The following is a 144,179-nucleotide window of genomic DNA, read 5'->3' as shown; positions in this document are numbered from 1 at the left end:
AAATAAAGCATTGTGTGTTACAACACAATGAGATATGATAGAATGAACGAAAAGAATAAAGTAGGGGCGCCTGGGTGGTTCAGTCGGTTAAGTGTCTGACTTCAGCTCAGGTCATGATCTCATGGTTCATGGGTTCCAGCCCTACGTCGGGCTCTGTGCTGACAGCTCAGAGTCTGGAACCTGACTCAGATTCTGTGTCTCCCTCTTTCTCTACCCTTCCCCAAGTTGTGCTCTGTCTCTCTCTGTCTCTAAGAAATAATTAAAACATTTAAAAGAAGCGTAAAGTATTTTAAGACAATACAACAAACACAGGGGTGATATCAACAAGTGTAAAAAAAATGCAGACTTTCCTTTAATTTGCTCTCACGCTGTCCTGTCCCTCAAATGTCTAGGTTTTTTGGTTTGTTCTAACAAGAGTGAACACTTTTAGGGGCACCTGGGTGGCTCAGTTGGTTAAGTGTCTGACTTTTGGTTTCAGATCAGGTCATGATCTCATGGTTTGTTGGTTTGAGCCCCATGTTGGGCTCTGTGCTGACAGCAGGGAGTCTGCTTTGGCTTCTCTCTTTCTCTCTCTCTCTCTCTACCCCTTCCCTGCTCGACAGCACTCTCTCTCCCCTTTTCAAAATAAGCATTAAAAAACAAAACAAGAGTGAGCATTTGTACAGGTGTTGCTCTGAGTGCTTGGTATATGTGAACTTAGTTTTTATTCCAACAACTTATGCAGCTAGAACCGTTAACAGTGTCCCATTTTACAGATGAGAAGGTAAAAACTTCACCCAAGGCCACAGAAATTGCAGGTTAGAACAAGATTTAAAGTTAAGTTTACAGAAACTCCAGCCTTCTTCCTGTCTAATATGGCTTTGTTCTCTGATTCCTATTGTTCTGTAAGGTTTTGCACATTAAATCTTCTTACTTTAGCCCATGAATGCAAGACCCCAATCATCACTGAGTGACATGATTTCTTTTTTCTGTTTTTTTATCCATTCATTGTAATTCCTTCAAAACCTATCTATCTATCCATCGATTATCTAGCCATCTATCCGTCTGTCATTGCCATCATTATGGCCCTCCTCCTCTTCATCATCATTTTCCATCTATATTATTACTTCTTCAATTTTCCTGGAAGATGACTGAGGAGAAAGTGTCTCAAATTTCATTTCCTATCTTTTAAAAATTCTAACACTTATTTTTGTCATACATTATGCTAAGTAGTTTAGATACATTATTTCAGCTCACAGCAACCAAATAAAATTGGCCATTTAAAAATCATTATTTTAGTGGGAGATAATAATCCTACTTATCTTACTTAGAAAGATTTGCATAGACTGATATCGATCACACTATGGAAATATTTACACTGAGGTTTCAAAGATAGCTCACTTGTATGCCTTACTCATTCTCAAAGTGCCATAGTGTGTCAGAATAAATTTGTTTTTCCTCCATCCAGCTTTCAATTCAGTATTGCTCTGCTTGATGAAAACATTAATTAGTAAATTTAAATTAGAAATGCTGCAATTAAGGCAATTTAATATTAGAATCAGATTAATATTCACTGATAATGTTTTGTGAGGACTTCTCATATACCAACAGTGCAAAATTAGGAATAAATAGAAAGTAATAGAACTACTAATGCACTAGATTAAATACGATTAGAGAGGTTAATAAGAAAAATAATCCAGGTAAAATGAATTTGTTGTAATGGGTTTTGTATTTTTATCATAACTTCAATTACTTTTTATTTTTTCCAGTGATGGATTTTTCTTTTTCTTCATGGGTCTTTGTTTCCAAATGGCAGAGCAAAACAAATCAAATCAAAACAAAACAAAAATACCCCTAGAGCAATATATTTTAAGTGCTGGATATGCCTTCTTAGAAGGAATAATGAAGAATGAATATTTTTCCCCAGGTGAATCTCTTGCCTGAGGTTTCTTCTCCAACAGCAAAATGTTATTTTTAAATCTTCGACTGCTTCAGGAAGGAGAACACTACAGGAGTGCATGGTTTAGAGATAATGATCAGAATGGCACCAGTTATACTTCTCACTTTTCATCTTGGCCTGGACATGTGTTCAAGGAGAAAATACAGAGAAGGAGCCATTTGGGAAATAGAGTTTCAAAGGAATAAAAGATACAGCTATTCCAAACAAACAAACAGACCCCTTTCTTAATCCACAAGTGGAAATGCATGGAATTTAGGTTTGGATATTATGAACGATAAAAATAAAACTTTTTGAAAAACAAAAGATTTATTACATTTAATTTATCTTAAAAATCTTCAATCCACTTTTTAAAAATAAAAAACATAAATAACTTAAAGATTTTTTTACATTTATTATTTTTGAGAGACAGAGAGAGACAGAGCACTAGTCAGGGAGGGATAGAGAAAGAAGGAGACACAGAATCTGAAGCAGGCTCCAGGCTCCGAGCCATCAGCACAGAGCCCGACGCAGGGCTCGAATCCACAAACCATGAGATCATGACCCAAGCCAAAGTCAGATGCTCTTTCTCTGTCTCTCAAAAATGAATAAACATTAAAAAATTTTAAAAAAATATATAAAATTCTGACTGTGATATTTCTTCCGTAATTGTTATCACAGTTTTTGTTAGGAGTTTCTTCTTTCATTCCTGATGATTGCCTCAGGCATTCAGTTTAATATTCTTTTCACTTTCTTTATATTCTCATCTCTGAATTGTCCTACTCAGACTACATTACAATGCCCTCTATGTCCTGTTTTTCCATATATGTTACATGCCGTGATCTTTTCTCTGAAATTGGAACAAATTTATCCATCTTTCTACTCCTTCTTGCATGTTATATTTGTATGTATATATCTATTGTATATAAATATATATCTAGAGATTCAGCCTCCAGAAAGAAGAAACTTTGGCTCTGCAACTGGTTTCAGCAGCAGTTAGAAGTGTCTACAGATTCTAGAATAACTAATAGATTTAATTAGTTCTCAAAGGGGGGGTGGGGGGAAACACTAGAACTAAAGAACAGAAACAAGAACAATTTAAAAAAATGACATTTTGTATTTCAGGTGCATAGCTTAATATCTTAATAAATTTTGTAATTCTTCGCCCCTATTGTTTAAAGGTGATTAACAAAAAGCAATTTGAATTAGTGTTCTTTTGGTTCCTTGATATAAACAGGGTTTTCCCAATTATTTAAATTAAATAATAGATACTTATTTACATGTCATTGATGTACTTATTTTTAAATTAAGTTATAATAATAGATTTGACACAGAGAGGCAGGCAGCCAAGTATGCCTCAAACTTCTAAGTGTACACTTTCAATGGCAGAAAGAGTATTGTCTTAGAACTCTAGAGCATAAACTACTAGCCATAAACATTTATTTTTCTGTACATGTCAATCAGTATACTTTATATGAGGATTAATGAGTTGTCTGGAAAGACATTTAAGTGTAGATTTGTTGAAGAACTACAATACCCCACAGTCATCAAATTGTATGAATGTTATTTAATACTTTCAAGTTATTGTGGAAACAATAAAAAAAAGAAGGAGGAAGAGGTGGAGGGAGGAGGAAGATGAGGAGAAGAGAAAGAAAAGACAAGCAAAACACAGATTTGCAACTTGTCCTCTTCAGCATTGTGCAACTGATACTAATGATGCTAATCATGTATATGATTGCTTAAATTTCCAATTAAAATACTTCCTGATTTAGTCTTCTCAAATAAAAGCTTAGACTTTAAAATGTGCCCCAAATATTCAAAAGTACACTTTGTTTTTTATTAGAAAACATATAAATATAGAAATATAGAAATATAGAAAACATATAAATATAGAAATATAGAAAACATATAAATATAGAAATATAATTAAGGTACTTGCAAAAGACTTAAATAGTTTGTGTATAACTCATTTCTTTTGCAGACTTGGTTTACGTAAACAGAAGAAAAGTGTCTGAATAGTTTCTGTTGCAGATCAACATTCAATTGACAAAGTAAACCAAGAATGATTTATGGGCAATATTAATGGCATAATGACACAAGAGTCCCATTCTTCTACCTATACAGTGCACTCAGGGATCCTTTGAATACTAGAAAATTCTGATTTCTTCCATCTAGTTTACCAGATCAGCTTATCTTGGATTTCAACTCCAGTGAAATCAGTCTCACTACATTTTTCTTCCAAGAATTACTAGACAAATAGTGAAACAATGCTTTTGTTTTTCTTAGAAATGCACTGCATGCTTTTTCTTCATGTTTTTGACATATCATGTGTGTGTGTGCATATATTGACATAAGTCAGTTTTTTGTGTTAAAACATTTTATAGAAACAAGAATCAGATTTCCTACTCCTAGATCTAAGTCCTATACACAACCCCCAAAATAAAATGTACCCCTTACGGAAATGTCAGCGCTATTTTCTGAGGTTAATACATAAGCATAAAATGTGAACTGATTCCAACCTACCTATTCCTTCTTCTTCTTTCCAAAACCATAACAAAACAATAACAACAACAAAAAGGCAAGAATCATGAAACAAATGTTTCTTGTAAAAAACGGTGGGTGGGAAATTTTAACGTCAAGTATCAACCATTGTAACTTCTGAACTTCATTGTGAGATCTTTCAAGAGCTTTCTTACTTTAGTTCTGGTTTTCTTGCAGCAGCATGCTTGTCTCCTAAGGCATTAAAATGTTGTATATAATGATTTATCTTTCAGAAACACCAAAAGTGGAAACCGAGATGCAGTGCACTTTAGAGCCTCAGAACCTCCTCCAGGCAGAGTAAGGTGAACTTCTTTGTGTACTTTCAATTTATTCTGCACTCTGTGGCTGTACTTCACTTGAGAGTATAAATGCGATATCCTCACAAAATCACAATGGAGAAGGTGAGTTCTTCTGTATCTAATGATTATAAACTACAAGAGGACACAAAATATACATAATTAGTTTAAATGAGTAGTTGCAACTCTGCTTTTTTTCCCTAAAATCTACATTTAAATAATGTCTAAAAGTCCCTTCGAAAAAATCAGCAATATTTCAGTCTTTAGAATTATATCAAGAACTTATTTCTTAGGTAACAAATTACTTATAAATGAGGGTTTCTGTAAAGTTCAAGGTTGCAATAATATACTACTATATTAAAATTAAGTATTTCATCGAAGCAATACAAGCAAAGTTCCACTAAGTTTAATACTGCCATGTATTACTTTGTATTGTTTCTCTTTCTTCCATTTACCAAATATGAATGTCTGTTTTTTTCTCTAGTCCACTATTTTGATTCTTTATTCATCATTTAGATTTTATGTGTTTTAAATAACCCCATTATTTAGCCTTTAGAATTCTCATCCATATCTAATAGAAAGACACATAAAATACTCTGAGATCCAGAATTTGGGCCTGGATTTAGTAGGTGGATAAGATCCTTTGTTGCAGAGTTTAAATGTATATGTAGTAGTGTTGAATTATTTAGAAATGGTGTATTTTCAATGTGTTTGCATAAGAAGAAATGTGTTTGAACTTGGAGATCTACTGCCACTCATATTCTAATGATATCAGTCTGGTCGTATACACCTCTTTATTTTTGCTCCAAAGGCCTGAGTGAAGAATGACCTCTGTGATAAAGGGTGTTATAGGCGATATGGACCAAAACCAAGTGGTGCATTACATTTCTCTGAGCCAGAGTCATTTCTTTAGGGATAGACACATGACCTAAGCAAAGAAAAACAATGGATTCCTTAAGACGTTTGGGGGGAATACTAGTTTATAGAGTTGCCTCTTTCTCCACTGAACTCGATTCTGACCATGTGAAATAACTGGTGATGCAGCCAAACACCGTAACACAATGGGAGGCCTCACAATGAGTCAAGATTTAAGGGAGATAACAGGAGTGATGAACAGAGATAGGAAGGACAATGGGGCCGGGAGTTGAAGCCTGAATCAAAGTGTACTGAAGCTGGTAATTATATCCTCCTCGACTTTGCAATTTTATAGGTAATATATGTTTCCCTCCCTTGTTTACTTCCCCTCAAACTGTTTTTTTCTTAAGCAAGTTTTTCATGAATTTTCTTCATTTGGAATTAAAAAGTTTCAACTAGTTAAAAAAGAAAGTATGTGCCCATGATTCTTCCCTTCTTCTGGGTGCCACACCTCCTTTTTCTGATCATGTGGTTCATATTTGACTGGTAGGTGCACATAAGCATTGTTCACTTGTCTACAGATGAGAGTTTCCTGGCTCAGTCATCACCAACAACTGCCTTTCCCCAGAGCTTTTAAATTATAACTAAGGAAGTCAGTCTCACTAGTGTTGAGTCAAAAATTTTAAATTATTTAAGCTAGAGAGATTTGTGTTTCCCAAGTTATTTTGCAAGCTTGTTCCCAATAAGATTAGGATGCTTGCTACTAGAAAAGGGAATCCTAAGTTACCTAATAATGGCACATGGATACAACTTTGCGATATTCAGAGATAGAAGCAAATGAGACTATTTTGAAGTGTCCAAAGATGAGATAAATTAATAGGAACTCAAAACCTAGGGAGACATCAGAAAATAAAAAGGCTAAACCTTGAAAACTAATTAGATTTGAGAGTAAATTCACATCAGGACTTGACTATATAATTTCAGATATTGTGCACTATAGTATTTAGTTATGAGCAAAATAAATGTATAATTTGACATGAAGCTTGCATGGAATTTCATTGAGGCAGCAACACCTAATAGATGGCTTCTAGAGATGAAAATAATGAAAGAGAGATGAACAGTGAACAGAGATGTCTCATTGATTTATCTCACTATCTTTTTCATTAGAACACAGAAAATAGAAAGAGATGGGTGATTTTGGTATGAAAAGGTATATTGCGGGGCACCTGGGTGGCTCAATTGGTTAAGCGTCTGACTTTAGCTCAGGTCATGATCTCGTGGTTTGTGAGTTCGAGCCCTGCATCAGGCTCTGTGCACAGAGCCTGGAGCCTGCTTCGGATCCTGCGTCTCCCCCTCTCTCTGCCCCTCCCATGCACATGCTCTGTCTCTGTTTCTCAATAATAAATAAACATTAAAAAAAAATTTAAAGGTATATCACACTTTTCAGCCCCAGTCTGCTTTCCCTTCTCTGCAGTATAACAAGAATAGAATTACCTATTGGCTATCTTGTCTGAAAGAAAAAGTTATGGCAGTATAAAAGAAGAAATCAAATTTGCAGGAAGAAAATGTAATGCATCTTGTGTTGCGTTACGGTATTTACTCAGGCATTTACCTCACATTTCAAAGCCGTAAAATATAATAGGCATTGCTGACAGGCATTCGAGGAATCAGAAATTTCCTTTTAGGGCAATGATTGCACAAGAAAGAGTGCTGTGTAGTGCATTTAATGGATAACTTACCAGAAATAATATTTGAAAGATTTTAGACTTTTTATTCACATTTCTCCTTCATGCATAATTTCCCAAAAGTATAAGTCTGTTATTAGAAACTTGTAATTAAAAAATATATTACTGGGATTTGTAATCATTAATGAAAGTCCTATGATATGTGGTTAATTCTGTAGCATTGATCTTTGGAAAATAACATCAATCACTTTGCTAAGCTGTCCCCATTATTACAGTATATAATCAACTGGAAAAATGCATTGCTATTGCTGTGTTTCTCTCTATTTTTTTAAAGCTCTTCATTGGAAAATTTATTTTGTAAAGAAAAAATATCCTCCTTTGACTTTTATTAATGTTTCTGCTAGAGGTTCAGAGCAGTTTTGAAGACAGTTTTTACAACCTTTTTTTTTTTTTAAACTGACTGACCTTGGCCTACTTATTTCACTTCTTTAAACCTAATTTTCTTTACTTGTAAATATTATTGATTAAAACCAATTTAATAAAGTCATTGAGGAGATTAAAAAAAACAAAGTAATGCTCTTGTTCTGATAACTGACAAAGCAATTGCTTTTTCTTTGTAGCAGAATGGAAGCTGATACTTCATAGAACATATGTCTAAAGAGATAAGCATTAGTTTAATATTTTTAAATAGAAAACTACATATATTTAAATTATATATTAAAAAAAGAAATAAAACAGATTAACGTGGGGGAAAAAAGAAAGTGACAAACCAGAAAACAGACTCTTAACTATAAAGAACAAACTGAGTGTTACTGGAGGGGACATAGGTTGGAGAGTGGGTTAAGGAGGGCACTTGTTGTGATGAGCGCTGGGTATTGTATGTAAGTGATGAATCACTGAATTCGACACCTGAAACTAATATTACACTGTATGTTAACCAACTGCAACTTAAATAAAAACTTAGAATGAAAAGTCTAAATAAAAAAAAATAAATTAATTAAATAAATAAATAAATAAATAAATAAATAAATAAAATAATGCCTCATCATGTACCAATAGGATGTGATATTAACTTGGGTTAATTCTAAAGTTTCTTTTTAAATTTTTTATTAAAATTATATGTTGTTTTCAATTTAAAAAATCTTAATCAGAGGAAGTGTGTTTTTTTCTTTCTTTTTCCATAGTTAGCATAGGCACAGCTAGTTCAAGGAAATGATGACAAAAATTTAAAGTAATTTCTTCAATATAACTCCAATAATATCTTCAATAAAAATATATTTCTATAATCTTATTATTTCCTCAGATTGATTCTCTTTCTTAGTAGAAATATTCTGGAAGAGACTTTTTAAAAATTCTTTATTTTTATTTTTTCTATAATTAATATGGTAAATTTGGAGGGATGATTTGAAATGTCCCTTGAAACCCTCATGCATAAAGCAAAACAAAGATATTCTGGCATATACTCAGAATAGTAGTAGGTCCAATGACTTTAAGAAAAACAATGTATACCTATATACAATAAGTTTTTTTATATTCAGAATTTTTTATTTTCTTGTTTATTTTCTTGTTCAGTGGATCAATTTATCTTTTGTTCCATAATCAAAATAAACTTGATAGTAACCCTATTTTAAAAACAAATGAGCTATACAGATAAACACTTTGTAAGAATTTTATATTTTCTCCCTCGTGAATTGAAATACCCAAGAAACTAGAATTCTAAGATATTGTTTATATTTCTCAAGCATATTTTTTCTCTTTTCTTTTCTCTATTGAACAAAAATTTCAATCTCAAATTTTAGAACTCACATTCAATCCAAAGAAAATTACAAGGCTTATCACTGGGCTTAGTTTTTTTTTTCTTCAAACAATGGAATTAATGCTTCAAGTCATGACATCATAGTCAAGTTTGATATATTACCTTAACAACAAGAGTAAAGCAAGTTAGACTCTTTTTTCCAAAGTGATCCCAGAGCTAGCTTGTATCGCTCTTCCCTAGGTCACTCTGAGCTTCTATTTGAGGATATGACAGTTGAAGATGTATCAATCACATGGCAACATGGTTGGGGTAAAAGGGATAGCAGTGCATAAAACCTAAATTTATTTAAAATCATAATCTGGAGATGCTGTTGACAGAATTTAAAATAGTGCTATACTGATCTATGAGTGTTTGATTAATATTGCTTTAGGATTTAAATTGAATTCTCTTTTAATAGAATAAAAATATTTGTTTTAATTTTTTAAGATGTGTCAGGGTAAACACAAACATAACAAACATAATCTCTTTCTCTTTCTCTCTTGTTCCTCTTTCTCGCCCTCCTTTCTTTCCTCTCTTTTCATGTGGATTTTGGCATATAATTAACATATTGGTGGTATAATCAACAGACTTAAGTGCAAGCTGCTTGGTTTATACATTTCAGGAATATTTTTGGATTTATTTAACTGAAGTGAGTTACTCTCTAATCTTCCTTTACTTGTAATACCTCCACATTTATATGGCATCTCCAATGTTCTGCATTGGTTTCTCTTGTGAAAATATAAACAATTTCAGTAATATAATCAAATTGCAGTGTGTTTACACATACAGAACGGAGTTACCTGATTTGTACTGCGTTCTTGCTAGAGATGTCTAAAAACATTGCACTGAAATAGACTGTTAAAAAAATAGAACTCAATCTTAATATTTGCTGGAAGAATGGTGAGACTCTGCCAAACTTCTGTAAAGTCAAACTTATAATTATCATTCACAAAAGGTAAATTTATAGCACTCAAAGTCGGTAAGACATTTTTAAACTTAAATACATCACTGTAGTGCCTTGACATTGAGTATCATAGTCGACTACTTAAAAGTACCTGGCACAATTTAAAGCAGGATATGTCTCCTCAGCACTTTATATTGATTGAACAAAATTTCACTAACTGGAAGTTGAAGCATTTTATCAGGCACAGATTGTCCCTACCATGCAAGTTCAATAGACTCACCTGGTCCTCTAATGATAATAAAGTGGCATTTCACCACCTCTATTGTGATGAGAATAATAAATGGAGAGTATTGCCCAGCTTCTAAAGCCTCTTTCTTAAGCTAAAAAGGATTATATTAAGGACAAAATTTGATTATGAACAATCATAACTCCTAAAGTAAATAAAGATCATAAACATAGCTGGGCAAAACATGCTAAAGTTGTTTTAAATGATAAAAGGATAATATGCCATTGTTCTCAAGTTTTAACCAAGGTATAAATGGTCCAGTCACCTAGAGTGATTTAATCCCCAAATGAGGACATTGTTTAGCCTGTAACAAGAAGTTTACAAGTTAAGTAAGTTTTAGAAAATCTTTGACTGTGTTTGAAAATGCAATTTCTAAAAAGCATTATTTCCACATTTCTAATGCAATGGCTATAGTACTATTTATAGTACTGAAGGGTGTTAAAAGACTGGAAAGAAATAAAACACATCCAAAGAAAACCATGCTTCATTTACTGCACTCCCTTGTGTAATCGTGAGAAATAAGAGGAAAAACTAATCTGGAAATATCTATAAATTGATTCTTAAACTTGAATTAACACAGACTTTCTAATTGGAATGACTCTTGAAGTGCTTGTTATATACTATAAACACTTAGGGAATTTGATTAAAGATAATAGCATTTTAAGGTAGTATTTTGGCAATGCTGTGCCTGCTTTTCTCCATCAGACACCATACAAATCAGGCCACTGGCCTCTCATATCCTCTTTTTTATTATTTTTTAAAGTTTATTTATCTATTTTAAGGGAGAGACCCAGCAAGGTAGGGGCAGAGAAAGAGAGAGGAGAGAGAGAATCCCAAGCAGTCTCTGCACTTTCAGCACAGAGCTGGATGCCGGGCTTGAACCCACAAACTGTGAGTTCATGACCTGAGCTGAAATCAAGAGTTGGATGCTTAACTGACTGAGCCACCCCGGTGCCACTCTGATTGTATGCTCTTAATCGAGTCCCCACTTGTACTCCTCCCACCTCAGTCCCTTCCCTGATAAGCACCTTGAGGTTTCTTTTTTTTCCTCCCTAATGTGAATTGGACCACCTCCTTCTTAACCTTTCAGAAACTTCCACTATGCTTAAGATAAAATCCCCATTCCCATTTCCAACCTAAGTTACTCGGAACACTCCTCCACCTCCCTCAGCTTTTCTTTCTGTAGCACACTCACCTTGTCCTTTTAAGTCTGCAAACACACCGCCTCTTGCTGCCGCGGGAGCTTTCAACATTTCCTGAATCCTGAGGCAGTACCATCTTTTTAGCTTCTGTGCCCAGACCTAGGATGCATCACTTACCCAGAGAAGCCTCCAAAGACACTGAAGTCAAAGTGTTCCTCTGCAGTGTTTATTCTATTACTTATTCTTCTTTCAATTTACACAACTAGCAGGTATTTTAAAATTTTAGTGCATTTATGCTCTTGTTTCTGGACCTTTATCTGACTATAAACTAACTGAGGTTAGGAAATATGCCCATCCCTTGTGTCGCGTGGGTGGCTCAGTTGGTTAAATTGTGGACTTGGCTCAGGTCATGATCTCATGGTTTGTGAGTTTCAGCCCCGCGTTGGGCTCTGTGCTGACAGCTCAGAGCTTGGAGCCTGCTTCTGATTCTGTGTCTCTGTCTCCCCCTGCCCCTCCCCCCTAATGCTCTGTCTCTCTCTCTCTCTCAAAAATAAGTAAACATTCAAAAAATAATAATGAGGGGCTCCTGGGTGGCTCAGTCGGTTAAGCGCCTGACTTCCGCTTAGGTCCCAAACTCACAGTTCGTGGGTTCTTGTCCCACGTCAGGCTCTGTGCTGACAACTCGGAGCCTGGAGACTGCTTTGGATTTTGTGTCTCCCTCTCTCTCTGCCCCTCCTCACTTGCGCTCTATCTCTGTTTCTCAAAAATAAATAAAGATAAAAACATGATTTATTGTCCCGCATCAGACTCTACTGACAGCTCAGAGCTTGAAGCCTGCTTCAGATTCTGTGTCTCCCACTCTCTCTGCCCCTCCCCGCTTGCACTCTATATCTGTCTCTCAAAAATAAATAAAGATTAAAAAAATGATTTATTAAAAAAAAATAAAAGAAATATGCCCATCACATTCACTACTATGTATTCGTACCAAGCAGCTTCACGGCTTACATATAGTCTATGCTCAATGACTGCTTTTTGAATCAATAAGTGGTTAGTCAATCCATCCAGTGCATGAAGCATACAGCTGGGACAGTTTGTGAATTTCATGCACAAACACACACTTTCCAGTTCTAGTGGTATTATATTGTTCATATTCAAAGGTGATGCATTTTATAATCTCTATTAGTTTGATTTAAAGCTTCCTGCCTTGTTAATAGTTCTTCCCCTACTGTGGAAATAGGAAACTAATTTTTACTGTTATTCTTTGGACATTCGTTGTATATTTTGTATTAGTTTACTAACCAATTCCCCACTCTCACAATTCTATCAGATCCACTTCAAAATGTCTTATTTTTATAATTTATTTTTATGTGTTCATTTATTTTTAAATTTTTTATGTTTATTCATTTATTTTGGGAGAGAGAGAGAAAAAAAAGAGCAGGAGCAGAGGAGGGGGAGAGAGAGAGAGAGGGAGAGAGAGAATCCCAAGCAGGGTCCACTCTGCCAGTGCAGAGCCACGTGTGGGGCTCAAACTCACAAACTGGGAGGTCACGACCTGTGCCGAAACCAAGAGTCAGATGCTTAGCTGCCTGAGCCACCCAGAAGCCCCTATTTTTATAATTTCTTACATCTAAACAAGGCATCATTTTGTTAAAAGGATACAAACTTGTAGGTAGAAGATAATTGCTGGAGATCTAATGCACAGCATTATTATTATACTTAATAATACTGACTGCATTATGTACATCAATGTTCCTAAGAAACCAGATCTTAAATGCTCTCACCATAAAAAATATATAATAATTATGTGAAGAGAGAGGTATAGAAAATATTATGGTGATAATCATATTGCAATATATAAATGTATCAAATCTACACACTGTACATCTGAAACTTACATATGCTTTATGTCAATTGTATTTCAATAAAAAAACAGAACTGAAATTAACAGTATGTACTAGTCATTCTCTAGAGTCAAAATTTTATTTCACATGAAATTGTGTAAAGTAAAATTACTATGATGGTTATAAGAGTTATAAATATTGGTTCTGAATATAGACTTACTGGAATTTAAATCTGACTTCTCCACTTACAATATATTTTTATATCATTTTTCCAATGCTATATCTGAATTGAAAAAAAGAACAAACTAGATCATTTTTTAACAATTTGCTTGGAAAAATAACTTGTTCATTTATTCAGCATTATTTTTCTACCCTCTTCTATGGCACTATTTAAGAGAAATATAATTCAAACCACAGATGTGTTACATATGTAATTTTAACTTTCTGATTAGTCATGTTAAAAATAAGCTTAAAACACAGACAAAGTTCATCATATATGTGTGTGTGCAACTATATAAAGACAAAGTATTATCATTTCAAACCGTATTCAGTACAAACATAATTAATGAGATATTTTACATGATTTACTTTGCTACTAAATCTTTGAAATCCAACATGCATTTTACATTTACAGCATATTTTAATCTGGAGTAGGTGCATTGGTTGATACATGGCGCATTAGAGTAGATTTAGATTTGCTTTCAGATAGTAAGGATTCAGCAATGAACAAAGCAACCCAATTTGGGCGGAGGCTTATTCTAGAAACAGAAAAGCATTGCTTATGTTAATAGTGTCATGCTTGCACCAAGGAAATGCATTATAGCAGTTACAGCAGGTGCTCTGAGACCAGACTGCTGTGTTAATCCAACTCTGCAAGTTCAGAATTGTGAGACTGCGACCAATTTTCTTAACCTCTTTGTGCTGTAGTTATCACAGAAATTTTTAAAAAGGCATAATAATAGTACTTATCTCAAAGGGGTAGTCCTGAGGATTAAGTGAATTAATATATGTAAAGCAGTTAGAATAGTGTCTGTTACACAGTAAACAATGCATGAATGTTATCTCTTGTATTATTAGTAAGATTGGTTGGGGAGACCAAAACATTAAACACAGAGTGGAGGCGAAGAGGATGGGTATGTTATTGCAATCTTAATTAAGGTACAAAAGGAAGGCATGAGTGAGCAGGTAACATTTGAGTAAAGTCCTGAATGGTTTAAAGGAATGATCCAGGTAGTCACCAGGAGTAAGAACCATCCAGGTAGTGAAAACATCAATTGTAAAGCCTTTAAGGCAGAAGCATGTCTGGCATGTTTGTAGATTGGCAAGGAAGATTCTAGGGAACAGAGCAGATTAACCAAGGGCTAGAATTTTAATAGATGAGTTCAGATAAGTCATGGCGGGAAGAGCAAAGAACTACATATTCCAGATACCAGCCTCCTAAGTTCAATCAGTTGATTCCTGATAAGGAAATATTGTTCACTTTTCTCCTCATGACACTTCTCAGCTTTCCTGGAAGTAGGGTCTAGCCCAGTGATTAACGTTCTGCTCAGTATAGTACTATTAGAAATGGCATGTTCAACTTCTACACTGTGTCTGAGGGCAATTTGTCCAGGGTGGTTTGGTGGTAGTGTGGCATTATTCTCCTCTTTTCAGTTATAATGCTGGCTGGAATGTACATTTCATCCTGGAGCCTGAAAACTGGTTTTCAATAGTAAGATGTAAGTTTCATTTGGAGGGTAAGGAGTCCCAGCCCTGATGATTCTTCTTTCATCGTATCTACCCATAAGAGAGAAATAAACTTATGCCTTTTTAAAACATTGTAATTTGAGAGGGGATTGTATTTTTTTTAAATCATAGTCTTTCTTAATCTTATCCAAATACCTTTCTAAGGACATTTACACCTGAAGATTAGCTAGCGTTTATTGACTGCTTATTATGTTTCAGCTACAAGGTAAGCACCTTTCATAAAGTGTCTATTTACATTCACAACAAATCTATGAAACTAATATCGTTAATATTTGCATTCACTGAGACTTAAAAGATTTCAAGCAGTATATCAAAGGCTGCCCATCTGGAAACAAACAGAGGTAGATTTAATTTAAAGGTGTCTAGAGATCTGAAACAGTTTGTAATTGTATTACACAGCAATGCATAGAGAGAGCTTCCAGAAGAAGTAATGTCTTATCCCACATAAGAGTTTTCTGATGGTACTATTTAAGGTATTAAGGAAGTCTGGAAAAGCTGAGTTTGTGGCCTAGGATGAATTTAATGATTCTGAGGTTCAATTTTCTAGACTTTTGAATATTAGCTAGAAAAAATCCAAGTAATATGAGAATGATTGCAGGTCACTTCACTGATTACAACTCTTAAAGGATAAAGAAATAAAAATCAAGTACCTTTCTCAATTTTTCAAATTTCTGTAAGGGCGTTATACACGTATATATGTATATGTGTGCACACCACGTAGGTAAAAGCGATAACTTCTATGAGAAACTAGAGTAACTTTTCAAGAAATACATATTGGAATTCATTTTAAAGCTCAGCTATATAACACATCATCCTCGCCATCATCATCTCCACAGTAAACATCTAATAGGATTATATAGTACATAAAATATAGCATATAAAAGCAAAAGGCTTAGAACATAATATTTTCATTATAACTTAGTATCAAATTAAATAATATATAATTGACTAGTATAGTGTGAGTAGGGCAATATGGGTAAATAAAAAATAATTCACTAGTGAGTAATATGTAGAATAATAAATAACTGATTAATGAATAATATAAAGATCTTAGAGTCAGCAATTTACCACAAACATTTTGGTCTATAGGAACTGGAGTTGTAGTTCTGTGATGGTTAATTTTATGTGTTAGCCTGACTGGGTTTGAGGGCGTAGATTGGCTAAACATTATTTCTGGGTGTGTCTGTGAAGCTTTGTGGAAGGGATTAGCACTTGAATTGGTAGACTGAATAAAATAGATTGCTCTACTACACTTTGTGAGTAGGCCTCATCCAATTTGTTAAGGGCCAGAACAAAAGGTGGAAGATAGGAGAATTCACTCTCTGTTCGGCCTCAGTGGGACGATGGTCTTCTGGTTCTCAGGCCTTGAGATTCAAGCTGAAATGACATCCATGGGTTTCCTGGGTCTTCAGCTTGCAGATAGCAGATTGTAAGACTTCTCAGCCTGTATGATTGCTTAAGTCAATCCCTTACTTTATATCAGTTTATAATTAGATAGATAGGTAGATAGATAGATGATAGGGAATATTATGTATATGTATATTTATATATGCTTATTACATTTATTTACATACATACAAATGACCTAAAATTTTTCTGTAGGGAGAAATCTCTTGAATAATAGAATTATATAACTATAAATATATATGTAGATAATTCATACATACATATAATTATAATCCATTAATCAAATGGACATCTAATTAATATTTGAACATGTGTGTCTGTATTTTCTCAAAACATACAAATATGCACAAATACATCTCTGGAAGTTCTCCAGAAGAGTTATAAAATAATTCCAGTAGAAACTCTTCTTTATTCAATAAACTAACAAGCAATAGGCTTTTCTGGGCATTGTGCCAAAAAAGTATGATAATGCTGATTTGAAACATGAAGCCCTCTTGTGGAAAGACAGCTATATGCTCGTATATTTCCCAGAACCTCATAGAGAGGGAAAAATACCCTAAACATATCTCTTACTACACTCATTAAATACTGTGAAACCATTAGGGCAAATCATCATTCATGCTGTACCTCACTTTGTTTGGCTTTGTTTATAGAATCTATTTAGAAGTACTTGGAGAAAACATTTGCCAAATTTTTAATCACTTATCAAATTCCTAGTAAGTAGAGTGCTTTCAAACACTAACAATCTATAAACACAGTTATAAAATCAAACAAAATGATATAGAATCACACTGACAACTGAATAAGCACTTCAGCTGCATTTGTTGGAATTATTCCCACCCTCAAATGCATCCAGCTAAAAAAAAACAAAAACAAAACAAAACAAAAGAACGAAAGAAAAAAAAGGGTGATCTTTGCCTTTTTTTTTTGAACTGCTGAGCTAGAGAGGGCAATTGAATGAAAAAGCTTTTATTTTAATATTTTTGAATTAAAAATATTTTAAAGACTGAAGAATGATAAGTAAAATTTTACAGAAAATTATATTTCTAACAATGTGTTTTATTATCTAATTGCCAGAGAAATAATAGCTTTCAAATGAACGTGTGAAAATCTGAACTTTGAAATTGAAAAGAATCACATACAATTAGGCATTCACTATAAAGTAAGTGCTTACTTACTTATAATAGGCTCCGCTTTAATTTATAGTCATGTTTCATAATTTTTACCATGTAGGGGTTGTGTAAGTACATTGCCATAAAAGCAAGACGAGCAAAGAGCAAGCCTCTACACTTATGCGTAAACTTGGTAACAGGAGAGAAATATGTGTGTTATGGGATTTTATACTCTTTTCTGTTTTTCATGAATATGTGTTCATCACCTATTTCTCTCAATTTCATGAAGATCTTGAAGAATATTACCCTATTGAGTTACACTATATTCTACCATAGTCAGACTCATGTAATCAGAATAAAACTGAATGTACACAGAAATAAATGTTATGATACTGTTTTGTAGAGAAGATAGAACTATCATTGAAGGAGAATTCCATGGCAATTCTCTTTGTACAAGTGAGAAATTTCCAGATATGAAGGATATTCCTAAAAATATGCAGTGTCTTATGAAAATGGACACATTTCAGAGAACAGCTGTTCCAACTTTTATTGATATTGATTATTAAGAACTTAATAAAGATTAAACATGTAGTCAAACATAATAAAAGTAAATACAAAAAATAAATATTTAAGCCATATTTAATGTAGTTTCAGTTTTCAGTTTTTATAATGTAAACCTCCAAGAACATATGGAACATTATAGAGAAATTTACACGTTTTTCTAAATAATACTTTTTTTTATTGAAGTATAATTGACATATCATATCCTATTAGTTGCAGGTATACATCATAGTGACTCAATATTTTTGCATTATGAAATGATGCCCACGGTAAGTCTAGATACCATCTGCCACCATACAAAGTTATTACAATATGATTGACTATATACTATATATTATATTATTGACTATATATTGCTATGCTGTACAGAACTTTAGTACTTTTAATAAAATTTTCAAAGACAATGGTATATATATATATATGAGCAAATTCATGCATCACATTTTAATTGAACACTACTGTGGCCAAGTTCTAGTTATGGTCTGGAGAGACAGTGAAACTGGGATATGAAACATCACAATATGAGTATATTTTTAACACCTGTGTTTTAACCCCTGTTCTAGCTATGCCCTGTAATAGCTGAAAGCTCTTTGAGGTTTAGGATAGGGCTTAAAGAGCCAGTTTTCAATCAGGGTTGCATCAAAATGCACTTGGGCCTAAGAGATAATGCAAAAAATTATTTACTCTTTTATCCAGATCAGATTTAGTTTAAATCAAGCCTGAGACCCCTTTGAATAGGCATCCAAAAGTCCTTCTCCCTTTTGTCACCTGTTTTCCCTTTTCACTACTTCAGATTCCTGGATTCCTACCTTTCCCACATTTTAACGTTTAACCAGCCTCAGTTTCATACTATTATCTCTTAAGCACGTACAAATAAGTCCCTGAGTAAGTCTGAACAAAATGAACACTTAGCACAAATACTATGGAAACTTGTGTCTAAGATACATACATCTTATTGTAAAATATACATATCCAATATATAATATGCTATCTAATGATGAACATATTTGAAGATAAAGCACAATATTCATATTATCTGCCATAAATGAAAGAGGCAAAATTGGTTATGAAAAATCAATATATTACTAGAGACCTAAATATTTCTTGATTTGATGTTCTTGATAAATATATATGTAAAATATATTTTATAATATAAATTATATAAAATATATTTTTATTTTTATATTATTTTATATTTATGTTATATATTTTTATTATATAAAATAATATATATATATTTTCTAGCTAAAGCTTGCTTACAAAATTTTCAAGGTAAAGCTTTTCTATATTATATTTTTTTCAGTGTTTACTGGAACCTTTGTAGACATTGTGACTTATAGTTGAATGCTATATATTGACAGTGGAATAGCATTTCTTGATACTGTACAAATATACAGTATGTAAATAGATACATTTCCACTGATCTTAAATTTCCTACCAGGTGCTTTAGTCATCCTGGTTTTGGCAGCTCTAGGAGATTCAAGCGGATTAAAGGAGGAGCACATTATTTTCTGAAATGTGATGAGGATGAGGCTGGCACCGGGCAGCAGAAGAGCCGTGATATCACCATAGGGAGTGTTTCACCTGCAATCACAGAATGTGACCTGTGGCATGTTAGATATGGCTGAGATATTTTAGTTTTACAGAATGAACAGATGGGAGAATTAGAAAAAATAAGTAGCAGAAGGGTAAAACACCTGCTCCCAATTTGGGGCAAATAGTAAAATTGCGGTTATAAAGAGATTTATACATTTTTGATCTTTATTCTAGTACCTTGATTAGAATTTTGTAGTAAAAAAACATTTGCATTGGTCCAAAGAAACGCAAAATATTTCTCAAATATAGATTTTACTATTGAAATGAAATAATTCTCCTTATTAAATCCACAGATTGTTCTGAGGTCTAGTAAATATCCTGTTAGAGCACAATATGAACCTTTCTGCCTGTGGTTGACTATTGTTTATGACAACTTCTCCACCGAACTATCAAGTTTAGAACATTGGTAAAGAAGGAACAATCACGTGGAGATACACTCAAATGAAACCAGGATATGATTTATCTGTAATACAGTTTAGAAACAGTGTAATAATAAAAAAAAATATTGGCATATTGAACAGCTAGCCAGAGTTGTTAGGTGACATTAGAAATTCAATTGAGACAATGTTAAACTCAGAATTATTAGGCTGTCTATAGGCCCTGGGGATCTCAAGTAGTCACTGTTTTCAAACTGGATGGTATAATTAGCTTCTGGTTGGATGATACATAATTACATTTGCAACCAACCCTGACACTTATTATCCTATGCCCAGAATTGACACACCATTAGTAGCTTTGGGAATTGCTAAAATCATCTTATCTATGGATTTATGTAAGCAGTATTGGCAAATAGCCTTGCATAAAAATTCAGCCAAAATGAAATTTGTGTATTGGATGTGATGTACATACTCAATAGTATATCCTTTAGACTGGAAGAATTCCATCTTTTTTTTTTTTCTTTTAAGGCCAATTGATGATTTAGGTGGACTTAGAGATTTCCTTTAAATTTATTAGTGAAGGTTACTTTTAGTTAACACTACGTGAGCATCAAAAATAGTTTATTGTGGTGCCAGCAAAATTCACAAAATGAATCTTAATGAATCTCACCCAAGTTTTAAAAATTATAAGACCTAGAATACAAAATGAGGATTTTCTCTGAAAGAATCATCTCCTAGGCATAAGAAATATACACAACGAAGAGATACTATTTGGTAAAGTCAGAATAATGCAGTTTTTATTTTTTCCTCATTTGTTCTAAAATTTAAAAAAAAAGGGTTTAGATCTAAGACTTCCTTTTTAACATGCATTATCATTACCTGTTTTGAAAGTCCAATGCTCCAATCAAAAGACATAGGGTGACAGAATGGATAAGAAAACATCCATCTATATGCTGTTTACAAGAGACCGACTTTAGACCTAAAGACACCTTCAGACTGAAAGTGAGGGGATGGAGAACCATCTATCTATCATGCTAATGGTCAACAAAAGAAAGCTGGAGTAGCCATACTTATATCAGACAATCTAGACTTTAAAATAAAGCCTGTAACAAGAGATGAAGGGCATTATATCAAAGTTAAGCAGTCTATCCACCAAGAAGAACTAACAATTGTAAACATTTATGCCTTTTCCAGATTTTTTCCCCAAGGATATCCAATACGCTTGCTATTATACTTGACACAATTTAATTGTATGACATAAAAATATAGTTTAAAAAACCTTGTAATGTATATTTGTAAAATATGTATGTGACATTTTAGGCTTTTTTGTTACAGTAAATTATCATTGGATAGTAAACTATCTCTTGGAAAAATTATTTAATTCTAACTTTAGTAAATAGGTACAGACATTTAAAAGAAAGAGTGATGAATGATGTGGCATAATTTTTGTCTTTTTACTGAAATAAAATGTTAAAGATTTCTTGGGGATTAAGAAAAATAGAGTTCAGGGAAAGCAAATGTGATTACCATAAATTATTAAATGTAATTTAAATAGCTATATATTATACATACATGCTATATATGCTGAAATATATGCCAGGATGTTATTTTAATTTGATATGATGCTGTACTGGAATTATTTTTACTACTCCACTCTGAAATATATATATATATATATATATATATATATATATATATATATATATATATTCTTTCTGTAAGCAATTTCTTTCTTTCAATATAATTTATTGTCAAATTGGCTAACATACAGTGTGTAGTTTGCTCTTGGTTTTTGGGATAGAATCCCGTGGTTCATTGCTTACATAAAACACCCAGTGCTCATCCCAACAGGTGCCGTCCTCAATGCCCAAAATCCATTTTCCCCTCTCCCTCCAAACCCCCATCCACCCTCAGTTTGCTCTCTATTTAAGTGTCTCTTATGGTTTGCCTCCCTTCCTCTCTGTTTGTAACTAATTTTTCCCCTTCCCTTCACCCATGGTCTGGTAAGTTTCTCAAGATCCACATATGAGTGAAAACATATGATATCTCTTTCTCTGACTGACTTATTTCACTTAGCATAATACCTTCCAGTTCTATCCACATTGCTGCAAATGGCATGATTTCATTCTTTCTGATTGCCAACTAGTATTCCATTGTATATATATAAACCATATTCTGCAAGTAAGTTCTGACACTCTTTCTTGAAACAGCCATCCCTAAGACCAGAACTGAGTTTCAGCTATTATTAGACTTGAAAGTTAATGGCCAGAATGGTTAATGGAAACACATTTTACATATTTTTCTCATCTTTATAATTTAAGTGCAATATTACTTCATTTTTTTATTTTTGAGGAAATATAACAAAGGTTTAAATTATTTTTGATTTTCTTTTATTTCATCATATGTGGGAGAGAATGCAAGATTTTCTACAGGGCCATTAGGTACATTTCAACTGGTGTGGAGTTCCACTGACAATATCCCTGTAATTAGCTGTAACAGTCTAAGAAGAACAAATAAAATGTTTGTATGTCAGATTGTAGTTGTATGTTAGATTCTAGTCACCAACAATTGTGAAAAGTAATGCAAGGACTATTTGGCAATAATCCAAAAGTTAAAAAGAAAAAAAAAAAGGAAGTAAAACATGTCTCGTGGCAAATTAAATGAGATAATTGAGTCATACTCAAATCCCAGGAAAAGATTCAAAATCATTACAAGTATCAAAACTGTGGTTTAGAAACTGTAGAATAAAATAAAGTGGAGATAAAATGCTAACACAAATAGTTAAATATTAATAAAATACTCTAATTTTGTTGAATATATATTTTTACTTTGTTATATTAAGAAAGAAGATAAGAGAATAGGTTTTCAAAGTTAATTATGGGAAATTGGTAGGTATTTGTTGAAAGCTATAAACAGACTATAAACATGGAAATAAATACAAGAATGTTGGAAGTGAATGTGTTGGGGTTGAGAATGTGGGACGGAATTGGGAGACACATAAAGACTTGTTTAAAACACAATGCTCAGTTACTAATTTATTCTTAAATTTCAAGTATGAATTACATTGACAAAATTAATAGTTTCTGATATAGGGAAGGTTTTGTTTATTTTCTGTAGCTTCCTTTCTCACCTAAGGGCAAGATCTATCATTTTAAAGTGTATTTCAAATTTTGTTTTAAAATGGTATTTCAGACTTCTGCCTGATTTTACTCTTTACAAAAATTAGCCATTATTTGGTGAGAAAAATCTTTTTAAAGAAAAATCTTTAAAAGATTAAATCTGTGAATATAAACAAGATATATTTCAAAAATTATGCAGATGAGTCCCTAGATATCTAATATAAAGTGGCATTAAAATTATAATTATTTAAATTCCTTTCAATATATTTGTTTTTATTCCTTATTGTTTTTTGTTAAAAATGATTATTAGATGTGGATATGGAAGAGCACTCATAAATGGAAAGGAATTTATTCACCATTCAATCATTAATTAATTTTTTAATGTTTATTTTTGCAAGAGAGAGAGCATGAGCAGGGGAGGGGCAAGAGAGAGGGAGACACAGAATCCGAAGCAGGCTCCAGGCTCCGAGCTGTCAGCACAGAGCCCAACGCAGGGCTCGAACTCACAAACCGCGAGATCATGACCTGAGCTGAAGTTGTACACTTAACCGACTGAGCCACCCAGGTGCCCCATTAGTTATTTTTTTTAATCACTCAATATTTGCCTACAGTGGCCAGATATTTGAAAATAAAAATAAACATTGTTTTCTTGCTCATTAGAAGTTTGCCACCTTGCTCGGATAAAATAAGAGAAATCAGATAAAAATTACAGTGAAGAATGAAAAACATTAAGATAGTGGAATGTACAGGGTTCTGGGAGAGGACAGGATAGGGGTGTCTAAATCAGTCATGAAAATTCATCCTGTGTGACAAACTCATTAGTATTAACATATGCATATTAATTGAATATATTTTGTTTCCATTTTTAATAATCTGAATCATTATATTTTATATGCATATATGCAAAGATGCCATACTGATAAAATGTGACCTTAGATGATTAAAACATTGAAAAATGTGAAAATGCAAAGCATGAAGAGATGTATACATAAAACAGGAACAAAATGACAAAATATTTTTAAAAATGATTTTAATGGTATTTAAACCAGTGGCCATTACTGTCATTATGTTCTAAGTATTTTAGAGAATACACTTAGTGTTACATGCAAGTCAAATGTTTAACTGTATAAACAAGCCTGCAGTTCCAGAATACTACTAATTAAATTCAGTAACTTAAACTATGTCTTCAAAAAGACTGGCAGGGTCTTTATAAAGAGTTAGAGTCCTTATCAAAGAGAGTTAGGGTATTTATAAAGGAAGAATTGGAAAAAAAAAAAAGGTGTGGCATGCCTGCATTTCAAGCTATGGTTTATAGGCTACATCAGGAATGCTGTTTGCATCAACTCAGTAGCTTAAAAGTCAGAATCCGATCTGTGCTGAAAACAGAGGGGAGATAGGCTGTCAAGCTATTACATGTAGCAATATTCTAAAGCAAAGGTTTTGGAATAAGACAGATTTGGCCCACCTGTTTGTTCCTTTATCAAATGCACTGTTTGGATATGATTTGTAATTTACTCAATACTTAAAATATGGGAGGTTTTACACAAAACGTCCAGCTTTCAATTTTGTAAGGAAAAATGTAAAGCACTGGCCTTACTAGGCCCACATTCTTGTATGCCCACTGTCTTAATCATTTTTTATTGGCTCTCTGATCCTGAGTCAAAGTGTCAGTTTTTGCACTGGGTCTCAATTTATTGCCTTTCAGTTCCAAGTTCACCCTTTTTGATTGCTTTGTAAAAATGGACCTGGGGCCTTTTAAATATTTTTTTTTTCTTTTGCCAGCTGGCACTGAAGGTTTGTCAGTAGAGGGCACTGGAGAGACATTGAAGGAGGAAAAGGTTTTGTTTCCAGTGTGTTCCCAGCGCTGACACCAGCAGCTGAAAGCCTTCCCTGCACCTGGCTGATGCTGTGTAGTGGAGGTTGGCTAGTAGCTAACACCCAGGGACCTTGGTATCACCTTCTTCTCAACATCCCTCTGTCTCTGAGTGCCTCCAGTGAGACACCACCCAGAACTTTAGAAGGCACATTTCCATCCAGTGGTTCTCTGGCATCCTTGCTCTCTCCAACAAGGCTAGCACCTCCCTCAGTACTGTAGCTCTGCCCTTGGCATTTGCTACTGACATATTCCTATATTCTATATCCTACATTCCTGTATTCTTTGGAGGTCTCTTTCTACTCACCAATCCTGTATTCCTGCACTCCCATGCTATAGTTAATAATCCCTTTTATTAAACTTTCCCTGTTCAAATTACTTTGTGGTTTCTCTCCAGTGATTAGATTCCGACTGGTACAGTTTCCATCTATCATGGGGCTTGCTCTTGTTTTCCTTTATATTAGATAAATATTTCACTATACCCATGTCTTTATCAAAAGTGAGAACATGAAATTGAGACAAGGGCTTGACTTTTCAAGAAAAACGTAGGGGTATATTTTCCTGTGGAAAGGCAGTGTATCCCCATGTGTTTAATAAAAAAAATATGTAACTGTGGGGATTAAAAAAACAAAAACAAAAACAAAAAAACATGTGCCTAAGATTTCAATAGGACTCAAACCTGTAGAGAAATGTGTGTGTGTGTGTGTGTGTGTGTGTGTGTGTGTGTTTTAAAGCACTGTAAAGCTGGAGGCAGGGTAGCTGCTCAGGGATGCCTGCACTATGATTCTGCTTCCTGCTCCCACTTCCCCATATTGTGGCTTTGTTGCCACTGATTTTGGTTCAATAAATAGAAGAGCCATACTTCCATAAGTAATTATTTTAATGGAAGAGCTAAAAGGAAAATTTTGGTTTAAGTTTCCCCTGATATGTGTGTAAGTCCCAAGCTTTCATTCAGATGGGAAACATAGTTTCTTATCTCTGACAAGTTCTTCATGCATAAGACTTGCCACCACCTTTTCCTGAAGGTGTCCCCACTGAGTGGCTTGTGAGGTTCAGGGAGTCTTAGGTGAGCTATGTAGCATGTATTCCCTGTTTGAATTTCTCATCAATTGATTTTTCTTTTTTATTATTCTTTATTAAATAGGAAACTTGCATACTTTTGAGTGTGTGGGTTTCCCACCCCAACTCAGTTAACCCATGTGCCATATTGCAATATCATAATAAGAACCATAACAAGTTTCTGAAAACAAGAAGTGGTAGAAAGTGTAATAAACTCAAAATGACTATAACATTTAGTGGTAGTTCAAATGGTAATTAATGGAAACAACATTATGAAACACAGTGATATATAAAATATAAAAATTTCCTGGAGCCAAATCATTTTACTGATGATGGATTTAAAAATAAATCTTTTGAGTAAAATATAAATTAAATGTTCTGAAGCTGACCAAACACTTTCAAAAGGAATCAGGCTGGAAATAATCAGGCTTAGTTTGGTAAGGACATAGCTGAGAACCTGTAGTATGATATATCTAACTCTAAGTTTTATGTGTTATCTTCTATTATAAATGAAAGATGGACAGATATGCATAAATATCATCTGATTGTTTGAGAATGCTCATTACACTGAAGAAATTTTGATGGTATCTCAAAAACTGTGTATGTGTTCCCTCGCACACTGAGAAAAATTTGTGAAATTTATTGCATACTAATCAAAATTAAGAACTACAAAACAAGGCTGCCATTGTGTTGTTTTATATTAATATTATGCTTGTAAAATTTTGCTAGCAAACAATATGGCAACATTTTTCAAGGGCATGGAAATAAAATCTTCTAAACTAAAAATTTTTAAATAAAGCAAGTTTAAGTTATTAATTGTATATATGCCAATTCTCTTGAACTACAGAGTAGTATATTTACCAGTATATTCAACCTAGTTTAAAAATTAGGGGCCTGGGTGGCTTAGTCGGTTAGCGTCTGACTTTGACTCAGGTCACGATCTCATGGTTCAAGGCTTCAAGCCCCATGGCAGGCTCTGTGCTGACAGCTCAGAGCTGGAGCCTGCTTCAGATTCTGTGTCTCCTTCTCTCTCTGCCCCTCCCCCACTCCTGCTCTGTCTCTCAAAAATGAATAAACATTAAAAAAATTAAAAACTAATTTTTGTTCAACATCTATGAGCATATAATGTATTTCATGATATAATTTTCTCATTTAGTATTATAAGCATTTCAACATTTCTTGTACATTCTTTTTACCTAAGATTTTTTGTGTCTGGCTAGTATTTATATTTTTGTTGAAAAATTTATATAACTTCAATTGTTTAGAATATTCAAGATATTACCAATCGTTCATTTCTAAACATAAAGTTAAATTAGCATTTTTTTACAAATGATTTTTTAACACTTATATTCCTAGAGAGTGTTCACTCTGGCTATGGGTATTGCAGAATAGTTTATATCATAACTCTTAAGAACAACTAGAAAATATAAAAATTCATCATGGGTGATTTTCATATAAGAAAAGTAGATTAAGACAGACCCATACACAGAGGAATAACCAAATGAAGACACAGGGAGAAGAGGGCCATCTATAAGTCAAGGAGAAAGGCCTCAGAAGACAACCCTGCCAACATCTTATCCTTGGACCTCTAGTTTCCAGAATTGTGAGAAAATAAAATTCTGTTGCCTAATCACTCAGTCTCTGGCACTTATTAAGGCAGTCCTAGCAAACTAATATAGGGATCTAAATCTTCATAAACAAGAAAGATCTGATGAACTGAATTCCATAGAGAATTGAGCCATTAATAGATGAATGAGGAGCTATAGAACCCTCCTTCCCTGAGGGCAGATGCCTGGTGTGTAAAGAAAGCCTGATATAGCCGAGAGTCTCTGGGGAGATGAGATGAGAGGAAATCAGTCAGGCCTTGAATGACAGGCGAATCAGAATCACAAGAATGACAACTAGATCCAAAAGTCCCACCCCTACCTCTTCAATGTTGCCAAGAAAGTAGCAATGGAAGAGGGAGTGGTAAGCAGAGAGAGAGAGTGCATAGTGTTGCTCAACTTCACAGTGGTTGTGCTCAGTGGCATAGTCGATGGGAAAGAGTGTAAAAGGGCATGAGTGGAGTTTTTGGGCTACTGGTAGTACTCAGTAGGTTTTGTTTTGTTTTGTTTTGTTTTGTTTCGGTTTTTCTGTGACAGATATTTGGATGTGTGTTTCCTTTGGTGCATTCATGAATCTGTACACTCCTAACTTGTGCACTTTACTATAAGGAAGCCATGGAGCTGAAAATCTTATTTAAACATAAATTTTCAGCAACCAGTATAATACATTTCTCAAAATAAATTTACAAAACATTATGCATATGTTCTTAATTTTGTAAGTATATTTCTAAATCTGTCAACTTATTCATCAATGTATTCAGTAGGTCTATATATTGCATGCCTCGAAAACACACTGATTCTAAATACTCTAAAATATTAACATTGGTTATTTCTATATGGTGGAATTATAGGAAAGTTTCATTCGTATATTTACAGTAATTTTGGAAGTAAAGAAAATATTTGTAAAATATTTCATATCTCATAACCTAGAGAAAAGTTGAAAAATTTAATATGGAAATCAATTATGGGATATTTTTTACTTCTTATTGAGCTCTTTGTTTCATTGATTTTTTTGTTGTTTGATATTTTCCTATTCTATTTCATAACTACAGAATTGTAAGTTTATTCTCCACCTACTATTAGTAACTATTCTATCCTACTCTTATCAGTTATTTTCTTACTTTTCAACTGTCAGTGTATGCTCCATCATTTCTTATTTTCCCCTAATCTTCTACCCTTCTCAAGCCCTTCCAAATAGTCAATTTGGAATATGTTGAGTATTATAATTTTTACCGGCTTCCTAAGAGGCTATAAATCTCTAATATATATGAATTTGTATGTATATACAATTATATACATAAATATTTATGTGTAGATATGTTATTAATATATAAATATATAAAATATATTTATATTAGGCCTATGTATATAATATACAAAGTAAGGCATCTTGCAGCAATAGTAAATTCTGAAATTATCTTCAGAAGAAAGAATATGTGTAAGTAAAGGAAGGAAGGAAGGAAGGAAGGACATAAATATATCAGCCTTATCCAATTAGAAGAAAGAAACCACACAGTAATTTTAACAGAAGAAGTTTAATTTTAATATAAAGAATTATTAACTGTAATAGGGGATTTGAGTAACAAGAAATTGGCTAGTAAGAAACGAAGGATTATCTAAGGCATAGAAGTAGAAACCAGAGCTGAGATAGAACACTGAAGGAAAAGGCCCTTTCAAGGCAGAGATCCACACCTTGTTGGAGAAGGCACAGTTCACAGAATAGCAGGAAGCCACTGTGGTGCCACACTAGCAGAACTTGTGGGAATGGTGCCCTCCACTTCCAGAAGCCTGCCCACTAGGGTGCGTCTCACCTATAGCACCCTGGCACAACAGCACACAAGCAAGTGCCAGGGGAAACTGTGGCCACTGCATACTTCTGCCCCCTATGCATCCTCAGGGTCCAGACATTGGAAAAACTATAAGCAGGGAGAGAACTTGGTGCTAGAGAAAACTGAAGGAACGCAGCATTGGGATGGACAAATGTCTAGAGGAGCAAGAGATTGGACAACCATGCATGCTGCAAGAGCCTGTCCAGTGAGCACATTGCAATAAGGAAACACACCTTTTTCATTGTGCTGTCTCTAGCACACACTGTGTTGCCAAAATTTAATATCATGCCAGCTGGCAAAGGAAAAAAAAATATTTAGATCCATTTTTGTAGTGCGGCAACAAAGGTGACTTTAGACCTGAGAGTAGATAATGTGATCTGCTGAGAGTAGAAGAGAGAGGAGGGAAGGAAGGAAGGAGGAAGGAAGGAAGGAGGGAAGGAAGGAAGGAAAGACGGAAGGAAAGAGGGAAGGAGGGAGGGAAGGAAAAAAATCACATAAAAGAGCCCCACTTTTTACACTGCTATTTCAATTTCTCCCTTTGCCTTCTCTTCATAGCCAAATTATGAGCTATAAAAGAAATCATTCTCATTGTTTATATAATGATCTAAACTTAGATTGGACTAGAATTGGTTGAAAAGATTTTGTTCAGTTGTGTGTGTGCATGTGTGTGTGAGTATGTCATATTTATTTTTCTTAAGTAAAATAAAAAGTTTGAAAGCCATGGATCAAGGTAACTTTTTTCAACGGATCAAACAATCAACTATTTTGGATGTGTAAGTTGCGGTCATTTTTAATACTATTTTAGTCATGTCTATTACATCTGTATTTACTAATCTTTCCACTTTAGGTTAATTCATGGAAAAAATTCACAGCTCATTGTTGAACAATATTATGACACACAGATATTAACCAAGCCTATCCCAAACAGATTAACATATAAGAATAAAAATTTATATATAAATCAAAAAATGAAAGAAAAATCAAACCTTTTAATTGAGTCTAAAAAATAAATACTTCTGGTATACCTAAATATTTATGTACATATTTTTAAATGGTCACTGGATTATTCATAGTAAGATTTTTAAAATTTCACTTTTTGTAGGTTTTTTTTCTTCTTTTGAAATTAAGCATATTTTCATCACAAAGTAAATTCAGGTTTAGGATCGAAAATTCTTTGAATCTAGTTGATTAAACAAGATAATATAAAGTCGCCTATCCATGACACTATATTCCAGAACTTCTTGTGACTCCTAAAAATGGAAATGCCTTTTACAGATTTATGTGTTTTTTTCCACATATAAAGCTATCTATGACGGTGAGCTGAATGAGGGGAAAAACATGAAAATTTGATTTATGGAACATTTAGAGCAAAATGCTAATTGACTCTTTTTTTTTTTTGACAGAGAGAGAGAGAGAGAGAGAGAGAGAGAGAGAGAAAATGCATGTGCAGAGGAAGGGCAGAAGGAGAGGGAGAGAGAGAATCTCAGGCATGCTCCAAGCTCGACATGGGGCTCTATCTCATGACTATGAGATCATGATCTGAGCGTAAATCAAGAATCTGGTGTTTAACCGACTGAGACCCCCCAACCTCTGGCACCTTACTAATTGGTTATTTCTAAACCAATGCAATAACATAAAGTAGACCAGCTGAGTGTTGTCAAGTTGGGAACTATATAAGATCTCTCCAAATTAGTAATAAGCAGAGTTCATAGTTAAATTACTAAATTTTAACATTTTAATAGTCTGTCTAAAGATAGTTAAAGAAATGTTTAGGTAAAATCCATGGAGAAGTTCAATTTCCATCTCCCAGTGAAGTGTACATTGAGTTGTGAGATAAAGCCCTGACTGGTTTCTTGTTTCATGATCAAAAGCTGCCAAGAGCCAAGTAAAACCTAGATATTAACTAGAACTATCAAATTCACAGCAAGTAAACAGAATTAAGATCCTATAAAGTAGCCAAGTGAACCTGCATCTTTTTGACAATTGTGTCACAATTATTTCTTCATAAACAGTACTATCAGCCCCTTTAGAAAATTAAATAAGCAAACCTTTTTTATAAAAATTTATTCTTGTCATAGATACATCAAAAAGTCATCCTTAACACTGTCTAAATAAATTATGAATTATGAGGAAAGACTTTACTGGCAAGGTAATTGACATATAGGGACGCCTGAGTGGCTCACTGGGTTAAACCTCCGACTCTTGATTTCAGCTCATGTCATTATCTCATGGTTCGTGAGATAGAGCACTACAACGGGCTCCCCACTGACAGCACAGAGCCTGATTGGGATTCTCTCTCTCCCTCTCTCTCTCTCTCTGCCTCTCCACAGATGAAATAAATATCTATATATGGTGATCTATAATATCTAAAATAATTATGCTATAGTAATGATGTAAATTCTCTAGCAGCCATAGCTAAATTTTGCCAGGAAGAGCACTACTGCTTTATAATTAAATAATTCTATTTTTAAAATGTCTGAATCTGATGCTATTATGCTATCAAATGACAAAACTAAAATAATTGAGTAATGACTTTGATGTCCTTTATGAAAGGGAAAATAGTCCATGGATTTGGGGAATACAGTCATAGACCCAAACCAGCTTAGATCAAATGGATCAAAGAAAGACCTCTTCAAAGAAGTCACTTTCTTAAGCCTAGTGTCTTGTTCAATGATCTTGTATAACTGACTCTCAACTTCCCATTAAGTGTTAAGCCAAGTGTCGCGAGTGGTATAGGCCATAGCACAGATATCTCCCTATTCATCTAAAAGATAATTAAGAGCTATGCTAGTATCAAGGATAACTTTGGATAGACAGTCTAAGAATATCTGTAGGGCAGCTATCGCTTTAGCAACAGACAGTGAAATATCTTCAAGAGTTAAGGAGAGGCTAACCTCCTTAAGGAAAACCCCAACTTCCTAGCCAATCATGTCTGATTGCTGTGTTATCTTTGTAACATTCTCTGTAACTCTCTCTTGCCCAAAATCCCTGGGGAAGAGTGCTTCACTGCTTGTGAGATGGTACTCCCCCAGTCCATGGATTGTTTTCCCTTGAATAAAGGACATCAAATATGTTACTAAATTGCCTTAGTTTTGTCACTTGACCATGACTATCTCACAGGTAGGGAAGTATATATGGAAAGCATCATTATGTTTTGTGAGATTATATAGCTAATGAGATGCACAGACAGAATTGTAACCATTTCTACACAATCTGATCTATAGCATATAAATTGACCTCAAAATTTCAGTAAGGCATAGGACATTTGGGTAGAAACCATAGAGCAAACATTAATGACATACCTATGTTCCTAATAGTAGTAGTCCCTAACTTACTGAATTTTAACAGTCACAATTAAATTAACAATGAGAGTATATGTATGCAATTCAGTATCTATATAGTTGCTTTCATCAGGTAAATTGTTGAGTTTATAAATTGCCACAGATTTCAATAAAAACGTCTTCAAAATTCATGTAATCATGTTACATATCAAATGGATTAAATTGTAGTATTTCTGAAAATTGTTAGAGGTAGTAAGGGAAATCATGTTACAGTTGTTTTTCTCTGACATATCTCCAGAAAACCGTAGCTTTCAAAGGACGAAGTGTTGAGTCTTTATATTATTGACCTGCAATGCATATGTCTTATATATCATTAGTTTAGTTCAGTTTTTGCCAGTTCCATTTAAAATAATCTTTGTTTTTAAAATCTGTATTTAAAAGAAAAAGTGTTCATGAAAAAAACTGAACACTTCAATTGATGATGCTGACTCAAATAATGGATGCAATAAAATAGTTGCTTTTTTCCGCTAGCCTCTTAGAGATCAAGGAAGCACAAATGCCCATTTAAAATGAAAAATTCTGGGGCGCCTGGGTGGCTCCGGTTAAACGTCTGACTTCGGCTCAGGTCATGATCTCATAGTTCATGGGTTTGAACACCTCCTTGGGCTCTGTGTTGGCAGCTTGGAGCCTGGAGCCTGCTTCGGATTCTGTGTCTCCCTCTCTCTCTGCCCCTCCGCTGCTCATGCTCTGTGTCTCTCTGTCTCAAAAATAAATTAAAAAACATTTTAAAAAATTTAAAATGAAAAATTCTGGGGTGTCTGGGTGACTCAATCAGTTAAGTGTCTGACTTTGGCTCAGGTCATGATCTCACAGTTCATGGGTTTGAACACCCCCTTGGGCTCTGTGCTGACAACTTGGAGCCTGGAGCCTGCTTCAGAGTCTGTGTGTCTCTCTCTCTCTGCCCTTTCCCCACTTGCACTCTCTCTCTCTCAAAAGTGTTAACATTAAAGAAAATTTTTAAGTGGAAAATTCCGTTTCTAAACAAAATGCATTGTCTTGATATTTTTATCATTTCAATTTCCATTGCTATTTTTATGTTTAATACTAAAAACAGAAACAAAAACAAAAACAAGACAATGAAAAATAACACAAATGAAAGGACAGTGAATATTTATTTAAAAAAGACCCCCATAGTATGAAGATGTCTCATATATTTTTGTTATTATAGTTAAAACCTGACTTTCATTTAATCACATTTAAGATGTCAGAGAAAAATCAGCAAACAATGCTTGAAACATTCCCTTAATTGTTTTCTTGCAGAGGTGTACAAAATGAGGGAAGAAATTGGAAACAAATTGTATCTATCTGAGGGAAAAAAAAAACTACTTGTATTTAAATACAGCAAGTGAAGAACTCTCTTCATCAGAAATGAATAAATGTACGTGGATATCTTGGATAATAAATATGGCCTGTTCATAGGAAATAAATATCTGATATTTTATAGCCACCAAAAAAGGAAAAAAATTATGTATAAAACTTTCACTTATATTTATCAGAGAATAAAATGTTACATATAATCCTAAATGGAAAATAACATAGAAAATCACTTTCAACCTCTGTATTAATCACAAGTTTAAAATGTTACTTTTTGATTTTATAATTGGTTAACTTTTTAAAATGATAGAATCCTGTGTAGTGACATAATATTATCATTTATATTGCAGACTGGAACCAATCTATCTTTATTTCTTTCTAGAAAACAGTTGAATAATATGTACCAGGGTGATTTTTTTGTTGCTGTAGTTAACCTTGACTCTACCATATTTTTGTATTAATATAGTACCTACAGAGAACCACACAAATTCTGACTATCCAGCTTGATGAATTTTCACAAAGTGAACACATCCATGTAATCAAAGAAAAGTAATAAGTAAATTAATTCAACTACCCAGTCATTATTCCCTCAAAGTAACCAATATCCTTGCTTTAACACCATGGAAAGCCAATTTTTTTTTTCTAAAGCAGATGAAGTATTTATCTTCCCACCAATAATGTCTGAGAAGTCCTGTCCTCTATACCTTGGTCAACACTTGATATTATCCAGTATTATTTTGTTATGTTGTTGCAAATTTAACCATTCCATTGGGTGTGTCTAATTGAAATTTTAATTTGTATTATTTTATTGAAAACTAATAATGCTGAATACTTATTCATATATCTGTAAATTGGTGGGCTTTCTTCCTCTATTCTAGATATATTAATCATACATATATTACCAAATTTATATAATGCCTATATATATAGTGTATATCTTTATATACTTTATATAATAATATTTTTTCTCTACTGTTTTGCATGTACATTTATCATAAATTGATTATGCTATATAAATGTGGATTTCTTCCCATGGCTTTATAATAATTCTTGAGTGTTTTTTAAAAATTCCCTTTATGGGGGCGCCTGGGTGGCTCAGTCGCTTAAGCGTCCAACTTCAGCTCAGGTCATGATCTCACAGTTTGTGGGTTAGAGCCCTGCATCGGGCTCTGTGCGGACAGCTCAGAGTCTGAAGCCTGCTTCAGATTCTGTGTACCCACCCCCACTCTGCCCCACCCCTGCTTGTGCTCTCTCTCTCTCTCTGTCTTTCAAAAATGAATAAACATTTTAAAAAAATTAAAAATTCCCTTTATGGATGTAGAATGTCAATGCAGTGAAATGCTCCCTTTCAGGTATATGTTATGATGATTTATTACAAATATATAAGCCTGAAAACATTACCATAAGCAAGATAAAAAACATTTCCCTCACACCCAAAAGATTCCCATGCGCCCTTCCTAGACAATTCCCACCCCCAGACCCCCTGATCTGTTTCTCACCAAGATTCCATTCTAAATAGATACTACAGTGAAGGTAACTGAGGAGAGACCAGTGAGGTTGGAGGAAACCAGCCAAGTGAGAAAAGAGATTCAAAGAGGAAACTGTGAGCAATTGCCAAATAGGGCTGATAACTCATGTGAGATGAAAATTGAATTAGAACCCACATTTGGCTTTCTCAACGTGGAGGTTATTGCTTAACTTGACAAGAGTGGTTTCTGTGGAATAGTTGAGGAGAAAGCCTGACTGGAATAGTTTTAGGTGAAAATGAGAGGAAAAAGAATAAAGCTTAGAGAGCATGATGAAACTCTTTCAAAGAATTCTGACACCAAAGCAAACAAAAGAGAGAAGGCAAGAGCTTCCCTCTCTGAACTCATACCCTGCAACTCTTCCCCTCCTTCATTCTCCATCTGTCATACTGGTCTTTTGCTGTTCCTCAGTCACACTAGTCACTCTCCCCAGTGTTGATTTTTCTGTCTCTTAGAATGACTTCCTTCATATATCCTCTTGCCTAACTTCCCCCAAATTTGCTGAAATGTCTTCAAACTTTGACTTTCCTTGTCCATTCCTTTAAAATTATATTTCTCTTTTTCCATGCTCGTTTTTTAATCCCACTCAACCTGGTTCATTTTTCTTTTTCCTAGCACTCAATGCCTTCTAATATCCTACACAATTTATTTATGATATTTATTCTTCATTGTCTGTCTTCTCTACTAGAAGACAGCAGGACTCTTTGTTTTGTTCACAGATGCATTGTAAGCACCTAGACAACTGTCAGAGTAGATGCTCAGAAAAATATTTGTTGAATAAGTAAATAAAATTAAGATGGAAAATAGTGGCTTTGGAGAGATCAAGAGAAATCTGGTATTTATCAGAGAATTATGAAAAATGTCTTGCTTTGGAGTCAAAGAGAGGTGGATAAGTGGAGCTGTGGAGAGGTTATGTTATATTTTCTCTTTGAGAGGATTAGCAGAAGGAAGAGTATTCCAAAAGAACATTGCAAAGGAAAGAGGATAAATTAATTAAATCAGTTTCATCTATATGGAAGATTGCCCTAATTACTATGCAAAATTTTTTTCAGGGGGTTGGGGAAAACATGAATTTTAAGAGGGAAGGCCAGGTACAGAATCATTAACAGGATTTGATTTAAGTGAATCACTATTCACTCAAATGTGTTGATTCATGCACTAATACTTATAGCACAATGTATGTAGATAGGATTAAAAGCATGGTTGATAGAATAAAAAATAGTATAAGTCAGCAAAAATGCTGGAGAATTACACCATAGTCTGAAAACAAAAAAGTCTGTTAAAGTACAAAAGAATACTTGAAAAACACATGTCAACAAAGCAACAAATAATTGCACATTAGCATCTGGATTTTCAAAAACAGATATTTAAACTGTATATGCAAATGACATAGTTTCACATGTCAATGAGTACTTAGATTTGCAATTATCCCTTTTCATGTAGAAGTATCTTTTAAAGTATGCAAATAAGTCATTTGCATACACAATGTGGGCACTCCCTCTGAATATCGGACTTGTTAGAAGATTGCTAATGGTAGCAGAAACAGTTTACCTTCTCAGAACTGCAAACATCAAAAATTCAATTTGTTTGCTGTATTTTCATGAAAGAAATTATTGGTTTTTAAAATCAAGAATATGCCCCTTTAATGTAAATTTATTTGCTTATTTTTACTGCATTAAAATATACATACAATTTACCATCTTAACCATTTTTAAGTGTATACAGTTCAATGGTATTGATGTACACTCACATTGTTGTTCAACCATCACCAACATCCATCTGTATAACTTTTTTTCTCTTGTACTCTGAAGTTCTATAGCAATTAAGAAAAAAACTGGTTGCTCAGTTGGTTGAATCCAACTCTTGATATTGGCTCAGGTCACCATCCTAGGGTCATGGGATTGAGCCCCACATCAGGCTCCATGCTGAGCATGGAGTCCGCTTGAGATACTCTCTCTCTCCCTCTGAAAACTATTCCAGAATTTAAAAATAATACCTTGGGAAGCCTGGGTGGCCCAGTCGGTTGAGCATCTGACTTCGGCTCAGGTCATGATTTCGCAGTTGACGGGTTCGAGCTTCTCATCAGGCGCTGTGCTGACAGCTCAGAGCCTGGAGCCTGCTTCGGATTCTGTGTCTCCCTCTCTCTGCCTCTCCCCCACTCATGCTCTATCTCTCTCTGTCTCAAAAATAAACATTAAAAAAAATTTAAAAAAATAAAAATAACACCAAAATCTCATTAAAACTTGCAGACAATTGGATCACATACTGTTATATAAGTCCTATGATGATGTCCCTTTTTTTAAATTAGTGTTGCAACGTTTCTCATTATTTTTTAACTTTCGGAGAAAGTCTTCAAATGGTCTTCAAATGATTCCAAAAACATAAAAGGTACATAGTGAAATATCTACTCCCTGCTTTTTCCCCCTGCATCCACTGTGCCCCATCTCACAGCTGTTCAGTTTCATCCATCTCACCTCCTCAGGGGAAAGTCCTATAGAGTGTTGATTAGAAGAGTTGGCTAGGGAATTGCCAGAAAATAATATCACAAGATAATTTCTCTCTTGTCATAAATAAAAAGAAAAAAAAACTAAACCAAACATTACCAAATTATATCCAATGAAAGATAAAATTAATAAACAACATAACACAACATATTCATGTTGCGTTGATTTTAGCAATTTAAGATTGGTGCAAACCTTAAAAATCAATTTATGTAATTTTAACACATTAATTCAAAATAGGATATATTCAATTGAATATACCAATAGGTGTAGAAAAATAATTTGATAAAACTGAATACCTATTTATAACAAATATCTTAGAATACTAGGAAAGAATGGAATCATATTTTATCTAAGCAAAAATGGTTTTTTGCTTAATAATGAAATAGTATATACTTTCCTCCCAAACTCAAAACTCAGAAGAGAATATTCATTATTCTTGCTTTTACTCAGGGTGTTACTGGTGACCATACCAAAATAAGCCAAAAATAGATAGAGATTTAAAAGTCTACTATTAAGCAATTTATTTTAGTAAACAAATATAGCAATAGCACCTGATAAAGATGATATACAAAAATTATCCATGTATACACAATGACTATTTAGAAAAATGAGTATAAATATATCAACTAACTGAGAATAAATAAAGTAAGAAAATATGACAGACCTCTACTCAGAAAATTAAATGCTGAATATAAATTATAGAAAGCCAAAATAATGGAATTATATATCATGTTAATATTTTGGAAAAGTCAATATTATAAGGATGTTAGTTACATGTAACTGATATCTAGATTCAAAACAATACAAATAATTATTCAAATGGGTATTTTTTTGGTCAAAACTAAACAATCTGATTCTAAAATTTAATGAAAATAAAAAGGACTAAGAACAAGCAAAGTTCTGAAGAAAACCAAATATGGAAGATTGCACCACCAAGTAATCAGTAGTTATTATCAATGTGTGTAGAGAGAATAATGCAATGTGACATAGAAACAAAGAAAGACAGTTAAACCAATGGAACAAATAGAGTAAAAAAAAAAGATTCATGCTTGTATGAACAACTGATTTATTAATAAAGTAACCTTGTGCAACAGCAAATAAAAGACATTTTTACCATAAATGTTGCTGTGTCAATTGGTTATAGGCATTTTTTAAAATAACTTGATCATACCATAAACAAATATCAACATAAGTTTTATTATAGCTCTAAATAGGAAAAAAAATAGGAGTTAGATCTTACACAAATAAAATAAAACGTATCTTCATGATCTTGTGGTAAAGTCTAAATGTCCTAATAAGAATATTTTGTAATTTATTTGGTCATTTGTTTCTCTTAGTACTAATTTGTGCTTTATTTTGCACAAGTTTTGCATCTTTTGTAAAAAATTAATTTCTATGTATTTTTAATTGTTCATATATATTTTCATCTTTATCTGCCAATCATTTGTTAACATATAAACACATAATTGATTTTTGTGTATCGATGTGATTTCTTGTTAAATACACTTACTGCTAGGATTTTGTTTCTTTTGAAAAAAAATTTTGTTTTCTTATAATTTTCTTCGTATATAATCACGCCTTCTGCAAATAGTTTTGTTGGTTTATTTGCAATCTCTCTCTTTATTGCATTGTCATTTTTCTGCAGCACAATATTAAACAGGAGTGGTGAGGCACATATCTTTATTTTATTTCCCATTGTTAGTGGGGATGCATTCAATACTTCTCCATTAAATGTAATGTTAACTGTAGTTCTTTAGTAAATGTCCTTTATCATACTTAGTAAATTCCCTTCTATTCTTAATTTGCTTGGAGTTGTTAGCATGAATGTGTGTTAAATTTGGCAGCATCCTTTTTCCAAGTTTATAAGGTGTATGGCTTTATTCCTTCTGCTATTGTGATGAATTACACAGATTGATTTTCAATTGCTAAACAATCTGAACTGCCGGTGTAAATAAATACAATTTGGAAATGCTGTATCAACTTGTTTATATATTGCTGAAATATATTTACTAACGTTCTGTTAAGAACTTCTGAATCTAAATTCTAGAGGCTTAATATTTTGTATTATGTTTTCATATAATGTTCTTGTAAGATTTTGGTATTAGGGTTATACACATTTTATAAAATGATTTAGGAGTTATTCCCGCCCACTGTATTTTCTGGAAGTGTGTACTATATTCATATTATCTCTCTCTTACATTAATTTTTGTTTAAATGTTTATCCAATGTCATTGCTATATTTACTTACTAATTTGAATGGCTTTAGTTGTTAGAAATCCTAGGAGTCTGGAGGTTTTATTTGTTATTTGTTTATGTAGGAAGTATTTGTTACATCATTTATTTAAATAGATATAGTGCTGTTTAAATTTTCTATCTCCTTTCATGTCTGATGAATTGTATTTCTCAATGAATTTGTACATTTAATCTAGTTTTTCAAAATGTTAGTATACATTTATTCATATTTTGCTATCTTTAGAATCTATTAGAATTGTCATAATATCACACCTTTTAATCCATATATTGCTGATTTACTGTTTCTATTTTATCCTTCAATAGGTGATTTAGTGATATATCAACTTTTAAAATCTTTCCAAAGGGGAGAGTTACAGCATTGCTGATTGGTTTTCTTTGTATATCTGTTTTCCATTGATTTCCATGTTATTTTTATTTTACTTTGTGTATGTTTGCTTCTCTGTTTTTAGTATCTTAAGAAAGAAACATGGGCACCTGGGTGGCTCAGTAGGTTGAGCTTCGTACTTCAGCTCAGGTCATAATCTCACGGCTTGTGAGTTGGAGCCCTGCGTCAGGCACTGTGCTGACAGCTCAGAGCCTGGAGCCTACTTAGCATTCTGTGTCTCCCTCTGTTTCTGCATCTCCCCTGCTCATGCTCTCTCTCTCTCTCTCTCTCTCCCAAAGATAAATAAACATTAAAAGAATTAAAAAAACAGAGAAAGAAACATGGATCACTGATTCTAAGCAATCTTTTCTAAGCAACCATTTAAAATAGAAATATTTTAATAGCTAATCCTTTGTCATTGTCTCATACATTTTTTATTTGTTGTGATTTAACTATCATTCAGTTCAAAATGAATTAAGTTTTTCCCGAGATTCCCTCTTTATTCTATGAATTCTTGAAAACTGTGTCCTATAATTTCTAAAAATTTTCTGGCTTTACTAGCCATCTTGATATTATTAATTTCCAATTTAATTGAATATATTCAGAGAGCATACTCTGTAAGATATACTCTGTTTCATACTTGTTTAGAGTTATTGAGTCTAAATGGTGAATTTTTTATGTATTTAGCGAAATGGTTATTCTGCAGTTTTTTCACATAGTGTTCCATAAATATCAATTAGGTGACACACTGGCTGATATGGCTTGTTTATACCCCAACTGAATTTGTGTCTACTTTTTTAATCAGTTAAGGAGTGTAGGGTGTCAAAAAATCCCAACTATAAATGTGGGTTAGTCTTATTTTTCCTTTAGTTTTATTAGATGCTACATTAGAAACTGTTATGTATACACATGTTTAGAACAAGGACTTCTTGAAGTCTCTTATCCTTTTGTCTTTATGATCTTTATTCCTCTTTATCTCTGGTAGTACTTGTGATAAAATCAGTTTTATCTGATAGTAATAAAATCACAAAAGCTCTTTTATGCTTAATATTACTATGCCTATCTTTCCCCCTCTATATTTTCAATCTAGTTGTCTCTTTATATTAAATATATATCTCTTATTGACAATAGACCATTTACATTTAATGTAATTGGTATATTTTATATGTCCCTACCTCCTTTTCTTCCTTTGCTCTTCTTTCCAGGTTTATCTTGGTTTAATTGTTATTTTGTTTAATACTTGGGGTTTACCAAGCTTGACTTTATTTCCTCTATTGTTTTTTTCCTGCATCTATTTCTATTATATTTCCTCAGTTTATTACACTATTTAGAATAAATATTGTACTGCTTAATGTAAAATGTGACAAAGCAGGATAACTTATTTGCCTTCCTTCTGTCTTATTATTTTATGTTTAATTCTGTGTATGTTATATGCCACAAAATACAATATATGTTTTAAATGTCTTTTTTAAAATTTATTTTAGAAAGAGAGAGAGTACATGAGCAAGGGAGAGGAGCAGAAAGAGAGAGAGTGAGACATAATCTTAAGCAGGCTCCACACTCAACATGGAGCCCAATGCAGAATTAGATCCCACAACCTTGGGATCATGACCTGAGCCAAATCATGAGTCAGACACATAACTGAATGAGCCATCCAGGTGCCCCCACAAAATCTATATTTTAATGGAGTTGTCTTTTGAAGTAATTAATATAAGTCATCATTTTTAATTAAATGGTAGTCTGAGTCAACATTCCTTATATTTTTTAGATTTTTAAAAAAATGGATAAATTTTAGGGTGCCTGGGTGGCTCAGTCAGTTAAGCATCCAACTTTGGCTCAGATCATGATCTTGTGGTTCATGGATTCAAGCCCCACATCCGGCTCTGCGCTGACAGCTCAGAGCCTTGAGCCTGCTTCAGATTCTGTCTCTCCCTCTCTCTCTCTGACCCTCCCCCACTTGCTCTCTCCCTCCCTCTCTCTCCATCTCTCTCTCTCTCTCTCAAATAAGTAAACATTTAAAAAATGGATAGATTTTAAATATGTACTAAATCACTAAAATAGTAAAGATAAATTCATTACAAGTTAACATAAATAAAAACATTTTAATGAAATAACTATTTTCAAAAAAAGCTGGTGAGAAAAACACCCATTTTACATTTTTTAAAAATCTCCTTAGTGTCTGTTGGAGAAGATTGCTGGATTATGATACCTGCTTCCACATTTAGTCTGTTACAATATCACATCTAAGGTAGCTTCTGAAAAAAGTTAACTGCACACTCACAAGAGAATAGAGGAATAAGGTGATGTTCTGATGTGTTGTCATTTTTTCTCCTCTTGAAGAACTGAAGAACTTCCTTCAGCATTTCTTGTAGTGTAGTTCAGACAGATGTAAATATCCTCAGACTTCATTTGGTCAAAAATACTCTCATTTTGTTCTTACTTTTAAGGGTAATTTCACAGGATATAGAAGTCAGAATAGACTTGTTTCTCAACACTTTAAACATGTCATTGTATTTTCTACGTGTTTTCATTGTTTCTGATGGGAAATACTGCTTGGAGTTTATGGAGCTTGATATTTTTCGCCAAATTTGGGAAATTGTCAAATTTCCTTATTTATTTTCTATTATTTCCTTACATACATTTCTAAACCATGCTTTCTCTTTGTCTAACTGAGATATAATTTTAACTTATGTTAAACCACTCAATATTGGCCTAAATTCATTTAGTTTCTGTTCTGATAGATTTTCCAGCTGCCCTTTAGATTGACTGCTTTCAATGAAAACATTAACCTTTAATTAATTAAGTGCTATTCAGTTGTTTCTAAATCCATCCAATATTACTGTTTCTTTTGAGAAATCTTATTTTAATTATGAAACATTATATTTAGTTTTGCTTTAGAATTATTTTGTTTCTGTTTGTACTATAGATTGCTGTATATTTTCTTTTTTTATTTTTAGTAATGCTTAAGTCATAAGGTTGAGACATCTTTTGTTCTTTCATATAATTGGCAAATATTTTTCCTCAAGTTTTAAATGTTCCTTATATATTTATATATGGCACTGCCTGTAGCCAAGAATGTTTTATTTGTTGGGTAGTCAAATGTTCCAATATTTTATTTTATGGTTTCTTCCTTTTAAGTCATAGTTAGAAAAGTTTTTTCAAACCAAGATAATAAAATTATTGCCTTACCTCAGAGGGCTGGAATATTAGCACTTGAGTACCTGAATCAAGAGTTCTACAATCCTGAGGTCTGGAGAAGAAAATGTTGGTAGTGTTACTAATCTATAAAATAGAAGTGACCCCCCCAAAAAATCAGTTAGAGAAGTGCAGTAATAAGTATGAGTCAACTTAATGAAAATTTCAGATTCACTTCAATGAATGAAAAAAGGAGAAGGGATTATAAAGAAAGGCAGAGTGTTATCGTTTATCCTGTGGAGAAAGCCACTAATTACCTTGTCTTAATTTTTTTCTGGAAATTCTATTAACCAGGAATAAATAGATCTCAAAATTATGGCCTCATCAAAGCATTATTTTGTGTTGGCTACTGTATCTGCTATGTTGATAGCTGCAGATTATATTGAAAGAGCACCTCATTACATGTGCAACATATGGAGAAACAGGGTTATTTGCTATATCTCCTGGATAGACTTAGGAATTTCATTTTCTATTAGGTTTGAAAAAATTTTATGACTTAATCTATATTAGTAAACCACCGAATTTGAATCAAATACTCCCCTGAAAATACCTGGAAAAATTGGACAAAGTTAGAAGCTTCGGCTTGACAACATCATGGAGTTAAAAAAAGAGTTTTTGTTTTGCTTTTGTTTTTGTTTTGTGTTTCGGTCAAGATATAAGGGAAGGAGGAAACCAAAAGAAGACTGGGCCCTGCTAAAACCCAAATTTTGTTTTGCAACCTTGAGTGTTTCACCCTAAGATTACTATAAATTAGATATAACTTAGACCGCATAGGGACCGAAGACTAGTCCCAAATTTTGTCAACCCAAGGTTAAATTCAGGTGATTTGGAATTTTCATTGCCTCTAGTCACCCGTTAGAAGGAAAAATATAGACAGAATAGAGATATTTTCAGAAAAAAACAGAAACTAGGAAAGACCGTCACCAGCAGTCATGTGCTAAATGAAATACCGAAAATGTTCTTCATTCAAAAGGAAAATGAGTCAGTTGTTGTATGTATTCTTAAGGATTATGCACTCAAATGTGCTTAAGATATATTTATAACTAGTTGTTTAAATGTTTATCTCTCTTGGGGCACCTGGATAGCTCAGTCGGTTGAGGGTCCCTCTTGATTTTGACTCAGGTCATAATCTCACATTTCGAGAAATCAAGCCCCACATTGGCTTCATGCTGACATCACAGAGCCTGCTTGGGATTGTCTCCCCTTTTCTTTGCCCCTCCTCCACTCAGGTGCACATACGTGTTTAATGTTTAAGTAAAGATTTAAAAAGTAAATAAATAAAGGTTTATCTCTCTCAAAAGAGTGTAAACATCACAAAAAGAGGTGGCTTAATGTTTGACCATCATCATTGACCCACATTTTGGCTGCATAGTTCATATATAGCAGTTACTAAGTGATTTTCTCCAGGAGCAAATTATGAATTAATTGTTTGCTAGGTAAGCACTTAATGTTTTCACTTTCCATAAGACTTTACCCTACAAAAGTGAATTCCCCAGTTTCACATTTGATTTTTAATCAATAAAATCATCGACAGTTCTATGTCTATTCAACAGATTTTAGGATCAATTATTCCATGATCTTTAGCTCTTACTTTCTGTGCTCCATTAATACAAACAGGAAGAATAAAAAAAACCAGTATAGACCAATAAAAACAACATTTATAAATGTTTTTTCGATATAGAAGAGGCAGACGGACAGGAGATTCAATGTTCTAATTTTCATATCACCCCTATCTTATTTATGTATACATAAGATACATAAGATACATAAGATGTTTTGTTTGTGTTTTCTGTAATTAAGTTCACTCAATCTTTAAAAGATTGGATTAAAGAGTGGTTTTGGTACAATGTCCCTTCATTTATTTTCCAGCAGCCTGAAATTCCCTTCTTTAGAGGGGCGTATATTTTTCTTGTGTATCATACATTCTTTGAAAATGCAAATGTTTTCAAAAAATAACTAATTGAGCTGTTAATAACTTATTTCTTATCACAAAACTAACAAGGTAAAGTTTAGGGGAACTGTGAACAACAACAACAACAAAAAAACCAAGTAATTCTACTGAGCTAGTATAATTTTTCTTTGACAACTAAAGCGTCATCACACAAAGAATGTGATTTTTGTAACCATGGATAATAAAGTAATTGCTTCTAGTTATTTTTAAACAATATTTTTGCTAGAGTTGAAATACATATATATGCTTTATCCATTTACGATGTTATAAAAATCCTTTATAAATTTAATTGTAGTGATTGTGTGATATAACAGCATATGAAAGTACCATAACACATTTAAGCATCTGCTCATCGGCATTTTTGGCTACTTTCATTTTTATTTGTATCATTATGCTATAAGAAACATTTTTGCATATAATCTGTGTATGAAATCCGTTTTCTCTTCCTTAAGAAAATATCTTATAAGTGGAATTATTTGGTAACAAGGGCATGAAGAGCTGTACGGCATGACCAGATCCGTATGTTCTATAGCCCACTGTATTACTGAGGGTTTTATTTTATATTTTATTAGCTGTATGATGGATAAGGTTGCATATTTCTAAGCAGACATAGTGTATGTATGAACACTTACTATATGCCAGATAATATATTACATATTTTACATTTTTCAACCCATTAAACTTTAATAGCACTAATATTATAAGTCCATGGGGCACCTAGGTGGCTCAGTCAGTTAAGTGTCCGACTCTTGATTTTGGCTTAGATCATGATCTCATGGTTCTTGGGTTAAGCCCCATGTCAGGCTCCTTGCTAACAGTGCAGAGCCTGCTTGGGATTCTCTATCTCCTTTTCTCTCTGCCCTTCCCCCATGGATGCATCTCTCAAAATAAATAAATAAGCTTTAAAAAAAAGCAATAAAATCATGCTTAAAAATATATATATTATAAGGTCAACTACCAGTTTTGCTAAGTACAAATATGTACTCTTTTCATAAGATGACACTTCTTTTTTCTTTTTTTTTAATTATACTTCTATAAGATCTATAAATACAAGATAATGTATCAATACTATCAGTGCTGGTATTAGACATATGCACGTGCAATTGCATATATAAGCATACATGTGTGTGCGTGTGTATATATAAAATTGTGTACTTAATAAGTTTGTTCATTTTTTATTGTTTTATGATTATGTTTTATTTTTTGCATGAACTTAACTAGGCTATTATGTTTCTACTTCAAAGTCATATAAATATATCAAGGTTTCCAGTAATGCTTATTAAAGCATTAAATACTACCATTCTTTCAAATTTCAATCCAATTTAAAAATATAGCATAGCCTAATTGTACTTTCTCAGATTTTGTCCAATAGAAATTATATTTAACATATAATAAATATATGCTTTTGCTTAAACTGAGACTTATGGTGCCATATACTATAATAAAAACACAAGACTTTATAAATACCTTATGTATTTTCAAATATAATATCTATTCCAATGTTCAACTTGATGGACAAACAAGTAAACTGAATGAGTACTTTAATATCAGTAAAATAATATCATAAAATGAAACATTTTGGCAAAATCTCCAATAATTCAGCATTGAATGATGTAGTTTTTTTGTGCACTCAAGCCATGAATTAAAAAAAAAAAGTCTGCAAATGAATGTGGAACAATTTCTCTGGTTACATCATAAAAATAATATACAATTTATGTTTATGCCATGTAATCACAGACTTTGGTTCTGGCTCCATAATTCAAAGTACACGTATGATAGCTGTATCTATCCTATTTGCCAAAAGCCATATAAAACATGAAGCATTCCATCAAATGATGTTTTGCCAAAAACTATTTTCGATGTTAATGAGTTTATGTTTTGTACTTTCCAGTACCTTCAAGACTGTAATAGTTTAAGATTTTTCTTGGTTTTTAGCATAGTCATTTCATGCAGCCTATTCTTGCTTCATATTACCTTCCTCCAGCAAAGGCTCTTAATTTTAAAATTAGCCATATATCTCCTATAGTCATTTTCTTGGTTCATGCTGTTCACAACACCCAAAGGCCTGCTTACTATTTTCAAACCATAATTCCATGAGTGAAGATCATTAATGATACTTAAATTGTTAACAACAGACTGTACTGAAACAATATCCTAAATAGAATAAAATTTGGTAGTATGTGAAATTACCTTGGATCCTATTCAGAAAGCATTAACTCTGGAAGTACCCCACTACCTCATTATAATTTCACTTTTAACATGGTTTTCTTTCATAGAATTGAGAATATTTCCAAGATTTATATATATGTGTATATATATTTTATTTATTTATTTATTTATTTATTTATTTATTTATTTATTTATACTTAGAAAGAGAGAGAGAGAGAGATAGAGAGCAAGCAGAGGAGGGGCAGACATATAGGGAGAGAGAGAGAATCCCAAGCAGGCTCCATACTGTCAACACAAAGCCCAACATGGCTCTCAATCTTATGAACTGTGAGATCATGACCTGAACTGAAATCAAGAGTCAGATGCTTAACCAACTGAGCCACCCAGGCGCCACAAGGTTAGATGTATTTTTCAATTTAAAGTGTTTTAGAATCACAATGCCAATAAATAAAGTTCGGGAAGCAAACTCAAAAACAAACAAACAAAACAGATAGTAAACTTCTGGTATGGGGAAGAACATATGGACTTGTTGCTCAGTGTTCCTTCTTTCTAATTGCAACTATCAATACAAGAACGAATGCAATCAAAGGAAAAGTCTGAAAGGTAGAAATGGGAAAGCAAACTGGTTTGGGACTCCAGAATTGGAAGAATAACACAGTGTGAGACCATCTTCCCTACCCAACACAACAGATGAAGACAATTGCAGCCTGATATTTCCTGATCTCCAACATCAACGTAAAGTGACTCAGGAATGCTCATTTCTTCATAGAATCAAATGCGGGTTGTATTGATAACACAAGACAAAGGGAACTCTACAGACAGTAAGGCAGGAGAAGCATTCTCCTTAACCGTGGGCCTGAGGCTCTACACCCTACCCCCACCAAGAAACAGTCTGTTGGTACTGGACCGTTCTGCAGTACTGACCAGCGGGATCCTGTCATAACAATCAGGAAATGTCTTCATCCTTAGTCATTTGAGACTCCCCTCCTTCTCTAATGCCACCAGATGGCCTAGCAGCACTGACAAGATGACAGCAGAGGGACAAGAGTTCACAGCAAGTATCTCAGATCAGAAAGCTTTGTCATCCCTGGGGACACGAGAATCCCTTCCCCCACACTGAAGCATCAGGATACTCCTCCTGGGGGAAATCTTTCTCCCTTCATGGGAAGATGTAGGGAGCCCTAGCCGCTCTAGCTGCACCAGATAAACTAAGCAGAGAATTGTATTTCAATTATATTTGAAACCATAGCCTGCAAAAGTAGACCAGAATCTGAGTGCCAAAGCAAATAGGATAATCACCTGCAAAATAAACAATGTAAATAGAACCCAATGTCTCCTTACATAATATAGAAGACCTTAAAAACATAATAAAATGGGATATAATCAACATATATAGACCACTGTACTCAAAAATACCATAATACACGTTTCTTTCAAGTATCCACAAAATGTCTATGAAAATAGATTTTTATCCTGAAACATAAAACAAAGCTCGACAAATTTAAAGAATTGACATTCTCTGCAAAAGTTCTTAGACTTGACACTAAAATATAATCCACAAAAGGAAAATTTGATAAATTCAGCTTCCATCAAAATTAAAACAATTTCCGGGGCACCTGGGTGGTTCAGTCGGTTAAGTTCTGAGTCTTGATTTCGGCGTAGGTCGTGATTTTATGGTTCCTGAGTTTGAGTCTCGCATCAGGCTCTGTGCTGACAGTACAGAACCTGCTTAAGTTTCCATCCCTCACCCTCTCTCTCTGTCCCTCCCCCACTGGCTCCTATGTGCAGGCTCTCTCTCTCTCTCAAAAAAAAAAAAATAATAAGCTTAAAACATATTAAAACCATTTTGTAAAAAAAAGGCTGAAAAGAAAAGCTACAGAAAATATTTGTGAGAAAATATGTTTACACCACATATGTGACAATGGATTAATATCTCGAATATATAAAGAAAATTCCAAATTGAAAACTAAACCCATTAGGATGAATCTGCAGGATACTGAGTAATATGGGATTTTTCCCAATGTTGATTCTTCCAAACGGAAACACAGATATCTTTCCATTTATTTGTTCCTTCTTTAATATTTGAGTGTCTTGTAGTTTTCAGTGTACAGGTCTTTCACCTTTTTGGCTAAATTTGTTCCTAATTTTTAAAAATTATTTTTGATGCTATTGTAAATGAGATTGCTTTATTGATTTCTCTTTCAGATAATTTGTTGTTAGCATTTAGAAATGCTACCATTTTCTGTATGGTGATTTTATATTATGCAACTTTACTGAATCCATTTATTGTTTCAAAATTCCAATACTATTTTTCACAGAATCAGGAAAAATATTTTAAAATTTGTTTGGAATCACAAAAGATACTGAATAGCCAAAACAATATTGAGAAAGAAGAGATCATCACTAATCAACAAGGAAATTCAAATCAAAACCTCAATGAAATAATCATCTCACACCTGTCAGAATAGCTTTTTATCAAAAACACAAGAGATAATAAATGTTAGCAAGGATGTGGAGAAAAGGGAATATATGCTAGGTGGGAATGTAAATTGATAGAATCATTATGGAAAACAGGGTAGTGATTCCTCAAAAATTAAAAAAAAATGAACTACTATATGACCCAGCAATTACACTTCTGGGTATATATCTAAAGGAATTTAAATCAGTATCTTAAAGAAATATCCATGCACCCATGTTCATTGCAGCATTATTTGCAATAATCAACATATGGAAACAACCTATGTCCATCAACATATGACTTGATAAAGAAGATGCAGTACATGTGTTTACACAATGAAATATTATTCAGCCATGAGAAAGAAGGAAATCCTGTCATGGATGGCCCTTGAATGCATTAGGTTAATTGAGATAAGTCAGGTAGAGAAAGATGAATACCATATGACATCAATTAATATATGGAATCTAAAAAAAACAAAACCAAAACCAAAACCAAAAAAACACCTGCATTTGCAAAAACAGAATAAGGTGGTGGTTACCAGGGGCTGGAGGGATAGGGGAGTTGTGGAAATGTTTAAGTTTATAAACTTGCAAATAGTAGATAAATAAGTTCTGGAGATATAATACACAACATAGCAATTGTAGTCAAAATGCTGTATTACAAACTTCAAAGTTGTTAAGAGAACAAATCTTAACTTCTCTCAACACACACACAATGATAAATATGTGACATACTAAAGATGTTAGCAAATGCCACTATAGAAATCATATTGCAATATATAAATGTATCAAACTAACACATTGTGTATCTTAAACTTGTACATTTATATCAATGTATCAAGATACAATAAATAAACCCACTAGAAAATGGGGGGGAAATTATAAGTAGACATTACATCAAAAAAAGATATACAAAATGGCAAATGAACACATGAAAATGTTCAGTATTATTAGCTATTAGGAGATGCAAATTAGAACCATATATACAATTATATTCTGATCAGAATGGCTAAAATATAATTAGTGGCAACACCAAATAATGGCAAGAATGTGGAGAACTTGTTTACTCACACATTTCTGGTGGGTATGTAAAATGGTGTAAATACTCTTTGCAATGATGGGTAATTTCTTAAAACAAAAATTTTAATGTTTATTTATTTTTGTGAGAGAGAGAGACATAAAATGAATGGGGGGGGGGGGGAGCGGAGAGAGACACACACACACAGAATCCGGAGCTGACTCCAGGCTCTGAGCTGTCAGCACAGAGCCCGCCACGGAGCTCAAACTCATTGACCACGAGATCATGACTTGAGCCAAAGTTGGACGCTAAGTGACTGAGCCACCCAGGCGCCTCATAATTTCTTATAAAAATAAATATGCAACTATAATTTGCCTCAGCAATTTTACACTTGGACATTTATCTCAGAGAAAGGAAAACTTACACTCACATAAAACCTGCATATCAATGTCCTTAGCCAGCGTTATTCATAACGGAAAATAAAGCAAACTACCCAAATGTTCTTCAACAGGTAAAGGCATATACAAACTGTGGTACATTCATACTAGTAATTCTAGTCAGCAATTAAAAAAATGAATTATTGATTCATACAACTTTGAGGAATCTCAAGGGAATTGTGCTGAATGAAAAAAAAAGTCAATCTCTAGAGAAGACATAGGTTTTCGTTTTTATAACATTCTTGAATGACAAAATCATAGAGATGGAGAAAATATTAGCAATTTCCAGGGGTTACGGAGGTATGCAGGAGGGAAGGGGCTGTGGTTACAAAATGGAAATAGGAGGAAACTCTATGGTGAGAAAATTATTCTAGATCTTGAATATATTGGTGGATATATTAATGGATACATGATAAAACTGCATAAAATACACACACACACACATAAAGTGAAAGTAAAAGTGGAAAAATCTGAATAAGATTGGTGGATTGTAGAGAGGGAGGTGAGAGAGAAAAGGAAGGCAGGCAGGCAGGCAGGAAGGAAGGAAGGAAAGAAGGAAGGAAAGAAAGAAGGAAAGAAAGAAGGGAGGAAGGAAGGAAGGAAGGAAGGAAGGAAGGAAGGAAGGAAGGAAAGAAGGAAGGAAGGAAAGAAGGAAAGAAGGAAGGAAGGAAGGAAGGAAGGAAGGAAGGAAGGAAGGAAGGAAGGAAGGAAGGAAAGAATGCAGGCAGGCAGGCAGGAAGTAAAGAGGGAGGTAGGAAAGAAAATGAAAGAAGACAGGGTGTTATGGAAAACAGTGATGAATTCCCTGCCAGCTTCCTCCACTAAGCTTATAGTCATGACATTGTCAAGTAATTTATTTCCTTCTCTCAACTATTGTAGAGGCTTAAGTAGACACTGTGAATTTTTTTCCTTTTAATGCTTGCTTATAGGAAGATGAATAGATGGTAATACATTTCAAGTGAATAATGAAATTTTAATCCTTGAGTATGGAACCTACATGTCCTAAACTTCCTTCTTAATCCTCAGACTACCTTATAGTTTCCTTAATTACTATGTTTCCTCATACTGCTGCAAGTATAAAATCAAACCCACTTTTATCCTTAATATCAACTCTCCTTTAGGCTTCCTAGTCCAAGTAAATGATTCTGTTGTTGTTTTTTTGTTTTGTTTTGTTTTGTTTTTTTGCCACAAAAGATTGAAAAGTGATTGGACTTTTTCTTTACCATTTACTCTTCCTTTACACTCTGTTCTCGTCAATTAGAAAAGGTTTGCCAAACTGTTTTTAATATTTTATGCATGAATTTGTTTCTTTATATTTAATATGTGACAGGAAAAAAACAACTTTTGAGAAGTTGCTGAGTGCCTGCCTGGGCATTTTACGGTTTGATAACCCTGCTCACACCTAGAGTCTGGACACTTAGATAAATCTGGTTTAGGAAGCCCGCCATAGATTCCTACTGTACTTTTCCTGGGAAAAGTTGATGACCTTCTCCCCAACTACCTTATAAGTACTAGGTTCTTTCTATTCAGCTCTCCATCCCCTGCTTGCTCCTCACCTAGGACTGATTGCCTTTCCCCTCCCCCTCCCTGCTCAATATCGCCCCCTTGCCTCTGGGATTTGTTAGTAATAAACTTTGAGACTACTTCCTTTGTGTGGGTGTATTAACACTAAGCCTTCAATCAAAATGACCCCGAGGGTTTTACTCCCTCAAACCAGGAGTTCAGATACTGAGGGGGTCACCTGCACCCCTGTGTGGTTGGCTTGTGTCTCCTCATTCAGCAGGTCATAATTTGCATGTTCTTAATTCAAGATACCTAAACTCTGCCTTCTCAACACACAGGTCAATGAGTTATTATAGGGATGTATTACATCTTGCTTAAACTATATTAGTCTTCTGTTTGGTATCTCATTTCTGGTCTCTTTCCCATGATCTCTACCTGACATACTGACATTGCAGGTTTTGTACATGTCGCGCCCTTATATGGAGTCAAGTAGGCACTATCAATTAAAGTAAAATCTGCATACTCTAGACTGACTTTATCCAACACTCTGTAATCTGCTCCCAAGCTCTATTACCATAGCCTGATAATATCCTTAACTATTCTGTCTTATATCCTTGGCTAGTGCTATTCATTCCTCCCAGAATATCTTTGTTTCTCCTCCACTCCTAAAAAAACATCTTTTATTCTGGGGTCCCTTCCACCTACACCTCTCAGTGAAGGCTTTCCTGTTATTTGGGCTATAAATCTTTCATACTTCTGAAATTCTTTATAAAAATATAACAAAATGTTCTTCTGTATTTGCTAACTTTAGAGTACTGTCTTTTTATATTTGAGGAGAAGCATTTGCTATTTAATCATATACTTTAAAAACTAATTTTTAATAGTTATATATTTGCTTATTCATCTCAACTACAGTTTGACAGAAATCAATTACTGCACTCAACCTAGTAGTTTTGATTATAAGAATTTTGTGTTTTCTAGGTTATTTGGTACATTTAGAAATGTTGGTTAAATTATAATTATTTTGATAACCATTATACAGTTTTATTAGCATCTGTGCTAGTCATATATCAGTTTCCTTATGAATAGCTTAGTATTACCCATTTATTTATTGAAGTTTTAGAGTTTTATGTGATTCCCTCCCTTCCTTTTATATGAACTCATATTATTTCAGACATGGACTTTTCCCTCTTTGAACTGCAAACTATTGCTTGCTTATAAATTGTATTTTACCTACCTTTTGATATTGAAAAAAGTTTAATATTTGAAAACTAATCTGTCCATTTTACCCTGTGCATACACCTATTTCTTCTAAGGTTGAAAATTCCACCCAATTTCCAGGTTTGAAAAATATCCACTTTTTAAAACTTTTATATGTCTTTTTTTTAAATGTTTACTCTTTACTCCAGCTGGAATTTATTTTAGTAAATAAATAAATAAAGTAAATAAAGTATAAGTGTTGTGAGAATATAAATTGACACTTTTTCTCTAAGGGAAAGCTTTCTCAATCATATCAACACCTTTCACTGAATGATAAACATGTTTCCTTTAATGTGAGTTGCCTCCTGTAACGTAAATCAGGTTGTTATAATAGGGTCTATATGTAAGCAGCCAATTTTTTACAGAGATCTATTTATTCTTGAATAAATATTCCACTATTACACTTATGGTAATGGTATATGTTTTAATGATTTCCAGGTCTATATTTTACTTTTTCTTTCTTTTTTTCACCTTCTTATTCTCAACTGCTTAAACTTTGCAGAGTTTATTTTTCAAATGTTTTCTTTTGATAGCAGTGTCCTTTTTCTAAAACTAAGCTTGTTCCACAGTCAAGAGGGTAAAGCAGATGAGAGCTGAGCTGCTCTGGTTGAATTAACTGGAAGCCCTGACCACCAGGATTGCACCACATCCCAACTGCAAAATTTTAGGGCTCCTTAGACACATGTTTAAATCTGCCATCCTGGAATACCTTTAAAATATTTTTTTAGAAATTCTCCGAACATTGAATTTTTATGTTAGTTGAGATTGCATTAAATCTATAAATTAATTTAAACATATTTGATAATTAAAACGGTGCCTATTACCAATCTATTGCCTCTTGGATCCAAACTAACTGGTCATTGGCTTGCCTGTGATACTACAGCATGTCACTCTTGCCAGCTGTCACAGTGCTAAGCTTTGTCGACGGAGGGTGATAGAAAGGTCAAAAGGGAGATAGTGTCTTTTTTTCCCTTGCTTCTTGTGCCCTTTTCTTGACTTGTTCCTGTGGACAGTAACCGGCTGCAAGTGGGGATGCCAGTAGTGCTTAGCTTCTGACTTGCTAGTTTCACTTGTGGTCCCCTATCTCTTCAGCCTCCATCAGCCAACTTCCTGGGCTGTTCATGGCTTGCAGACCTTCTTTCGCCAGTTTTGACCCATTGATAACCAACAGATGGTTGGTTACTTCCTTGAAAGTCCTGGTCTGTGTTTCCCTCACTGATCTCAGCCTTCTTACAGTGACCTGATCGAGGTTTTCTGACTGCCAGTCTTGGCCTGGCAGCATCTTCCTAAGAGTTTAGTGAGACTTGCATACTTTCTAGCTAACCTACAGTTCCTTGTCTACCAGCTTTAGATGACATCCCAGTGGGAGATTTTCTGATTTACAGACCCACTGACACTTTCCTACCCTCTAACCCCAACCCAATGGCATGCTAGTGAGGAACTTCTAGTTTCCCAGTACTTGCCCAGAGTTTCTTGCTCCGCACGCTCAGTCCACCAATTGTGGACCTGCTCTGAGCAAAGCAAGCCAGCAAACTTGACCAGGCCTTGGACTATAGTAACATACTCTTCAATGATGTCTGGATTACGGTTTTGGAGTGGATAACCCCCTTCAACAATCTTCTTTTTTTCAGTACATTTCTTTTGTCTTACAGCAATTTGTAATCACTTTTTTATTCCTTCTTAACAGCTAATCTTTTGGAAATTGTTAATATTTCTTTGTATTAAAACCTTGAAATTACTGTGTGCTTTATATCTTCTACCTAGACACTGATACAATATCTTTCCCCCTTCTCTTTCTCTTCTTCCTTCATCACTAACTCCTCCACCTCCTTCTTTCTCTTCTTTTAAGGACACAATTTCTAATTTTTCAAATCTTTTAAAATGGGTTTTTGTGTCTTGAAAACTTCTTTTGTTTCACCTTTCTTTTATTATGTAGCATTGTTTTATTTTATAAATGCACACATTATATTTTACTCCTATGCTGGATGGGCTGATTTCCACTCTTATTTTTTCTTGGTATTTATTGATGCATAAAAAGCTAATGTTCTGCTTTTAACTATATTTAACTTCCATTATGTCTTTTAACTAAACTTTTAAAATCAGCTTTCATTAATTTTTGAGGTTCTCTATTTTAACAATTTTATTATCTGTAAACAATGATTGTGTTTTTCTTTTTCATTTTCTTGATAACTGAGAAATAGGCCTATGTTTATAAAATAAATATTTTCTGCCTCTGTATAAATGATTAAAAAGTAGAGAAAGGAAAACTTCTCTGAATGGAAATGGACACATAACTCCCCCACAAACACTCCTTTTAACTCCTTCATGTATGGTTTTGAAGAAACTATTGGGTTTAAAAGCAAAGTCTCCTTATTAATAGTTATGTCTGTACAGTTTATTGGAAGAAGCTAGTGGGAATCTCAACTCCCATTTTCAATGTACTCACCAGAAATTTACTATTATTTTGATTCATCTTCCTACAAACAAACATTTCAAGAAAGTAACTCCACATTGTATCATTTTGGGCCTCTGAAATGGAAGGATGAAAATTAAATTAACTTTAAGACTATTCTTAGTACTAAGGTTAGATTCATCTCCACTTGATTTCTTAGTCAAGTTTTTCCAAGATATTTTCCCAGGTGAGTTAACCAGTGTTTAACAATGATAACAATAGCTAACACTTTTTAACTTATTATGTGAACCATGAACTTAAGGCCTTTCCACATGGTACTTCATATGCATTAACTCAATTCTCATAACAACCCTTTTAAATAATATTATTCTTCTTCCAGCTGTTCAGATGAAGAACCTGGAGACCAAAATATAGTTTTCCAAAATCACATAGCTAGTGAGTTTTAGATCTAAGATTTGAAGTTTGGGGGTTTCTAAAATCTTTATTTATTGCCTCTCCACATGGCAGCAAGAGATCACATTAAACAGTACTGGGAATATAAATATTTCCCAAATTGTGCTAGCTGCATTATATGAATTACTAATTTATTTTTTAATCTCCACTTTATTTATCTAAGGTATGAATTATCATTATATTTTACATATAAATATAATGAAGTTTAAATACTACATGAGTAATTGGCCCAAGGCCATTCATTTTTCCCATTCTGAGAAAGTTGGGAAGAGAATCTAGGTTAGGTTGATGCCAAAATCCATAGTCTTAACTGCACTGAAATAGAACTTTTATTCTTGAGAGAATTTCCCAAGAAATTAAATCACTTTGTCTCCCAAACCAAACCTTCGCTTTTATATTTTTATTCTACTCACTCAATATCAACAGAGATGATTCCACACAAGTGTCTAAGTGGGCATAGGAACACTTTAAACAGATACAGCTTAACCTTTCAAAAACTGTCCCAGGACCAATAACATGCATATTATTACACCAACAAAATTTAGCACAAGGAACAACCTTTTCTTTTTTTGTCAGTAGAAAACTATTTTCCTATGAAGTTGTTGGAGTGGAGAGTGGTAATACAAAATTTGGAAATCATTAAAAAGGTGGAAGAAAGCAAAAGAAAATAAAGTAAGAGAAAAAAGAAAAATCTTTTTTCAACTCTTCTAGCATCCTAATCAATCTGATTCTGTGAGAAAAGTGAGAAACATCTCCCATAAGAAAAATAATTTGATATGTTTCAACATTTACTGGAAAATCCACTATATATTTACTGTCTCCTATTTTGAAGTTGCACTTAAATATGTATCTTCATTTATAATGTAGAAATTTGAAATGTAAGTAATGAGTCACTCTAACTTGCTTCTTACCATTAATATCTATCCCAATAATCATTTTCAACTTATATCCCAAGCACCATGTATGTTGAATTAAGAGTGGATTGTTTATAGAGAGGATTAAAAAGATAACTTTATATATTTTTGTGATTTTAATGTATCTCATTCATAGAATACTCATGGAAAATTCATTGACCAATAATCTGATCAATCACTTTGTTATTACCTCTTCTTTGGAGGAAACAAAGAGAAAAAGAGAATCAGTGAGACTTCCTTGACTTGCAATATCAGGCTGAGAGCTCCTTTTATTTATTACCAGACATGTCCTTCTGTATCACTGGAAATACTCTTAAAGTTTATACTGTCTGTTATTAATAGAGCCAGTACAGCTGTCTTTTGATTTATGTTCATAAGGTATATCTATTTGTATCCTTTCTTTTTGTTTGTGACTATCTACATCTTCATATTTAAAGTGGATTTCTTGTGGGCAGTTTATAGTTTCTTGTGGGCAGTTTATAATTAAACCTAAAAATCTCTCACTTTGTATTGTGGTGTCAAGGCCATTTACATTTAATGTAATGTTAATATGGCTGGAATTAAATCTATCATCCTTCTAATTGAATTTATTAGATCTATCTTTTCTTTATTATTTTTTGTTGCTCTTTCTTGGACTTTACATTACATATTGTTAATGATTCAATTTTATTTCAAATATTGGATTACTAGTATAGCCATTCTTATATTCTGAGGGTTTACTTATGTTTCAATGTACATCTTTAATGATCACAGTTAAGCTTCAAATATAACACCACTTTTACTTTTACTCTTTAAAGAAATTAAAAATAAAAAAATCCTTTATATTTGTTCTCATTTTTCAAATTTCTAATATTTTGTATTTATTTGGTTAAATACAACTGTCTGTCTGATATGTTTCTTTTGCCGATGAACTCCTTTAATATTCCCTGTCTCGCTTATCTACTGACAGTAAATTTGTCTTTTGTTTGTCTGTAAAGTCATTATTTCCCCTTTAGTTTGAAAGATTTTTTTGCTTGGTAGAACATTCTAAGTTGATATTTTTTTGAGAGACCTTAGAGGTGTTGCCCCACTATTTTCTGACTTACATAGTTTGTTTGTTTTCTATTGCTTAAAAATTAGCTTGTATGTAGTGACTTAAAATTATATGCAATTTCTGTGATCAGAAGTCTGAGCAAAGCTTAACTGAGCCCCCTGCTCAGGGTCCAACAAAGCTAAAATTAAGTTATAAGCTAGGGCTGGGTTTTCATCTGGAGGCTTAACTTGGAAAGTATCTGGTTTCCAGTTCTTTCTTATTGTTGGCAGAATTCATTTCTATTCTGCTCTAAGATTTTTAGCAGATTATTATTGAAAGCCAACAAAGGAAAGAATCTACAGTGAGCTTGTTAGCAAAGATGGAGCCTTACATAATATAAAATAATCACAAGAATGACAACCTATTATTTTTTCCATATTCCATCAATTATAAGCAAGTCAAAAGTCTCAGTGAAGGGAAGGAAATCTATAAGGACATGAATACAAAAAGACAGGGATTATTAGGCATCACATATAATTTCTGGTGAGAAGTCAGATGTAATTCATATCTTTGTTTCTTTATAGGTTATATATTTTTTTCCTTTGGCCAGCTTAAAGATATAAGACAGAAAGATTTGAGAAAAACCGTCTAGTTATAGATTTCAACTGATAAAATCAATATCAACTCATGTTTTATCTTAAAAAATAACAAAAAAACACAAAAATACTTTTTAGTCCATTTGAATGAAAAGGACTAGAAAGAATGATGGATTCAAAGGCATGAGTACTTCCAATGCCAACATAATGGACTCTAAATACTATTTTCTATTAAAATATTCATTGGAGAAATGGCTGATTTCAAGTCTGAACAAGAGTACTTCAGGATGAGCCTGAGCCTGGAACATCTTATCACAGTTGTCAAAAAGGCTCCCAACCTATTTGGGATGACTTCCACTGGGCAAAGACGGGATGATTTGAGCTCCATTAAGGATAAAAGGATAATAATAATAGATTGAGACCAAAAAATGTGGGTGTATAATTAAGTTTAGTATGTGTATATGTATATACATATATACACATATATGTACATATATAAATGTATATATATGTATACATGTATAAATGTGTGTGTGTGTGTGTGTGTGTGTATATATATATATATATATATATATATATATATGCACTGCTATTGACTGAATGGTTGTATCTCCCTGAAGTTTTTGCACTGAAATCTTAGCCCACCAATGTGGTGATAGTAGGAAGTAGCACTTTTGGGGGAGAATTAAGTCATAAGGGCTCTGTCCTCATGAATGAGATTACAGTCCTTATCAAAGAGACCTCAGAGAACTCTTTTGACCCTATTGCCATGTTGGAGCACAGTCAGAATATGGCCACCTGCAAACCCTGAAGGATGTCCTTACCAGACACCGATCTGCCATGCTTTAATCTTGGACTTTCCAGCCTCCAGACTGTGAGAAATGAACACTTGTTGCTTAAGCTATACACTCTAGAGTAATTTTTTTGCACTAGTCCAAACAGACTAACACACACACATGCACACACACACACACACACGCGCACACACACACACACACACACACATACATACAGGCTTTTGTTTTTCTTTTTGTAGTATCTAGTGAATCAACTCATTATTTTAAAACCTGTAAAGTTAAGGGAAAGAATGAAACATTTATTCTGGGTTTCCAACATAAGCTAAGTACCAGTGTAACTAAAAATTTAATGAAGGGTATTATTCTGTTAAAGAATTTCAGTTACTAAATTAAAAAGCATAATGGAATGGAATTTTGGAATTCTAAACAATTGGTGAATCTAGGTATTGACTGTCAATGGTTATTAACGATCAGAAAAAGAGAGGCATGCTCATGTTGCAGGTCCAGAAGAAAAAACATTTCACCACCTCTGAACCTGAAATAAATAAATAAATTGTAAATAAATTTAAATAAAACTAATCACTTTCTTTTAAAATATTTTTTAAGTTTGTTTATTTTCAGAAAAAGAGAAAGTGGAAGTGGGAGGAAGAGCAGAGAGAGAAGAGAGAGGATTCCAAGCAGGCCCCGCATTGTCAGTGCAGAGCCCTGCATGGGGCTTCTGGTGGCCTGGAACCCAGGAACCATGAAACCATGATCTGAGTTGAAACCAAGAGTCTGACACTTAACCAACTAAGCCACCCAGGCACCCCAAACTAGCCATTTTCAATTTTTTTTACAGGAATACATTTGTGGTACTGCACTGTACAGATACAAACAGGAAACTGTATAGTAAAATCAACCCAGCTCCTGAAAAAATAAATCGTAACTAGAAAACAAACAAAACAGAGAAGGATTGAAAGAGAATCTGTAGATTAAAAGAATGATCAGCTATGTTAGCCAATCACATGTGTCAATGAGTTTGGATTCAGAATAAACCTCTAAAAATTGTAAATTTTAAAAATTATAATTTTTTATATTGACTGGACATTTGAAGTTAAAAGTTATTAAGAAATAAATGTTTTCATGGTGTGAAGTGGCATTATATTAACATTACAAATAAAAGATGATAGATACATAGATTGGAGAAAAACGATAAGTGGAATATATGTGGACAAAATAACATGGCATCTGAAATAAGCTTTAAAATGATACGAGGGTGGATAGAAATATAAATGAGGCAATATTTGTCATGAGATTATTATTACTGAATCTGGATGATAACTACATGGATATTTATTACAGTTTTTGTCTATTTCACATATATTTGAAGGTTTGAATTTAAAATGTTAAATAAAATGATAAGGATTCTAATATAAGAAGTTTAGCACAGAATATTTTCCAAGAAACATGATAATATACAATGATAGCAGGGAGCACTGGGTGTTATATATAAGTGATGAATCACTAAATTTTTCTCCTAAAACCAATATTAAACTATATGTTAACTACCTAGAATTTAATTAAAAACTTGAAACAAAGAGGGCACCTGGGTGGCTCAGTAGGTTAAGGGTTCGACTTTGGCTCAGGTCATGATCTTGTGGTTTTTGGGTTCGAGCCCCATATCGGGCTCTGTGCTGACAACTTAGAGCCTAGAACCTGCTTCGTGGATTATGTCTCCCTCACTCTCTGTCCCTCCCCCACTCATACTCTGTCTCTCTCTCTCTCAAAAATAAATAAAAGATTAAAACAAATTTTTAAATAAAAAAAGACTTGATACAAACAAAAAAGTAGTTTGTCACAAAAAATAAACAAATAAACATAATATGTAATTAATACATATTACAAACAATGATTTAAAAAAAACTATAACAAGAGTTTGGCATTATAAAATATTCAATGAGGAGGTATCATCTTTCCCAATTTTTAAAGATGTAGTATAGTGGTGTGCCTAAAAGGATTGGCTGAAGAGTCTGACTTACATGGAAAGTTTACGTAGGTACCCCAGGCCATAGTTTTCTCACTTATAAAATGTGTATAATAGTACCTAAATGATATAGCATCTTATAAACACTGAGAAAATGTTCAATATTAATTAATAATATTAAAATAACTATTACAAGGTATTGGCATCATCACACCTCCAAAGTCAACATTATTATATATATGCACAAATAGTAATATTATATTGGTATTCTGTTTCAGTTGTATTTAACCCTTAAAAATAATTGTATTCTATAAGAGGTTAACAACTAACTTCAAGTTAGTGAGAGCCATTCAAATGAGTATTATTATGAGATTTTAAATGAAATAACATCGGTGCAGAGCAAGTTGGCCTTTATAATCAAAAGACATTAAATATATACTAGGATGTAGATCACTAAACCCTATATAGAGCACTAACAAAAGAGTTACCTCCATGATGAATTATTTATGTGATCTGTGGTTACTGAAAAAAGATAGAGTTATCATTTCATACAACATCTTAATCAAGTTTACAGATTTTGAAAACATCATATTGAAAGATCTGTTATGAAAATCTATAGTATACAATGAATTAGCAGTAAATTCCACAAAGTAGTTAAAAACAGAATAAAGTTCATAAAAGTTATTATTCAGGTACTCCTTAATGATAATCAAAATTACTAGTGAATCCTTGTCATCTATAAATCAGATACTGGACTGTAGTTTGCAAAATTATTTCCATGAATTTTAATATCCATCATGTATTTTACTGTGTTCTTATAGTTTTTAAAGTCAGTATAAAACACAGACTGAATTATAACCTTCTGTTTTTGTCTGGCAATATTAAATATTCCACATTTGAATAGATAAAACTATGGGCATAAATTACAGTTTTTGAGCTTGTTCATATGCAAATAAATGTAAATTTATGGAGAAAAAAACTAAAATTACAAAAATTAAAACCTTTCACTTGAAAACATTGTGACAAGATTTTAACAATCAATGTAGTTTGAATCAAGAACAATAAAATATTATGGCCTGCTCACGTTTGAAAAGTAAGTTATGTTGAAGCAGTCTTCACTCAATTAGGTCTCATTGAGCTTTTAAACCATTACACAAAAAGACAACTTGTAACTAAGGCATAGAAAAGAAATTTGCAATTTATCAAAGGGTAATTAAATTTTATATCAGTCCAGCCTCATTTATCACTATCTTTGGAATATCACCATTTTCTTAAATGTAGACAATTGAAAGTAATTTTTAAGATTAGTAATTTGCTCATTGAAATTGATCTAATGTTGACCTTTATTGCCTTAAAGAATGAACTGTAATTGAGAAAATCCATTAAACTACCCAATCTTTTCCAATTTTACTTTCTAAATTTACCATAGTAGAAAAGATTGTCTTTTGTCAATTAAAAAAAAAACTTTTTATCTTTATGATTCTAGTTTATATAAATACATTGTTATCCATGTGTTTATTCAAAATATGCTTAAAGAATTATTCTTAGCCTCAAACATTGCATTTTAGGAAGCTGTAGTATCAGTGTTTTTAAAGCTTAAGATAGGGGCGCCTGGGGGGTTCAGCTGGTTAAGAGGCCGATTTTGGCTAAAGCCATGATTTCATGGTTTGTGAGTTAGAAGCCCACGTCAGGCTCTGTGCTGACAGCTCAGAGCCTAGAAACTGCTTCAGATTTTGTGTCTCCCTCTCTCTCTCTGTCCCTCTCCTGCTTGCTCTGTGTGTCTCTCTCTCTCAAAAATAAACATTTTAAATGTAAAAAATAAAGCTTAAGGTAGATAAATAAAAATTGATTTATCTGAATTATTTTACTTTCAATCATATAAACTGCTGAAAGTATAAGTGTTTATATTAATGAATTTTAGCACTTGTTTTCAAGTTAAAATATACATATTTGATTATCTCTTTGATTACATATGATATTTTAAAATAAAAAACATTGGAAACATATTTGCATATTTAGAAAATTACATCCAGAAGATAATATTTCAAATGGTCTATACTATATAAAATAAATATAATATGAGGTTAAATTAAAATATGTATATATTTTTATTTCCATTTCATAGTTTCAATATTTTAAATTGACTTATCGTATATTCTAAAAGTAGTTGATATATATAAGTGAATAATTGTCCTCTCATAAATACTATTTTTACTTCTAAGTTCATTTTTTCGGTTTCTTAAGTCAGAGATTTTATCCTAATAATGAGGCAAAGCAACATATCTGTTGCTTACAATCTCACTGGGTGGTAATTAACTCATACCATGAAATTAACGGCATTTATAAATTGTGAAATCTTTTTCAATAATTAACAACTTCTGAATCACATTTGTCATTTCTAAATATAGAGTTAATAAAATAAGACAATAGAAGTAGAAAATAATCCATAAGTACTTTCCTTTCTATAAAGATGTAATGAGATCATAGTACACAAGTTTCAGAAGTGCTTTATGAAACACTCTATCAAGTGCCTTTTTTTTCCACCTTTCAGTGAAAAAGTTGTTAACATATTTTTAAAAATTTTAACCAGTAACTTTATTTTGGGCTGTTTTAGGATTACAAAATAAGAAGCCTGTGCAGAGATTTCATATGCCCTGTAATCTCTCTCCCAAGTTCCCCTATTGTTAATATTCTTGCATTGGTGTGGAGTATTTGCTACAATTTATGAGGCAATTTTGCTATGTTATTATCAGCTAAATTTGATAGTTGACATTAATGTTTCCTTTTTGTGTTGTACGTTCTATGGGTTCTGACATGTGTAATGACATATATCTACCATTATAGTATATAGAATTTCACTCTCCTAAAAATCCCCTCTGTGATGCCTATTTATTCTTCTCTTATATATACATTAGAAAAAAATTCAAAACACTAATTAACTAACTTTTTTTCTTTAAGAAATAGGAGGACTTCAGGAAGGTTATCTATTCCAGTCAGTATGATAGACCAGGTGGTCATGACAATCCTTCAACTGAAAATAACCTTGATTTCTGAAAAATAAAACTTAAAGGGGCTAAGGAGTTGTCAAGAAAGTTTGGTAGGTAGGACAGAAATTTAATGGAAAGAGAAACCAGAAAATTCAGTGGAGCTTGAGCAAAAGGACTTAGCAATGAGGGCATTTGCCAACAGAAATTAAATGAGTTTTAATTTTCATAGGCTCTTGGGACAGAAAGGATAATATACAAAAGAGAATTCCACTAAAGTTGGATAATATAAAAGGGAACACTTACTAAAATGAGATCTAAATTTCTAAATATTCAGTGTAGAGGTGAATTAGGAATAAGCCCATGCCCCTTATCTCTAAAAAGTTTGCTTAATTTGGCATCCAGTGGAGGAAAAAGTGCCCCTGAAAATTAACAGCCAGAATGTAGCCCCCACATGAATGTGCAGAATGAATTCACACTACTCCAAGCAAACGATTCAACTTAGTTAAATATAGTCTATTACTGGTAATTAAGCTTTACATTTATATTTCTTCCTGATAAAAACACAAGGTTTTTGAATCAGAGATAGACTTAATTACTCATACAACCCTCTTGAATGGGATAGGCACACAATGATCATTCACTGGGTGATACGATGAGAGCCAGATGTAGCCTGAACATATAGCAAAATTCATTACATGAGGAGGGGCATCTTGAAATTATGAATCTAGGAGCTTGTATAGCTGCTCATCCTCTCCTCCAAAGGACAGAGAAGGTCCTTCTCTTTCGAATGTAAACAAATCCTCTCTGGGAAGAAAGTAAGAGGTCTCAAAGTCAATTAAATTACCCTTTGGAATATAAAGAAATGGCTCTGGAAAACATGTTTCTAAATTTCTCTTAAAGTCTCTATCTTTTACTTCTAAGTCTTGCTTGCCATTGTAATATATTTTAAACCAAATTACCAGTATTTTTTCCTTAGAAATTCTTGACTGTGAAGAAACATGAAAATATTTACAGAACACTGTTTCTCAACAATAATTCCCTAAGATGTTTTATAGACATGAAAGAAAATTATTTTAGAATGAACCTATCTTCATCTCAGGACTCAAATAATTCCTATATGATATTTCCCCCCAAATTTGAGGTTACATTCATAAATACCAAAATACACAAGGAGACATTACACCATGAATCAGAGCTAGTAAACACAGCATGGAACAGAATCATACTAAAAATTCTCAAGTGGAATTAAAAAATACAAAATATAAAATAACAATATTTAGCTTATTTAAATTCATAACAATGGAATAAACTTTCAGGTGAAATATACTGCTAGAAATTAAGAAGAGACATAAAAATTAATATAATGTACAGTTTTGACAAGCCCATTTATATCAGTGATTTAACCTAATGAAAGTTTATTTCTTGTTCAGGCAATATTTCAGAGTGGGATTTTCTAGTGGGTGGCAATTTAAAAAGTCAGGATGCTTTGCTCCACGTAGGCATCCAGGAATCCTTGTTTACACAGTCTTTTCCATCTTAAAAATTTGGCTGTCAATGTCATCCTGAGACTTGATGTCTACCTGTCATTTAGGAAAGGGAAGGGATGTTTAATGATGGTAGATTTATGGACCAGAATGGATGTGACACTCATCAATTCCTGCTTACATTTAATTGCAGGAGCTCTGTCACATGACAACATCTAACTTCAAAAGAGGCTGATAAATGTAATATAACTTTGTGCCCTAGAAGAAGAGGACATAAATCTGTGATCAGTTAATAGTTTGATGCCCTTAATAATGATCATGCTTTACTCCTGCAAAAGATATATAATTTACAATTTTTATGCTCTTAACATAATAATCTCAAAATAGATGATGTAAAAATAGACAAATACAGAAGCAAAAATGTACAAGTCTATTATTATAGTGGGAATACAACACTGTAGAAGAACAACTTACTATTGATAGAGTTAATTTTAACAGATCCCCCAAAATCTTAATCTAATGGCGATAGGTGGAAGGCTATAGTCAATAACTGTGGAATACACTTTCTTTAGAAATTTAGCCATAACATTCTGGACACATCTGATAATAAACTGGACACATTTAAAAGTCTAACTACATATTTTTTGTAATCATTAAAAAGTTGACTATGTAGACAAAAAGCTTTTAAAAAGAAAACTCCAAAGTCTGTTCACAAATTTCTTGAAACACTCACATCATGTACACATCCACACACTGGTATAAGTATGTGTGCATGAGCACACACACACACACACACACACACACACACACACACACACTTTCTATTGCTGCTGCTATAATTTACAACAAACCTAACAGATTAAAACAACATAAATTTAGTTTCTTCACGTTCTGAAGCTCAGAAATATAAAGTGAGTCTTAGAGTGTTAGAATCAAAGTCAACAGGGCTAGTTTCTTCTTGAGGCTCCAGGGGAGAACCCATTCTTTGTCTTTCCCATTTTCTGGTTGCTGCCTGTAGTCCTTGGCTTGTGACCACATTATTGCAGTCTCTGCCCCATCATTCCTGTCCCTTCTCTTCTGCAATGATATATCCCCTGGTCCCCCTTTAATGATAAAATAATTTTATTACATTTAGGACTCATCTAGATAATCCAGGATAATGTCTTATTCCTCAAATCACATCTGCTAAATCCTTTTTGTCATATAAGGTAAAATTCAGTTTTCAGGGAATGGGACTTGAATATTTGCAAAGGCCATTATTTAGCCTAACAATTTCAGAGTTGAGAAAATATGAAAATACCTCCCAAACTTATTTTGCAATGAAGCTAGTATAAGCTAGATATAGAATCTGCCAAGATCAGTATAGAAAGCAATATTTATATTTAGAATTGAAAATTCCTTAAGCCAACTGGTAGCAAACCAGATCTAACAATGTATTTAAAAAGAGTCATGGTATGAGGCAATTTTGTTTTATTACAGGATGTGAAGTTGGTTAAAATTTACAAGTCAATTAATAAAACCATCACATGAACAAGTTAAAGAAAAAAATTTTGATCATAAATTTATAGAAGCAATACAAAAAGTTGAATATAGTCGCAAACATTTGTTATAATGCTGTTTAACAAAGTAGAAATGAAAGGAAACATCCCTAAATTGATTACATGTATCTTCAAAGTTATACAGCACATACTGTACTTAGTTGTCAAAAAAAAAAATAGCATTTTAATGTTCAAACTACATAGGAGGGCTTAATATTGCCACTTTGATTTAACAGTGTATTGGGGATCCCAGACAATACAATGAGATAAGTAATATTTAAGGGTAGATAAATAGAAAAAATATTATTTACAAATTATATGAGTCTTTATCTAGAAAACCTCAAATAGTCTATATATAAAGTCTTGACATTATTAAATTTTAAAACTTTTCTGGATTTAAAGTCAGTATTCAAAAACAGTCATATTTGGGGCACCTGAGTGACTCAGTTGGCTAAGTGTCCGACTTCAGCTCCGATCATTATCTCATGGTTCCTGGCTTCCGGCCCCGCCTCCAGGTCTCTGCTGACAACTCAGAGCCTGGAGACTGCTTTGGATTCTGTGTCTCCCTCTCTTTCCGCCCTTCCCCAACTTGAGGTCTGTCTCTTTCTCTCTCAAAAATAAACATTAAAAACGAAAAAAAAATCAATCACTTTTATACACACCAGCAACAAGGAAATAAGAAAATAAAATACGAAGAGAATAATGAAATTCATGAGGCATGGTCTTAAAGGGATATCAAAATATGAAGTATCTAGAGAAAATGGAATATAATTTCACCTCTCCAAACTGTTAAAAACATTTAAAATAATAAAAAGATATAGAAAAATCATAATATGTCTCTACTACTGGAAAAACATTGGCATTATTTAGTAAAAATAAAGATGTATGTACATGAAGTAGAAATCCCACACCTGGGTATGAACAACAAAAATTCCTTTACTTGTATGCTGGAAAACATATGCAAGATTTCCTAGTAGCTCTTCTAATATCAGTAACACAAACAAATATAAAAATTAAGGTCAAAGAATAGAGTGTAATATATCCTTACGATATTTGCCATATACTACATGTCACTTGCAATACATAAGTAAAGGTGAACAAATAGCTATTGAAGACATATTGAAGTGTCTCTGAAATGATTTGTTGAAATAATAAAGAAAATTACCAAAAATACAAAAAGTATACTCATTAGATGTTAAAAACAAAATATTTCAAAACTGAATATGCAATGTATAATGATATACATCTATATGTGGTAAACATATTTTAAGTAAGCAAGAGAATCATTAAGTACAAAATTCTGCGTATTGGTTTTATTTGAGAATGAAAAAATGTTGTTCAAATAAGCAATACTCAAGGAACTTTAAAATTAATGGAGTAAATAATATAATAAATAATAAAATAAAATTAATGAAGTAAATAATAAGAGTGCTTGCCACATTTTATCATAGATATTCTTTTTTATCTATTAACACTTAGTAATATTTTAAAAATTAGTGACTGAACCATAAAAAGCAAGAAAAGTTCTCTAAGTTTTATAACCAGGAATAAAGGCAAGTTTTTGTATTAAAATTTATCAAGTTTAGAATCCATGCTATTAAAAGCACCACAGGTGTTTTTAAAATATATACATATAAAAAAATCACCATGGGGGCATCTGCGTGGCTCATTCCGTTGAAGGTCTGACTCTTGGTTTCAGCTTAGGTCATGATCTCACACTTTGTGAGTTCGAGCCCTGCATCAGGCTACATCAGAGCCTGTCTGGCATTCTCTCTCTCTCCCGCTTTTTCTCCCTCTCTCTCTCAAAATAAATAAATAAACTGAAAAAAAATTTTTAAATCACAAAATTAAAAAATCACCATAGATGAAAATGATAATAGGAAACTGATTATTTTTTGACAAGAAATTTGAATACAAATTTCAAATAGTTTCTTAGTAAAGCAAAGAGAATTATGAGAAATTGAATCTTTAACATGGATTTGAAGTTATGGGGCGCCTGGGTGGCTCAGCCAGTTAAGTGTCTGACTATGGCTCAGATCATGATCTGAGGGTTTGAGCCCCTCATTAGTCTCTGCTATCAGTGCTGAGCCTGCTTAGATCCTGTTTCCCTCTCTCTGTCCCTTCCCTTATGCTCTCTCTTTCTCAAAAATAAATAAACACTAAAAAAAGTAAAAAATAAAAAAATAAAATAAGACATGGGTTTGAAATTAAAAAATGTAAAATTACTTCAGGCATAACTAACACTGAAAACAATGCAAAATTTTTCATGTAGAAAACACATTTACCCTTTGTTTTTACAAAGAAATCACCTGGAATTCGCAGCTAAGATCACAGGGCTTTGAAATTTATATCATGTTCAAATATTTAGTGTTTTTAGGTGAATTTTATGTGTGTTGTAATAGTATAGAAAGCTTATTGAATATGCAGTTTCCAACAATTAAATCCTAGTTTTTTTCTTGCTTCAATGAGCTATGATTGGGCCAAGAAATGGGTATTTTTGGTGAATATGAAAGACAATTGTGTTAGGAGTAGCTGAGAAGCACATTTTGAGAAATTCTTGTTTTAAGACAATTCATGCTTTTCAGTTAAAAAAAAGGAATACATATTTGAAATTTGCTAAGAGAGTAGATCTTAAGGTTTCTAAACACACACACACACACACACACACACACACACACACAGTAACTACATGAGGTGATGGATGTGTTATCTTTCCTTATGGTGGTAAACAGGTCACAATACACCCATGTAATATAACATCATGTTGCATACTTTAAATTTGGATAACGTTATTTGTCAAATATATGTCAGCAAAGATGAAGGAGGGACAAGGGGAAAGAAAGAGAGGGAGAGAGAGAGCAAGAGTGAGAATTCATCCAAAAGAGCTAAAAAGTTTATGCGAAAGGGGAATATTTATATACCACTTGTAAAAATGTACATAAACCAGTTTTTATCTGGTTCCTCATAATAACTGTTTACTAAAAATAAGAAACAGATTTTACCTTAAGATTATAAACTTTAGAATTAACACTAATTTTGTAATTACAATCTGCATGGCAAAGCACTTAGGTACATTTCTAGACTTTTTGGTAGTAAAAGAACCTGAGAACTATTCAGATCCTACCAGCAGCAATATGGTTTTAATGATCTTTTAAATGAGACCTACTTTTCTGAAAAATCTATAAATTTAAACTCTGTAATTAGTACAGATTAATAATAGAATTAAAGTTATTAGTTGTGAGAGCACTAAACCTTAAAATAATCTTTTTCATGGAAAAAATAACTTCCACGTAGGAAATTAAAAAAAATTATTGAGCTCTAAAACTTATTAAAAAATGCATGAAACCATATTTGCATGGAAAACTCAATTTTTATGTTTAAACTAGGTTTTGAATTGAAGTTATGTTTCTAGTATAACACTTTTTTTTTCTCTTATTAATTTCTGTTTGGGAAAAGGACACAAAAATATTCAAAGGAGCACATGCACCCCAATGCTTATAGCAGCATTATCTATAATGGCCAAATTATGTAAAGAGCCCAAATATCCATTGGCTGATGAATGGAAAATAAGATGTGGTGTGTGTGTGTGTGTGTGTGTGTGTGTGTGTGTGTAAAGGAATATTACTTAGCCATCAAAAAGAAAGAAGTTTTACCATTTGCAATGACGTGGATGGCCCTAGAGTGTATTATGCTAAGTGAAATAAGTCATCAGAGAGTGACAAATACCATATGATTTCACTAATAGGTGGAATTTAAGAAACAAAGCAGATGAACATAAGGGAAGGGAGAAAAAAAGAGATGGAAGTAACCCATAAGAGACTCTTAACTGTAGAGAACAAGTGAGGGTTGCTGGAGTGGAGGTGGTTGGTGGATGAATTAAATGGGTGATGAATACTAAGGAGGGCACTTGTGATGAGCATTAAATGTTACGTGTAAGTGATGAATCACTAAATTCTACTCTTCTAACCAATATTACACTATAGGTTAACTAAGTAGAATTTAAATAAAAACTTTACACACACACACACACACACACACACACAAAGGGAATCTACTGAATGGGAGAAGATATTTGCAAATCATACACCTGATAAGGGGTTAATACAAAATAATCCAGTATATAAAAAACTTACACAATTCAATATTTTAGAAAACCACAAATAGCCCAATTGAAAAATGAGCAGAGGACACGAATACAGTTTTCCGAGGAACACATACAGGTGGCCAACAGGTATGTGAAAAGATGCTCAGTGTCACTAATCATCAGGAAAATGCAAATTAAAACTACAATGAGATATTACTTCATGTTTGTTAGAATGGCCATCACCAAAAAGACAAGAGATAACACAGGATGCTGTGAATGTGGAGAAAAGGAAACCTCTGTGCACTTACTGTTGATGGGATTGTAAGTTGATACAGCCATATGGAAAAGAGAATGGAGAATCCTCAGTAAATTAAAATAGAACTACCATATGATCCAATCTATTTCTGAAAATAGCCAAAGGAAACACAAATGCTAAGTTAAAAAGATGTCTCAAACCCCATTTTATAGCAGCACTGTTTACAAATAGCCAAAACATGAAAACAACTTAAGTGTCCATTGTTGGATGAATGGGTAAAGAATCTGTGGTATATTTACAAGGAAATATTATTTAGCCATACAAAATAATAAAATTTTACCATTTTTGACAACATAGATGGACATTGAAGGCATTATGCCAAGTGAAATAAGTCTGACAGAAGAAGGCAAATACTGTATGATCTCACTTATATGTGGAACCAAAAAAAAAAACTCATAGAAAAAGATATAAGACACGTGGTTATCAAAAAGGGGAGAGTATACATGTGGGGAGGAATTGGAGGAAGGTGATCAAAAGGTACAAATTTCCAGTTATAAGATGTAAAATAAGTACTAAGGATACAATGTACAACATCATGACTACAGCTAACACCGCTATACGATATATAGAAAAGTTGTTAAAAGAGTAAATCCCAAGAATTCTCATCACAAGAACTTTTTAAATTTATTTTTTCTTCTTTCTTTTTTTATAGTGTAGCTATATGAGATGATAGATGTTGGCTGAAATATTTCAGTAATCATTACACAATACATCTAAATCAAATCATCATGTCATACACCTAAAATTATACAGTGATGCATGTCAATTATTTCTCGATAAAACTGCAAAAAAATTTAAAGGAGTGTATTAAGTGGGGATCAAAATATCAGCATTAAGGTAATGAAGACCATATGGGAAGAAGTGGTTTATGTGTGCACTAATAATGAACTACCTAAGTAAATGACTAACCAATTCATGGAATTCTTTATACTAATGTACTGTGCAATTGTAATTAGAACAGTGAATGTGCTCTGTGTGGCCTGGTAGATAATTCCATGCCAAAGAAAACAAAAAACAAAAAGGAGAGAAAAGGGAAGGAGAGTGGTTAACATGGTAAAATAAAGTTCCCCCAGATTGATACAAACATTTGTCGAGATACTTCTGCAATTAGTAATAAAACAAGTGATGTGCCATCTGACTTAGGGATATAAACCAGAGAAACTGGTTTATACCCACAAAAGCACTGTAAAGAGATGTTTAGAGCAACATTGTTTTTTAATGTAAAAATGGAACTGAAATATATATCCATTAACTTGAGAATTGGTCAATATATTTGATTCATGTACACAAGAGAATACTGTCCAATTGAGAAAATATGTGAAAAGCCATGTCGTATATCTATTCTATTGAATAAATCTCATAAATGTGATGTAGTCACATAAATAAATTATGGAATAATATAATCAGCACCTTTTCACTGACATATAAGGCATGAAAAACAATAGTATATATTGTTTAAGAATACATACATATGTAATATGAGAAATACATGGGAATTAAAAAAACAATTCAAAATAGTGGTTATTTTTGTCTAATACAAATGAAGGGCCAACTCAAGGAGAGGTACCCAGTAGGCATTAGGTATATCGGGAAATGAATACATCTGTGCTGATCCCATGTAGAACATATTTAAATTTTATTTAAAAATTAGAAAGAATAAACAATTTAGAAACATATAAGGAAGGAAGTGTGAGAATGTTTACATATGTTATCATATAATATAAGATCTGTGCTTATTATTCCAGAAGCTGGTGGTGTCTTATTTATTTACTTATTTAAAGCATTTCTTTGGAATGAGTATTCTGTGGGTTATAATTTGGGAAATACTAAGCAAGTAATCTATTCCAGCAAAGTCTTACAACGTTCTAAAAAATATAAACCAGGGACTAGTCATATTCTACAGAGGATAGAAGCCATTTAATATTGGGGAAAATGGTCCTAGAAGACTTAATAGCTCCTGTGGGTGTCACAGAACTAAAACATGGCACAAATTTTGCCATAAAACTGACCAGGAAAATATCATGCTCTAAGTCACTCTTGTATATGTTTCCAAGGGGACATTATAAAAGAAGTATTGGGAAGCAATAGCAAGTAATGATTAAAATGTGGATTCTTGAATCATAGTTCTTGAGTGTGAATCATTGCTCAACTACTTATTTGCTTTATGATTGTGGGCAACTTAATTAGATCATTAAGCCTTATATTTGTTATCTATAAAATGTAGTTAATGAATGTCCCAAAGTCAAAAGACTATTAATGTATTTCAGTGAGATAAGTCATGGAAACTTACCATTTGGTTTCGGTTTTGGTTTTGGTCTTGGATTTTTGTTTTATTTTACCTTATTTTTTACCTTTGATTTTTTATTTGAATATAGTGGATACACAATGTCACATTAGTTTTAAGTATACAATATAGTGATTCAACATCTGTCTACATTATTCTATGCTCACCACATGTGTAGCAACCATCTGTCACCATACAACACTGTTACAGTATCTTTGACTACATTGCCTATACTGAGGAAAGGAAACTCTTAGTGCACCTGAAGGTACATAGTGAGTTGCTTCATATATACATGTCTATTTTATTACCAAATATCTGTAGACCTTATTTGTAACATTATCTGTTGATATTTCTCATACTTTCTCTTTTATAATAAATATGAATTACAATTTAATTAAATATTTGCTCTGCTAAAATACAGTAATCACTAGGCTTGGGATTGCCCCAAATAATGTTATATCCTACCAATCAATGTGCCACCCAATAGCCTGCACAAATTCATTCACATTCTGAAACATAGTAGTATTTCACCCTTTAAATCAAATTCTGGCCTGCTAACCAGAGCAGAGAGGAATTAAGAGCATAGGGCTAAGGAAAACTGACTCTGAATAAATATAATAGATAATAGACAGCCAAGAGCTATTGCTCTAATAGTCATGCCCTAAAAATCGACAATATTTAGTTAGGATAGAAGAGCTCAAGCTCATACATGTATAATGATAGATGATATATAGATAGATGATAGATAGATAGATAGATAGCAGATAGAGATAAAATCATAGGCCACATTTAATTTACATTTTTCTTTCCAACACTGAGTATAAGTCACCTGAAATACATTAAGGAGAAGCAAGTGTCTAATAAGCATTTCTTGAGAAATAATGGTGAAGTGGAAAGTAAACACAGAGACAAGAGCAAAAACAACAATTTGAAAGCAGTCAATGTTTGGACAAAGAACAATATATGTTAATATACCCTGAAAGGACCAAAGTGTTATATGGAAAAGAATATTGAAAATAATTACACTTACCAAGAAATGGTTAAGTGAGAATCACTGAAATCTGCAGTAGCAAACAGTTACAATTGTAGTATATTTGAGAAAAGCTTATTTAAGAAAATTAAATTTAAAAGAATCTGGAATAAAATTAGGTCACAAAGTTTTAATTGGCATCTTATTTTATCTAGAGAAATAAAAAAATCTCTTTAATGTCATCACAGTATGTAAGTAATATGACAACTCCATGGAGACAGATGCCCATAATGCCTGCAGTCTTTCAGAGATAATAGTTATCTTTCCGGGTAGAAGTATGTAGTTCCAAACATAATAAATGACCACCTTTGAAATAAATATTAAGAAAGAGCTTTACACTCAAATAGCCTTCATTCTTTTAGTCCTGTATTTATCTTCCAGTAATATATACTTTTGTTTCTAATTTTCTGAAGAAGTTAGGTTTCTATCTCAAAATCTTAAGTATAATTTCTCTTCAATACCCATCTCCAATACACTAATACGGCATTTTGGGTAGACATTTCTAGGATGCTAAAATGAGCTTTGCCATGAGCTTGATGTGGATTAAAAAAAAAATGAAGATACTTCTGTTTTCTACTCTAACATATAAAGAACTTGAATAATGACTTCCATCTTTTTCACAAGACAATTCTTGACAAATTGAAAATCAGTGACTTTTTTGGACTCATTAGAAAAACTGTAGTTGTAGTGCAAACATTAGTACAAACTCTGGAGGAAGTTAGAGACAAAATCTCTTACCAGGAGCAAAATCCTCTGGATCCAAAATCTGTTAGGAATTACTAAATGTCAATTTTTACAAATTTCTGGAGGCTGAACATAGACTAGCATGGAAATACAATATCTTGGGGACTCCAGCCTTAGAGGCCTAGACATCTATCTTTGTTTCACTGGAGGAACTTCATAAAGTTCTTGCAGTTATATTCCAGAAAATGTCTCCTTCTCGAGCTGATCATTATGAAACATACCTAGTGCCTCTACCTAACAAAGATCTACCCTCCAGAGAAAATAACTTTGCCTGAGTGCAATTTTGAAACCTGAATTCTTGCTGGGAAAATGAAACTACTCTCCACCCTCCAGCTCCCTTCATTCTTCCTTTCCAACTTAAGGGGGGAAACGTTGTCCACATGGAACAGGACATCAAAGTAAAAGATTTGGAACACTATAGTCAGGGGTCAGGGATAAAAGATAAAGCACATGGAGGATGGAAGGAAACACAGCTCCAAGAAACAGGCCCATAAAAATTGATATTTAATCATAGTGTCATAGAATTTTTTCCCTTCTTAACATCTTACCATCACATTGAAAGGGCTCCAGAATAATAACAGATTGAAAGTGAAAGATCTCTAAGAAACAGACTATGTTTGAGGAAGAGAATGAGGGAAGACCCCAATGTTAAGAGGAGAGACAAAAAATGTATACTAAATGAAATGTGAAGCTTCTGGTATCTATAATTACCACAAAATTTAAACACAGGATACTTTACCTGTTAAAAATTTATTTACTTCAGCTCCTGTTTCCCAAAACTTGTCCACCTTTCAACAAAAAATACAAGTCATATCAAAAAACCAAAAAGAAGAAAGAAAGAAAGAAAGAAAGAAAGAAAGAAAGAAAGAAAGAAAGAAAGAAAGAAAGAAAATGCACTCTAAAGAGAAAAGCAATTATTAGAATGAGACTCAGATATGACAGATGTTGGAATTATCAGGTAGGGCAGTTTAAATAACTGATTAATATATTAAGGGCATTGATGGAACAAATTAGAGAACATGTAAGAGCAAAGTGGTGATGCAAGTAGAGAAATCAAAACTGTAAGAAAGAGTCAAAAGAAAATGTTCGAATAAAAGGCATCCCAGCAAAAATAAAGAATGTCTTTGGCAAGCTCATTTATAAATTCAACATGGCCAGTAAAATAATCGGCAAACTTGAAGATAGGTCAGTACAAACCTTCCAAACTAAAATGCAAAAATGGAGAGAAAAAAAAAGAATATTCAAATCAAGAGAAAATATCAAAAGTGTCATATGCATAATAGAAATACCAGAAGGAGATGAAAGAAAAATAGAACAGAAGAAATATTTGAAGTATAATGGCTGAAAACTTGTCAGAATTAATGACTAAAACAAACCACACATCCAGGAGATCAGAGCACGAAAAGAAAGATAAATACCAAATAAACCCACATCTAGGTATATTTTAAACAAACTGCAGAGAATCAAAAACAAAAAAAATATTGAAAGTAGTTCATGGTAGGGGATGTGCCATATCTACCTTCTGTACTAATTAGTGATCATTTTCTCGTATTTTGTTGTTTTGTGTCTCTGCATTGCATTCTGGGAGAATGTATCAGCATCACCTTCTCAATCACTACTTTTTTCTTTGACTATGCTATCTTTGAGTTGATTCCATCTTTTGAAACCTATTATTTTAAATTTTGATTTCTGTGATTCTTATTTCCAAAATTTATTGAATCTTTTATCTATCAATTTGCTTTTGTTTCATTTCTGCCTATTTTAGTTTTTGTTACTATAATGTCTAATTATAGTGAATAGATATTGTGTCACATGTGTCTACTTGAAAATCCTTAATATACTGTATTTTAAATCTTTATCTAACTTCTATATAAATTAATGGGACTTCATGTATTAATCACTATTTTACTGATTTTCTTAGGAACAAATTTATTTTAATGTTAGAAGGGTTATTTGTGGTTTTTAAATTTTTTTCAAATGTTTTTATTTATTTTTGAAAGAGAAAGAGACATAGCATGAGCAGGGGAGGGGCAGAAAGAGAGAGAGAGAGAGAGACAGAATCCAAAGCAGGTTCCAGGCTCTGAGTCTGTCAGTACAGAGCCCTACATGGGGCCTGAACTCATGAACCCTGAGATCATGCCCTGAGCCAAAGTTGGACGCTTAACCAACTAACTGAGCCACCCAGAGGGGCCCCTAGAGGGGTTATTTGTGTTTAAAAGCTTTTGTGTTTGTCAGGGTTATTAATATTTGTTTATGTATGATTTAATTCATGTCCAAATCGATTTTTAGTTCTCTATCCTCACTGTGTATCATTCTGTGCCTTCCTGCTTCCTGATTCTCAGTCCCAGTTCAGAAGGAACTTTGGAGCCCCTCTCAGCTATATTACCAATATAGGTCCAATGTTATAGGTCCAATCACAGAGCCACTGGGCAGAATAATGGGGCTCTGTGCCGACAGTAGGGAGCTTGCTTTGGATTCTCTCTCTCCCCCTCTCTCTGTCCCTCCCCTACTTATGGTCAATAAATAAATAAATAAATAAACAAACTTATTTTATTTTATTTTGGTTTATTTATTTATTTTGAGAGACAGAGACAGCGTGAGTTGAGGAGGGGGCAGAGAGAGAGAAGGAGAGAGAGAATCCCAAGGAGGCTCCATGCTGCCAGTGCAGAGCCTGATGTGGGGCTTGAACTCCTGAAATGGGGAGATCATTACCTGAGCCGAAACCAGGAGTCAGACACTTAACCAACGGAGCCACCTAGACAACCCAAATCACTAAATAAACTTTGAAAAATATTAATAAAATAAATATAGGAAGACTGTTATGTATTACCTGGGTAGGGTCATCATCCTTACAAGTGGACGAGAAGAGTGGAAGAGAGACAGTTGGGGAGATGGAAGTGTGAGAAAGACTCAGTCCCATTTTGCCAGCTATGAACATGGAGACCATGAGCCAAGGAATGTGAGAAGTCTCTAGAAGCTGGGAATGGAAAGGAGAACAGTTCTTCCTTAGAACCCCGGAAAAGGATCACATCTTGATTTTAGTCTAGTAACTCATTTCTAGACTTCTGAACTTGAGAAATATAAGATAATAGATTCATATTATTTTAACCACTAACCTTTTCGTCAACTGTTACAACAGCAATAGAAGAGTAATAGAGGCGGTATGGTCCAGGTCCCGTGAAAAACTATGTTTCCCCTCCTATCTCTCTAGGCCTAGGTCTTCTATTAGCAATTATAGACATCAGGACTATGGCTAAGAAATCACTGATACCCATTAACTCACTAAAATTTCACAACACACCCCATGAGTCATGTATCACTACTCACATATCATAATGAAGAAACTGAGGCTCAAAAGTTCGTGCCAAAATTCCAAATCCATCTTTCTCCACTGTGTGAAGTTCCCCACTATACAAGATAAAGTTTCAAGTTGCACAAAAAAGCATAACATTTCCACTCTCCTTCACTACTTTTTCCTTATTCGTTATTTTCATAATTGCCATTGATTTGCGTGGACCACTGATGTGAAACATTATAATGGTTTTATTGTATGATGATATTCAACTAGGTTAAAATTATTATATTTTTTCTTTTATTCTTAATTTCTTAGAGACACTCAAAAATTTTTAAATAGATCTATAGCTACATTTCAGAGGTTCCTCCAACATCTTTGCTCCTTTTTCAATCAGCCTCAGAATTCACTACAGACTTCTGACCTCCTTTGTTTCAGGGAACTTCTGTGATTTTTAGGAAGGCCATATCAGCAGATAGCAAAACATGCAGAGACAAAAATACTTTTGCTTTGAGAGAAGAGGTCACAATTGTTTCTCATTACTGCTGCTTTGCTAAATTACTTATTTCCAAAATTCTGGAGCCTTCATGCTTATCTAGATCTGGAGGATTTTCAAGTTCTGGTAGATTATAAGCGCCTTGAGGCAGAGATAACATGTTAATTGATTTTTATTCACCTGATTGAGCTCAGTTCTTGGCTTGAGTGAGGTGCTCAATACATGTGGAAAGAAGAGTACATGTTGAAGTCTTGCTTCTGCTTGTCATTGATGAACTATCCTGTGAGCCCCCGCCCGCATAGTCATGTTATATATGAGGCCCTGGGTCCCTAATAGGACATTTGACACCTGTTCCTCTTGACATCTGTTTTTCATATGGTGTATCTTACTGTGGCAGTGTGACCTAAATTTAACTTGCATAGTTGCAAAAAAAAATAGCATGGCAAAAAATTATGCTGAATATAAACACAAAATTAACGTTTGTCACACTGTATGGGAAAAGAGAAAAAGTCATCTCCTTTTCTATAATTTGTTCTAGTGCACAGAATCCCCAACTTTTCCTTTTGTGCTCTTTCAATATTGTATATGAACAGGGATTTCCAAGAGACCAGTGAGAAATACAGAAAATTAGGAAGTTTCATATTCAATTTAAATTTTGGCCAGCCCCTATAATATGTTTTTTTTTATTTTTGTCTGAATTGCCTTGTAGCTATGAAAATCACTTTCTCATGTGAAGGCAGCTAGTAGTCAGGAACTGATTTTATGATTGAATGCATTAGGAAACTCAACTTCATTAGTATAATTATGGAAATGTGGTTCATAGCTTTGGGATATATTTTTTTCCCCAAAGAAGATATGAGACTAACATATAAGCATGCAATTCATTTTAAGTAGTAAATACTTGTGAGATATTAAAAGCTGAAATCTTTGAGATATTAGTGTAAGAATTGTTCATGGAGAATACTTTTATTTATCTTGTTATTATTCATTGCCTTTTCTCTAGAAAAGCAAAACATGAAATGTGATACAAATAAGTTTTTAAAACAAACAAACAAACAACAGTAAGAGAAACATGATGATTAAAATAGGCAGAGAAAGTGGAAAGTTAAACATAACAAAATCCCATATAATATTACTTTTATTTTTCCCTTTATGTATTAAGTTTTCCATTTGTCAAGTTTCATACAATCACACATTATATGGAGCTTTTGTCTTTTACTGGTGTATATTTTATTTTAAAAAGCCATAGCCCTGCTTTATATAAATTCCTTCTACACTTCTGTTTTTGATTCTCTAAAAACGTAATAGCTACCAATAATAAAAAATCGATTTCTCTTTTATTTGTATTAGTCAAAAATATATTGTAAAGAACTTAATGGAAAACATCAAATGCCTTTATCAGGGATTCTTACTGATTATAACAACAAAAACAAAACAAGAAGACCTAACAATTACAGTTTGGTTTAGGAATAGAGAGATCTCCCTAGGCTTCCAGGAGAGGAAGGACAATACAGGATTAAATTTAGTCATTATTAGACACACTTACATGAAAAAAAGCAAACACAGCAAATGTAAGTATAAACGATCTTCCAAAATTCATTCGTTATAACCTAATTTAGGTATCAGAGATAAAGAAATTATCAAATAAAAATCAATAGCATTTGCGTGTTTCTGTATAAAATATATGGAAACAGATGGCTACTTCTTTTCTCTCAATCAGGATAACATGGAAAGACATGATCCCCTTCATCTGTGAAGTAATTAAAGCTATATCTTATCCATAATCAATTTCTATCAATAACACTTCATAAATAATGTCAAACTATTTCCTCTCTCTATATATTCACCATCACCATATTCCAAGGTTCCTCATTTCTAAGCTCAAATAGTAACATAGTGCCCTAACCAGAATCTTTTTACTGAGAAAAAGGATAGGGGTTTGTACAGTAGATAAAAAAAAATATGGAAGAAAGAATATTTTAAAAATGTCTTCAATACACATTTGCTTGGTATGGAACATAAAGGACTTTTCACTTAATTTAGTGAAAGTGAATATAGATAATGCTTTCTTTAATCAATTCTAGACACACATTTTCCCACTTAAAAAATATTTGAAATTGATGTGTCTTGTAATCAATGCTGTTATATTTGATAATATATGTCAAGTGTCTGCATGTCACATTGTCTCACCTCTTCTACCAGCTAACATTGCTACCTGGAAGGAAGGAAATGTTATTGTTAAATGGCAGAGGAAATTTTCATAGTAGCCAAGTAAGCAGTCTTTGAATCAGAAACTATCTCAGCCGCGCCTGCCTTATACTATCAAAATATTTTTGATCCTAAACAGAAAGTTTTGGTAAAAATAGAAGGAATTAACAGTAAAGTGGCAAAAACGGACTCTAGATCAGGTTGGCTAGAATGTATATACATATCCCTTAACTAATATTAGGGTTACATCCCAATAAACCCATTGTAAGTGAAAAATATAGTGAGTCAAAAATATTTTAATACATCTAACACACCAAACTTTATAGGTTGGCCTAACCTACCTTAAACATGCTCAGAACACCTACATTAGCCTATATTTGGGCCAAATCATCTAACAAAAGCCCATTTTATAATAAAGTGTTGAATATCTCTGTAATTTATTGAATACTGTACTGAAAGTAAAAAAAAAAAAAACAAACAAAACAAAACAGAATTCTTATATGGGTACAGAATGGTTGTTAAGCATATCAAATGTTTACTCTCATGATCCCGTGGCTGACAGCCAGCTGCGGCCAGTGCCCAGCATCGCGAGAGAGGATTGGACAGCACATCACTTGCCTGGGCAAAGATCAAAATTCCAAATTCCAAGTACAGTTCCTATAGGATGTATATCGCTTTGACATGATTGTAAAGTCAAAAAATCGTGGTAGAATGACTGTAAGTCAGGGACTGTCTGTACTAAAAAGGTGTCGTGTGGCAGGCTAGTGAACACTCTGTGTCAACAAAATGCTGGTAACAATAATAATTTCAGGTATTTTTGGAGCTTAACAGTAATCATATATTCCAGTACCTAACAGATAAGATGTGCCTCACAAATTATATGTTAGTGATTATTATTTGTTAGTGATTATTAAATACATTCACCTGAGAATTTAAGATATCATCAGAACTTTAGATAATTAGTTGATATCACTCACCCATATATATTATTCAATCAACATCTAGCTGGTGTTTTCAAAACACTGGAGATGCAGTATATGCCTGGCTTTTGAGTAACAATGATGGATCCAAATTTAAAAACAGGTAGAAGTAAATATTTATGGTGATAGAATATTGCTATTATAAGAATCACAACCAAATTAAGGTAGAGTAATAAAATATAAAGATGCTTAATAACTTTTTATTACGCTTAATTTACATTCCAATTTTTATTGAGCTAAAGCTACGTCAAAGCCTTTATTTAAGCATAAACTTCTTTCTATTTTCAAAGAAAAAACATACATGTTTTTACTTATTCCAAGTTTTTGAAATTTCAATTTTAAGACATGCTTTCTATAGTTTGTGTAGCATACAATATGATACAAAGTTATTATTTTTTATTTTGTTTTTTTTTAATTTTTGGGGGGGAGACAGAGTGAGTGGAAGAGTGATGAAGAGAGAGGGAGAGAGAGAATATTAAGCATGCTTCACACCCAGCACAGCCCAACCTGAGGCTCGATCTCAAGACCATGAGATCATGACCTGAGCCAAAATCAAGAGTCAGATGCTTACCCAATTTGACTGAACCACCCAGGTGCCTCCAAATTTATTTTTAATTAGTGTTTATATCATATAAGAACAATTCCTGTTTTTTACCAAATGTTGATTTTTTTTTAAGCATAACATTTTACCAACTCTGTGGGTGCATTTTTGCTTGATTCATAGTTTGGATACTCTAAATCTTTATTTAAAGAATGAGTCCAAACAGCTCCACACGCACATTACTATATGGAAGGAGGCTAATTGCATTTATATACTGAACATTCAGAAAAAGTAAACACTTTATGTATAAGTTTTTAAAAAAGAAAAGAAGAAACAAACCAAAAAGCTCTGACTTAGCAATATCTAAGAAATACTATTTTGCTATGCTCAGAGCCTAATGATTTTGCAGGGCAAATCTAGCTTTTTACTGAACCTGTTTCTATTTTTGTTCATTTTGTTATTTGGAGTCCTTTTTATCTACATTTAGAAGAAGCTTCTTTAAATCAAATTGCTGACCAAAAGGATCAGAGAAATAGTTTTTCATTCAAAGATAGGTCTGCACCAAACATTGTGCAGGGGAGCCAAGTTCCCCTAATGTTCTTTAGGTTCATGCCATGGTACTGCTTCAGAGATCATGAATTCAACTGTAAAATTATAGTTGAAGTTTAGCAATTCGTTTTCTTTGTAATCAGTTATTTAACCAACACAAAATTCTGTTAAAGAAAAGCCCCAAAATACCTTTTTGTTACCAAAATCACATTGCTAAATTGGTATATGTAAATAACATTCTCTTAATAACAGCCCAAGATGATACTTTTTATGCCTCAATAGAAAACCATCAAATTGACAAAGGTAATAATCTCCTGGGAAGAGCAGGGCTCAATCCCACAAACCTTGAGATGATAGACCTGAGCCAAAATCAAGAGTTGGACGCTTAACCAGCTGAGCCACCCAGGTACCCCCTTAATAAAACCTTAAAAAATGTAATTTGAGGGCATGCCTGGATGGCTCAGTTTGTTAAGCATCCAACTCTTGATTTCGTCTCAAGTCATGATCTCACCATTTGTGGATTTGAGCCCTATGCCGAGCTCTGTGCTGACAGGGTGGAGCCTGTTTGGAATTCTCTCTCTCTCCCGCTGTCTCTGCCCCTCCCCTGCTTGTGGTTGTTCTCTCTCCAAATAAATAAAATATATATATATATATATATATATATATATATATATATACACATTTTTTTGAGACTCTTTTATGAGTCAGACTTTGTGCTAGTCCCTGAGGGTAAAATGAGCCACCCTAGTAATGATTCTCCATTTGTTTGACAGACAGTGAAAACTGAATACAAGAATCTGCCATCACAACTGTGAGTGAGGTTTGGTTCTGGAAGCACAGCCAGGTTAGTTGTGCAGTTGAAGGAAGCTGCCCATTCTTTCCAGCAACGCTTAGTTACCAAGATCCTTTTCCTACTTCCCTGTGCCCAGACAAGCATCTTGTGTTTTTTGTGTCCTAAAGCAGCACAATTATACTCAGTATTCAAATGCTAAAACTTTTCCTTTTTCTTTGCACATGTATTTGTGCGTTTTCTGGGTTGTTTTGTTGAGATCCAGTGTTACTTCAGGCTCTTCAGCACTGGTCTTTAAATTTCCTGAGAGAGTTAGCCTGTATATTGGTAACAGGAGTGGGTTTGGTAGGGTAACCACTTCCAAGCCTTGGTCCATGTGGGATGGGCTGACGAAAGGGTTTGGGCTCCTCTGTTATTGTTCGTGTTAGATGATACTATATGTACTGTATGTTAATTTGAGATTTCTTTGGCAACACGGTTCCCTCATTGCACCTAAGGAAGATAATGGTAGTAAAAACAATGAACTTCCTGCATGTGTGTAGTATATGGTGTTATTTGTTCTGGTTCTCTGTCAATTAAAATCAGTCTTTTCTACAATCTTCAAGGAATTTCTTAATAATTAGCCAATATCATTACAACTTTTTTTTCTGCAAACTTATTCCTGCCATTTCATGTAATTCAATATGTAAAAGGAAGTAGACTCGTGTACTAATGTTTTGCTTTCATTATCAACCCATAAAATTCCTGTTTTTAATATTAAAAACATAATATGCTCCATTCTTATGAATAGACTGTGGATATTTCAAGAAAAGTGAGCTAATACAAAATTAAAGTCTTAAAAGTACATCTAAAAGTAATAAACAAAACACATATTAGCACAGACTTTAGCTGCTTTTAGAATTAAATACCTAAATAAGCATAAATAACAAATACATATTCTGTAGTTTTTGATCATGCCTTACTGATAATGACTGAAATCAAACATCATTCTCTAAACTTTTTAATTTTTTTTCAATGTTTATTTTGGAGTGAGAGAGAGAGAGACAGAGTGTGAGAAGGGGAGGAGCAGAGAGAGAAGGAGACACAGAATCCCAAGCAGGCTCCAGGCTCTGAGCTGTCAGCACAGAGCCCAATGTGGGGCTCGAATGTCTATTTTTAAAAAAATAGCGTATATAGTGTGGCTAACACACCATAAAATAATCTGCAATGAGTCACACTTTTGTAAAATCCTTTGCCCTTGACTGCCAGAAGAACTAATAACTTGCTTCTGACCAATAGAATAAAGGTGATGGAATAACATCTCCTTGATTCAGTTCTGTTATTTGGCAAAGGTATAGGGTTGTCACTCTCATGCTTACATTATGTCATATATGAGTCAGTGGCTAGAGTAGGACTGGCTATCCTGCTGGCTGTGAAGAAGCAAACTATTCTTTTGCAAACCGCCTTGGATAATTTCCTTATAATAATTATTCTCATTATTCATTATAAATGAATATGCAATATCAATTTTATTTTAACCTAATCTCTCTCAAGTCTTTCTTGATACATGTGGAAAACTAATCTATTTGTTTTAAGTAGTTTGAGTGATTTTCCATAAAGCGGCTTTTGTAATCATGTTAGTGAATTTACTAGAGGTTAGTAGTGTACTATAATTAAGAGAATCTAAAATGTAAATGAACTATATAAAGAAAGAGAGACTTGGGCAGTGGAGACCCAGATAATGTGGTTTGAAAACGTGGAACACTTGGAGTGCCTGGGTGGCTCAGCTGGTTAAGCACCAACTCTTGGTTTAGGCTCAGGTCATGATCTCACGGTTTGTGGGTTCAAGCCCCACGTTGAGCTCTGTGCTGGCACCACAGATCTTGCTTGCGATTTTCTCTCTCTCTCTCTCTCTCTCTCCTCTCTAAAAAAGAATAAAACTTTTAAGGAATACTTGGAAATTTATTTTTAAAAAAGTAAAAAGAAAATGTGGGACACCATTTTAAGCTGTGGCAAAAATTTTGGTTCCATTGTTGCTTCCTGACACAGCAAATGGGGGAAAATTTGCCAAGTAGTATGCTGATTCTTTCTTGTGAGTTTTTTTTTTTTTTTTTTAATGAGCTCCCATAAAAGATGGATTAAATGACAATAGAGCTGACCTGTCTGTAAGAAAAAAGTGGGAATCAGGGCGCCTGGGTGGCTCAGTCGGTTAAGCGTCCGACTTCAGCCAGGTCACGATCTCGCGGTCTGCGAGTTCGAGCCCCGCGTGGGGCTCTGGGCTGATGGCTGAGAGCCTGGAGCTTGCTTCCGATTCTGTGTCTCCCTCTCTCTCTGCCCCTCCCCCGTTCATGCTGTGTCTCTCTCTGTCTCAAAAATAAATAAACGTTAAAAAAATTTAAAAAAAAGTGGGAAAGAAAACAGATATACTGATAGTTATTTAACCTGTGCCATATAGGACTTTTCACACATAATAATATGCCTACAGAGAGTGTTGATGGGGCTGCCCCGCCAAACCCATTAGGGATTTGGATACCTTCCCATCTTCATGCTGTGATCTCCTTACTATGTGGATATAATCTTCTTCTTTGCAAAGTCTCATATTTATTTTGAATTCCAGGCAAGAAAATAATAAGAAATGAAAAAGCCCAAAGGACATATACCACGTGGATCTATAATCTTTAACAGATTTCCCATTCACTTATTACTGCTTGCATCTTACAAGCTAGAAATCCCTCACATTGCTATCCTACTTACTAATAGGGCAGTTGGAAATCTATTTTCACCAGAAGATATTGTTACCCCAAACAAGTGTGTGGTTCTAAATTCATTTTCTTTGTGTATAACAAAAGGCTCACACTAGAACTATATAATGACTCATTTACCTCTAATAATCTACCTTATAAATATGTCTTTAGAAAGATCATATATATGAGAGAATGGTGGACAAAAAAATGAATAGATGTCATTTTAAAGACTAAAATCAAAGCCAGTTACTTTACTAACTTCTGCAGTTAGGCAGATAATACTCTACCTTGGGTCACCATTAATTTTTATTCCCTAATTCCAGTTATTTCTAATAATGGTGTCCTATTAAAAAAAACACAATTTCAGGACCTCATTCATTGACCACTATTGATCAACAGACATAATCTAGTAATGCTGGTCCAATTTTTTCACTGCCTCAGCACATTTTAATCAACTGACCTTACCAAATTATCACTCTTCTTCTCTTTCTTCTGAGGTCTCTTTTCTCCTTACAGAAGCCTGTATTGCTTCTAGGTTTTTTTCAGCCTCAACTTGTTTGTGCCTTCCTCTCTCACTGGAAGAACACCAAATCTGGTGTAACCTTGTCCTTTAACCCCCTACTTTGTTCCTAAACCCAAGTTATGAGAAAAACTTCACAACCATGCTGATCGGGCCCTTAGAAATATCTAGAATACTTATATATTTCCCTGGTCAGTTATACTTAAGGTAATTATTTCACCATTTTTATTTTTTTACTTAAAGCCTTCAAATATTTCTTTTCACTTTGAACTGATAACCTAGTGTCTCATTTTCCTGAGAAAGTAGAATTAACCTAATCCACAAAGCTGCTTCCATGCTGCTATGCATTAAAGTCTTATTATACCCAGACCAGCGGAGATATTCTGAAAATCTAAAAGAGTTCAGTAAGTTTGTAGTCAAAGCCCTCCGGTCATTGTCATGACAGTGAGAAACTGCATATTTATTACTATCACATCCAAGGTCCTAGATGAGCAGACAGCTGCTCTATGACCTCATCTGTGATGATCATCTATTGCTTATTCTGTTATAGGCAATTGAACCTTTTTTGTTGTTTCTAAGCCATGCCAAGCTCATTTTAGCTACAAAATGTTTGCCCTTCCAGTCCCTCCTGCCTGCAACACATTTCATACTGATCTTTACGTTGGACGTATTTTTTCTCATCATTTAGATCTCTATCCAAATGACATCTTAGAGGTGCCCTCCCTGACTACGAAAATGACCCTGTCTCTGCTTCATTTTCCCTCAGAGCAATATCACTATCTGGAATTATGTTTTTGTTTCTTTATTTTCTCTCTCCCACTTTCAATGAGGCACAGGCTCTATCTTCTCTCACTGATCCTCTAATTTCTTTAATAGCACCTGACACACAACTGGCACTCAATATATATTTCTCAAATGAGTAACAGTGATCACCAATAACAAAATAATGATTGAGATAAAAGACCTATTGTACAACAGCACAGACTATTCTAAGTGCTTTACATGTTTCAGTTCACTTAATTCTCAACACCACTCTTTGACATGAGTGATTATTTCCACTAAATATCTGAGAAATAATAGTTTTGAAAATTTAAATAACTTGCCTTTTATCACATATAATGTTGAATGTGGTCTTCTGTCACTTCGGAAGACATGTTCATAAGCTTTTGATCATAAAGATTAAATCCACCTAACCTGGTTCAATGAGTTGAAGAAGTCAAACAAGAGGATAACACTTTATGAGAAATATTTCTACTATAAATCTAAGGAAAGAAAGCATAGCTGGTCTTGAAACTTGGAGAAGGGCCTTGACAGAGAAAAGCAATTCCAGAAATATTTAATGAGAATGGATCTCTTGGCATGGATGGCCAAGAAAACTAGCAGTAAAAATATTCAAATGTGTTTTTGTTGTATAATAAAATAGATTGTAGCTTTCCTCTATCTCTTTTAAAGATTTATAAGAAACTTTCACATATAACGGTTTTATGTTAGTGGTCATTTGAAGGTAATAAGAAAAGGGCACTGAGGAGTTTCAGATGGGCGGTTAAGAGAAATGTTGATTTCTCATATCCTGTCCACTCGGAGGATGGGGCCAGTAAAACAGTCCTTCTAACATGTTCCAGAAGGCCAGCTATTTTTGACTTTCAAGAAGGTAAGCAGATGTACAAGTTGTGCCCATGAGTAATACTCTGGAGCCAAGTACATCAGGGAAATTGACTTTGGAGCAGACACCGAAATCCTCATATTCCAAATGATTATAGATGAAGGTGTTCCCTAAAGGGGCATGATAGCTCAATCTTGCTACATAAAGAAAAGGCCAAAGCTACTCAACCTACACTTGGGTTCAATCTGTTTAACAGAAGTATGGGGAGCTGATTATCTTTAAATTTCAAAAGTTCTTACTAAATGTGCCATTTTACTTTATGGCTTTCCTTATGTTTTCTCTGAGTGAAAGATGAATTTAACTATTAAAATTTTGGCATTTCAGTCACACACAGGAGATGGCAATTTGTGCTAAGAATAATAAATGTGGGTGAGGGCTATCCAAGTGGATGGAAGTTTGGGGAAGAAAAGCAGGTAAAAGTAGGATGTGATGTTTAGGGATAAATTTAGTAACTTTTATTTTAATTTTTTTATTAAAATTATTGTATATAATGTAATTTTATCATAGTATAAAAATCAAGAATATTTTTGAAATGGGGCACCTGAGTGCCTCAGTCAGTTAAGTGTCTGACTCTTGATTTTGGCTCAGGTCATGATCTCACGGTTCGTTAGATCGAGCCCCACGTCAGTGCATAGTCTGCTTGGGATTCTCTCTCTCCCTCTCTGTTTGCCCCACCCCAATCTCTCTGTGTCTCTCTCTCAAATAAATAAACTTAAAAAAATAATATTTTTGAAGTTAATAACAAGCATATTTTGACCAATTATCAGAGAGCAGTTCAAAGCAGTAATGTCTTTTTTCATATGGACCAAACATCTTTCCTTTTCTTTTCTTTTTAATGTTAATTTATTTATTTTGGGTAAGAGAGAAAAGGAGAGAGTGCATGAGTGGTGTGTGGGGCAGAGAAGAGGGAAAGAGACGATTAATCAGTCTCTGCGATGTCAGCACAAACCCAACTCGGGACTCGATTCCATGAACCATGAGATCATGGCCTGACCCAAAACTAAGAGTTGGATGCCCAACAGAATAAGCCAAATAGGTACCCCTTTTCTTGTTGTTTAATCATGCAGACCAAACATCTTTCATTTTCAAAACTCCTTACGTTTTTGTTTTGCGAACCAAAAAGACAGAATAAGGAAGTTGCATTATGTAAAGACAAAAAAAATATAAATACATAACTGGAACTAATTCTTATGTGGCACCTCTTATATACTGTAAACCCTAAAATTATTATTTATTTTAACTTTTGAGAGATGTTGTTATTGTAATTGCTTTTAGATAATAAATCAGTTAGGCTTTAAAATGATAAGTAATTTGTAAAATGTCACTGAGCTGAAATTATCAAGATGTAAAGCCTGATTGGGTTCCTATTCATTCCTCTATAACAACATTTCTCAATATTTTATGGACACTGTATCCAGTTGTTAACGGAAGTAGAGAGTCACTTTTGACATTGTCAAATCCTGAAATGTGATAACACTTTTTTTTTTCTTTTTTGCCTCCTAAGTAGTGGATGTTACAAATATCCTTGACTTTCCACTTCTAATGCTCAGTTAAATTATATAAAACTTCCAGTTTTTATTGCATGAATTTCTATTCTATTCCATTTTTCTCGGTACCTGTAACTTTTAAAATTTCTTGAAAAAATCAGTGAGTTAAAAAGTTAGATCTGAGCTAGCCACTGTATTATCACTGAAATATCAATAGTCTTTATTTTGAAATGAATTTTATTATATATTGAGGAAAATCCAGAATTTAAGGACAACTTATTATGGAGTCTGGAAATAATAAAGGGGTTATGTTGTGGGGTACAAAGTAAATCCTCCTTAGTTATTCAATAGTGTCTATAGTATACACAATCATGTGAGTATAGTGTAATAAAAAGAACCTCACAAAGTGTAGTGAGGTCCATCTTACCCAATCTTTTTTTTTAAATTTTTTAAATGTTTATTTATTTTTGAGAGAAAGAGAGAGAGAGAGAGAGAGAGAGAGAGAGAGAGAGAACGAGTTGGGTGAGGGGTAGAGAGACAGGGAGACACAGAATCCAAAGTAGGCTCCAGCCTCTGCAGAGCCTGACATGGGGCTTGAACCCACGAACTGAGAGATCATGACCTGAGCCAAAGTTGGACACTTAACCAACGAAACCATCCAGGTGTCCCCATCTTACCCAATCTTTAATTAGAAATAGGAAAATTATGTGTTATTAAGCAGCTACATCTATCTATCTATCTATCTATCTCTCTATCTATCTAATAGCTTATATCAATGCATATAAAATTATCAGCCTCAAGGGGAAATGTAGAATTTAAAATTGTCGCTTTCTGATATACAAGTGAATTCACAGAGAATGAGAAACGACTTTGCTTTGTTTGATTCTGAGATTAACAAAAACACAGGAAGTTTACTCCATCTCTCACTGTGCCTCATCCCTGTTTCCCTAGTGACAAACCAGAAACTAAATTAACACATATTTGCTTTTTGGTAATTCATTGGTTTGATTTTATGCTCTCATAAACACCTTTGGTATGTTCCTGGACATATCTAAGTAACTGTGCCATAACAGCTCTGTCACAATAAAAGAGAGCCCCCATCACTGTGCTCTGGTGCAGATTGAAAGTGAAGCTCCATCTTGACTAGTTTACAGGCATGAACTGCAACACTTTCCCCAGGATTTTCTGCAAGAACTACAGATAATGATGCATAATAGACTTAAATGTGATAAGTAAAGATACAGGAAATATGCCATATTATCTTTTAATTTGTTGGTTTTGATTATGATTTATTTACCTAATAAGTAAAATATTCATTCTACCAAATTCCTAGCTAAACCTACTGGTGCCAATTATATGCAATAAATAGTGTGATAAGTAAAGCATCATTATCTATGTGTATCTGTTACCTATCTATCTAGACCTATGTATGTGACACATACGTGTGTGTGTGTGTGTGTGTGTGTGTGTGTGTGTGTAAACTAAAACATGTATGGGTGCTGTGAATTTAAACTATAAGTTGAAGAAATAACACCTGATGTTAGTGACCTTTTTTACCATCGATGAGAAATAAAATGTGCGATAACTGTCAAGACAAGATGGTGTAGTATACAGAAAACACCTCCAGTGACTCATAAAAGAGAAATTACGCTCATAAATTAGTATTATTACAGAAAGTTATCCATATTCAACATTACTTTGAAAAAAGACAAAATTTTTATTTTTACAATTTAAATGGGAAGACGTTCAAGAAAAATAAGTATAGAATTGAACATGTTTACCTAAATTAAGAAAGATAAGAAGAATTATATCTTGACTAGAGGAGATTCTTCTATGGGGAAACAAAGGATTAAGTGGGTCCAGTTTATTGAGAACCTTAACCATGGGAATTGAATAAAAAGATAAGTAGATAAAAAATATCTTTGAGTAAAAATCAAATTTGGTTAAAAATTCTCTTAGATTTTACTAGATGCATTCTAAATTTATCTTTGAATATTCTTAAAATAATGTAAATAATAATGTATAAAGTTATCACAGTAAATATGTGTAAGTTAAAAATGCATAACCATATTATGTATAAATAAAACATATGTCAGTTTTAGAAACAAATTCTAACAAACAAACCTGATGCTTGAATTTGGTGTTTACCCCTAATTCCGAAAGGAAAGGTTTACATTATTTTAAAACAGCAAGTAAAGGGTGTTGTGGATTATAAAAACAAATATTTCTGCTGCTCAGCAAGAAGTCTGAGAAACTCTATTCACTCTGCCACTTTTTGCCCAGGGTTTGTATGAATTGCCAATTTCCGCATCCATCTAGAGATCTCACTTGTCAGAAGCAGGAAGGTGACTTGGCTGGTGGAACTATATGAGCTCCTGGTAGGTTTAGGGCCTTCAAATAAGATGTACTTGTGAACAGAGATTAAAAAAAAATAGTCCCAGTAGTCACATATGCTAGGAATTTAAGTTTTTATATAAATATTTTGCTCTACTTGCCAGAAAAATTAGAAACAGGGTAACAAAAAGTCATGCGAAATGAACAACCAATGAGAAAAAGAAATCTGGGTGAGGTTAAAAGATTAAAATGAAACTAAAGACACAGAAGTAAAATGAAAATGGGAGGCAGCAGAGAGTAAAATGAGCTCATGGAAGTTTTAATGACTGATGTTAAGAGCCTACTTGAGAGTCTCTTTAAGTGTACAGAAACAAGCCAAAGAGCTGAAAATTATGAGAGAAGAGTTGTAGGAACAAAGAGCCATCTGGAAATTACAGGTGTTTCATAGAAGTAATCGGGATACAAACTAAAATCACACTTGGAATTGAAGGAAATTTTACTGGGCTGAAAATAGCACTAAGTATGCAAATTTAAGTAAAATTGAAATTTATAAAAATAAAACAGAACCAGATGCATTCTGGGCACTTGTGTTTCTTGAAACATAGCCAACTCAATCATCGGAAAACACAATTGCTTCAAAAGTTCTAGAAATTCTTAAAGAAATACCAGAAACATGTTTTAGATATAGTTGACCATGAAATTTTATAAGAAAAAAATCTTATGAATAAACAGCAACCATGACAAAAATTGGAAAACAAGAGCTGGTCTTTCAGTTGTACTGACTGTTACGTGATGACTGCCAACACACCAAATGGAATTTCAAAAGTAAATATTTTTAATGAAATGTAACATACACAAAGGTGCAATAATTTACAAATTTTCTCAGAGTGGAATAAACCCACTAAACTACTACTCTGATCCAGAAATTAAATATTACATGGGGCGCCTAGGAGGCTCAGTCAGTTAAGCGTCCAGCTCTGGCTCAGGTCATAATTTCATGGCTCCTGGGTTCGAACCCTGCATCAGGCTCTGTGCTGACAGCTCAGCTTCAGATTCTGTGTCTCCCTCTCTCTTTGCTCCTTCCCTACTTGCACACACATACTCTCTCTCTGTCTCAAAAATAAACATTAAAAAAAAAGAAATTGAACATTACAAGCTCTTCACATTCTACAGATCACTTTTTTCAAGGATATTTTTTTCTTCTTAAATTATTAAAAATATTCATAATGAAAAAGATACAAGTTCAAAATTCAAATTGAGTTTTAAGCCTTTCAAAAAGTTCCATTTTCTTTTAATAATCTTCGTTTAATTTTCCTGGAATTTTGGAATTAATTCACAAAACACAAAAGCCAAGAAGATCATATTGAGTTATTTACAAACATTCCTGTAGACTTTTGATTTTTTAATTATCATATGGAATTTTCAGCTTATGATGTAACACCATATAGAAAAGTAGTACTTTACCAAGATTTGTTTCTTCACAACACGATTAATATAACTTTTATTTATATTAATTTATATTATATTAATTTGTATTAATATAATTTATAATATTGTAACCTTTGTTAATATATCTAACAATTTCAACAAAAAATAGTGAAATAATAGGCAGACAGCAGAAATCCAGAAAAAAATATATACCTTTCAATAAATATATGCCCATTAGTGTGAGGAACAAATCCATTCATTTTGGAAAGTATTTCAATGAGTTAGACTATTGGATTTCATTTTTATATAAAATTCTGTTCAAAATATTCAACACCGTTGTTAAGAGAATAAACCCTTAACCCAAGAAATTTATAGATGAAAAGTGAACTAGAAATGTGAGAAAGTACTAATGAGAAATTTTACTACAATTGACAATCCTGGTTAGATGAAATATGAAACAAACAAACAAAAAACAACAAGAAAGAGGAAAACACCTCACATGTTAATTAGCCACAATGAATTATGGAAAAGCATTACTCTTTCTGTTCTTAATATTTTTGAGGGTACATAAAAGGGATCTGTGAGCTCAGAGGCTCCATCTAAAAGGGGGAAATTGATGAAGAGTTTTAAGAAAATTTGAGGTATGGGGAGGTATGTCATAGAAAAAAAGCATACATTTAGAAAGATCTGTGTTGGGGCACCTGGGTGGCTCAGTCAGTTGAGAGACCAACTCTTGATTTCAGCTCAGGTCATGAGTCCAATGTCGTGGGATCCAGTTCTTGCTGACATGGAGCCTGCTTAAGATTCTTTCTCTCTCCTTCTGCCCCTCCCTCCTCTTTCTCTCTAAAATAAATAAAAAAAATTGTAGAAAGATCCGTATTTGGAATCTCAATAAAACTCAATAGTAACATCTTATTTTTAGTAATTTATATTTTAACTTTTTAAAACAAAGGAAGTAGGATGAGATGGAAATACATAGAATATAATGAAGAAGGAGTGCAAGGGAGCTGAGAGACTTAGAAAAACATAGGACTCCTTGACTAGGTGTAAAGTTGAGGACCCAAGAAACAATAACATAATTTAAACTTCCATTTGTAACTGTAATACACAAAACTGACAATGCTGAAATTATCATTAGAATTGTGTAGAATAAAATGAGAATGTTTACGTAATCACGATTTACTAAACACAACCTTATTCTGGTGAAATTATAAAACTTTAAAGCAAAGAAAGAATCCCACAAATAGACCAGCCAATGTAATTCATAAAACAAACAAAATGTGCTTGCTGTATAAATAAAAGCAAGCAATTACAAATTGGTCATAATGTCACCTGAAGCTAACAGAAAAAACAAACAAATGGAATGAAAATAGTTTTGAGAGAAAAACTTTATAACTGGCAAATTTTATGTCATCAATTTATTGTTCATATATACCAGCAACAGAAGGAAAATGTTGAATAGAGAACCTTGAATATAAAAGGACTTAATAAACAGGAAAACCTGAATGCTTCCTAAAAATAAGTTACTCCACATTAGAATCTTAGGAAATACAGTGAGTCAATGTAGATAACTCAAAAATTAGGAAACAGTAGGAAAAAAACAACTGATGGGCACTACTGAACAAAAGTTAAAAGTAGATACAGAGTTGAAGCCAATTTGTACTTTCATTGATGAGTACTGAAATGTTTCAAATGTTTCAAATAATTTAAAGATAAATTATGTAATTTTAGGTGAGAATAATTTAAAATCCATTAATGTGCATTGAAAATGAGTGTGGCAACAGTATAAAGAAATGTTGGCAGGGGCACCTGGGTGGCTCGGACGGTTAAGAGTCCGACTTCGGCTCAGGTCGTGATCTCCCGGTCCGTGAGTTCGAGCCCCGTGTCGGGCTCTGTGCTGACCGCTCCGAGCCTAGAACCTGTTTCAGAGTCTGTGTCTCCCTCTCTCTCTGCCCCTCCCCTGTTCATGCTCTGTCTCTCTCTGTCTCAAAAAAAAATTAAAAAAAAAATTAAAAAAAAAAGAAATGTTGGTGAATCCCTATCATTTCAGAAGGGGAAACAATAAATACTTTACATTATGACATTAATAAAATAATATACTTCAGTTGTTTTAAAAGTATTGATAAAAATTAAAGCTAGTTATCCACCAGATTATTTAGGAAAATATACAAAGCTATAGGAAAATGCCAAAAGATGAACAAAAATTTAAAGGAATTATTATGAAAACAGCCATATAAGTTATGATTGGATTTTAGGAGATCCAGAGAAAATATTTTATAATTCAGTAAAAACAGGTTCTTAATATAACTTAGGTATTAAACAACCTATCTATATGCAAGATCAAACTTGTCAAACTCCAAGGCCAGTCGTTCTTGAGGACTCAAAATTTGTTTTCTTATTTTCTATTAACATTGGAAATAAGGAAGTGTATATATCAATATACTGATGGAGTCCAGCTTGTTAACAATGAACTAATTTTTGCTTAACTTACATGGGCCATTATTCTTAATTTATTAAATTTTCAGTGTTTTATATAAAGTAGTTTTCTGTTGGTAGAATTTTAAATCATATTTCACTAATGTCTTCTTACAATTTTTGTATTTTTTCAGAAAATATATGTGCATCAAAAATATCACACAAAAATGGTGATCAATAATCTTTGCTTTATAGTGCATAATGATGTATTATCCTTGCTTCTGTCAGTTTTAGTATTCCTAAAATTCAAGTCTATAATATATTCAGAATTTTTTTTTTATTTTGCACAAACACATTTACATTTATTTAAATAATTGAGTTATCTTACTGTAATTGTTTGTAATATATGGTCATCAACATCTCAGTGAAGTCATAGTTTAGATACTTAATTTGAATCTATTTGTAACAGACTCCTAATGCCCCATACATTAGGGGTTATTAATTCAGTGACTACTATATACAATTGTCAAGAATGTATTAAAATATTAGATTGAAGTTTTCATGTTTCACACTTAATTCATGTCATAAATACATGTATCTATATATAATGCTCTTGTAGATTTCAGTAATTTTGCTCTAAGCCCTCCAGACTCCAGGTGCTCATCACTGATGTATGCTTCAGGAGAGAAAATATGTACGATTATTTTAATCGCCATGAGCAATCATTGACTAATTTGCGATATGCTGACAGAATGCCATAATAGTGTATCTGCAAAATCATGCCTTCTCACCTGAACCTTTTAATCCATGCTTTGCCAAATTTATTTTCCCCTCCTAGTTTTTTTTTTTTTCTGTATTACACATTCTTAAGACTGAAGTGGGGGAATAGTGATATCTATTTGTAACATTCTCAAAATAATGACTTCAGTCATCATCATCTTTTGTCTGTTTTTCACCAGTTTATAATTTTGGCTCACTATGCAGTAATGCAAAGGAATTCAAGAACGGATCCTGAAGTAGTATCTTTTCACATCAAGTCTTCCTGCTGTGACAGTGGAGACATTTGTCCCCAAGAGGTTGTTTTTTCCTATCTTGCTGATGATGAGGTCTTTGGGGCCTCTCTATTTAGACTACTGCTTCAATCTTAGCTTTTGCTGGACGCCTAGCATATATGAATAAAGTGCCAGCTGGCGTAAAATTCTTTAACTAGAAATACTGTTTCAAACCATCTGGAGTCTACAACTATAGAGTTGGATTATTCTGGCAATTTCTAATTGAAGCTGCTTATCTTGATGAACAGTGCTCTTCAAAATCATGTTGTGACCCATTGCCTATTTTGTGTCTAGTTTTTTTTTACCATTAACTTTTCTATGTTGGAATTATTTTTTCATTTTAATAATATAAAAGAAAAGGGGTGCCTGGGTTGCTCAGTCGGTTAAGTGTCTAATTCTTGGTTTCTGTTCAGATCATAATCTCATGGTTCATGAGTTCAAGCCCCCCACATCAGGCTCTGAGCTGACATCATGGAGCTTGCTTGGGATTCTTACTCTCTCCCTCTCTTTCTTCCCTTCCCCAGCTTGTGCGCGCTCTCTCTCTCTCTCTCTCTCAAAATAAATAAATAAACTTTAAAATAATGTAAAAGTTGTATAATTTAGTAGATTAAAAAACAGGATAGGAAGATTCAGAAATGCCACCTATGAATCCTGGCTCTTCCTCTGATGCATTTTATCATAAAGGGAGAAGGAAAACTTGGGACACATTTTTATTAGCCTATTCTGTGTTAGAGAGTTCTGAGATGCCTTAAACTAATGTCTAAGATACCTAGAGTGCACCTGTCTAGATTAATTTATTCAACTCCAGCAACAATTCTGTGAAAAACCCCCATTTCACAGATAATTAAGGGAATATTCACAAATAGGAGTAAATGACTTGTACCTAAAATGATGGGACCAGAATTAGTGAATTTATACGTAGGTAATCTGAGTAGAGACCATATATATATTCTTAAGACTAAGCCTGACATATTTTCTCTTCTTTAGCACTCATAATAACATTAAAGATGGTTATTATTATTAACATTTCATATTAAGAAACCAGGGTTTAAGTGACATGCCATTTAAAATGAACTGATTATCATACTCTACCTAATATGCATTTTTCCCCCTTAATTGCCTGCTTATTTACTGATGCTACTCTTCACCCAGTTTGACCAAGACAAAATTTGAAAGTCATCTATTACCGGATTCTGCCAATTTTCATTCTTTATATATTTATTGAATGATTGTTTACCACATGGCTGTTTTATTCCAGACATTGAAAAAGATAACTCAGGGGTTCAAAAGTAAATATGTTTAAACTATATTCAAGATATCCATATAATAAAAAAGCAAACAGATCTTCAGTTGCACACAGTCTTAGTTTAAATAAAAAAAAAAAAACATCTGAGAAACCTGAAAGAAGTGAAGAAGTAAACCATGTGACTTTCTTTACAATTCTCCAATTAATGCACTTTTCCTTATCTCTGCTACTATTAACCTTATTCAATAGTACATATCCGGGGCACCTGGGTGGCACAGTCCATTTCATCTAATTCTTGATTTTGGCTCAGGTCATGATATCATAGATTCGTGGGTTCGAGCCCTGTGTACGGAGACTGCTTAGGACTCTCTGTCTGCCTCTCTCAGCCCACCCCCCAAATAAATAAATATTTTTAAAAAAATAGTACACATCTCTGGGCATACCCTTTCTCATCATTCTTCATTTAGAGTTGAAATTAGAAATTAGAGTTGAAATTAGCTGCATTTAGAGTTGAAAATTTCATTTGTCACCTATCAGTTAAAGTCCTTCAATAGTTTCCAATAAAATGAAGTCTAAGTCCTTTAATAAAGCATAACTAGAACACCTTTATTATAGTATATAAGAAACTATCTGTAGAATATTCCTGATAGCTTCATGCTCTCTCTTTTCTTTTTTTTTAAGTTTACTTATTTTAAGAGAGAGAGAGAGAGAGAGAGAGAAAGAGATAGACCACGGGAAGGGGAGGGGCAGAGAGAAAGGAAGAGAGAGAATCTCAAGCAGGTTTCACACTGTTAAGGCAAAGCCAGACGTGGGGCTTGAACTCACATACCGTGAGATCATGATCTGAGCCGAAATCAAGAGTAGGAGGCTAACCAACTGAACCACCTGGGTGCCCCATACTCTCTCTTTTCAACCTACACATGACTAGTATCTCTACCTCCCACAGGACTCCTTCTAGCTGTCCTTGTCTCTGGGAAGATTTCCTAGACAAGGCTTGATATTTCCTCTTACCTAAGAAATACCTTAGGAATTTCAAATGAAAACATTTACTAAGCTGTGGGATCCTACATATTAATTTATCTTCCTTCCTCAATATTGAGGGGAGGATCTGTCGCCTTTGCATGAAATGTAATGTTTTCCTTATATCCCTTATTTATTAAATAATTGTGGTAAAGAAATAAATGAGATGACAATGAAACACATTTCTATATTTACACTATTAGCAAATGTGAGAGTGAAATTGGAATTTAGATTAATCACAGTCTAAATTATATGGTCTTTCTACTAGATCATAAAGATTCTGGGAATACTATTTTAAACTATTCGTGTTTGTTAGGCCCATGTATGTATCTATTTCTTTTCTACAGAGATGTAAACATATGTAATATTTAAAATCCCTACACAGGCATCGGAAGGAAACTTTTCCTGTGAAGGATTTAATTATTAATTATGAACACAGTTCACCAATTATCATTAGATGCATATGGGTTATTGCTTGCAACCATTCGAATTGAGAAACTAGAAAAGTATGAGGTAGAAACTTGTGCATTACCAATTAGTTACAACCATATTATTTATGTTTTTTTCTCATATTTTTAATCTAAAGTCACATAGGGAAAGATATTTATTATTCATTCACTGCCTCCTACTTGCATAATTGCTATTTTAAGATTAAGTCTACTTAACACAAATTATTGTATCAATAAATGCTGCTCACAGAATCTGTTCACATTGCCAAAGGCTACCCTTTGTGTCCCTGAAAACCTAATTGTAGTAACAGTATTTTAATCCACAGGCCCTTATGACACAAATACTAAAGAAAGAAAAGGATTCTGCTGACAAGTGGTTCAAGGCAACTTCCCATACAAATGGGGAAAAATGAATAAAGTAACCATGGATTTGTTGAGTTCACATAAGATAAAAATAACACACACACATACACACACACACACAGAAACATATAATATATAAATATATATAATAAAGAAGTCTTCATTAATTAGGTAATGAATCCAAAGGAAGAGCATTTGTCTTCTGTCTATAAACTGTGAACCCTGAGCCTGAATAAGTTTTGGGAAAAGTGAAAAATGAATGGTAAAAAGGTACAAAATACATCACATTTTCAACCACATCAGCAGTGTGAAGATAGGGTGCCCTAAACAATGATATCTATATTAGCACAATATGCAATTCTAATGTTCAAAACACTACATTGATATTTTTAAAGCCGTAAGTTAACTCTTCAACAGAGAAAAGTGTAATAAAAATATTACCAAAAAAAAAAAAAGTTTTCTTACACTGTTGCCACTACTGGAAAAGCTGCCCACTCACTCTCTCAGTCAAAATTGTATTCTTTGTGCGTCTCCTGGGTTACTATAACCCCAAAGACTGCTGATGGCTGCAACCAGTAGCAAGCTCTCCCTCTCTTTCTTTCTTTCTTTCTTTCTCTCTTTCTTTCTTTCATCTTCCTTCCTTCCTTCCTTCCTTCCTTCCTTCCTTCCTTCCTTCCTTCCTTCCTTCCTTCTTTCCAAACTTCCAAACTTCCTTATTTTATTAAGTTAACATTTTCCAGTCTGTGTTATTTGTGATGTGTCAAAGCTTGCATTTAGAACTGTCAACTGCATGAAGACAATACTCTGTCTTTTCTGACTTTAGAATTTAAAAATAGTAAGTACATGGGGCACCTGGGTGGCTCAGTTAGTTAAGCGTCCAACTTTTGTCTCAGGTCATGATTTCATGGTTCTTGAGTTCGAACCCCACATGGGCCTCTGTGCTGACAGCTCAGAGCCTGGAGCCTGCTCCAGATTCTGGGTCTCCCTCTCTCTCTGCCCCTCGTCTGCTCACACTCTATCTCTTTCTCTCTCTCTCTCCCCAAAATAAACGAAACTTAAAAAAATTAAAAACACTAAGTATACTATTTTGGAAATCACACAAAGAAATAAAAACATCAGAAAATTTAATTGAATAGGATCATAGTCTCTAAGTTCCCATCATAACTGTAGCATCCAAATGTTGTTATTTAATGCTGACCAGTGATATTGACCTAATGCACAACTATGGGTAAAGGGGTTATAGTGGATTGGTATTGGAAAAACATTTCTTATGGGTCTATTATATTTCTGCATGCCACACAAGCAGAGATACTGGCTCTTGGTTCCACATAAACTTTGGTTATATAGAAAACAATCTTGGAATATAGAAACGATATTTACTTCTGGGTCACAGGGAATACAAATAAGGTGAAATCAGACTCTTCCCACATCTTCCCAGTTGGGTACTGGAATATCTGGAAAGCAACAAGAAAGTTATTGAAAATCGTGATAGAAAGCATCGTGCACAAATTGGGTCATATTCATGCCTATTGAAGTTGGTAAAATGCTTCTAAAATAATGTAAATGCTGAAGAAGTATCTGAATTTAAAATATTCAATTGATACTTATTAAAATTACAGAAATATAGCCCATAAGAAGGAGAATGATGCCAATATTTTACCATTCAAAATGAAGCCTTTTTCCTCAGTTTTAGCAAATGAAATAATCATAAATAGAAAAAGTATAACAGGCACTAGTTTAATTTCTTACTTTGCCAATGCAATATATTTAAAACACCTCTTCCTTCATCTCACTTGGATAAATTATTAAGTAGAAATGTCTTAAGTTTATTATTAACATTACTTTTTTGTACATCAGATATTCTAACTCGTTCATCAACTTGAATTGTGATATTTTACTGAAGACTTTTTTATATAAATTTTTCCATCATAGATCCCGTTTTTAATTCAAGCATGAAATCATTAATAATATTGTATTAGTACTTCTAAATAATTTGCTAAGGACCAAGTTTTTTTCTTTTTTCTTTTTTTCTCCCAACCTAAGACAAAGTAACGTACCATCAAAATACTTAGATCTTATTACTTATCAGTTATGAACTCACAACAATTATTATTTCAAAACATTGTTTTTTCATTAAATAGGTATATTATATGTTGGTTTTATGTCTTCACTATTATTTAGAATTGGGATAAGCTCTCAATACATTTAGAAAATGTATCCTTTATCAAAAGGGACTTTCTGAGACCTTCTCTTCCACCAGAACTAGAGGAGATGAGACAACATAAAGACAAATAAGAAAGCAGTCTGTACAATACAAGTACCGTTAAGTTTTATTTGCAGGGGCGCCTGGGTGACTCAGTTGGTAAGTGTTCGACTTCAGCTCCGGTCTTGATGTAGCGGTTTGTGAATTCGAGCCCCACATTAGGGTCTGTACTGAAAGCTCAGAGCCTGGATCCTGCTTCAGATTCTGTGCCTCCCTCTCTCTGCGCGCCTCCCCCACTCATGCTCGCTCTCTCTCTCTCTCTCTCTCAAAAATAAATAAACATTAAAAAAATAAGTTTTATTTGTGGCCAAATAATATTGAATCAATTTTTTGTAAATTTTCAATAAATACTTTAAAAGAAGAATTTTACTATGACACAGAATTTATTATACACCTTGAAATTTTACTTTATTGATTATGATATTTAAGTATTTCCCTGCCTATTTTATTTCAGATATTTGTCTGCTAGGACTAAGAAATTTATATTAAAGTCACATGTTACTAGTGTGTTTCCAGCTAACTATAATTGAATTCTTGCCATTTATGTTATATGAAATTCACTGCTATGTAACTAGTTCAAAGATTTGATGATTAACATCTTCATAGTGAGTTATAGTCTCTAACATTAAGAGTTCTATTTACTGTTTTGTTTAATGTGTTTTTTTCTTCTTTATGTCTAATATTACAGCATTCTCTTTGCTTTTCTTTTTGCCTGAATGTACCTTTGATTATCTTTTTATTCTCAAGTCTCCTGATAACTTAACTTTAGGTGTGGTATGGAGCATTCATTGAGATTTTGACCTGTAAATCAATCTGAAAATATTTTTTTTCTTATAAGAGAAGTAAGCTAATTTTTTTCTTGACATAAAAAACATTTTGAACTCCTTTCTGTCATATTAATTCAACTTTACTGTTTGTGTGTATTATTCTTTACATGTAGAGCATATAAGTATCAATATACACATATTTCTAAGTGGCTCTTCTGATATTTAGAAAAGTATTTTTTTTTCTTATGGTGACCTTCTGTACCTATAGCTTAATATAAAACCATGTGTGTCCTCCTTTTCTAGAAGTGTCTATTGGTTTCCTTTTGTAAACAACAAGATTTGGCTTATTTTTTATTCCCTTTTCTTTCAAATTCTTCCAATACAAAATCAATGTGAGTATCTATTTTAGTGTAATTTGTTGGCTCTTAAATAAGCTTAATTTCTACTTCCTGATTTGTAATAGAAACAAAAATGCACTAACTAGAAAGAAAAAAAATGGGAAATTTTAATAAATTGTACTTTGTTAAATTAAGAACTCCTGTCCACAAAAATAAAATAAAATAACAACATTACTTAGGCAATCCATAGAGCTAGAGAATATATTTGAAGGACTTTTAATCAACAAAGGAGTTATAGTATCTCTATATGTAGATAAATGATTTATACACAGATGGATAGGTTAGATGGATGAAGGGATAGTTAGATAGATGATAGATAGATGATAGATAGATCCTACAAGAAAAAGAGAAGATAATGAAAGAGAAATTAATAGACAAATGGGTAGGAGATTAAAAAGCTACCTTACAAAATAACATATCCAAACAGTCAGTAAAAATGTGGAAGGATGCTCAACCTCTTTAGAAATCAGGAAATTAAAACTACCATGAGATATTACTACCCCATACTATCAGGAGGGAAATCTTTATTTTTCTTTAAGTTTGACTAGGCCAAACTTGACTGCCTTGATTTTGCCAATGAAATGTGAGCAGAAGTAATATGTATAAGTTCCTTGCAGAAAGTTTATCAATCTTTATTTGATTCATTATACCATTGAAGCTTCTCATTGGGTCTACATCAGCCCACCATTGAAGAACTGCAATGAATAAAGCCTCCCAGTGACATGTTGAATCTGTAGTTTGAGCAAGAAATAAAGATTTGTTATGGTAAGAGAAATTCTTTAACATACTTATGCTGTTTCAAGAGGCAAAAATGAACTAATCAAAGACTAACATTGTTCAGGAGGTCTTTGCGAAGAGAAAGCCGAGATGCTTCATAGTGGGGGAAGGGGGGGGGGGACCTGAAAATTGCTTGATGTAATCCTACTGTACCAAGCGTTAAATCAATAGATGCTGCTGAGTCAATGCTTTGACCAGAGTCATTGTGTCATATTGCCTCAACGACAACTCTTGGAGTCCAATCTATGGACCCATCATACAATTATGGTGCTCCTTTACCATAAATGATAACGTGGAAGGAGAGGATTGGAGGCCATTTTTCTGCTACATAGTTTAGCTGAAGCTTTAAGGCTCAGGCTTATCCCTAATGCTACTGAGGGATGAGGTTATATTTTGCCAAGTGTGCAGTATACAAATCATAGAGCTTATATATAGAGGTTCTAATATCACTGTCTGAAATCTGGCCCTGGTATGTCACTGAGCACTACCCTACCCCCGAGAGAAACTGGCACCTGCCTTTTTTCTCTCTGAAAGTTTCTCCCAGTAAAACTGTCCCTGGCTTTTGTACTTCCTGTCATAGGCCCTTGATGGCTTGCTAATTGGTGGTACCTACCATGCCTTTTAGAAAGCAGGCATATTTGCCTGAAAAATAAATTATACCAGACTAGTACTAACCACCCATTCATAGACTGGGTTGACAGACCCCTAATGGTATATATTTTCTAAAACTATCTGTCCCCTTAATGGCTACTTCTGGCCGTGTCATAGGGATCAGGGAATCAAATAATGGATCAGTGTCTGGAATACTACTTCTGAAGTACAGGATACACAAAGCCTAGGTGTGCCTCTTCCGTCACTCTTTTGCCCCCTTTCTTGACCCTTTTAAGCCTTTGAGAAGTATGAACTGAAGCCCAGAAGTGTTGGATCGCCAAATGGACGCCCTGTTACCTTCTGATTTCCTATTGTTGACCAACCCAACAAAAGCTACTTCCATTGTCTTTGCCCTACTGTATGTGTTTTGCTTTCCAGTTGATAAAACACACTCTGCCCACTTATGGCTATCTTCATTCTGGAATGATTGTCATTAAGGGTCCTACAACTAATAGATGGTTGTGAAGACAGGATAGTAGATTGGAGTCAAGGCAGTTCGCAAGGACTCACTAAGAAAATTGACTTAGGTATGAATCAGAAGCTAGGGAATAATTCAGAAGTAGACATCCCATTCATGACCATAGGACATCATCTGAAACCTCAGAATTTTGGTGGCAAAGGAATGCATAGTATGTAAGAGGAATATGTCCACGGCAATACCACTCTGAACACACCCGATCTCATCTATGTAAGAAGAGTATCACTCAAACCAACACATATTTTTGGTGTATCTCTCAGCCTTCTTCACTCATCTGCTTTCACGCTGAATCTGATGTCTGGTAATGGCTGTGGCAGGGGGAGAGTGTGTAATTTTTCTGATGTCTCCAAAGGATACTACCCTGCTCCAATCTCCTTGTGACTTCCTGTCCTGCTTTATAAAATTATGCTAGAAAAAAACTTCCAATGAATCTATCAAACAAGCATTTTAAGACACACAGCACTGCAGAATCTGTTTGAGTTTTTTACTCCAAACAAAATATCAGGAAGTCCCTTGTCACTGGAGGAGGCTTGGGAGAAAGCCCTATTCTAATTAGCTTTTTCTTTTTCTCTGTGCTGAAGTTGTGGATGCGAATGTTAACTCCTCACCACGTGCCTTGTCTTTGAACACAGATAAGAGTTCTCATAACATGACCTGCCATATTTGAACTGCCTGGTTGCCTATCATTCACTCATATTTCTGCTTTTGTCTTAAGAGTTCTACAGTTAAATGTACTTAGGACTTTTTCCAAAGCTTCTCCAATCATTTGGAAGTTTTACTCTGCAAGGCTTTCAAGGAAGAGCTGTGGGAACAATATTTTCTGAGATCTTATACATTGGAAATGACATGTCTATTGTCATAATAACTGAAATCCTCCTGGGCCAGACTTTTTTTCTTTGAATTTCAATGTTTTTGTTTATTGATTATTAAATTTAAAACTCTGATGTTGGGGCACCTGGGTGGTTTAGCCAGTTAAATGTCTGACTTCAGCTCAGGTCATGATCTCATGATTCATGGGTTCAAGCCTTGCGTTGGGCTCTGTGCTGACAGCTCAGAGCCTGGAGCCTGCGTCAGATTCTGTGTCTCCCCCTCTCTCTGCACCCCCCCCAATCATTCTCTGTCTGCTCTCTCTCTCTCTCAAAAATAAATAAGCATTTAAAAACTCAAAACAAAAAACTCTCTGATGCCAACATGATTTTCTTTCCTTTTTAATAAGTTGATCTCTGCATGATATATGAAGAATCTCTTTTTATCTTCAAAGTCCAGCAATTCTATGGTAATATGTCTCATTGTCGACTTTTCTTTATTGATATAGGTACACAGAGTAAAACTTTGTTCTGCTTCAGTTTTTTGTTTTTCTTCTTTATATGTATCCCAACCATACATAATTTCTCTTAACTTTTCTTCCATACCTATCATGTCTTCTCTACTCCAACTTACCACTTTATTTCATTTTCACTCTCTTGGCTTTTCTTGTGATTATTGGTTATGTCCCTATAATTCTTTGAATGATGCTTTTTCTTCCTTGTCATCTTCATAATTGTTCTTTTCTGAAATGAATGTGTTTCCTTTTCTTCTTTACCTTTTTAGTTATCTATTACTGCATAATAAACTTTCTTAAATCTTGGAAAAACAAAATAATCATTTACTGTACTTCAAATCTGTTGTTTTAGCAGGGCTTGGGGAAAAGTATATGTCTCTGCCCCACCTGGCATCAACTGAAGTGGTTTGCCTGGGGCTGAAAGATCCTCTTCAAAGATGGTTCACTCACACAGCTATCACCTGAGTGTTCAGATGGAGCCTCAGTTCCTTTCCATGTGGACCTCTCCATCTCAGCTGGGCTTACTCATAGCCAGGTGCCTGGTTTCCAAAGGCAAGCATTCCAAGAAACGACATTTGAGGCAGTGACAGAGACCATATTGCCTTCTATAACTTGCCTCAGAAATCAAATGTTTTCACTTCTGCTGTATGCTAGTACTAGATACAGTTACAAGGCCTTGCCAAGATTCAAAGAGAGGAACATAGACTTGTTTTATAATGGAAGAGTGTCAAGGTTCTAGAGGAGCATATGGGACAGGACATAGTGTTGCAGTCATACTTGAGGAATATAATCAGCCACAATAACTGAAATATTTTATTCCAGTTTCACACTTGCCTGCTGTTTGGCAGTCAACTTTTTTTCTGTCTTTAAAAAAATCTATTTTATGGGCAATACTTTGTCATAGTTTCAAATCTTTATTTCTTTTCTTTCTTTACTGATCAACATTTTGTATTTATTTTTACAGATTGTTTTGAAGACACAATTCATTTATGAAAAGTTGGATTTCATTGGCCAGCTATTAGTGGAAAATTCTATTTATTGGTTAGAGATACAGATAAGACTTGCCTTCCTAGTTTCTTAGTCAAGGATTTACCTGTTATTAGTGACAAATCATTTACTCATTAATAAAGCTTTCAAGACAAGAATTCAGCCACGTTTTTTACCACAGAATTTCTGATGTCCTTTTTTCCTACTTCCTCTGGTGCTCAATGCTGATCTATGTGTTCTTAGATTCACTCATTTAGTCCTACTCAGGATGGAGTTCATTCCTTTTATTTATTTATTTTTTAGTTTATGTATTTATTTTGAGAAAGACACAGCACAAGAGGGGGAAGGGGCAGAGAGAGAGGGGGAAAAGGATCTGAAGCAGCTCCTGGTTCTATGCTGACAGCCCAGTATTAGGGTCGAACTTACAAACCATGAGATCCTGACCTGAGCCAAAATTGGATGTTTAACCGACTGAGCCACCCAGGCTCCCTTAGAGTCCATTCCTTTTACAGGCTAATATTTGCTGGTATTTTCTCACTTTTGCAAAACCTTAACACTCTCCATTTTCCCTGATCCACAAACTATCCTACAAAAGTGTTAAGGATTTTCATGAGAATTTTCTTGGTTCAGATATTTACTCCTCTCATATTCTTTAATAGAAATGTGATTCACAGACCATAACATTCATGCATTTAAAGTTTAAAACCCAGAGGCTTTTTTTTAAGTTGTTTATTTATTTTGGGGGGGGGAGAGAGAGAGAGAGAACAGGTGGTAGGGACAGAGAAAGGGAGAGAGAGAGGATCCCAAGAAGGCTCCACCCTGGCAAAGCAGAGCCCAATGCAGGCCTCAAACCCATGAATCGTTAGACCATGACCTGAGCCAAAACCAAGGGTCAGATGTTTAACCAACTGAGCCACCCAGGTGTCCCTAAAACTCAGAGGTTTTAGTAAGTTCACAAGGTTTCATAAACAGTACGTTATCTAATTCCAGAATATTTTCATCACCTCAAAGTGAAACCCCTTTCCTCCAGAGGGGAATGTCTCTGGGAACCATGAATTTACTTTCTGTTTGTATGGATTGGCTATTCTGAATATTTCATATGTATGGAATCATGCAAGATGTGGATTTTTTCTTTCACTTTTTATATATTTTCATAGTTATCCAAGTTGTAGCAGGGATCAGGACTTCATTGCCTTTTGTGGCTGATTATTACTCTATTTTGTTGATATTCCACTTCTTGTTTATCCATTCACCAGCAGATGGGCATTTGGGTTGTTTCCACTCTATTACAAAAAATATGAACATTTGTGTATAGTTTTGTGTGAGTATAGGTTATTGATTTTCTTAGATAAATAACCTTGAATAGAACTTCTGGATCATATGGTAACTCTGTGGAATGTTTTGAAGTATTGCAAAGACATTTTCCAAAGTGATTGTAATGTATTACATTCTTACTAGAAATGTATGAGCGTTCCATTTTCTTAGCATTATCATTAACACTTGCAATTGTCCATCTTGTTTTTATTATAGCCATGGTTATGAAATGGTATCTCATCATAGTTTTGATTTACATTTCTCTAATGACTGATGATGTTGAAAGTGTTTCATGTGCTTAATGGCTCTTTGTATATTCTTTTTGGAAAAATATCTACTCAAGTCATTTGCCAATTTTTAATTGCATCATTTGCCTCTTTTTTTTTTTGAGTTGCAATAGCACTTTATATATTCTGATACTAGACTCTTACCAAGTATACAATTTAAAAATATATTCAAATATTCAAACAAATCTGTGGGCTATCGTTTAACTTTCTTGAGAGTGACCCTTAAACAAAAAAGTTATGATTTTGGTGAAGTCCAATTTATCTATTTTCTTTTTGACTATGCTTTACGTGTCATAGCCAAGATACCACTGCCTAATCCAAAGACACAATGATTTACACCTAGATTTTCTCCTAAGAGTTGCATTTAGGTCTTTGATTTATATTTTTTGTACTTATTTTTGTACCTTTGTATTTATTTTTGGGGTTAATTTTTATATATGGTGTAAGGTTCAACTTTCTTCTTTTCATGTTGACAGCCATTTATCTCAGTACCAGTGGCTGAAAAGACTGTTCTTTCCCCCATTGAATGGTAGTGACATCCTTGTTAAAAATCAGTTGATTGTTGGAGTTTATTTCTAGAATCTCAAATCTATTCTATTAATCTATATGTCTATCAGTATTCCAGTACTACTATCTTGGAACTGTAGTTTGAAAGGAAGTTTTGAAATTGAGAAGTGTGAGTACTCCAACTCCATTATTTTACAGAATTATTTTGATTTTCCTGGGTCTCTTGATATTTGTTATGAATTTTTGGATCAGCCTGTTAATTTCTGCAACAAAGCCATTAGGGATTTTGATAGGAATTGTGTTCAATATGTAGATAAATTTGGGATGCATTTCCATCTTAATAAGATTAAGTCCTACAATCTATGAACATGAGGCATCTTTCTATTTATTAAGTCTTTAATTTCTTTCAGCAATATTTTGTAGTCTTTAGTGTACAAGTTTTGCACTTTCTTTAATTTTTTTCCTAAATGTCGTATTCCTTTCTATGCTATTGTAACTAGCAATGTTTTATTAAATTCATTTTTTATTTTTTTATTGCTAGTAGATTGAAATACAATTGGTTTATGTTTTTGACCTTGTACCCTACAACCTTGCTGATCTCACTTATTAGCTCTTGTAGGTTTTCTTTCTTCTTTCTTTTTTTTTTTTTCTGGTGGATTCCTCAGAATTTTCTAAATACCGACATACATTGATATATTGTGCTTTGTTTTTTTGTGCTCCACAGATTTTATCTGTTTCTGTTTGTTTAAAAATTGAAGGTTAGTGGCAACTTTGAGTTGAGCAAGTCTATCACCGCCATTTCTCTAACAGCATTTGCTCACTTTGTGTCTCTATGTCACATTTGGTAATTCTCACAACATTTCAAACTTTATGATTAAACTTTTACATTTGTTTTGGTGATCTGTGATCATTGTATTGCATTTGTTTTGAAGTACCATGAACCATGCCCATATAAAACAGTAAAATTGATCAGCAAAGGTTGTGTGTGTTTGACTTGCGCCACTTACTGGCCATCACCACCCCCCCCAAACTTTCTTCCTTTCCCTAGCCTGAAACAATATTGAAGTTAGACCAATTAATAATCCTACCATGGCCTCTAAGTGTTTGAACAAAAGAAAAAAATCACATTTCTCTCATTTTAAATCAAAACTTAGAAATTATTAAGTTTAGTGAGGAAGGCATGTTGAAAACTGAGGACTAAAAGCTAGGCTAGGCCTCTAGTGTAGGAAAAGTGAGGAAATACAGATAAAGATTTCTGCTATGCTCTTGCTATAACTACTATTATTTTATGTTTGTTGATCTGTATAGCTCAAATGAATACAAATTTTAAAAAATTAAAATGGATGTTCTTCCAAATGAGAATATTTTAAAATTTAAAACTTCTGAAGAGTATTAAGCAATACGTTAAGTAATTATTAGATGTTTGTCTTCTAAACCACCAAATACAGATAATATTTCTGCTTCTTCTGCCTATGTTAACTACCTTTCCAATATGACAATTTTTCAGATACGAGCAATTATATCTTATTTATAATTTATTAGTGTCCCAATGTTGCAAGGTTTTAAAATTGTACATCATTGAGAAAGAGAGAAAGAAAGAAAGAAAGAGAAAAGAAAAAAGAAAGAAACAGAAAGAAAGAAAGAAAGAAAGAAAGAAAGAAAGAAAGAAAGAAAGAAAGAAAGAAGTGGGGAGGGAGGGAAGAAAAAAGAGGGAAAGGAAAGAAGAGGAAATGACTGGGAATTTTATGCAAATTTGGCACTCTTCACAAGAAACATTTTTTATCTGAATATCCATTTTGTGATTTCATTCTGAGTTATTTATAGTAATTGAGAATTGCTTAAAATACATATATATTTTTAAGTAGGCCTCATGGCAGCACAGAGCCCAATACAAGGCTTGAACTCATGACCCTGAGATTGAGACCTGAGCTGAGATTGGGGCACCTGGGTGGCTCAGTCAGTTGAGCGTCTGGCTTCGGCTCAGGTCATGATCTCCCAGTCTGTGAGTTTGAGCCCCACATCGGGCTCTGTGCTGACAGCTTGGAGCTTGGAGGCTGCTTTGGATTCTGTGTCTCCCTGTCTCTCTGCTCCTCCCCTACTCATGCTCTGTCTCTCTCTCTGTCAAAAATAAATAAACATAAAAAAAAAAAAACCTGAGCTGAGATCAAGAGTTGTATGCTTAACTGAACGAGCTACCCAGGAACCCAAGAATTGTTTAATATTAAAGAAATCCTTTCTTTAGAATTGTAAATTTCTATTCCATTTCATTTTCATGTTGATATTTTACTTATGGTAAATTTTTAAAGATAATTTTTTCACTATTTTGTTTTTGTTTCATTTTAATGTTCTTTAAAAAAATATTCAGGTATAATTGGCATACAGTATTATATTAGATTCAGGTATACAGCATAGTGATTCACATTTGTAAACATTATGATATGGCTACCACAATAAATCTAGTTACTATGTCATCTTACAAAGTCAATACGATATGATTGACTGTATCCCCTATGTTATACATTACATCCCCATGACTAATATATTTTACAATGCACATATTTTAAATGTACACAATTGTATGGAGAACATTAAAATAACAAATCTAAATGAAACATTTCAAATTTAAATGTAATTAGCAAGTGATAAAAAAAATCAGTGATTGGAGTACCCTTTGGGTGGCTCATTTGGTTAAGAGTCTGACTTTTGATTTTGGCTTAGGTCATGATCTCATGATTCCTCAGTCGTGGTCTGCACTGATAAATGGAGGCTGTTTGGGATTTTATCTCTCTCGCTCTCTCTCTGCCCCTCCCCCATGCTTGCTCGCTGTATCTCTCTCTCTCTCAAAATAAATAAACAAATTTAAAAACAAAAACAAAAACAAATTAGTGATTAGGATCTAGGAAGATTAGGGCATTTCTTATTTTTTAGAATTTTAGTAACAATCTTTCACTATTTCAATAATTTATAAACATTTTTTAATAAGGAAAAGCATTTTACTTCCATGAAAATTTTAAAATATAATTCCAACTTTTTATGGATTGTGTATGCAATTTTTAAACTGGGAGTTGTGGGAAAATACTTGTGTAGATGGTGACTGTATACCATGAGGGTTTGGTGTTTTTTGTTTGTTTGTTTTTTTGTTTGTTTGAAGTTTATTTAATTATTTTGAGACAGAGAAAGAGAGATTGGGAAAGAGGTAGAAAGAGAGGGAGAGAGAATCCCAAGCAGACTCTGCACTATCAGCACAGAGCCATCTCATGAACTTTGAGATCATGACTTGACCTGAAATCAAGAGTTGGTTGCTTAAGGAATGGAGTCACCATGGTGCCCAGAGGGTTTTTGTTTGTTTGTTTGTTTGTTTGTTTATTTTTTAATAATTTGTGTCAACCTGAATAAAGAAGTAAACTGAGGCAAGTTTCAAATTGTCAAAACAATGAGTTTATTTAAGAATAGTAGCAGAAATGGAATTTGGGACATATACTGTAGCATGCTAAATGTAACTTCATTGAGGATTTGGGGTGGCTGTATTTACAAGTAGGAAACGTAAAGAAGGGAGAGTTCAGTTAGAATCTGTTAATAGCCAAAATAGAGGGAAATCAGCTCTGAAAATTCCCTGAGCAGACAAAACCAGTCCAATCATACAAACAAAGCTCAATTCAGCTAATTTTGTGAGATAATACCAGCCTGATATGGGTCATTTTTTGTTCATGACTCGAAACCATAAGTAAAACTTCCCAAGATGTATATGAGGCAACCTCTGAACAACTATTATTTATGAAAACTCAACAATTATCAGTTTTCATAAATCAGTAATTTCTGGGAAAGCAGTTTCTCAGTCCTTAAGATTTATATCCTGAAGGCACATGCCATTTTATACCCTTCAGTTCCATTTCATGTTAAAATTCTTTTACATATCATTACATACATTTGGAATCAATAGATTAAATAAATTTTTTTTTACTACAGGATTTCTGTGCAACTTTATATACTAATATGCAATAAGAATTCCCAAGGCAATATCTATGCCATTTCTCAGATGTCTTTGTTCACAGTAATGTTTCTTCTCACATTCCAATTAAAAAATTTTAGGGTAAAAAATGATCTTTAAAATTTGATGAAGGGCCTATTCAAAGCTATGTTTCTCCTACCCTCATAGGAAAATACTTGTTTTGAGAAAGAATGTTTTATTTTTTAGGAAATAAAATTTGAGGGCACCTGGGTGGCTCAGTTGGTTAAGCGTCTGACTCTAGATTTCAGCTCAGGTCATAATCTCACGGTTTGTGAGTTCGAGCCCGGCATTGGCCTCTGTGCTGGCAGCATGCAACCTGGTTGGGATTCTCTCCCTCTCCCTCTCTCTGCCCTTCCCCAGCTCACTACCTCTCTCTCAAAGTAAATAAATAAACTTAAAAAAGAAGGAAACAAAATTTGGTATTGTATCCTAGACATATTAAGAGTTTGTTTCCATGCAACTAGCAGCAAGCATATTTAAATTCCCCTCTGTTGCCTCATGGACTAGCTATTAACATAACTTAATACAATAACACATTTCCAGACTGTAGAAAATATCATTTTCTCCCCAAACTGTAAGAAAATTGTAGACAAATCATTTACTTATACATCTGATTAGACTTAGAAACCAATATTTTTTTTTAATTAATATTGCTGATGACTTTAAAAACTTCTAACTTCTGTTAGAGTAAGTGATAGTTCCTAGGGACTTGGGCAGTGAAAGTGATAGGGGCTGCTAGTAAAATATATCCTTGGAACGAGAAATATTTCAGTACTGTGCAAAATAACTGGGTAGACACAACTCCTGGCAGGTTGGCACCAGGTATACTAAACTAAAAATAAAATGACCCCAAATTCCAGATTCTGGATTCCTGTCAATGGCTTTGTAGAGTAACAACAATGTCTTTTGGACAAAAGGAAAATTTATTTTTCTCACTGACTAGATTAGGTAAAGTATTAATTTCAGATATTTAGATATTTAAAATTTTAACTATCATTAAGGTAAAAGAAAAATTATTCTGCTGGTACAATATATTCTAGTAGATATAGCAGGATCTTCAAAGGTCTTTCATAGATGGCAAATTGTGTATGAATTTTACTTATGCTATCCTTTATGCTGAAGGTTAATTTTACTTTTTGTGAATTAAATATATTAAAATTTAACACACAAATCTCTAATTTTTTAGCATATTTCCTAGTTTCTAAAAATCAAGAATTATGGAGGAAGCCTCACCAATTATAGTGCTGACAATATAATCAAAATTTTCTTGACCCTATATTAAAAGGTGACATATTTAAAAATTCTGAATATCTTTTTTCCTTTGAGCTTGAATAGAAAAAAAAGAAAAAAAAGCACTTTCATGTATGAAATGAACCATAACAGATGTTGACATATTGTAAATGCTTAAGAAATGATAGTTGGTTCTAGCATGACATTAAATAGCTTCATCAAAAGAAAGTGAATGGTGGAATGAGAAGAGACATTATCATACAAGAACAAACGTTGGAACCAATGCACTGGCCTAAAAACAAGAGAAATTATAAAAACATAATAAAATCTTTGAGATGTATTAAAATAAAGTTACATAAAGAGACTTCAAAGACATAGAGCTTAGAAGGAAGAACAATACATGAAAACTGCATGATCTTTTAATGGAATGAACATGAAAAAATTTGTCTCTAGAGCTTTTCAAAAAGAGATTTGTCTTTACTTTTTTTTTCTGAAATTGTTTAAACCTCAGACATTTGAAATATTGCAAAAGGGTTCAAATACTAGATTGTGGAATAGATTTTACCAGGGTCATTAAGCATAAGCAAATATTTGAAATTAAGTTTTTTGGTTTGATTTTCTTACATTATCTATAATCTTACGAAAATAAAATTATACTAAAATAAAACTATAAGATACAAATAAAGCTATTAAAATTTAAATTTAAAACTATTAAAATTTTATTAAAATAATCTTTAAGTATGCTTTCATATACTCCTATGTTGGCTTAGAATATGAATTATTTTCACTATTTACTGCCTTTGGGTCCATGAAGAAAATGTTATTCTATCTCAAGCCTCAGTGTTTTCAATCTTAAAACAGAAATTTATGAACAGCAAAATGGCATCATGAAGATTATATATTGATACAATATGAGATTATGTATTAAAGGTAGGCATTGCAGCTTAGAGTAAGTGTCTCCATGTACAATTAAGGTGAAATGTATGCTATAAATGCTCGTACTAAGAAAAAAAATTAAAAAAAGAAAGAGGAAAAATTTAAATAAACAACTTAACATTCCACCACAAGGAACTAGAAAAAGAAGAAGCTTAGTTAAAATTAAGTAGAGGAAAGAAATAACAAAGAAAAATTAGAAATAAAATTGAGACCAGAATAAACAATAACATAACATTGAGAATAATAACTAGTTTTTCCAAAAACAAACAAACAAATAAAAATCAAAAATGGCAGTGCTTTAACTACATTAACTAAAAAAAAAGGGGGGAAGACAAACAAGCCAAAATGAGAAATGGGAGTGAAAACAATACACCTGGTAACCACAGAAGCGTGTTGTGTGATAACAGCTTACTATAAACACCTTAGTATGTTACTTATGTAGTGAATAAAACTTCTTTATATTAAAAAATCAAATTTTAATCAACTATTCCAGAGGTAATTAAAACTATTTTTACTGAATATGCTTTATTTAGTCAATGTATTGCTAAAAAGATTTCCTGGCAAGTATAATTCCCCATTTTTGAAGGAAAATATCTCACTGAATTCCTTTTATTTAATTATGTGCTGTCAAACCAGGCAATCTTAGAATAGTATTCTATAATTTGACAAAGTATTTCAAACAAGATTTCACTGATATTATAAGTGCAAGAGAAAAGAAATTTCCTTTTTGACAATAAAACGTTTTCCAGAAATCATCTGTGGTATGTGTGACTTTAAGTGTTATTATAATAGTGTTTTGTGTGGGTTGATTGATTAACTCAGAAATTATTCATTTATTCATCTACATGTATATAGCTTAATCAAAACAATTATTAATTTCTCAGACATTCCTAGACTTTATCTTAATAAGTATATCTTCAATTATAGCTTCTTATTCAAGTTGAAACCTCTTGCATTTGTTCAGGAGGAAAATTACATAGAATGCAAAATAAAAGTAGCTAAATTGCTCTTAAAAATATAATTCATTTAGCAGAAATTTTATTTGAGAACTGGATGTTTAGAATTAAGTTCCAGTGAAGGAAACAAAACAATGACTGGGAAGAATACGTTTAGAGATAACAAATATATAATTTTCAGATTCTGGAAAAAAATTAAAAACAAATGAAAAGAACTACAAGGATACTATAAAGTCTTGTTTACTACATCAAAGAAATAGAGAATTTATGACATGGATGCAAAAATTCTTAACAAAATACTAACGAAAGAAATCCAACAACTTTCTTCTATGGTCACGAACAAAACAAAGATGTTCACTCTCACCACGGTTATTTAAGATAACATTGTAAGTCCTAGCCACAAAAATCAGACAACAGAAAGAAATATAAAGCATCCAAATTGGCAAGTAAAACTTTCACTATTTGCAGATGGCATGATGGTCTATATAGAAAATGCAAAAGACTCTACAAAAAAAATGCTGCTAAAATTGATAAAGGAAGTCCGTAAAGTCTCAGGATAGAATGTATAGAATTAATGTAGAGAAATCTATCACATTTCTATACAACAATAATGAAGCAGCAGAGAGAGAAATTGAGGAATAATTCCCATTTACAATTGCACCAAAAACCATAAGAAAGAAACTGAGGATGACACAAAGCAGTAGAAAAACATTCCATGCAATTGATTGAAAGAATTAATATTGTTAAAATGTCTATACCATCCAAAGAAATATACACATTTAATGCAATTCCTATCAACATACCAGTAATGTTTTTCACAGAGCTAAAACAAATAACCCTAAAATTTATATGGAATGGAAAAAAACCCTGGATAGCCAAAGCAACCTTGAAAAAGAAAAGCAAAGCTGGAGGCATCACAATTCTGGACTTTGAGTTATTTATAAAGCTGTAGTGATCAAAACAGTATGGTACTGGCACAAAAATAGACAAAGATCAATAGCACAAACTAGAAAACCCAGAAATGAATTCTTAAGTATATGGTCAACCAATCTTTGAAAAAAACAAGAAAGGATGGGACACCTGGGTGGCTCAGTCGGTTAAGCATCTAACTCTTGATTGCAGCTCAGGTCATGATCTCACAGTTTGTGAGATGGAGCCCTGCATGGAACTTCACACTGACAACAAGGGGCCTGGTTGGAATTCTATGCTTCTCTCTCTTTCTTCCCCTCCCCACTCTCTTTCAAAATAAATAAATAAATGTATTCCAAAAAAAAAATCAGGAAAGGATATCCAATTGGAAAAAGACAGTCTTTCCAACAAATACTATTGGAAACACTGGGCAGCAACATTCAAAAAATGATACAAGACCACTTGCTTATACCAAACACAAAAACAAATTCAAAATGGATTAAAGACCTAAATTTGAGACCTGAAACCATAAAAATCCTAGAGGAGAACAAAGGCAGAAACCTCTTTGACATCTGCTGAAACAACTGCTTTCTAGATATGTCTCCTGAAGTATGGGAAACAAAAAACAAACATAAATCTTTGGAAGTTCATCAGAGTGAAGGAAACAATCCACAAAACTAAAAGGCAACATTTGGAAAGGTAGAAGACATTAATAAATTACATATCTATAACTATAAAGGGTTAGTATGCAAAATATATAAAGAATTATAAAGTTCAACAACACGAAAATGGATAATAGAGTTAAAAATGGGCAGAAGACATAAATAGACAATTTTCCAAAGAAGATATGGTCAAGAGACAAATGAAAAAGTTCTCAACATCATTCATCATCAGGGAAATACAAATGAAAGCCACAATGAGATTTTACCTGACATGTGTCAGAATAGCTAAAATCAACAACACAAAAATAACAGATATTGGTGAGGATGTGGAGAAAGGGGGACCCTCTTGCTCTGTTGGTGGGAATGCAAACTGATGCATCCTGGAGGTTCTTTGAAAAGTTAAACAGAACTACCCTACAATCCAGCAATTGCACTACTATGTATTTACTGAAAGATGCAAAAATACTACTTCAATGGGATATATGCACCCTAGTGTTTATACCAGCATTATCTACAATAACCAAATTATAGTACCAGCCAAGTGTCCATTGGCTGATGAATGAATCAAAAAAAATGTGGTATACACACACACACACACACACACACACACACACACACATACAATGGAATATTGGCCATAAAAAAAGAATGAAATGTTGCCATTTGCAATGATGAAGATGGAGCTAGAGAGTATAATGCTAAGTGAAGTAAGTCAGTTGGAGAAAGAAAAATACCATACAATTTCACTCAAATGTGGAATTTAAGAAACAAAACAAAGGAGCTAAAGAAAAAGAGACAGAGAGGCTAACCAATAAATAAATTCTTAAATATAGAGAATGAACTTACGGTTACCAGAGAGGAGTTGGGTAAAGGGATAGGTTAAAAAGGTGATGGAGATTCAGAAGTGTACTTGTGATGAGCACCAGTGTTGTCTGGAAGTGTCAGATCACTATATTATACATGTGAAGTTAATATTACACTGTACCTTAACTAACTGGAATTTAAATAAAAATTCAAAAATAAATAAAGTATACTACTATTACAAATTATACTATACTATAATAAATAAACAAACAAACAAACAAATAATTAGATTATATAAAATAAGTTGTAGGTTTTACAAATCATGTATCTTTCCAGATTGACTTTTGTTTGAAAGATAAGTAAATGTAGTAAATATACTCAATTTACAATTTTGTTCATCATGAACACAGATTTGAAGGCAATTGCTTAACCATTAATTTACTCTTAATATTGTTGCTTATTGTTTCACTTCTCTGTCCAATTCTGGATGCCCCTTTCATTTCATTTCATATTTTTCTTACGTGCATATACAGTGCTTATATTCAGCCACTAGACTGAAAATAGCTACAGCTACAGCTATAGCAAATTGGTTTAATATTGAAATCTTTAAGTACTTTTATGCTGTTTGCAAATGTTTATTAATAACTTCAATAAAATATAAAATTAATTGATAATGTATGTTCTAATGCAAAGACATTAGTTGAAGTCATAAAATGTTGGGGCAATCTTGATAAATGGCTTCCCAGTATACCATAAGTTAGATTTAGTTGATAATAGAAATAATGATGATAAAAGTCTCTGATAATTTTAGGAATTTGAAACTATTTTAATATACTTGATTTTTGTTCATCCAAGAATAAGATTGGATCATAAAGAAAAAAATAATTGATGTACATAAAAGTATCAATTTATTGAAGCTAGAAATCACTTAATAATTTTCTTTTGTTTTAACTTCAGGAATAACTAATGGGTAATGAATCAGTGCTTGCACAACTGAGGTTGACCTTAGAGGTCTTTTTTTTCTAATGTTTATTTATTTTTGAGAGAGAGAGAAACAGCATGAACAGGGGAGGGGCAGAGAGAGGGAGACACAGAATCAGATGATGGCTCCAGTCTCTGAGCTGTCAGCACAGAGCGTAACATGGGGCTGGAACTCACAAACTAGGATATCATGACCTGAGCAGAAGTGGGACGCTTAACTGACATGAGCCACCTAGGCACCAGACCTTAGAGGTCGTTGAGGAGACCAACACAGTAATAGGCAGTGATGACCTATATGTCACATCTTCCCACTGTTTTAGAGTGGCCTGATTCTGACCAGAATGGGGACAAATGACTGGGAAGGCAATATGGTGGCATTGATGATGGAAACTTTCATGGCAACATGGGAAGTAACAGGCATTCAGGTGTGTAACAGGGTATAAAACGTAAGCACCATGTTTAGGGGCTCTCGTATTGCAACAAAACACCAAGGGTTAAATAGTTGTCACAGGAAGTGGATATGTTTCCCTGTGTCTCATAGCTAAGCTATCCAATGATAGCAGAAGCAGAGTGATCATACAAATATTTCCTAAAACTCGACTAGTGATTTGGGAATTCATAGAATGGTATGATAAAATGTCTTATACCTTATAAATGATAACATCTATGACTACAATTTATACCAAAGGATAGGCATTTTGGACTTTATTTTAGTTACAGCATAAAAGGAAATAAATGTTTGACTTGATTTTACATTATATTGTTTTGTGTGAAAGATTTTTCTTGCATAGTCATAAATATCTCCCATGTATAGGCTCCTAATTTTTTCTGACGCCTGTTTAAGAAGGACCTATGCTCAGATTATAACAAGAATAATTTTTATTTTATTTTTGATTCCATTAATGGGACTGGTGGCAGGAAAAAAAAAACTGAGTCAAAAGAGAGGATGTGGGTTTTTTGTTGTTGTTCTTACTGTATTCTAACCATGGAGTCAAGGCATTAGACACTTTCACACATAATGTCAACTGCCAGCAAGTTTCATTCTCCTTTGCCACCATATAAGTTTAAACAAACAGAAGCTTTTGAAATTAAGAAAGAAAGATCAGCAGATCCTAATGCTAGCCATCAAAAAGAATGGCAAATTAGGTAAAAGGAGAGGAGATAAATCAGTACATTCTTCACATACACCAAAGTTGACAAAGAGCCATCCAAGATGAAATAAAGTCCTTCCCTGATTGAATACATTTGCTTCTGGGATCTCAAATTATTTTTCTATTTATTAAAGAAAGCTGAAAGAAATATCAGTAACAGTTACATTTTAGTGACAACTAGAAGAAACGTGTGGCTGCTTTTTTTTACAATTAAATCTTTTTTCTGCTTTAAGCCACTTTCTGTCACTATGCAGATGTGTTGTTTCATTGTGCTTTTTTTTTGTTTTTTTTTTTTTTTTTTTTTTTTTTTTTTGTATTGATAGTGATTAGCACAGTGCTTGACAGATTCTGGTGACGAAATAATTATTTCTTTAGTTCAAAAAAATGAGATCTAATAGAGAAAATAAAGTCCAGGGGAAGAGCAATATGTGGCTAAGTGGGAAAAGTCAATTATGAATACACCTTTGAGTTTGCAAATTCCCTTTTGTACTGTTATGAGGTTGCACACTAAACATACAACCAGGGCAAATGAAATATACTTTTCCCTTGGCATAACTGTTGCAAAGATAATGAGAGGTAATAAACATAAAAATAATACCAAACAAATATAAAACTAAATGTAATTCAGCCCATATTTACCTCCTTTCTCCTTCTGCATATTGCTACTTACAAAGAGGCTTATGTGATAGCCCCCCTCATAATCTGGATGCAACTTCCTTACATGCATTTTATAAGAAAGGAAAGAGTAGAATAGCACTGAGTGCTAACTGCGTATTAGGCACAATACACCTATTTCCTCAGTCTTTACAGTAATTCAGAAAGATTAAAATTGCTTTTATTTTACTGATAATGTGAGATATGAGTGATTAAATAACATGCAGGCATTAACTCAGCTAGGAAAACCTAGACTTTGAAATCAGTTGTGTTTTAAGGCAGACTTTAAAACAGTGTAGCACAGCAATGCTCTGGAGAGAAAAGGGAATGATATGCTGAGTGTGGGAGAGGAGTGCCATTCAGTGGAGTTCAATTTCAAATACATAGTGCTTGCTTCCAGGGATCGTTTTCACTTTTTTCATAATTTAATACTTTTTCTTTCCTACCCACTGTATATGCTCCTGAAGGAATAATAGAAATAAAACTCAGCATTGACCATTCCCTGCCCTCGAGCCAAATTATTTAGTTCTGTCTTCATTTATTCCCCACATTTCAAAGTCATCCTGGCATTTAATTAATATGAAATCTGACCTTTACCCTTCCAAAATGTGTAGCCATTCAACTCTACTATTCCACGTAGACCTTACAATCCAGGTACATTAATGCACTTACTTGTCCCCAACACCTTCTTTTCCTCTCCACCGGCCTCTTTATTTGCTCTGGCCCTTACTTGTCTCTTGCCACCTTGTACGTTCCTTGAATCTCTTCCAGAGCTCAAAGACCAGTTAAATCCCACAGCCTAACAGAAAACTTTCCAGATCCCTATAAGGAACGATTTCTGCTTTTGAATTATTCTGAGGAATAAAAATGGAGCCTCATTTATCTTGTGCCTATTTATTTACCCTACTTCCCTCCTGAAAGGAGAATGGAAAACGAATTTAATAGTTATCTATAATAACTAAGACTCAATTATGTGACATATTGAATATAACAAGTGTATTTTTATTTTTAAGATGAATTTAGATATGTTTTAATAATTTATTATTTTTAAAACTATATACACTGCGTTTGCTATGGGAAATTATCTGATGTTATTTCAGTTACTAAAAGTGAAAATTACAATGTAAGCTGTTTCCTATTTAAAAGCTGACACAATCAAGTAATTTAGCAAAATCTTAGCTTTGAAACTATTTTGGTGAGATTAACTCAGTTTTATAGGCAAAAGAATGTCGTCTACAGAAGTGGTTTCCAAAACCTAGCCCTGGTATTCCTAGGAATTCCATGAAGTTATTTTAGGAGCAACTGCAGCTGAATCAAGCTGCTTATTTAAATTTTTAAATGAATGTAAGATTTCCATTTGATACACGATTATTTATAAAGCCTAAATAATATGTTAAGTATTTATTGGTTAAAGTTAACCATGACAGCATAAATAGTCCATGAGTTTGTATCTTCACTCTCTTTATAACAGTATACTTAAAATGTGTTTTTAGGGGTGCCTGGGTGGCTCAGTCGGTTAAGCGTTTAACTTGGCTCAGGTCATGATCTCATGGGTGGTGGGTCTGAGCCCCGCATCAAGCTACATGCTGAGAGCAGAGCCCCTGCCTGGGATTCTCTCTCTCTTCCTTTTTCTCCCTGTCCTTTCCTAGATCGTGCTTTTTTCTCTCCCTTTTATAATAAATAAATAAACCTTAAAAAAATTAATGTTTGTTAAAGAAAAAAAAAAAGAATCATTAAAATTATTCTAGGAAGTCTTCAGGCTATATGAACAATCTGAGTGACCAGAAATTCAGACCAAAGGTTTTCTGGTAATTTTGGACCATATAGGTACAGTTTACTATGGGGTAGTTTAAAAGCAGTATTTTCATGCTGTAAATCTTTAGGACTCCTAGAAAGTATGAACATTTGATTCTTAAAAATAAAGATGAGATTAATATCCTAAATTTTTGTACACATGTAAAATAGCTCTTCTTTCAATAACATCACCTAAAATCAATGTAACATAATGAGAGCCCATAGTGGAATTATCATGAAGTACTGAATAATGAAAGGAAAATATCCAATAAAACATAATTATTAGCGGCGCCTGGGTGGCTCAGTCGGTTGAGCGTCCGACTTGGCTCAGGTCAGGATCCTTCAGTTTGTGAATTAGAGCCCGGCGTCACGCTTTGTGCTGACAGCTCAGGGCCTGGAGCCTGCTTCAGATTCTGTGTCTCCCTCTCTCTACCCCTTCCCGCTCATGGTCTGTCTCTCTCTGTCTCTTAAGAATGAACAAACACTAAAATAAATAAATAAATAAATAATAAATAAATAAATAAACAAACAAATAAATAACATAATTATTAGAGAATTTTTGGTGTATTTAAATTTATTAAGTTTAAACAAGAACAAAATGTATATTAAACCAGTTTCTCAAAGGCAAATGTTAATTTCTGACATGGTTTGTTATCAGCTAACAAATATGAATGATGATAAATAAGTTCCAACATTTTCATCATATAAATTCATATGTTATGTGAAAGTGGTCTGTAATGACTTCATTTCAAAGCAGCTTGCTAGTTAAATTTAAAAAGAAAGGTTATTGATGTGCAAAAGCGGAAGGGAGAAAGAATTGACTCTGGCTTAGGAGAAATCAAAGTGACAAAAAAAAAAAAAACACAAGACAGAAATATTTTTAGCAGACATTTGAAAAATGTATAAGTGGTAGAAATTGCTATATAGACCAAATTGAATTTTAGTAGAGTTATTCTTCATTCTGAGGGGAAACCACATCAAAAAGAAACTATTAAATCTGGACTTAATCATGTACTGGTGTTCCATTGTTTAATCAGAAGAGAAACTCCACAAATAAGCCAGGTTTCTATAAATATGGAGACTACCTTCATGATGATGTCATGTTATCTTCATAACAAGAGGAATCACACATCCTCAGAAAACAGAACTAAGGATTTATCTTTAGGGAGACAGAAGGTATTTAGTGGAGAAGATTTAAGTTGTTAAGTTTGTTTAAGATCTTGTTAGGCTTACGACTGCCCGGACAAGACAAAGAAAGCCGAATACAGGAACTGATTTTTCCCTTTATAATTATCTAATGTATAATTTATATGAAGTCATTATAAGTAAACAGTAAATATACTACTTTCTGAAATCAAATGAAAAGGTGAAGACATGTAAGTTTGGCAAAATGATATCTATGAGAGGAATTTTTTTAATCAATTATGGGAAGATATTATGTATATAGAAATGCTCTAGGAAAGCACGTTAAACTGCAGATTTAAATATAGAAGAAAAGTTGTATCCTAGCAGGTGAATCTAACTTATGCTTAAAATCAGCAAGATACTTATCAGTGCTTTCTTCTCATTTTGACCAACCTTGTACTTCACATAAACAAAAATAAGGGTGCCTCTGTGACTCAGTCAGTTGAGCATTTGACTCTTGATTTCAGCTCAGGATTTGGTCTCACAGTTCATGAGTTTGAACCCTGCACCAGCTACTGACAGTGCAGAGCCTGCTTGGAATTCTCTGGTTCCCTCTCTCACTGTTCCTCCCCCTCCTCTCTCTGTCTCTCCCAAAAACAAATAAATATTTTTTTAAAAAAAATTTACAGGTATAGTAATATAGAAAAGTTATACTAACAATTTTTAAGCAAAATCATTTGACCGAATGCTAATTGATTACAACTAAAGTGCCACAAATCAGTCAACTTTAAATTAAAACAAGGCACAATTTAATCATTATTGCAAATGTATGGAACATGTAGTATTATGACTTCCAAATTTAACATTCCATTCATTTTCTCTGTAGCAAATAACTATAGAAGCATTTTTAAAACTGTACACAATTCATGATATGCTCATGTTAAAAATATTTTAAATATCTAGCTGTAGTCAGCAAGACAGTATGGTACTGGCATGGGAACAAACACATAGATTAGTGGAACAGAATAGGAAGCCCAGAAGTGGACCCACAACTTTGTGATCAACTAATCTTCAACAAAGCAGGAAAGAATATCCAAAGGGAAAAGTTTCTTCAACACATGGTATTAGAAAACTGGACACCAACATGGGGAGAATGAAACTGGATGATTTTTTATACCATACACAAAAACCAATTAAAAATGGACAGAAGGCCGAAATGTGAAACAGGAAACCATCAAAATCATAGAAGAGAACACAGGCAGCAACCTTTTTGGTATCAACTTCTTACTAAACGCATCTTTAGAGGCAAGGGAAAGAAAAGCAAAAATGAACTGTTGGAACTTCATCAAAATAAAAAGCTTCTGCACAGTGAAGGAAACAATCAACAAAACTAAAAGAAATTAAAATCTATGAAATGGGAGAAGATATTTGCAAATGGCATATCTGATTAGTGTTAGTATCCAAAATGTACAAAGACTTATCAAACTCAACACCCGCAAAATAAATAATCCAGTTAAGAAATGGGCAGAAGACATGAATAGACATTTTTCCAAAGAAGACATACAGATGACTAATAGATACATGAAAAGATGCTCAACATCATTCATCATCAGGTATATACAAATCAAAACCAAGATGAGATACCACCTCACACCTGTCAGAATGGCTAAAATTAGCAACACAGGAAGCAAAAGATGTTGGAGAATATGAGAAGAGGAACCCTCTTACACTTTTGGTGGGAATTCAAACTGGTGCAGCCATTCTGGAAAACAGTATGGAGGTTCCTCAAAAAATCGTAAATAGAACTACCCTACAACCCAGCAACTGCACTGCTAGGTATTTACTCAAGGGATACAAAAGTACAATTTCAAAAAAACACAAATGCTTATGGCAACATTATCAACAATAGCTAAATTATGAAAAAAGCCCAAATATCCATTAACTGATGAATGGATAAAGAAGAGGTGAGACATAACTCAGAATATTACTCAGTCATCAAAAAGAATGAAAACTTGCCATTTGCAAAGATGTATATGGAGCTAGACTGTATTATGCTAAGCGAAATAGTCAGAGATAGACAAATACCATATGATTTCACTCATATATTAATTTAACAAACAAAACAGATGAACATAGGGGAAGGAAAAAAAAGAGAGAGAGAGAGATCAGGATGCCTGGGTGACTTAGTTAAGCATCTGACTCTTGATGTCAGTTCAGGGTCATGATCTCAAGTTCCTGAATTTAAGCCCCATGTCAGGCTCTGTGCTGACAGCGTGGAGCCTGCTTGGAATTCTCTCCCTTTCTCTCTGCCCCTCCCCTCTTCATTCCCTCCCTCTCTCTCTCTCTCACTCTCCTTCTCTCTCTTTCTCTCTCCCACTCTCTCTCTCTCAAAATAAATAAGTAAAAACCTAAAGAGAGAGAGAGAGGCAAACCATAAGAGACTCCTAACTATAGAGAACAAACTGAGTGTTGATGGAAAGAGGTTGGTGGGGGATGGGCTAAATGAGTGATGGGTATTGCGGAGGGCACTTGTGATGAGCACAGGGTGTTATATGTAACTGATGAATCACTAAATGTTATACCAGAAATCGATTTTACCATATGTGTTAACTAACTATAATTTAAATAAAAACCTGAAATAAAAAAATACTTTAAATATCTAAGTAACTATTTCATGTGTATAAAAATAATCCCTATTCCATCATTTTCATGTGTAAGTGAAAACTAAATTAAATCATTATGTCTTTGTGTCATGTGATTACTACTTATTGGGATAAAATAATTAAGACCTCTAGATGATGTTTAAGAAGTTTATAGTTATTCTACTTGCAAATATCATTATGGGAGTTAATTTTGTAACTGACAATATTGTAGCAATAGAATATGAAAATGGCCATTGCCTATGGTAACAAATGTATATGATGATTAAATTTTGTTTGAAATGGTTATTATCTGCAAATATATAATTTATGATATAAGAAATAGAAAAATTAATCAAAATTACTGAAAACAGATTCATATTTTATCATAAATTTCAAACCAATCTATTGAAATGTTGACTTTTTTTGTTCTGATTATTTTATATTCAGTAAAACAGATCTACAGAAATAATAATGGATGTGGATAGTGGATTTCTTTCAAACATGAAGAAAAGCACTTTCGAATATTTTCTATAAGTTCCATAAAAATAAAGTATTTTTAGATGTTTTGACATATTCCTTGATATGCCTCTAAGTGTAAGAAAAATTTCTGCTCTTGTTAAACACTTGTAAAAGGAATATTTTAAAAGTAAAATAAATGGAATTCACTTGTTTAAAATTTCTAATTATGACCCTGTATGCAAGTAAAATTATTCTTCATTCCATCTCATAAGTGACTTTACAAATGATGGACTAAAAAACAAAGCAGACCATTTTACATTAGACAAAAACAGAATGTATTTATTTGCTAAATGTATCCATAATATACTGTCATTTACTAATGTAACTGAAGGAAGTGAATGCATTTCAAAATAAAATTCAATTAGCAGCTCTCAATAAAGCCTCTCCTAAATTCCCATTAAACACTAAAGTACACAGACATAAAATATTCAGGTGGGGACTTAGATCAATTATTTTGTAATCCATGTGCTGTTTTATTTCTTCCAGGACAGATTTAAAAAGAAAAAAAAAAAGGAAAACATTTAAAACACTTTTGCAAATCTAATTACCTTGATGCAGAAATAGAAATAACATAAAAAGTAAAATGTTTAAAAGAAAAAAAATAAAATCAGTGTGCGCAAGCCTTTTTTTTCACAATTTGAAGAAAGATAATGGTAAATTTTACAATAATAAAGTTTTTTTTTATTTTCTGCAGTGCTAATACTTTCATTAAAATTTTTTAAATGAACCCAGAAATATTAAACTGTATCCTTTCTCTTCCTTTTGTTGATTAATGTAATTTTAAAATACTTACAGTAAGAATTTATAAAATGTATTCATTCTTTTTTTTTTTTTTAACCAAATCAATCTGTCAATTATTCCAAATTACCAAACCAATTTCCTTGTGTTTTTGGTCAAATCTTATTCCATTTCTATTAGTCCATGATAATTTTAGAGTTAGGTGTGCTAGCTATAGGGAATTAAATTCAGATTTGATGTGCATCACAGCACCATAAAGATTCATTAATATACTACATATGATTTTTCTCTGAGAAATTGTTAGAAAGCAAAGTGAAAAATCCTGGGGAACACAGGGGTTTGGGTGGAAGTAAGTACGATTTTTTATTATTGAAGTATTATTTGTAACAGGTTCATTTTGGACAAAGAAAACAAGAGACACATACTAGGACAGGAAGATAGTGTGAGTGGACACAAATAATATATTAGCAAACAGAGCCAATGTTAATAAATGGTAAACATGAGTAAAGGTATACAAGGGCCAGGGCCTTTGTATTATTTTCCTGCCATTTTCTGTACATCTAAAATTATTTCCAAGTAAAATTTTTCAAACATATGCTTTGAATAATTATATGAAACATAGGATGATGAGAGGAAATAAGCTCTTTTTAGTGATTATAAAAAGACAAAGTTGATCCAGAGTATGTCTTTAAATGTTATTTATATCATTCAAAATTTTTAAGAAAAGTTGAAAGCATAAGGGTTTTGAAACTTATCTTATGACTGACTAATCTATTTACTACTTAATTCTCTATGTTCTCAATTAATTTGGATACTTTATCTGAATTTTGCTATATTTTAAACTACAGAATGTTAAACCTGAAAGAAATAAAAAACAAATGTATAATTTTAAAGAACAGGAAATTAGGTCTAGATAAGCAAAATTGTTTTTCCTGAGCTCAGTTGAGATTTTTTTGAGAAGTTTAATGTAAAAGATTACCATGAGCTGTTGATTATGGAGGGATCATGCAGAATTCTTGATATTTTAAATCCTCCTTTCTAAATGAATGTGTTAGATACCTTAAGTATCCTCCTTTCTAAATGAATGTGTCGATGATACCTCAAGTATCTTTAAGAGAAAAAAAAATCAAGATTCATTTTCTTTTCTTTAATTCATTCAACATTCAAAATGTATAACAATTTTAAGCTTCCAATAATTTTAGGTAAAGAGTGAATAGCTTTGCTTTCTGCTTAATTACACTTTAAATTAAATCTAAAATTTATATTCTCTCTTTAATAGTATTTCTTGAAAATGATATTGAATCTCATGTGTTTGATATAGTTAGAACATGTCATAAAGTCCATTATTTATGTACATTTCCTATTGTACAATTCTGTCATAAACATTTAGTGACAAGTTAAATTTCAACTTAGTTTGTGTAAGAACTTGCTAAAATATGGAATGTTAAGAAAAAAATGGAAATTCAATTCAGAAGAATATTGTTAACTCTAATATATTAATTCTTCATTCAAATAAATGAATTTTTATTGCTAATAGATATAATTTTATTTTATACATTCAGTGTATAAATTATGGTGTTTATTTTTTTATTTTTAAATATGGTGATCTCCAGATCAACTTAATAGAAAATTTGAATTATACTTATCTGAATTTTTCATATGTTCCTTAGATAATTCTTTTGTAGAAGTGATCGCTAAATTGGCCTTGAAAGAATTAATAGTGTTTAATTTTCCTTAGCAGTTTATTCTGGTTATGAAAGTCTGATTAAGTGTTTAAGAATAAAATAAATCAAGTAGATAGTCTACTCTTTTATAATTCTTGTAAATTACCCACCTGTGGACTGTCAGCTTTATAATAAATAGTTCCTCCCAAATTTTAAAACATAAAATTATTACCATCCAGGAAATGCCAATGCAATAAAAATAAAATTTTAATTATTTTAATGTTTTAAATGTGCCTTCAATTAAAACCTGGGAGTTAATAGTTGGCAAAATCATAGGCATTAAAAAAAAGGTAATATATAATGGTAGAAATTAAAGTACTAATTTACAATATATGCTGGTTACCGAGTTTTCACACAAAAAGCTGGTGGAAAGTATTCTGATTGTACACAAAAAAACTTGTGAAAATACTTTGGTCTTTGCTATGGACCAAATGTTTGTGCTCTTCTGCTACAAATTCATATGTTGTAGCCCTATTACTCAATGTGATGCTATTTGGAGATTCAGCCTTTCGGAAGTAATTAGGGTTAGATTAGGTCATGAAGCTAAGGTCCTCATGATGAGATTGATGATCTTAAAAAGCAAAGGAGGAGAAAGATATTTCTCTTTCTGCACACAGAAAAGGCCATGCGAGGATGTGAGGACGTAAGTACAAGTTTCTGTCTGGAAGCCAAGAAGAGAGAGTTTTCACCAGGAGCCAGATCAGCTGGTACCTTGATCTTAGACTTCCCAGCCCTCAATCCATGAGGAAACAAATTCTTGTTCAAGCCACCCAAAGTAGATCTAAGCCTAAAGTATTTTGTTATGACAAAACAAGCCAGCTAAGATAACCTTACACAAAAATCTTATTAAAATATTTTGCCGTAAGTTAAAATAACAATTTCATGTAAAGTTTTGATCTTCTTTATCCAATTTTATACACAAAGAATTCTTAAAGTGTTATTTTAGTGAGAAATTATTTACATACTGATGTAAATATATGTATTTATACATGTATATATAAGTATATATATACTGACATTATCTGTGATCATTAATTATCCATTTAGTTATCCTCAAATATTTATTGAGAACCTATTTGTCTGTATATGGGCACTGAAGATTAAACAAATAAATAAGAATAGTTACTTACCCCTAAAGGAGCAGACAACAAACACTAACCAAGTAGATTGATTCAGATGGTGATACAATGTAGGAAGAAAAAGGAAGGAGGTGGTGAACTAGAGAAAGGCTTTGAGGAAGGGGAGGATACCTTGAAGATTCATCAGGAAGACAATCTATGAAACAGTAATATTTAAACAGAAGCTTGATTGATAAAAAGTACAAAGCCATGTGGTTAGCTGAGGAAATAGTTTTGCAGGATGGGGGAATGCCAGTCACTGAGGCCTCAAAGAGGTTCTACTACCTCTATTTCTAGAGACTTGCAAATATGTTGATCTTGTATTGTGTACATTGTTTTCAAAAAACGCAAACAATATTTCTTAAGCAATGTTATACTTTAATTAAATTACCTCACCTAGGCATTATATCCATGTAAAGTAACTAAATTCGTAAGTCTTTTAAAGATAAAGTCTTTAAAGATTCCTCATTCCGGTGCCAGGATCATAGAGATAAAAAGAAATAGACCGGGAACAGGACTCCAACTCTGTCCAAGACCCACCACATGGTCTCCTGTCTCTGCTAAGGCCACCTTCCATACTTATTGAGCAACTGTATATACAACTTAACTTTTTAAGAAAATAATTTTGTTGATTTCATTGTGAGAATTTGAGTAAATACTATGATATAACAAAAAGAAAAATCCTAGGGCCCTGAAAAAAAATAAATTAGTAACTAACCATTGTCCTAACAAGTATATGCACTTATCAAGCATATGCACATATACAAGTACATGACTTATCAAGTATATGCACTATATAGTAAACATTCATACAGAATAGTTCAACAAATTGTTTTGGTTAAGAAGGCTATAAATAACATTTTTTCTTTTCTACTTGAAATTGTTTTTCGAGACATAATAATTATTTTGTTTTGATGAAAATACCGTATTTCTTCCTTCATTTAAACACATTTACTTATGTAGTAATAAGGCAGAAATATTTCTATGACATTTTTTGAGAAAGCCTCCCTGAAAAAAAATTACTATAAAGGTATGTTATTATTAGTAATAGTAGCAAGGAATGATCTTTAAGTTATAACTCACATAGGACTTACTTATCTAAATTTGTATTCAAAGGCATTGCATATATATAAATAATTCTAGCTAAGAAAATTTTAGCTGTTCTTGATTTATTTCAGTAGTCATTAAAATTACTTTCAGGAAATGGATAATTGAAAGAAAAACTAAAAAAAAAAAAAACCTAGATCCTATTTTTCAAGAAAAGGTCAAGACAATTGTGTACACCAAAAATATTTCTTGAATATTTAGGTTTTTTTTAAATTTTTAAATGTTTAATTATTTTTGAGAGAGAGAGAGAGAGAGCAAGCAGGAGAGGGACAGAGAGAGAGGGAGACACAGAATCTGAAACAGGCTCCAGGATCCGAGCTATCAACACAGAGCCAGACACGTGGCTCAAACCCAGTAGCTATGAGATCATGACCCCAGCCGAAGTCAGATGCTTAACTGAGCCACCCAGGCACTCTAAGAATATTTAGTTTTTTTAAAGGTATGTATTTTAACCTTAATAATATAGAACTATATAATATAAACTTAAGAACTACCTATACTTCAATTGCTGGATATGATTTTTTTTTAATTATTCATAGTTTACATCAAACAACACTTTACAGATTTTAAAGAAGTTTCCCATACATAGTCTTCTTGGTTTCTCACAATAATCCTTTTAAATGGTCAAGGTAGACATTCAAGCTGAAATATATTAAACTGTCAATGGCCTTTCCATGTTTTCTTTTACCACCTAGGAAAGAAAACGTAAGTAACAAAAAATGACCCTAAGACTCCTAAACCCTTGTAATATTCCAGCTTTAGCTTTTGTATAAACCATTGTCATTTAAGTCTAAGAAACTAACTTATGCTTTCCAGGGTCAGAAGGGAAGGGCAACAAGGTAGATTCTGTCCAACTCCTCAGATTTGAAGAAGAGGATGAAGTAGATAATTTATTTTCATTTCTTTAAACAAACACCTTATTTCATCCTCTTTATGAAGAAGCTCCAATTGTTATATCTGAACATCAAATTCAAGTAGCACTTTCCCCGGTGAAGCTTATCCGTGTTTACCTATCCAAGTCCTGAATTTTCTGCTTTATACTCTCAAAGGTCTCTCAGCGAGGCACTGAGATTTTACCGTATTTTAAAGCAGCTCATGTTCCACTGAATGTGCCATTAATTCCATCTAGATATTCAATATGTGAAGATTATCTGAAAGTTCTTATCTGCTAAATATTGGCCATGGAGAAAAATTATTCATTCCTGACAAATAAATTTATTTTAAAAAACAAGTCATGGGGCACCTGGCTCAGTCGATAGAGCCTCTGACTTTGGCTCAAGTCACGATCTCTTGGTTGACGAGTTTGAGCCCTGAGTTGGACTTTGTGCTGACAGATCAGAGCCTGGAACTTACTTCAGATTCTGTGTCTCCCTCTCTCTCTCCCCCTCCCCCACTCACAGTCTCTCTCTCTCTTTCTCTCTCTCTCTCTCTCAAAAATAAATAAACGTTGAAAAAATAAAAACCAAGTCATTACCCTTAATTGTTTATGTTTGCATAGATTATTATGACTTCATTTTTTAAAATTTATTGTCTCTTTAATTTTGCTGGAAATTCTAAGGTTTGAAACCAAAAGATATTCTTATACTATGAACATAAGCTCTAGAAAATATTTGTTATTAATGCCAACTAAGAAACAACATCAAAATTAGTGATTTTTTACAATATTTTTAATGTTTACGTATTCTTGAGAGAGAGACAGAGCACAAGCAAGGGAGGGGCAGAGAGAAAGAGGGAGACACAGAATCTGAAACAGGCTCCAGGCTCTGAGCTGTCAGCACAGAGCCCGATGTGGGGCTCGAACTCACGGACCGCGAGATCATGACCTGAGCCAAAGTGGGATGTTCAACCAACTGAGTCACCCACGTGCCCCAAAGTTAGAGATTTTTATTAAAAAGTTTCTTTTAATGTATCTGTGGGTCAACGGGGGTTCAACTAGTACAGGCTAGATTCTGGAGTGACTGTCCTCCAGGCCACAAAAGCTGGTGTGGATCTACTATTCATTCCAGGTTAGAGGGGTAACCAGGGCTGCTGTGCTTCTCAGGTCTCTTTTCCAATGTGGTTGAGCAAGCTACTCAGGCCTGGCAAACTAAAATACTGAAGACTTAAGGCCTGCTCTTACTCACCATATGCCATCTCCAAAGCAAGCCACATGTCCAAGGCCTATGTCAAAGGTCTACTCCTTTGTACCCCTTAAGATACATTCATTATGAAGACATAGCAAAGATGTGGATGCAGGCAATAGCCAAGATATGAAAACAACCCAAGTGGTCCATTAATGAATAAATGGACAATGAAAATGTGGTATCTATGTACAATTTAAAACTATTCAGCCATGAGAAAGGGTATCTTTCCATTTGAAACATCATTGATGGAACTTGAGGGGATTATAAGTAAAAAAAAAAGTCAAATAGAGAAAGACAAATACTGTATGATATCACTGACATGTGGAATCTAAAAAAGCCAAACTCCTAAAACCAGAGCTTAGAACAGTGGTTACCAGGGAGTTTGGGGGTGGGAGATAGGGGAAATAGCAAGATATTGGTCAAAGGGTACAAAGTTTCAGTTGTAAGATGAATAAGTTCTGGACACCTAATATGCACCATGGTGATTATAGCTAATAGTACTATATTGTATACTTGAGAGTTGCTAAAAAAGATCTTAAATCTTCTCACTACCAAAATAAGAAACAGTAATTATGTGATGTAATGTAGGTGTTAGCTAATGCTCTGTTTGTAGTCATTTTGAAATATATAAGTTCATCAAAATAGCACATTATACAACTTCAATCTACACAATGTTGTATACCAATTAGATCTTGATAAAACTTGAAAAATAACTAAAATAAGGGTAGAAAAATCTTCACACACTTGCACACAGGTGGGGATAAGATTAGGAATCCCCCTGGCTTACACCAATGGGTTAACAAAGCATAAAGAAATACAAAGTCATAAAATGCTCACACCTGAGTTTGGGTAAACCATATTGGCACCCGAGAATAGGGAGGCACAAAGGTGCTAGGATTAAGAAGGTGCAACGGCACCCCAAAACAGAGAGGGGGTGCAGAGCCCTCAGAATAGAGAGGGAGAGGCAAAGGCCTAAAATAGGAACAGGTGCAAAGGTGCCCAATACATAGGTATATGAAATAAACAAGATTAGATATTCAGGGTGGAAGCACCCCCACTTTAGTACGATAGCAGAAAAGCTGTTTTCACAGGAGGACAGGACAAGGTTAGGTAAATTGGTGAACTGGACTCTGGACTGCTGTGCTGCAGGCAAAGCAGACCAGAGCGGAGATGGTTAACAAAAGAAAAGGTGCCTTGTCAACCCTGAGGTTATTTCCTCCTACCGGTCTCATCCCCTAGGCTAAGGTAAACAGAGGTGCTGGCTCATGTTCGCTATACACAACCTTCCTCCCAACTGCCCAGCCCCCCAGATTTTGTTTTGTATTAACCCAAACCCTAACCCCAAATATCCTCAAGACCCACTTTCCCTCACATCCACAAGTTAATGTTCACAAATTCATTGTCCCTCTGTGCACATCCATCACCATGTTTGTAAGCCTTCTTATCCTAATAAAAACGAGACAAGGACCCTTATTTGGGGATCTTGTCTTTTCCCGGACAATAGCCATCTCTCACTTTCAATCCTGCGTCCCACTCTTTTGCTAGACAAGAAGAGAACTTTAGACCCAGAGTCTACGACACACATACACACAAAGGTGTGGAAGCAAGGACAGGTGAACCACCATTTCGAGTCATTCAGTCTATAGCAAAAAATCTTTGTTCATGTATATGTGTATATTCCTAATAAGATTATTAAAACATGAGTAACAAAGTTGAATTTATCATGAAGTGTAATGTTCAACAGATATAATTAGAAAATATTTACCTATTATTCTAAAAAATATCTGTTTTGAAATAGCTTAAAATTCACTACAATTGTATTTTATTAATATTCTTTAACAGATAAATATCAAATAAGAACTACATGCCATACCTGTCTGAATGCTAAAATTGACAACACAGGAAATAACAGATTCTGACAAGCATATGGAGAAGTGGGAACCCTCTTACACTATTGGTGAAAATGCAAATTGGTGCAGCCATTCTGGAAAACAGTATGGAGGTTCCTCAAAAAGTTAAAAATAAAACTACCCTAAGACCCAACAATTTCACAAGAATACAAAAATATAGGGCACAGGCACCTTGATGTGTATAGCAGCATCATCAGAAATAGCCAAATTATGGAAAGAGCCCGAATATACATAGACTGATGAATGATAAAGAAAAATAAAAGTTATTTTATATATATATAAAAGTTATTTTATATATATATATAAAAGAATGAAATCTTGCCACTTGGAACAATGTGAATGGAGCTAAGTGAAATATTATGCTACGTACAGTGCTAAGTGAAATAAGTCAGAGAAAGGCAAAGACCATATGATTTCACTCATATGTGGAATTTAAGAAACAAAAGAGATTGACAAATGAACGTATGGGAAGGAAAACAAGAGAGAGATTGGGGGAAGCAAACTATAAGATAATCTTAACTTAGAGAACAAACTGATGGCTGATGGAGGAGAAAGGTGGGTGGGAGATGGACTGATTGGGTGATGGATATTAAGGAGGACGCTTGTTGTGATGAGAACTGGGTGTTATATGTAAGTGATGAATCACTAAATTCCACTCCAGAAACCAATATTTGTAGTTTATGTTAATTAACTAATATTTAAATGAAATATTTGAAAAAAAATGAACACCTACTATGCATAAAACAAACGGAAAACAACTACATACCACAAACTCTTACTGATTTCAAGAGTAATATTTCTTTAAATCTTACTATGAACAAAAAAACTATACTAAAAATTTCTTAGGAATTAGTTTATTTTTTACAAAACTACCATGAGGTGGGTATGATTATCCAAAATTCATAAAAAAAGTTAAGATAGAAAGTTTAAGTAATGTGTCCCAGATCAAAGATACAATCTAAATTCATGCACTCCATACTCATGGAGCATACATTCTTGTAAATACCAATGTATCTGCAAGTATTGTGTGATTTCTCAACTACTTCTACACTAATGCCATATCTATAAATAAACATAAAATAACAACGTGCTCAGAAAACTCAAGAAAAATATTTTGAGACAAGCAAGAAAAATGTTCTCCAATATTCAGCCTAAGGAAACTAGTATTAAAAATTCTAGAATAGTTTCATTCTCTGATCAAAATTCACCTTAAACCTTTTAAAATTCACCTTATACCTTTTCTTGTGTTAAGGCATTAAAAGGAAAAGGGGATAGTATAAAATTGGTATAGCATTTAGTTAATAAGTGTAAAATATCTTGACTTATTTCATAAGTTCATAGTCGTACTGATGCATATCATTGCCACAAAATATACTGATTTAAAGTTGATTTTCAACATAAAGATGCATTTTGTATTCTATATCCAGATTGGCAGTGAATTTGATAATGTAGTTGTATAACTTATAAAAACATAGATATAATATATAAAGCATTCTAGTGCATCTTGACACTTTCAAGGGACACAGCAACATCCCATAATAACACCCAGCACTTTTGCAGAAATAAAGGAAGAATAGAAAAATATTACTTTCAAATACTCTGTGTCTTTATTCAGGTAGGAACACTTTAATCCAATTCATAACTGAATCATTGGTGTAGATGGCCTAATGGACATGTGTAAACTGTTATCAAATTAGCTTGAACAATTTCCTGTGACAAGCACTCGTAACACTCAATAGTGTTTGGAGGTAATTTCAGTTTGGCTTTCTATTTTGAATTCAGGAGTTCCCATGTTCTCATCAAATCTGTCACAAAAACCTTTACTCTCATAGAGTATGTACCAAAGCTGCGCTAAGAGTTCTGCTTCAAATTTATCCTTATCATGACACGTCCTGCTCGGAGAGTCTGCCTGTTCACAGAGGGCTTCGGAAACTTTGAGTAGACCAGTGCCTTTTATGTTCATATGAGCCTGTCCATTCCTACATTTGTCTCAGTGACTCTGGGCTTGAGGTAGTAGTGAAGCATGCTGATGTTTCTAACACCTTGAAATCTTTGAGGTGTCCCAAAAGCAAGGTGAGAATCAGAAAAGTATAGGCTCTGCAGTAGAAGGTAATGTGTTACATCCCGAAGGATCCACCCTGAGGCTCCAAGGACTGAATCCTGAAATCGTCTCAATAAAAGTGAGCAAATTCAAGCCACCCCCCCATTTTTACATCATGAATTTTCAGGGTATGCATCCAAAAAAGATATTCTAGATCATGTCTCCTGAGCTATTCAATCGATAAATGAGAAACAGAGATTTGTAATTATCATAAAGCACTCTAAAACATACATTTCCTTGATTTTCCTTACTATATCATGGGCTTTTCTCTTTTAATAGATCTCAGTTAAAAATATTTTTTTATCTTTTTACTATTTTTTATATTTATTTATTTGAGAGAGAGAGAGAGAGAGAGAGAGAATGTGAACAGGGGAAGGCCAGAGAGAGAGGGAGACACAGAATCTGAAGCAGGCTCCAGGCTCTGAGCTGTCAGTACAGAGCCCCAAAAATATTTTTCCTTACACTATTATTTTTTTTTCATTATTGGGACAATAAATATGTTTTTTTTCAAAATACAATGTACCCAAATGAATTTTTAAAAAATCAACAGCATGCAATAATACTCAAGAATTGACCTCTTGATTCTTTTTGAAGAGCATTCAACCCTAAAAGTCTTTGATTTGTCTTTAATATATACAGTAAATTTTAATTGTTCCAAGCCTATTTTTATTATATCACTTCTGACTACAGCATTTCAAGTAAGTTATGTTTCGGCATGAAGAAAACAAACACAACTTTAGCCAATTTATTTAGCTAAAGATTAAAAAATAAATAAAGGTGGTCTGGTGATGACCTAGAAAAGATTTATTAATAATTGAAGCTGCTTCTCCCTGGCAGCCACATCCCCTAAGTACGTGCACAGGTGTTGCTGATCTCTACAGCAAGAACTTGCCAGAGTCGAGGGAACAGCACCACTTCCGTTACACTCTACCATCGAGGCTTAGAACATTATATCAGAAGAAATGGCATTCACAGTGTATGTTCCTTTCACTTAAATATTTATGAGCATCAGACATTCTTGTATCTGAAACCAGTGCAATATCATCAAGGCCATATTCTCAACCAGAGAGAGAAAGCAGAGTCACTTCCCAGGTGTCACAAGATAATATCTGTGTCTCCATCTTTCCAGTAACAGAGAAAGATATTTTCTTTCAGCCCATGACATGATGCTGGTTTAATTTTCCTTTACATGAGTGGAATTGACAGTGAGTTTTGTTGTCTAGAACTCTGGATCACAAATTTAATGCACCATCCATACCAATAACCTACCTATAATAAAGATCAAGGAGATATTGTTATTATTTTTAAGGTAGGGGCACACCACTTGAAATGATCATTTCTTTTCACTAAGTCCTCTGTCACCTCTAGCTCACTGTTGAACCTTGGTTTCCCCACTTGTCCACCCACTGAAATTGCTCTGGCAAGTGTCACTGATGCCCTAGGTCCGAAAAATCCTCAAACTCTTTGACTTCTTTAAAGTATGTTGACACTTTGCTGGTTGGAGCTTACTTGTAATCTGGGTTTATTCCAGTCTATGTTCCTGCTTGGATTTTGGATGGTATTTACAATCTGCCAGTGAGATGTACTTACATGAGTTTAGAGAGCAGAAGCAAGATGAGTTTCTGCCTCTGGCAGTGGTAGCAGCAGAGGCATGGGCTTTTGGCAAACCTGGGCATTGGCAGAGACCAGCCAGACTCCACGTTTCTCCGCCAGTCAGCAGTCTTAGGGTAGTGAAGCAGCTGTGACTGCAGCAGATATTTTCTGTGGCCTTCTAAAGTCTAGGTGTCAGCAGCAACCTCCTGGTATCAGGCATGCAGATTGCAGTGCCATGACTTAAAAGACCTACTGCTAGCCTTATCGGACTTCTCTTCCTTCAGCCCCTCCTGCAATTTAGTAAGCACTCCATTCCCTATACTGTAGTCCCTTCTGATGGAAATATATAGAGCGGCTTCCCTTCTCTCACTCTAAACTGATTATGCAGTATTTTCTTACCAAGCGTGGTTCTAGAGAATACATCTTTAATGATGGAGATTTAAGATTCGTTTTGTATCTTTGTATCTATTTTTATCTTTATAAGCCTGAATTAATGAACAAAACATGAGATGCATATTTCAATCCTGCAAATTATGTTATACATTTAGATTATATGCACCTTATAATATAAATTGAATTATCATCCTTATTAGATCACTTATATAAAAAAGTAGAGGATTGATGGAAAAAGGGATCT

Source organism: Acinonyx jubatus, chromosome E4 (assembly GCF_027475565.1).
Source record: "Acinonyx jubatus isolate Ajub_Pintada_27869175 chromosome E4, VMU_Ajub_asm_v1.0, whole genome shotgun sequence".
Classification (NCBI taxonomy): Eukaryota; Metazoa; Chordata; class Mammalia; order Carnivora; family Felidae; genus Acinonyx; species Acinonyx jubatus.
Note: the sequence above shows the minus strand (reverse complement) of the source record.